At 36.9% G+C, this 142,526-nt stretch overlaps 11 protein-coding genes, 1 long non-coding RNA gene and 5 other non-coding genes across 23 annotated transcripts; 3 read left to right on the top strand and 14 right to left on the bottom strand.

Moving 5' to 3' along the window:
- Positions 1–7,936: 7,936 nt before the first annotated feature.
- LOC132140410 (neuropeptide FF receptor 2) lies at positions 7,937–19,276 on the top strand. The gene is made up of 4 exons (XM_059549194.1): positions 7,937–8,291; positions 16,120–16,219; positions 16,738–17,650; positions 18,696–19,276. The coding sequence occupies exons 1-4, from the start codon at positions 7,937–7,939 to the stop codon at positions 18,711–18,713; spliced, it is 1,386 nt and encodes a 461-aa protein (XP_059405177.1). The 3' UTR covers positions 18,714–19,276.
- A 27,158-nt stretch (positions 19,277–46,434) lies between these two features.
- LOC132141247 (probable global transcription activator SNF2L2) lies at positions 46,435–61,660 on the bottom strand. Of its 3 annotated transcripts, none has more exons than XM_059550594.1 (6): positions 61,357–61,660; positions 53,967–54,196; positions 53,659–53,764; positions 53,211–53,312; positions 47,631–47,763; positions 46,435–47,440 (listed from the first exon to the last, which is right to left on the bottom strand). In XM_059550594.1, the coding sequence occupies exons 1-6, from the start codon at positions 61,438–61,440 to the stop codon at positions 47,289–47,291; spliced, it is 807 nt and encodes a 268-aa protein (XP_059406577.1). In that variant the 5' UTR covers positions 61,441–61,660; the 3' UTR covers positions 46,435–47,288. The 3 variants fall into 3 exon arrangements, with proteins under 3 accessions (XP_059406577.1, XP_059406579.1, XP_059406578.1); XM_059550596.1 differs by lacking the exon at positions 61,357–61,660 and adding an exon at positions 60,880–61,056; XM_059550595.1 differs by lacking the exon at positions 61,357–61,660 and adding an exon at positions 60,248–60,820.
- Positions 61,661–73,846: 12,186 nt separating this feature from the next.
- On the bottom strand, positions 73,847–79,816 carry kank1b (KN motif and ankyrin repeat domains 1b). Its single transcript, XM_059550593.1, is given in 11 exon segments — positions 73,847–74,400; positions 74,534–74,632; positions 74,774–74,974; positions 75,092–75,234; positions 75,803–76,022; positions 76,642–76,729; positions 76,821–76,943; positions 77,134–77,233; positions 78,036–78,128; positions 78,234–78,335; positions 78,338–79,816. Coding segments are annotated over 11 exon segments (2,634 nt in total). The 5' UTR covers positions 79,749–79,816; the 3' UTR covers positions 73,847–74,346.
- Positions 79,817–80,118: 302 nt separating this feature from the next.
- LOC132141246 (uncharacterized) lies at positions 80,119–83,176 on the bottom strand. Its single transcript, XR_009433882.1, has 4 exons — positions 82,839–83,176; positions 81,093–81,174; positions 80,728–80,932; positions 80,119–80,290 (listed from the first exon to the last, which is right to left on the bottom strand). It is a non-coding gene; the product is annotated as an uncharacterized LOC132141246 (long non-coding RNA).
- A 731-nt stretch (positions 83,177–83,907) lies between these two features.
- LOC132141243 (5'-AMP-activated protein kinase catalytic subunit alpha-1-like) lies at positions 83,908–98,936 on the bottom strand. Its single transcript, XM_059550592.1, has 10 exons — positions 98,760–98,936; positions 96,728–96,869; positions 95,962–96,055; positions 93,371–93,515; positions 93,176–93,263; positions 92,819–93,043; positions 92,548–92,697; positions 90,881–91,229; positions 89,486–89,612; positions 83,908–86,524 (listed from the first exon to the last, which is right to left on the bottom strand). Exons 1-10 carry the CDS (start codon positions 98,854–98,856, stop codon positions 86,220–86,222), a joined length of 1,722 nt encoding a protein of 573 aa, XP_059406575.1. The 5' UTR covers positions 98,857–98,936; the 3' UTR covers positions 83,908–86,219.
- A 428-nt stretch (positions 98,937–99,364) lies between these two features.
- Positions 99,365–99,926, bottom strand: ifitm1 (interferon induced transmembrane protein 1). The gene is made up of 2 exons (XM_059549193.1): positions 99,695–99,926; positions 99,365–99,605 (listed from the first exon to the last, which is right to left on the bottom strand). Exons 1-2 carry the CDS (start codon positions 99,881–99,883, stop codon positions 99,435–99,437), a joined length of 360 nt encoding a protein of 119 aa, XP_059405176.1. The 5' UTR covers positions 99,884–99,926; the 3' UTR covers positions 99,365–99,434.
- A 3,399-nt stretch (positions 99,927–103,325) lies between these two features.
- kyat1 (kynurenine aminotransferase 1) lies at positions 103,326–108,359 on the bottom strand. Its single transcript, XM_059550588.1, has 13 exons — positions 108,010–108,359; positions 107,841–107,899; positions 107,165–107,312; positions 106,880–107,029; positions 106,696–106,782; positions 106,482–106,607; positions 105,988–106,108; positions 105,832–105,908; positions 105,602–105,691; positions 105,333–105,519; positions 104,591–104,667; positions 104,405–104,491; positions 103,326–104,070 (listed from the first exon to the last, which is right to left on the bottom strand). Exons 1-13 carry the CDS (start codon positions 108,076–108,078, stop codon positions 104,011–104,013), a joined length of 1,338 nt encoding a protein of 445 aa, XP_059406571.1. The 5' UTR covers positions 108,079–108,359; the 3' UTR covers positions 103,326–104,010.
- Positions 108,360–108,750: 391 nt separating this feature from the next.
- Positions 108,751–111,313, bottom strand: surf6 (surfeit 6). Of its 2 annotated transcripts, none has more exons than XM_059550591.1 (5): positions 111,053–111,313; positions 110,740–110,838; positions 110,377–110,574; positions 110,197–110,276; positions 108,751–109,635 (listed from the first exon to the last, which is right to left on the bottom strand). In XM_059550591.1, exons 2-5 carry the CDS (start codon positions 110,831–110,833, stop codon positions 108,922–108,924), a joined length of 1,086 nt encoding a protein of 361 aa, XP_059406574.1. In that variant the 5' UTR covers positions 110,834–110,838; positions 111,053–111,313; the 3' UTR covers positions 108,751–108,921. The 2 variants fall into 2 exon arrangements, with proteins under 2 accessions (XP_059406574.1, XP_059406573.1); XM_059550590.1 differs by having other exon boundaries at positions 111,058–111,312.
- Positions 111,314–116,534: 5,221 nt separating this feature from the next.
- LOC132141239 (large ribosomal subunit protein eL8-like) lies at positions 116,535–119,622 on the bottom strand. Its single transcript, XM_059550585.1, has 8 exons — positions 119,600–119,622; positions 118,669–118,789; positions 118,324–118,473; positions 117,700–117,840; positions 117,430–117,509; positions 117,070–117,200; positions 116,790–116,859; positions 116,535–116,656 (listed from the first exon to the last, which is right to left on the bottom strand). The coding sequence occupies exons 1-8, from the start codon at positions 119,600–119,602 to the stop codon at positions 116,552–116,554; spliced, it is 801 nt and encodes a 266-aa protein (XP_059406568.1). The 5' UTR covers positions 119,603–119,622; the 3' UTR covers positions 116,535–116,551.
- Positions 116,944–117,015, bottom strand: LOC132141645 (small nucleolar RNA SNORD36). Its single transcript, XR_009433913.1, has one exon. It is a non-coding gene; the product is annotated as a small nucleolar RNA SNORD36 (small nucleolar RNA).
- LOC132141644 (small nucleolar RNA SNORD36) lies at positions 117,311–117,387 on the bottom strand. Its single transcript, XR_009433912.1, has one exon. It is a non-coding gene; the product is annotated as a small nucleolar RNA SNORD36 (small nucleolar RNA).
- LOC132141647 (small nucleolar RNA SNORD24) lies at positions 118,001–118,073 on the bottom strand. Its single transcript, XR_009433915.1, has one exon. It is a non-coding gene; the product is annotated as a small nucleolar RNA SNORD24 (small nucleolar RNA).
- Positions 118,546–118,617, bottom strand: LOC132141648 (small nucleolar RNA SNORD24). The gene has a single exon (XR_009433916.1). It is a non-coding gene; the product is annotated as a small nucleolar RNA SNORD24 (small nucleolar RNA).
- Positions 118,871–118,940, bottom strand: LOC132141646 (small nucleolar RNA SNORD36). Its single transcript, XR_009433914.1, has one exon. It is a non-coding gene; the product is annotated as a small nucleolar RNA SNORD36 (small nucleolar RNA).
- Positions 119,611–123,286, top strand: LOC132141240 (mediator of RNA polymerase II transcription subunit 22). 2 transcript variants are annotated; one of them, XM_059550586.1, is made up of 5 exons: positions 119,611–119,744; positions 120,533–120,687; positions 120,772–120,852; positions 120,931–121,139; positions 122,861–123,286. In XM_059550586.1, exons 2-5 carry the CDS (start codon positions 120,565–120,567, stop codon positions 123,048–123,050), a joined length of 603 nt encoding a protein of 200 aa, XP_059406569.1. In that variant the 5' UTR covers positions 119,611–119,744; positions 120,533–120,564; the 3' UTR covers positions 123,051–123,286. The 2 variants fall into 2 exon arrangements, with proteins under 2 accessions (XP_059406569.1, XP_059406570.1); XM_059550587.1 differs by lacking the exon at positions 122,861–123,286 and having other exon boundaries at positions 120,931–121,449.
- Positions 123,287–123,690: 404 nt separating this feature from the next.
- Positions 123,691–126,076, bottom strand: LOC132141238 (splicing factor C9orf78 homolog). Its single transcript, XM_059550584.1, has 9 exons — positions 125,881–126,076; positions 125,650–125,709; positions 125,448–125,499; positions 125,261–125,331; positions 125,088–125,165; positions 124,770–124,967; positions 124,511–124,647; positions 124,256–124,354; positions 123,691–124,162 (listed from the first exon to the last, which is right to left on the bottom strand). Exons 1-9 carry the CDS (start codon positions 125,958–125,960, stop codon positions 124,068–124,070), a joined length of 870 nt encoding a protein of 289 aa, XP_059406567.1. The 5' UTR covers positions 125,961–126,076; the 3' UTR covers positions 123,691–124,067.
- A 139-nt stretch (positions 126,077–126,215) lies between these two features.
- LOC132141237 (ubiquitin carboxyl-terminal hydrolase 20) lies at positions 126,216–141,774 on the top strand. 3 transcript variants are annotated; one of them, XM_059550583.1, is made up of 24 exons: positions 126,216–126,482; positions 127,365–127,463; positions 127,549–127,602; positions 127,708–127,770; positions 127,904–128,038; positions 128,256–128,358; positions 130,515–130,584; positions 130,698–130,811; positions 130,947–131,025; positions 131,449–131,881; positions 132,780–132,926; positions 133,022–133,134; positions 133,420–133,592; positions 133,972–134,066; positions 134,197–134,230; positions 134,418–134,463; positions 134,545–134,725; positions 134,838–134,964; positions 137,263–137,432; positions 138,834–138,915; positions 139,199–139,307; positions 139,871–139,973; positions 140,980–141,048; positions 141,168–141,772. In XM_059550583.1, the coding sequence occupies exons 2-24, from the start codon at positions 127,383–127,385 to the stop codon at positions 141,320–141,322; spliced, it is 2,736 nt and encodes a 911-aa protein (XP_059406566.1). In that variant the 5' UTR covers positions 126,216–126,482; positions 127,365–127,382; the 3' UTR covers positions 141,323–141,772. The 3 variants fall into 3 exon arrangements, with proteins under 3 accessions (XP_059406566.1, XP_059406565.1, XP_059406564.1); XM_059550582.1 differs by lacking the exon at positions 126,216–126,482 and adding an exon at positions 126,755–127,049 and having other exon boundaries at positions 133,996–134,066; positions 141,168–141,774; XM_059550581.1 differs by lacking the exon at positions 126,216–126,482 and adding an exon at positions 126,755–127,049 and having other exon boundaries at positions 141,168–141,773.
- Positions 141,775–142,526: the final 752 nt, after the last annotated feature.

The raw sequence follows: 142,526 nt of genomic DNA, 5'->3' as shown, positions 1-142,526 counted from the left end.
GTGAACTATCCCTTTAAACAGTGTTCCAAAGATAAACGGAGGTCTCACGGTTTTGGAACGACACGAGGGTAAGTTGTTAATAACATAATTATGATTTATCGATGAACTAACCCTTTAACATTCTTATTTGGGTCATACTTCCAAGACATATAATCAGTGATTCTGAAGTACAGTGAATATCCACACCTGTGAGGTGACTGACACACATACTCCTCAAAACATTATTCATTCGCTCTGAGGAGCCATGCAGATGCACAACCCACGTGAAGATAATAACTGTGCAAATAACTGCAATTGCAGGTTTCAAACAGAGATGGCGACAAAGAGGCTAAATTTATGGACTGCAGCTTTAAGCCCTGAACACACTGCACAATTTTTGTCTGACCAGACAAAAGATTGGCATTGTGAAACAATCCTGGCAATTTCTGTGATCGTGGCTCCTGTGTCGCACAGTGAGAGAAGTTCAAAGGCACTCGTTGTCATGGTCATGTGACCAAAGATAGCTTACAATACAGCAAGATCATCGCACAGTGTGTTTACTGATACGATCCACATTTACTGACCAGCCAATAAAAATGTGACATGAAATCAAAGCGACATGGTGCTAAAACATAAAACTGCTTACCTCAAGCTCTTATGCCTTCCTCTTTCGCCACTTCCTTTTTTCAGGACCCATAGAAAATACAACTGCTAAAGTGTGATTTATCATGCTCCTTTTATTTAACACTAGCGCATGCTGATGAAGTTTTATTCTTCGATAGTAACGTGCATTGTAGCATACAAGTCAATAGGTGTCATCATCGTACACAGTCTACAGGTCATAGCCAAGTTTATTAGGTCCACGTTGCACAGTGAAACATGCAGTGATCTTATAAGATTGCTAAAATCATAAAGTGTGTTTTGGGTTTTAAAGGTGACATCAGATGCCCATTTCCCACAAGTTGATATGATTTTTTTAGGGTCTTCATGAAAGGTATATAACATAGTAAAACAACACACCTTTTACCTGTCAAAACAGCTCTGTTCACAGGGACCATTTTCAATGCATTTCCCTTTAAATGCTAATGATCTCTGCTCTCCCCACACCTCTTTTCTGTGGGGTAGCCGCATTCGTTGTGGAACATGATACATAATTAGGAAAGGCGATTTGCAAAACTCACTTCTTCTGTTGGTGAAACTGGATCACGAATGATTTGCACGAACATAAATGCATTTATGTAGATCGGGGCACATTCCATTAAAAAACATACGTAATCCACTGCGTCTTCATTGGCTCAGATATCAGGAGTAAATGACAACTGCTATGTTCATTATTACATCCAACAACAGAACACCTCAATCACTTAAGAGCATTGTCTACACCTGCTCTGGCGTCAAAACAATAGCAAAAAAAAAAAAAAAAAAATTGTTTAGAGCTCACTCAGGGCGGGTCTATGCTAAAACGGCAGTGTTCATCAACAGCCCTGGGAGAGGCCTAGGCAAAGTCACTTTGCCAAGAATATGTGAACTGCTTGATCTGAGAAAGTGCTTATTATATGTGGGGATTAAAAAAAAAACTGTGGGTTCTGTCTGTGTGGGTTTTTATCATTATACATGTATGGTGTTTGTGTACACACACTGCCGTGATACATTTAAGTTCAAACACCATGTAAAGTGAACTTTGAAATATATGTCCCCTTTAATTAATTCAGTTTGTACCTCCCACTCCTATTTTCAAACTTTTCATGTAAAAGTGTTGAGTGTTATTGGAAATTGTTACTTGCTTGGAGGCAAGATGTTGAGAATCCATTTAAAGCTTTGCTTTGGTTTATAACAATAAATCAATATAATCTGATATACACCAGATTTCAATTTCTGTCTATCGGATAGGAGTAAGACCAAAGACAAATGCAAGCATAGAAAAAGCAATGGGTTATTTAAAATATTTAAACTACTAATGTCCATGATGATATGCTTAACCTACCCTAAACACCTGAGGGCACCTTATGGCAAAAAATAAACAGTGAATAGTGCAGAAAGCCCATGTAGCCCCATCCCACATAGTCAGCTCTTGTATGTCACACAAAAGCACATTTGAATCTATAATTATATTATGAAACTTGAAACTTAATGTTTGAGATGGTGCTCAGAACCCTTACTCCACAGAAACCTCACTCCGTTATAGGTGTATAATCTAGCCTACTGAAGATATGGGTAATAGGTTGAAATTGGTGGGTTTGTCCGTGGAACAAGCTTTTTTAGGTCTATTAAAGTTGCTATGGTGATAAATAATGTAAATCAAAGCAGTTGACATTAAAATTAACTTGCAATGAATAAGCGGCTCAATAAGAATATCACAAGAGTCATATGTGTTATGTCATTCTTTCTTCGTCCGTTTATAGTATTTTATAAGCTTTTTTGGCGTATTTATTCACTTAGGGGAGATTGCAGCTCGTGTGCTGTTTGTTTCTCCTCCTCTTTTTCTCTCGGTAGTAAAAGCAGCAGCAGCAGGCGGGAATTTCTCCATCAGGTCTAAACAGTAGAAGCGCAGCGCGTGCAGAAGCAGCAGCTTACTAACCAGCGCGCAGCTGGAGTTTCTTCTGAATCACGAGTGGAAACGTCTCATAGAAGGTTAGTAGTGTGTTTTTTTTTTTTTTTTTTTTTTTTTTTTGCATTGTTTGTAGCCTATATGGATAGGAAAAAATTTGTTTTCAAAGATCACGTGATATATATTTAAATATATAGCCTGCATTATTATTTATTATTTTAATCGTTCATATATTTCTTGTAGCCTAAGTTTATGCATACAGTTACTTCTTCTGGCGCTTCATCATGCTGTTTGTCCGTAGAAATAAGTCGCGCCAGATTTTGTCGCTTTAAAGTGCGCAGTTGGATGAAATTAGTGAAGTAAACAATTTTTTTTAAAGTTCCTACCTTCATTTGCACTGTACCATCGCGTTGTTTACCTTCAGTGGCATGGGTCATTGTTCTTCATGCCAGCAGAGGACAGCACATGTCAGTGTGATGTGTCAAACGAGGAAGATACATGTAGGAACATAAATACAATATTATTACAAAACAGATCAGATCAGTCAATAACTTGAATTATTATAGGTTAAAGGATATCTGGAATCTGTGGGAAGACTTAGCTTTTTCTAGGTATGATGTAGCACTTTTAACCAGCTCTCTGAGTGTATCATTTGCTGAATTTGCCTTCATCTATCCCCTGCGCCCTTACCTTTTAGGCTGTGGTATAAGTTAGTTTATAATCTATAAATAGTGGCTGGATTTAATTGAGCGAATTAATGATCTACTAAAACAATATAGTCAAATGTTCTTTATAAAATCGTTTCATAGCTGTCGAATTGTGGAGGCAGTAGTTTCAAGTGATGATCATAATGTTAAAATTAAAAATAAAATAACTGAACCTTTGAGCACATGGAGATGGTTTAGAATTCAAATGAAAACCTTAAAATGCAACACAAAGTCTTTATTTAGATGATGTCTGTAAGATAAACTGCAAAGTTGAAATTCTGGTTGTGTTTTTATTGGTAATGCAGAGTTTTATAACAAAGATAAGTGGGGATTCAATCATTTGATCAAACAGTGCATGGGCAGTTCAGATATTTGGGGTGAAATTGCTGCAGTGTTTGGTTTGGGAGCTTTGAGAAAGCTGGTAAGATTTAATGTTCACACTCCAGAGGAGGCACAGTGTGTACCGCTGCATGCGTCATCATTTAAGTAACACAGTACATTTGAATCCACAAAACAGTTTGATCTGCCCTTAGCAAAGACCTTGCAATGGGTATGACTTAAATGCTGATTTTTACTGGCATGAATAATAGACAGCTGCTTTGAAACAATCTGTATTGTATAAAGCGCTATGTAAATAAATGTGACATGAACTGACAAAAAGAATATATTATAATTTATAAATAATATTTTGTTTATCTAGCTAGTTGTTATGGAACCCTTCCCACAAGATATGGCTGATTAAAATATTTTCAGTCTCTGAATATTTTTTTATCCTCATATGAGTTGGATACAGAGGATAGAAATAAATGGAAAGAGGCTGTTTGAAAATAATTGCCCAATGTATGAATGAAAACACAAAAGTATATTTCTCTCTAAAGTTGAAGGGGAATGTGCACACGAACACACACACACACACACACACACACACACACACACACACATAAGTATATTTATGCATTTCGCTTAAAGGTGCTCTAAGTGATGTCACATGTTTTTTAGGCCAAAACATTTTTTGTCACATCCAGCAAACATCTCCTCACTATCCGCTAGCTGCCTTTCCCCTGAACAGACTGTAAAAAAACCCGGTCTCTCTAGACACCACAGGCTCCATAAACAACAAGAAAAATAAACTGGGCTCACCCGGACCACGAAACATAACAAACTGTTACAGCCAATAACCGACAAGAAAGATTTGGGGGGTTAGTGCACGGATGAGGAGGAGGGAGGGTCTAGCTAGCCTTTGTTTTGTTTGACAACAATTCGAACGTCAACAAGAAGTTACGACTCCCGGCATCGCTTAGAGCACCTTTAAGATTTTTTTTTTTCATTGATTTTCCTTTGCTACTAGCCAGTAGGATAATATGTCATCTTAGCATACTCTTACAGAACAATTCATGCTTAAGGCAACATTAATGTTTTCTTATTCTCATGTATTTACAACATGTTTTTTTTCTTTCTATAGTTTAATTTTATTCTATAGTATCTAAGAAATCTTAGTTCAAAATATTTATGTGCAGCCATATGAAATATACTTATGAAGTTCAGCTATACTTTGGGACTTCAGATTGAATCAGAAATCTTATCAATATTAAACACATTGACACATATCTGTGCTTTGAAATCAGTTCTTCTTTTTCAGACTCACTGAAATGATCAGGTTGTTCTGGAAAGGCATTTATATTTTAGGCAGAAGGGACAGATGTGCGTACTATGTTACTAAACAATGAAGCACAGTTTATCTCTGTTTAATACAGTTCATTTTATATCAGCACTGTTCAGCAGAGTTATTGAATGCAAAAGAATTTCATTTACCAGATATTTACCAGATGGCTTTTTTACATTGACTTCTACATCTTTTTATCCACAATTCATCATAGATTATATAGGCTCTCTCCGTTGAAATTTGCCTCAAAGTCTATACAGAGACATTGAAGTACTCATGCTCACAGACAAAAATACCAAGCTTTGTGCAGCTGCTTTGCAAATTGACAAAAGAATGTTGGTCTTGTCAGTTCTTGTCTCTGGTCCATCGGTGTGCAAGACTTCATGTTTAATGGATGAATGTCACTGAACTATTAACTGGCGCTTGAAAGCATGAGGGACTTCAGCACACATGAACTACGTCGGCACACTTTTAGTATTGCTTCATAATCCTGAGAGAGTAGGATTAAATTGGTTTTATAATATATCAGTGCAAATCATTGTCTTTGTTCCTGGTTTTACTTTCAAAAACAAAACTGCATTTTTACTCTAACTGAACTTCTTAGAAGAAAAAAAAATGACGTAAGGGGATTAAATACCATTAAATCAGAAAATAAAGCAGTGGAGCACAAAGCAGACGGGTTAGGTGTGAGTAATGCTACCTAATTCAAATACTGCATTTATATACTTGATGATTATGACTAAGACTGCTGTCATTGAAGTGCATTAGCACTTCAGTGTTTTCTGTTTCAGGTACATTCTGTGCCATTATACTTTCTAGTTTATAAGCCTTTTTCAAAAGAGAAATAAGGAATGTACACTGTAAAAATATCTTGTTAAAGGGCTAGTTCAGCCAAAAATGTAAATTAGGCTGTATTTTACTCATCCCAGAGGCATCTTAGGCGTACATTTCTTTCTTCTTTCGGACAAATCCAATGGTAGTTATTTAAAAAATTGTTCTGGCTATGACAAACTCTGTCATCTGATAGGATGCCACGGGGGTGAGTAAAACACAGACTAATTTTCATTTTTGGTTGAACTAATCCTTTAAATATATGGAAAAATATGTTTGCTGGTATTTCCAGAAATTAACTGTATAAAATATGGTGACAGTGTTTCAGGATGACATATTTTTGGTGCCAAAGAGACTTATAGTAAAATTTGCATTTGCTGTTCAGTCATTCAACCCAAAGACAGTTCTTTGAATCAGAAAACAAGAAAGTTCAAATGAGGGTGGACAATATTTAGTGTCAAACCAGTCATAATTTACATCTCATGTCCAACTCACTATTAGCTGCATGGGATTTGATTCTTGGGGAGATCATGTCCTTCAGAATTCACAGTAACATAGATCACATCAATTGTATAAGGCAGCAGCAATCTGAAAGTGAAAAATGATTTTGAATACAAATTAAGTTCTGTCAAAACAGTCTATAAATAACTGATGCATGGTCATTTATATTTACATGAAGTGTTGATCAAGAGTTAGGAAGGTCAGACTTCAAGGCTATTGCAGCTTAATTGATTTCTGTGCATTTTAAACCTGTCATGTACTGATTATTTTTTTACTCTTTTAAACTTTTTAGTGGTTGCTTGAAATTTGTCCTCAATTTGAGTCAACTTAATTAAAAAATAAGCTATAGAAGAACTTAATTCTTATGAATAAATGAAGCCTGTTTCTACCCGCTCTGTATTTTTATAAAAAAATGACTGCATGCACTTCAATAACAAACTAAGGAAGGTTTATCACTCAAATGTATTTGGCAGCTTTTTTTTTCATTGGCAGCATCTGTTTTTTTTAGCTTTAAGTGTTTGTAGCCCGTCATATTGTCTTTAATTTTCTAATGTATCTGAAGCATTAATTTTCACATTTATACTTGCTGAAATAGCTGCTTTGTGCCACTAATATGGTCGCATGTGTCTTTTATAGAAAAACACTGTTCTCTCATCAAAGAATAGTCAAGGTGAAGGTGAAAAGAACAGTAAATTCATGTGAATTGAACCATGAATTATACACGTCATCTGGCATTTAGAAACACTTCATCAGACTGCTGTGAAATATGATTAGAGATCTCTGTCAACATGATTCAATAAGACATTTCATTTCTGACATTAAAACTAAATAATTCAATAAAAACATGTGCTGTCACATCCTAACTCTGTTGAACATGAGCTTTTACACCTCATTGCTCCCATCTCTTCAAGTCTTTGTTTTACTACATACAGATCCCTCAACAAGAATTCACATTCAAAGTATTTTTATTTCATAAAATACTCTAGTTTGCAAAGCATAAACAAAAAGCAGCAATTGCACTGCTTTTTAAACTATTTATTAGGAGGACTGGGAAAAAGGCTCAATAATCCATATGCCTTATTTCCTTCATGCATTGTGTATGTCATATTCTGTATGTCACACTTGTTTATCTGAATATGTGACCTCGCCTTAAGCTTTCAAGTCAGAGGAACGGAGCTGGCTTTCCACACAGATTAAAGATTGTAACCAAGCACAGATTCTCCTCCAGCACTCTTAAGTGACATCATAAATAATGCAGTTTATTTTCCAAATGTGCCTACAATTTAAATGATTCATAACCTCGCCATTTTAGCTATGTAAAGCACAGACAACTGCAAGCAACTAGTTGGTTAGATAATGGAATAGGATTTAGAACATTTAAAGCATGCTGCATGTTAATGCAGAGGGAGGATGCAATGAGAGAGGATTTGTGCACACCTTTTAAAGTAGTTCATTAAAATAATGACATTTCATTGTACCATGTGGGAATATGACAAAGGGTATTGAGGTGGTGGAAGTATTCTTTTCGATGTAATATGAAAGAGGGTTCCAGGATCATATACTGGATAGTTAGTTACATTAATATTTTTAAAAGCGCAGAGATGAGATTGTCTTTTCAAGAACAATCACTGCTATATATTTTATATAGGCCACCGTATGAAATGTAGATGAAAGACAGGTCAGATATTCTTCTCTCTCCTCAGAAAGATGGCGTTGAAACTAATGGACCCAAACTCCACTCTATCATCTCCATTCTTCTCCCCTGTGGAGAACGGCCACAACGTTTCAGTGAACCATACCTCCTCTCGTCCATATCCTTATCCAGACGTCACCTACGTGGACTTCTATCTGCATGAGCCCTTGGTGTCCGCTATCTTCATAGTATCCTACCTCCTCATCTTTATTGTGTGCATGGTGGGAAATGGAGTGGTGTGCTTCATTGTTTTAAGGAGCAAGAACATGCGTACGGTCACCAATCTCTTCATTCTCAACCTGGCTATCAGTGACCTGTTGGTTGGCATCTTCTGCATGCCTACAACATTGGTGGACAATATCATCACAGGTAAAGGCATTCTTGTTAATGTGATTAAATGTTTCCTGTGTTTTTCAGACAAACCTTAACTAGGTCAAACATATATATATATATATTGCATGTATTTTACTATTTATGTACAATAATTGTCTTCCTTCTGCTGCTACTATGACCTATCACCTAATAGGTGGTTACTTACCTGAAATTCCAATACAATTGATTTGAAATTGTACTATTATAGTTCATATTTAAATTTGTATTATATAGACTACTTCTATTTATAGTTACTGTAAGTATTAACTGAAACATTTATGGATCTTATGTCGAATCAGTGGTTTTGAGCTTGTTTCAAACATTCCACTAAGTTTCTCAACTGCATGCTCAATGTTTTGACCAGCAGTCAAAAGTCAGCATCCACAATCCAGCACAGCATCACACATCAAACTATTGATGTCTGCATAACACATCCTATTTCATTCTCCACCCAATCTAATCTCACACACTCACCTCTAAACAAACAACCATGCCAACATTTGTGTTTGTTTAATTTCCCATTATCATCAACTTCATCCATCGCTGGTCTAATAAAAAATACCAAATGGCAGGCTATGTTTTTTATGGCCACACTGCAATTTCTCAATAAAGATATCCATCAGCAAAACATGTGTTGATGTGTGCAGTATAGTGCAGAGTTCTGCATGTTTCCTGTTTAGTAAACCCACCCCACACATACAGTACTTATCAGAACACCCAACCCATTATCCAACAGCAGCACTCATTTAAAACTGTACCCAAGCCGACCTGTTTGACATAAAAACTGTGACCTGAACCACACCCACATTAAATCTACTACATCCCTTGATCAGGTAGACAAAAATGATTCGTTTCTCTTGTAACACAAGCAATCAAACCGATATTTGGCATTAGGAGCATTTAAAAACAATAGACACATAGCCCACCATGTGTGTTCATTGTGTAAGTAATACAAAACTTTTACATCACAATGGGCCTACATCACATGAAAAATCCACCTATACAGGCTATTTTTGAACTAATGTTCATAAATCATACCACAGGCTATATAGATGCCTTGAAGCCATGAGGCTTTTCAACAGATTTACTCTGCATTTAAATGCTGTTTTCTTGTGTCTGCAGTGCATACAGCCGGTGGCCCCTGGCCCTCTTAGCAGCATGAAAATATAAAACATTTGTACAAATTATGAAGATAATCTATACAGAAAGCAATCAAAGAGTGATTCCTTTTTATAATCAAGCTGTCAATCATTTCCGTTGCAGTGTTATTTGCAACAATTTTCAGTATTGCAAATCATGTTGTAAATAGAAACTTTTGACAGTCTCCAGATTACAAAGCATTAAAACAAATAAACACAGGACTGTTTGAATGCAACTGCCTATCAGTGGTTACCGGACTGAGTCGAAATACAGTAGTCTTGGTTATTGGATCCACAGTCCACCTGTGCCTGTTGATTCCTTATATTATTCCATCATTTACATAAATTATTAGCAGTTCACCCATCGGGTATACCTTCCCACATCCTCTGCAGTCGTGACATAAAAGTATTAACTTTTCATTGAAGGGGGACAAATATGGTAACACCAGGCAGTCTAAAATGGCTACATTTTGAGAAATTGTTTATATGAGTAAGGTAGTCTTTTATGACAGTACCATAAAATATTCTGCAAATTGGTTTGATCTTGTTAATTTTAAAAGAATTAGAAAACATATAAGGGATGTTTTCTGCACAGTAGAAACATTGGTAAATGATAAGATAACTTTCACAATTCTAAAAATGATTAGTGTTGATGCCGCACTATGCACATGTCAATTCAAGACATAATTAAAGGTACAGGTTGTAGGACCTGCCACTAGAGGGCACACTACCAAAACAATAACAATCGCGTGGTTTGATGATGCTAAGAAGGAGCATGGAATGATGGGATTTGTAGTCTTCTACCCAACCGCTGACGGCCATCAATCAGACGGAAAGATAAATCATGGATTTAACGTGAGTTCAACGATTTGCGCGAGTAGATTACATACAAAGTCAATGCAAAGACGCGATCAGATTATGGATCAGACATGTCCTCGCGCGGGTCTAGAGATGCGATGCCCTGAGTTTGGCATGTATTCCCCATAATACTAATCTTGTTGATCTTTATTAATAGCATACGTTTTCTGTAAAGATACGAATCAAAACAACTCACCTGTCGAGTAAAACACAACCGAGATCGGCATCTCTTTCTAGTTGAAGTTTGTCACGAAGCTACTTTCGCATTTGTCCACGACACTGTTGTCATGTGGTTTCTACGTCAGTAAAGGCGGTAACAAAGGGTAACTAACGTCTCTTTTTACAGGCGACTGAACTGCCCCGTGTCACTGTTTAGAATAGAAATTTTCTCATGATTTACAAGTAGTTGAAAACATTAAAGATATTGTTAGTTATCAGCTGGACAAAATATATAACACTAGCCTAGTGGTTTTTGGATATTATACTGCAAATATATTACAAATTGTACCTTTAAATTCAAGATATAAAATATATTTTAGACTACATGTAAAATATGTGACTCAAATGAGTATCAATTTCTGTTGAGTATCAATCAAATGCTGTTTTAAAGTTCATCAACCCTACTAATTTAATAACATTTAATAACAATCAAACTTTAGCTGATTTTTTTATACTCTACATTTGTTGTGATGCCTGAATTCACTTGTAGCTATTAAAACTTTTACTTTTTTATGGTACACAATTTTTAAACTGATCACAAACAGATATCCGTGACAAAAGGATAGTGAGAAGATTATAACAGAAATATCATGCTACACGCTCCTTCCCAGCAGAGAGTGAACTATCATGTCAGACCCAATTTGATGATTCAACAGATATGTGACTGCATTGAATATTAGTGTAGACTCATAGCATTTTCTCCTGCTTATGGCTTAATAAAAAATGTGTGACATTTACATTTATGGCATTTAGCAGATGCTCTTTTCTATGTGATACCTGATGATGGCTGCTCTTTTCTGAGCTACCAAACAGATGAGAAGCCAAATCTCATTGAACGACTGAACTCCCTCTCTGTCCCCACAAACAGGACTGCAGCAGATGAGCTGCCTAAAGAAGCTTTAGGTCAAGATGACATAAATCTTTATGTAAAACCAATGTTTCACATTTACCAGTGCTGCTTTTCCACCTAAGGCCTCGCATGTAACAGCTCCATGTAACTGGCTCCACAATTCCCACTTTCAAAGCCAAGGCAAAGCAAGAATAAGTGTTGACATATGGCAGGAAGATTTTCCTGTTTTGTGTGAACATCACCTGACAACAGCAGATGAGTTGAATTTGTTCTCAGCTGTGTACTATGCTGCATCCCAGCACCACATAAAAACATCAACAAGGGTCAGAGCCTATTTGATATTTGATCTGCTGGAAAATGCAATGCACCAAACACTCCAAGGCATTCCAAGAACCTCAGCGACAATACCATTGTGTGCGGTTCAGCATGAACAGACCATGACAGCAGCCTTACGGCATTATTCAGAGGATTAAAGAAAAAAGCCTGACCCTTATTTGCAGTAAATGTAAGTTTTACGTTGGAGATCTTTGAATTTGTGTCCTCAGCAAATAGCAAAGACTATCTGCTGACCTCAGAAAGATGACTAGAGTGTAACACATCAGTTCTCTAACCATTGCCAGTAAAATGCTAGTCTTACAGGCATGACATAAACTCTGTTTTGACCACTAACTTTTCTTGATATGATTTGATGGTTTTAGTGTTAAATGATATAAATCCATGCAAATTTCAGTCTTACTGTATATGACCATCCAGCCGATTGTGTGCCTGAGTACAGCAGTGGGAGCACATGCGATTAGGGAATAGGCATCTTGTGAGTTTTTCGTAAAATAACTAAAGAAATAAAAACAGAAAAAAACCTCTCATTCACAAAATGTCTTTTCAAATGCTGTATAATCCTTCTTGATCTTGCAGTTTATAATGCAAAATAACAAAATCAGCTGTATAAAAAAATTGCATATGTTTTTTTTCACAGTTTTTTTAAGGTAGTTTAGTAAGGTAGTTGTTAAGTTTAGGTATTTTTTGTAAGGTAGTTTAGTAAGGTAGTTGTTAAGTTTAGGTATGGAGTAATATCTCAAATATGGTCATGCAGAATACGACATTAATATAAGTAACTGTATATTGACATTCAATAAGACTGTGAAACTGTGCAAATTGCAAATTGACATTATAATTCAATTATGTAGATTAATTTAATCTAAAATTACAATATTTATTTAAATGGATTCTCTATCAACAGTGTGTTAATTATATTTATTATGCATTTAATATTCATAACAATATACATATTAATATTCATGATAAGTATTTATTATGCAATTTGTTTATAGCCAACGCCAGCAGAGCTCTTATTGATGGTTGAAAATGACACTCACAGACAGAGCTATTGTGTGGAGATGCGAAAGCACTTTCACTTCTACATCTATGGCAATCCATTTATACTTGTAACAAGTCATTAACCCATCAAATTTATCTGAACAATCAGTTGCAAACAGGTTTCAGGCCATCTGGTGGAACTGAGTGTTTTCTTTGTTAAATACAGAAAAGGGTCATACAATCCACGTGACATTGTCTGTCACGCCAGCCTATTTCTACACCCTCAGTCTTCTGTGAATTGAACAACACACCAACAGCCTTGACTCTTGAATAAATCAGAGTCTAAACAGTCCTGTTTCTTCAAAAGTGTTTTCTCCAAGGCTTTGATGAAACACCATCCAGTGAGATCTCTCAGGTCTTCCAACCAGAGATTACTAGTTGTCCCAAAGCTTTGGAATAGTCTTCATGCTTTTACATTAGAACTTAACATATCACTCCTCCTTAGCTTATAGTTATAGTTATAGCTTATTATGTAGTGTTTTTATATGTTATATGTTTTAACATCCTATCTAGCTGTAGTTTTTATTTATTTATGTCCTCGTATTTGCCATCCTATTTTGTAATAATCGTTCTGAACCTGAGACCTGTTGCTGTTGTGTGCTTCACCATTTCACTCATTCACATGAGCTCATTTAGCTTCATGACTGACATTAAGTGCCATGAACAGATCTTCTGCTGGCTCATGAATCACATCAGACTATTGAAAAGGCAAAAACCCTCCTTAGACAGTAAAAATATCTTGTTCTTAACTTAATTATGAGTTGAGGCTGTCCTGGCCTTCGGGGCCACAGGTCATAGCAGACACAAGGACAGATACACATTTGTAAGTTCCCCAATGCAATCTACAGTAGAAAACCGCAGCATATACTGTATCATGAAATAAATACAAAGATACAAAGTAAATGGATTTATGCTTTCAAAGGAATGGCCTCCACCCACAGTTCAGCTCTACTACATAAATTTAAAGCGAAAAACACAAAGATTTTTTCAGAAATACCCTGTGGGTATTCAAGTTTATAATTTTTATTTACATGCTAGTCTGGTGTTTTTAATGTGACAAACCTTGTGCAAATTCATTCATACAGAGTTTTCTCTTTAAAATGGCGGTGTACCAAAACTTGTCTCAAAAACGCAGTTTGAAACAGCCCTGTTTTCTATGTCACAAACAATTCTGTTTACAACGTGTCATACGATGATCAAAGATTTAAACGATAAAATTATTTACTAAAGGGGTTGGAGTAAAGGCATAATTGCAAAATAAATTGCTGTGGTTGGTCAGCTTGTATGTATGTTCAATAATATGGAAATAAAACAAACTAATAATAAACTCTGACAGAGTAGCCTATACTTAGACGCTTTTTGACAGTAAACGGTTCAGTAAGTTTGCACTAGCTTGGATTTTACCAATGCAAGATGACAGGATTCTGGCTGCAGGCGAATGGATCTTTTGAAGTTCATGCGGACTTCAGACAAAGCACTTCACGGACCTGAAACAGTACAAACAGCAGCTGTGCATCTTTCTAAGAGAACATTGTGCAGTGCTACAAAGATCCCCTTGCTGTGTTTCACAACAAACATTCCAACCTTCCTAACAGTAAAAGCCTGATGTGTCTAATACAGACCTACAACAGACTTACAAAACATGAAACTGTAGGCTTAATGACACCAAAATTCATCTCAGACTCTGAAAGTTAACTACAAAGTATTTTACAGAGAGACAAAGTTTACCCATTACTCTTCATTCCCCCTCATCAAAATCCTTAACCACATGAACTTTGTAACAATCCTTTTAAGAATCTTTTGCAGTACAACCAAGACAACTGATTCAGAAAAATAAACATCCTCCATTGTGTCTGACTACCAACAAAAGTATTTTTTTCACAAAGCATTTTGTTCCCAATAGTACTTGTTGGATGTTTATTTCTAAATGCTAACATTATGATAATCTCATTTAGACCTTCAGTGTGACATTAAACTTGACATTATCCTATGCAGATTACTGAATAATTGACGTTATATAATTTTCATTCATGTTGTGGAGCAGAGCGACACAGTAAAGAAAATGGAACTCAAATGAAATATTGATTTGCATCTTTTATTACAATTGAAAAACCAATGAACAAAAGTGGTAATATTCACACCAACGTCACTCTTTTTGCTCTGCCCACGTAATTTGTTCCAAATGAAGCCACAGCAGAACCAAGTGTTTCTGACTGAATCAAGGCTGCGTTCCAGTCTACCCTAACTGTCCTGTAACGTGAACATGCCAACATGACTAAATAATAGCTGTGGGATATTTCCTTCACTGACTATGATCTTTATAAGAATCAGAAGTGACACATGTTCCTATGTCCGTTATGATTAAGATGGAGAAAATCTTACTTTTAAAGCTTTGCTCTTATTTCTAGAACAGCACATTTTTCATTCTCTATCTCTCTCTCTTTCTGTCTCTCTCTCTCTCTCTCTCTCTCTATATATATATATATATATATATATATATATATATATATTTGCAGTTAGATTCATATAATTAAGCTGGATCTGGATTGTTTTTAGTTCTCTGTATAAGTAAACCTTTAATACTGTATAACCCGTGCCATTCTCTGTCTTTTTCTTTGTTGGTTCCCCTCCTCTCATTATTTCGTTGTCTTACTGTCTCCTACATGTCTCACAATCTCTATCCATTTTTTTCTCTCAATTTTCTTCTGTTCTTCAGACTCATTTTCTCTTACACCATCTGTATTTTCAAAACTCTCTTCATTTATCACATCATTATTCATACCCACACGTCGACCAGCTGCTGCACAATATCTCCAACTTTAATCAGCCTCTTAAAAGGATCTTCTGGGTTTAATCTCACAAGAGGTGAACAAAAACAACTGGTCCCCAAGTGACTGAGCTCTGTTCTTCTCATCAGTCTCTTCTGTAATCCATTTAGCTAACACCACTCATCACACAAAAAGTGCCAGCTCCAGTTTGTAAGCTGAAAGAGTCAAGGGAATGTGTTAAAGTGGTGTCAATAAGTGAAAAAGAGAGTAAATGAGAGCGAAAATCCAAATGGGAGAGATAAAAAAATCCACATTGTAAAGTCTGTATGTCAAGTTGCATTAACTATAAATAAAACTGACAAAGTAACAAAAAGTAGGAAACAAAAAATATACTACAGTAGAAACTGTCTTGCATAGAGAGTAAAATTATAAAATAAAAAGCATTTAAAGGTGGGCTAAATAGCAACATTTTTTTTATTTCAATACAGATGCTTGTAAATGATGTCACAAATTGGGAATGTTGATCTAAAGTATTATATGAAAAGTGAATGGTTCCTGAATATATATACAATATGTAATTTCTACCCTGTTGTTCATACTTCACTTTTCTTCTGCAGGCTGGCCTTTTGGCAGTTTGGTGTGTAAGTTGAGCGGGATGGTGCAGGGAATATCTGTATCTGCCTCTGTCTTCACATTAGTGGCCATCGCTGTTGACAGGTGGGCAAAAAAAAAATACAGTCAATATAGTTGTATTTAATAGTATTATCAAAATATAATTCTTTGTGTATATGTGTTTAATGTACACTACCGCTCATTTTTGGGGGTCTGAATTTTTTTTTTTTTTTTTTTAAGAAGCCTCTTGTGCTAACAGTTTAAATTTAATTTATTCCCTTCGATGGCAAAGCTGAATTAAACTAGTCTTCAGTCAGTGTCACATGATCCTTCAGAAATCATCAAAAATCTGATTTGCTACATTTGAAAACATTTGTGCAGAAAAAAAGTAATCTCTTATCTTTGTTTTTGACCCTAATCTTCTGTAAATAATTTAATAATGTAAAAATTATCTTCACGTTTATATTTATGGTACAGTTTTCCTTAAAATGCTTTCTTGAAACACATATTTTCTGTTTCTGTCTCAATCTCCTCTGCTCCGTTTTCTGTCACCCATCTCTTTTCCTCTCTCATTTTAATGTCTTTCCTCACACTCTCATCCTTGTTTTATATTAATGTGTCAGATTCCGCTGCATTGTCTATCCCTTCAAACAGAAGCTCAATATCTCCACCTCCACCCTCATCATCATCATCATCTGGGTTCTGGCCATCTCCATCATGTGTCCGTCTGGTGTCATGCTACAGGTCACCAAAGAGCACAGAGTCTCTATCTTGCTAAGCGATGGCAACAGCACACAACCCTTCTACTGGTGCCGTGAGAACTGGCCAAACCAGGAGATGCGCAAGATTTACACCACAGTACTCTTCGCTAACATTTATTTGGCACCTCTGACCCTAATTGTCATCATGTATGCCCGGATTGGAATCACGCTCTTCAAAACATCCATGCCTGTCCCTGTGAGCCAAGTTGGGACTTCAGGCTCCGGTTGTAGCATTGGGAAAAACAGCAGATATGAAAGTCGTCAGCTGGTGTCCCGGAAAAAGAAGCGGGTCATTAAAATGTTGCTAGTGGTGGCCCTGCTCTTCATCTTGTCCTGGTTGCCGTTGTGGGCACTCATGATGCTGAGTGACTACGCAAGCCTGAGTGAGCGTCAGCATCGTATTATTAACATCTATTTTTATCCTCTGGCCCACTGGCTGGCGTTCTGTAACAGCAGTGTAAATCCCATAGTCTATGGGTTTTTCAATGAGAACTTTCGCAAAGGTTTCAAGGCAGCCTTTAAGCTTCAGCTCTGCTCAGCCCATTCGGGGCTGAGAAGGAGCTACTCTCACCGTCTGCAAGGGAATGCTGTATTACCTGCCAACTTGCCCCTGACCAAGGAGTCTGCACTGGAGGCTGGAGGTCCGAGACCAGGACAGGTGCTCATCCAAGAGCTGGTGTCGGTGGGCAGTGGGAGGGGTCTGGGTGAGAGAAGCCAGTCATCAGGCAAAGAAAACGCGAAAGAACAGGATCTGATCATGGAAGATCTGGAGAAGGTTTGTGTGTGTGTGTGTTAGAGAATACTGTACATTTTATTGTTTTGGACTTAAAATTCTAGATATCATATACTTTTACATGTAAGATTTTTTAATGTATTTATTTAATTGATTAAAAGTTACAGTAAATACATTTATAATGTTTCAAGTTCTCTATTTTAAATTAACGCTGTTTGTTTGAACTTTCTGTTCATCAAAGTCTCAAAAAACATGGTTACCACAAAAATATTAAGCAGCATAACAGTTTTCATTCAAATCAGCATCATGGGACACTGAGGTCCTCAGCAATGGCTACTGGGAAACATACAACATTTAGAAATTTTGATACAATTTTATATAAAAAATAAAAATGTTGTATCATATAAATGCTGGTTTAGTGAGCATAAGAGACTTCTTTAAAAAACATTAAAAAATCATAAACCCTAAACCTATAAATGAAATGTATACAGAATTTATATAATGGGATATAATGAGAAATACTGATCTCATAAAACGAACTTATTCAACAGAATTTGTGCATTGCAAATTCCAAAATCCTTATTAAACTGGCAAATAAAAATATTCTTGAGCAGTTTACCATTACAAAAGATGCTTTAAATAAACATCTTTTTTTTTTATTGGCAGCCAAGGCAATTTTACAGATGCTCTTTACTAAATTGTCAATTTTTTGGATGAGCAGATTTTTCTAATAATCCCTGTATGGTCTATTTTTATTAAAGAATTTTTCGGTGACTGCATCTAACTCAGGGTATTGTTATAAATGTTATAAATGTAACTAATGTTTGTTTTTCTTTCTTAGTGAATAAACAAAAATCGGCACACTGCCACTACTGCTCTCAAAAATGTATAAAATCACGTTTCAAGATGTTTTGCCTGACGAAGACCTAAGGGTCGAAACATTGTTCTTTTATACATTTTTGAGAGCAGTACTGGCAGTGTGCCGATGTTTGTTTATTGACTGTGAAGGGTTTCATATGATCGAGCACCTGCCCAAAGTTTTTGGATGTGCGCACATTACACTCTCTCCATTGTCTTTTCTTCACAGGTAATGTACGATCTATAGGTGCTTAGTGATTTCTTGGAACCCGGTCAAAGATACTGTGCGCTCAGATGATTTGATGCTCATGAAAGGCTGATTTTTCCCTTCTCGTTGAGGGTTGTTCTGCTGGGAGGACACCTTGAGTTCATCTTTCATCTCTTTTCATCTAGGCAAAGATGAAATTTCAAATTTTATGACAATAATTGTGCCAGACAGGCAGACTGAGCTGGAGGGGTTAAAATTCAGACATTGTGTGTGACAAACACAAAGAAGGCCATTTTGTGGACTTAGCTTTGACCTAATAAGATGAGAAATGAAATGACATCTCACTGGCTGCCAAATAATGCCCAGTGTCATTTCATGGCTGTATTAGCTGATTGCATTCACCCTGTTTGACCTGAGGAAAGAACCCTGAGGTTTGTCGAAAATTTCAAGGCCACGAGGCAACAACATGGATATTTCCATGACTTTAAGCCTCATCTGACTCAAGTGCCTGAACAGGGGAAATCAGAGAGTGCTTTCTATTGCATCTCCTCTCTGTCTGGTAAAATGACTGCATTTTGTTCAAGTGGTCTGTTCAGTTTCTCCTGTTGCTAAAAACTTGCTGGTTTACAGGGTGAATGTAGGTCTTCATCTCTGCCTATTTAAATGAGGAGCATCATGACTATGAATCTATATTAGCATAAAATAGCTCACTGTAACAGGAAGGGCATTTTGCCAGGGATTTTCAGAATCACTCAACAGTCTGTGCTCTGACATGCGGGACAGTGCCTGAGGACCTTTTCAGACTCTTGAATTCATTTTAAATGGGCTGCTGAACAGAAGAGCTGTGCCTTAAAAAGAGGGCATTAGCGGTCAGTAACAATGAGAACTTGAACGTCTCCTATGGAATGAGTCAAGAAACAAATCCACAAGGAAAATGGCAAATGTCCAGACTGTCTCTGGTCTTTGCATCTGACATTTATGCTTCTCACAGTTTCTCTTTTGGCCCTACTATGAACGAGATTTCACGCTTTTATCTGTGTAGAAAAAGAAAAAGCTTACTTTACAATGATGTATTGTTGTCTGTGTAAATCTGGCAGGTGTTCAATTCTAAAGTGATATACTTGATGTACACAATGTTTTGCTGCTACAGTGTCCTCTGTGAATTTCTTTATTCATTTTCAGTTTGGAGCTTTGCACTTCAAAACAAACATCCAAGTTCTGTTCTGAAGTTCCTATGTGTAACAGACAGCACAAAATGATTGTTGTGCTTCTAATTAAGTGATAAAAAGCAGTTGCAAACTTTTCACAGAAAACATTATCTTCTCTGAACTAATAAAATTGGTATAAAATTATTGTCAAAATATTACTTTTCACTACCAAATTATATGTAGTATCTAAGACGTGATATTAATTAGATGTGAATTCCTGAACTTAATGAATTATGTAATTCGCTTAGCCTTAAATACAGCTCTGCTGTGGTACTCTCAGGAAAAAAAGTACAAAACCTTCACTGCGGCAGCACCATATCAAATGGTTTTCATATGTACTATATTAACTTTTTAGTGATAAATAAGGTACAAGCTTCTGTACCTTAGGGTACGGCCCCAGTGACAGTTTTGCATCTCTGTAGTGTATTATTAGCATTATTCACACTGTCTTGCACACTAACTTCCTGTCATGTGCACACTCTCAAGCAGCCAAGAACACAAATGTGGGTATTAGAACAGGCCCAATAACTTTGAATACTTAAGTAACCATGGTAAAAGTCATAGGATAAATCATATGATAAAATCATAGGATTTAAAAAAAAAAATTTTTTTTATCCCTGCTGTCTTTTTACTGTTTATTGTTCAACACTTTACATTACAAAAACTGCTACAGTAAATTATATATACATATATATATATATATATATATATATATATATATATATAAACAGCATATACATTAACATATAAAGCCTAAAATTGTATTATAAAAATAAAACTTAGCCAATAGAAACAAAACTTAGTAAGTAGTTTAATAGTTTCAGAATAATTAAAGAGAATTTACATTTTGGATATTTTTTCTCCAAATTAAGAATGTTTAAAAGAACCAACCGTTTTGATTGTATTTTCTTTGACATTTATCAAAATATTAAAAAAAATTCAAAGAACGACAGTCATGCAGGTTTGGATTGACATAAGACAAATGGGTGCACTATTCCTTTAAAGATGTTATCCATTTATGTTAATAGGTGTTACATCACTGGTATTCAGTCTTAATACTAGAGCTCTGAAACACCAATGTCAATAATATACTTGCTATGTTAAATTCTATCTCTGTGTTCTCTTGGCAAGCCATGACAACATTTAATGTAATCTCAAGTATGTGCTGATAATGTAAAATATACATGTTTGTGTGTGTTTGGGAAAAAGGGCTGCACTCAGTGTCAATCTCCAGTTGCAGCACAGCATCTTTAAGAGCACAAATGTGCACAAGTATCTTGATAATGTTAACAGCCCATGGCCTCTGATCTGAAGCCAGTTCTGTTTCTTCTTTATTGAATCATACATGTTCCTCTTTCAGCTCTTTGAAGCTTATTTTAACTCATCAAGTGGCAATGATAGCCTTGTGGTTAAAGTCAGCATGAAACAGAAGTAACTTTCAATCATCTTTTCTTACCTATTGGGAAATATCAGAGTGTAACAGCTTCTTGAACAAGAAAAAACATATTAATTTACCAACACCCTGTCCATGTAGCCACACAGCGACATGTCTGCTACTGATTAAGTAAGCAATGAGTATTACACAGATATATTTGCATCATTTAACATCCTTATATCCTCAATCGTTTTTGTACTGTTTGTGTTATTTTGATCTATTTGTGTATTATTTAAGGCTATGATCTCCAAACACATCCCTCAGTTTTAACATATTCCAGTCCTCAGCTATTGACATTTGGCTTTGGGTCTCCTATGCTATAGAAATTTTCCTCTTAAAGGGGTCATATGATCCGATTAAAAAATTTTCTTTCTTTTTGGAGTGTTACAAGCTCTTGGTGCATAAAGAAGATCTGTAAAGTTGCAAAGACTAAAGTCTCAAATACAAAGAGATATTCTTTATCAAAGTTAAGACTCTGCCACATCCCCCCTAAAACGGCTCATTCAAACACGCCCCCACATGTCTTTGTCACTATGTGGAAATATTTGCGTAATGCCGCCCAAATGTTCACGCAAAGAAAGAAGACGTGGTTTCAGTAACCGCAGTTAGTGTTGAAGCAGCCATGTCAGGGAGATGCTGTGTGTATCTAGGCGAATGCAAAAGCACTTTATTTGGCCTTCAGAAAGTAGATGCATTTAGGAATCTTTAAGATTACTTACAACAGAACAGCAACACATTTTATGGAAGACTGTTTTGTGAACCTAGGAAAGGAGGTCATTCTGACTTCTGAATCAGCTACTGTATGTTTTGTCATTAGTTTATGTATTTGCTACTGAATTTTCAAATGCAGAGTTTTGCGTGTTGCGTGTGTGTGTGTGAGAGAGAGAGCAAGAGACAGACAAGGTCACACAGTGGAGTCAGCTGTCTTAACCGTCCGTGGCTTGTGTACTGCAAACACATAAGAGCTTCATCACTGTGTCTGTCACACCAGTCTGTTCCCCCTTCAGGCTTGAACTGATGGTAAAACTAAGGACATTATTAACTGTCTTTACATTTATTTTAAAAGATGAAGCTCATGATAATGGAAAGCGGTGTTACTTGTCGTGTTCGGCCAATCACAATGCAATGCGTCAGTTGGCCAATCAGAGCAGACTGCGCTTGTCGGAAGGAGGGACTTCCTAGAAAATGACATGTTTGAGAGAGGCGGGGCATAGACGTACAGTATTTGAAAAATAATGTCTTTTGAACATTAAAGCATGCCAACATATTCTGTTCCTCCAAATACACAAAATAATGATCTTTAAAAAAGCCTCATATGACCCCTTTAAATATTCTGACAAGGCCAGGTTCATAGATACACTTGTTTCAAGAGGATTCAGTGAATATGAACATTTAATGATATTGAAACCAGATGAAATAAAAAAGATGATGAAACCAAAATATGTTGTTAGACAGTGGTACTGAATTGTAAATTTTGTACTGTATGGTAGTAATCACTGTGTCTGAGCACATTGGAATGGTGTTTGTATTTACTTGGAATGTCAAATCCATGAAACCACATGATGTCACATTTGAAGATTTTCTGGACATACTTATTTTTGTCATTGTTTAACAGATGTCCACTCTTGTGTGACAGTTTGCATGTACAAACCTCATATCAGAGTCTACAATTCACTGAACACTCCTCAATTGCATATTTATACAAACACTAAAAACAGCAAAATAAGGGACTTTTTCTTCACCTTTTGAGATTTCTATTGCTTTGTGTATCATTACAAGCTAAATGACTGCTCATCTCTGTTGTTGTTTAAATATAAATAGTAGAATTTGTGACAGTAAATATATTGTTTTGCCTTAGTAGCCTATATATTTAGTAAAATTAAGTAATAAATAAAATTTTGTGTATTAAATGTGTTAATTGTGTCTGAGAAATGCAACTTTTGAGGCGTGATTTTAGAATAGCTGTGGTTGACACCTGTTTTCTTCAGTGTGTTCCAGCTTTTGCAGAAACAAAGGCATGTTCAAACTTTTTTTTATATTACTTTATATATTACTTTATATTGACATAAATCCTAAAATGGACTTAATTGCTATTGTCATTGTCTGAACTTCGTGATTTCAGATTAATGAATAGGCAGACCATAAATTACACCTATATTTGGTGTAAAAAAAAAAGTAAAAAAATGGGTGAGGTCATGAGGAAGTTCAGAACCTCCAACAACAAAATAATGTATAGCACATGTAAATGAGGGTATTTGGGCACTGCATCAAAAAATTAATAAAGTAAAAATAAAATAAAAACTGGCAAAAAAAAAATGTTTCAATAGCCAATCAAAAAAGTGTTAGGGTAACCCTAACCCAAACCCTAATTATGTGTTTTTGCCGTGATTCATGCTCCCTAAATTTATTCCAGTCGGTCTCAAATGTTTGTTTATAGGCCTATGCTCTATAAAACAATTTCTTCATTAAGTGGACACAAAACATTCTTGGCAAAGTTGCAGAGATTCCCTCCAAACAGCACCCCTGAGAAAGCAATATACCTCCAATGATTATCTTTTATTGCAAGACACTGGTGTGTCAACATCATGCTTCATTCTGACTCTTAAAATCTGTGTCTGTATTTTTTTGGTATCGGTGGCATGTGGTTGATGCACTAAAATGCTATGGTTGTTTTGAGGAGCGAGGAGGTCCAGTTATTTCATGGACAAGCCATGTGAGCACATGATATACTGTACAGTAAGCTTTATGGATGACATATTATTAATTTACATGCATGTAGCCTAAGTGTTATGTGTAATGCTAATCCAGAAAATCATCTAAAGGAAGATAAAGTGAGACACTGTCTGCTATTCATTTCAGTGACAAAAAAGTGTCCTACAGTACTTTACCCATATTCACTGTATTTATGTTATATAATAATGACATTTATTTATTCACAAAGACTGAGCTGCTTGACTGAAGTGTTTGACAGAGGAAAAGGTAAATGATGTCTTAAGCCTTCCCATGACAATGCCATGCAGCAAGCAAAAATGAAAAAAAGCACTTCACAGTTTATAAGGACTTCCTGAGGGAGGACAATTCATCCATTATAAGATTATCTCTAAAAGTCTTTCGATAAGGGAGAGAAATGGCAATTGTCCATTAAAGGATTATTGTAAGTGCAATTAATTTTAAAGAGAGAGAGACTTAACTTTCTGCTGATTCTTAAAGAGAGAATCTTTTTGCTACTGTTTGTGCTCACTGAAAACTAATGAAAGACAGCTTGTCTCAGATGGTTGTTAGATGCTGACTGAGGTGCTTTAACTTCATCAGTGACAAAGCGTTTTGACAAATGACATGAATATAACTAATACAATCTCACAGTGAAATGCAAAGCATATTATATGAAATAAAATAACTTGTGATTGAATTTGGGCTGTAGATTAAATACTGATGGAAAGCATGTACTGCTTGTGATTGAATTAACTAATCTTGATTGCTTTCCCTTTGCGTTTTGAATTGTAATTATACGTACAAAAAAATGTAATTTAAAATCCTAGAAATATAAGAAACTGATATAAACAGATATGTGCTTGTTGAATATTCTGAACACAAGTACCATGTTTACATCTAGAGCAAAATCAGGAAATTGGTATAAGACTGTGTATGTAAACACACTTAGATGTAAACGCACTTAGTAAGCCCTGTTGCAGCCGTCATTGCCTCTGCAGTGCTCATTTCTTCTTTCATTCTCACCTCTTCTTCATATATTGTTTTTTTGACTTTATTCCCCTTCGGCACTTTTGTTTCTCTAGTACTAGTGTGATCTCTCTTGTACACCCTCTATACCAGGGATCCTCAAAACTGGACCTCGAGATCCACTTTACTGCAGAGTTTAGTTCTAACCCTAATCAACCACACCTGAGCATGCTAATCAATGCCAGTCGGTGTCTTCAGGATCATTAGAAAATCACAGGCAGGTGACTTTCATCAGGGTTGGAGCTAAACTCGCAGTGCATTGGACCTCCAGGGCAAGATTTGAGGAACCCTGCTCTATACAGTCATACAGTGGCTCCCCATTATATTGGTTTTCATAATATATCATAATATAATTTTTGTTGTAAATTTTCCGTTATTTCTTCTTGCATGTTTTTAACCCTCAAGCTTTAATTTTGCTGGAAATTTGCAGTTTTTATTTATTTATGTATTTATGTTGGTGAATATGGGCTTATAATGTTATAAATGTTATTTTACATTGAAAATAGAGTAACTGCTTTCTGCTTCAAGGAACTATCTCTTGGGTACTGAGGTAAAGTGGGCTTCACCGTAAAGGGATAGAGAGGGTATTAGATTGGGAGGAAAATTCAATATTGCTCAAGTGCTTATTTTCTCACCAAGTGCAGGTGTGGTGTATCTATTTCATATCCCAAACATAAAGAGGTGGTGTGGAAAGGGCCCTAAAAATGGGGAGAAAGATGTTGAAGGGTATTGTCAAGTAGCCATACTTATGTAGACATCTTCATGGATTCACTCCAAGTGGCCACAGCTGTCTCTTATAATACTGTGCCAGCTGTGCCTAGCTCTGAGTCTCTCCTTCCCAGTCATGTGATTTTGATGTATATTGTAAAAGGTTTTGTAATGATTGTAAACACACACACAAACACAAACCCAAATATAAAGTCTCTAAAGCAATTTGACTTTCTAGAATCCCTGTATTTTTTATAACCAAATATTGTGTGTGTGTGTGTGTGTGTGTGTGTGTGTGTGTACATATGCATTCATACTGTATGAGTCACCATTTCTTGCAAGAAAATTAATCTTCAAAATACTTTTGTCTTGTACCTTTGTTGAAATAGAAAATAGCCACAACAGAAGCCATGTCTTGTAATGCACAGTAATTTGCAGACATTTCCCAAAATAATTATTCTAAGGAATGCACATTGTTTTTGTTGAGTCAGTGGTTAGTGCATGAATCTATTAATAATTCATGCAGTAGTCCAGTTTTTTTTTATTTTTGACCAGTAACCCATGTTACTACCTATTATTTATGGGAGCCATAAGGACTGATATGCTTCCAAGAATTTGCTTTATCTCTGGGTATTAACACAGTTTTTTTATGTATGTTAAAAGCAACTTAGAACAATGAATGTCTACAAAAAGTAACACACAGACATTATTAGGAAAAGTGGAAAACAAGAAACATAAAAGGGCTATAGCTACTTCAAACTCAACCGAAAATATATTTTCATGATCTTGAAATGTGCTCACTTGCATTTTTTCTGAGTGTGATTCATCATCTGTGACACTGAGGCTCTCACTGTGATCCATTCCAATCATCCACCACAAATCTGTCGGGCAACAGATTTAACACACTCACGGCTTTATAGAGCAGGAAAATGTTGCTGCAGACACCATAAGAACAATTTTGCTCACAAATTGCAATAATAAACAGACAAGATTTGGGAACAACTACATTTTTGTTATTACTAAATGTCAACTATTACATATTCAGGTATCAACAGCAGCCCTTATTCAGACCAACGTGGCAGTGAGTCAAAAATCACAAGGTGACCTAAAACTATTGATACTCTGAATTCACTAAAGCAGCTGACCTTGCTTTTAGAGAAGTGAGGACCATTTTAATTTAATGAGACATTGTTCCACGAAAGTTCTTGTTTAACCCTTGAGGGAGGCGTTTGAACTAAAGTTATTTCTGGGTCATTAATGTGTCACTGCTCCTGGCACAGTAATCTGTCTCTCTATGTTTGTCAGTGTTGAGTAAGAAGGGTAGATGTCTATTTTTTCAGTTTTATAGATTAAGACTCTAACCCTCTGAAACCTAAACTGGGATTCTTTTTATAATTAGTTTTATTTGATCTGTGACCACTTTTTATTAGAAAAACAAGTTTGTTGAGTTATTCATCCATAACTTAGAATTTCAAAAGCATTGTGTCCAATGAGATCTGCTTTGTAATATTTCTCTAATGAATGATGCTTGACTTCAGAGGTGTTGTTTTCTTTATATTTATACTTTTCTTGTACAAAACGTTGTTTCTTGTGCTGAAGTCTTTAATAAAAACTGAGACCATGAATTATGTATAAATGTAAATGCACGTGTGTGGAAACTTGTGACATTAATATTAAAACTCATGGAGGAGGCTGGAGCTATCTTATTTTTTACTAGTTTTTTACTCTGGCATGGTATGTTTAAACAATATGTTCATGTTCATATATACATTTAAACGTTCAAGTGTTAAGACAAAAAAGAATTACAATAAATAAATAAATAAAAATACAAAGTGTGGATTGCTTTGAATTAATGGTCATAAAGGTGTAAGGGCCAGTGATAATAGTGTTAAAAAAAGGTTGAGGAAGTATAGCTGCAAACAGAAGTGGACAAAAAAACAACAAAGAATGCCACTGAAATATCTACCTAAGGTATTTTCCATGATCCTCACATTTGCTAGAATGCTGTTTAAGTGAGAACATAAAGCACACAACTGCTACAACAGAACATGGCACAAAATAGAGAATGAGTCAAATCACACAGACTAATTAGCTCTTTACTTGAATAGTAAAAGAGAAGACTCTGATCTGCTCAACAATCCACAAAACCCTTCTTGTTTCACATGTACCAACTTATGTGAGGCTATAACTTTTGATGACCATTTAAAGTAACATGCTATAGTGACAATAATTTTATTGTTTAGTATTTTTTATTTTCAAAAACATATGCTGTATAATTTATTTACTTTTATTCATCTACTTCCAGATCTGGAGACAGCAGTCAGTGAAAAGAAAAGTGAATTTTCTCTTTTGAACATATGGCATCCTCGACCATTTTTATTTATTTATTTATTTTTATTATTATTATACTGTTATGATAAGAAAGGAAAATCCACATCCCCAAATCCATATCTAAATTAGAGCTCCAACCATATGTTTGCAGATCAAACTTTTTAATTATATATTATCAGCTTAAATTTTATAATTTATAACTGGTTCTTCTTATATATGTATTTATTTATTTGTAAATGTCATTAGAGAGCACAATTATTATTCAGTCAATTTACAGTGGTCTATCATCATCATCATCATCATCATCAAAAAACAAACAAAAACAAATAATACCTCTGACCAGCACTGACAGCACTCCAGCTCATTATTGCTAACAGCAAGATGCAACAGAACCACAGCAATTCTAAAAATAATTTACAAAAACACAGTTGAGACAGAGAGTGAAGGTGGCATTTTCTTGAATATTGGTAGCCAAGATGGTTTTATACCCTTCCAAATTAATCCTGCTAATGTCATTATACATTAATTCATCATTAAAATTGAGAGGGCCTGTTCCAGAGACAGCCATTCAAACCCATGCCATGACACTATCTCCACCATGTTTTACAGATTAGGCTTTATGCTTGGGATCATCTGCTTTCCCATCATTTAGATAATGGTTCATCTTTGTCTCATCTGTCCATAAAACTCTGTTCCAGTTTTGCAAACTCTAATCTTGCCTTTCTATATTTGGTGCTGATGAGAGGTTTGCATCTTGCTGTGTAGCTTCTGTAATTCTGTGTCAAAGTCTCCTGTGGACAGTAGATTGTCAGAGCATTACCCCAGCTTTCTGGAGCTTGTTGGTGATTATACAGACACGTATTTTAGGATTCATTTTCACCGCTTTTATGATTTGCCTGTCATCAATTTCTGTTGTTTTTCTCAACTGATCAGGTCATTGTTGGTTGCTGATGTCGCTGGTGGTCTCCAAACTCAAACTCTAATTGACTTTCTCTTTTCTTTTGGCATCCAAATTGCTTGCTTTTCTTTCAAAGTCAGCCCCCTCATCCTCATTCTGGTTTGTGGGTATCGTCATTGATTGCAAGACTAAGAATGCAAAAGCAATGGATATAACTGATACCACACATTCCCTGTTTTTAAAATCTGAACAATTAATGCAACAGGATATAACTGATCACTTAGAAAGACCTGAGAGGCAATTGTTTCAATACAGTTAGTGGGATGAACTCTAAAAGTGCTGATCTTCTTAGCTGGTAAAACAGTTGAAACACCCAATAATATAGTTTTGTCCCATATTCATCTTTTAACCATATTTACAGACTACTTGACTCCACAGAAAACACTTAGTGCATGGAATAACTAAATTTACAAGGACACGGAACACATGTGGAGGGAAAAGCACACCTGGGAACTAATCAAACCATACACGGGAGACATAAACTGGGTCACAGGGGCAAAAACACACATAAAGAGTCCAGGGGTGTGACATTCCTCCCCCCTCCCGGAAGGTGCATCCTCGCAAATACACAGCTTTTTTTCCTTGTTCACACATGTGTAGCCCTATACTCTAAGCTGTTTGAAATGCAGCATAATGGATATTGACTGCCAAAATTTTTGTTTGCTTTAGAGAAAATACAGTAAAAATAATAAATAAATAAATAAATAAACATCTGTAATTACATAATGCATGTTCATCATCTATGTCTATCAAACAAGACTTAGACTCTTAAAAATAAAGCTGCTTAAAAGGTTCTCTACAGCGATGCCATAGAAGAACCATTTTTGGTTCCACAAATAACCATTCAGTCAAAGATACTTTAAAGAACCATCTCTTTTTTGCCTTTTTATAATCTGAAGAACCTTCTTTAGCCACAAATAACCTTTTATGAAACAGAAAGGTTCTTCAGATGTTAAAGGTCCACTGTTAAAAATGTATTGTATTTTTACAGGAAACTCCTGCAACTAATTGCCGTGAATTTACAGCAGGTAATATACAAGAAATATACTGTTGATTTAATAAAATTCTGTGTTTATATAGCAGTGTCGCTGTGATTACAGTAGCATTAGTACAGTAGCAGTAGACTTTTCTTGTTCCAACATATCATGATTGCATCATGATGCTAAGAGCTTTATCTTCTCTTCATGTCTTTTGGGAATTATAAAAACACAAAAATCATTGTGTTTTGTCAGCTCAAATATCTTAACAGTACTCAGCACGTGGTGTGAAACCACCTACATGGAGTGTGTATATAGTGAGCACAAAAACAAAACAACAAAATATACAGTGTCATCACAAGTGAATTTACACACATGCTGGTGAATGTAATAACCTTATTTTAGCTATAGCTAAGACAAGGACAATAATCTAATAATTCATGGTTAAGAATTGCCAGATATGTATGACTATAAGTTACAGTACAACAGGTCTGCGCCCCAATGTGCATACTATCCATCCTAAATTCCATGTGATATTAGTAATTTCAATATTATTTAGGGCAGATAGGGTGGATAGTATATGCACACAGAGACACAGGGCAGGATTCACTTTTAAAATTAAATGTGATTGTTCAGAGATGTATTATTTTACATTGTTTCTCATGACCATTGTTGATGGCAACCTCAAGTTTATGTTTTGGGTTAGAATTTGAGTGCAAAATTTAGCTTTTTAGCAGTACCCAGACACTAGCAAAAAAGCATGAACTAATACCTCGATAGAGTAATCTGCAAACTCAATAAACTAATTCACTCAATTCATTACATTATGTTAACATTCCTGTAAATAAATCAGTAAATCTAATTTTTAATTCATCTAGGTGGAGTGTGGAGCCAGAGAATTTCCTTTGTGTGAAAAGAGAGAAGAGCTGCACAGTAGTTTTCCATAGGTTGTAAGTATATCAAGTTATCAAAGTTCTGTGTTGTTGGATTGAAATTAAGAAGATTTGTCATATATTAAGGGTAATGAGATGGCTTTTTTATACAAGCAAAATAATAGCATTATTCTATGTGCTTAAAGGGACACTCCAAACATCATTTACTTACAGAATAAAGAAGGATATTATGTTATATATGTAATTACTGATGGTATAAATTCATGCTGCTTACCAGTATCAGTCATATATAAAACACACCGCGGAAAGGTTTGGTTAACTTTAACAACTTTGATCTTGTCAAGGTATTTCACTCAGTGGTTTGCCTTGCCTTTACAGAAATATTTTTTTTCTTCTTTCTTCAAGGCTACTGAAAGTCGTAAGAAAATCTGTTATGTTGCTGTTTTAGTTATTATTGCAGGTTTAATAAAAAATGTGCAAAATTCTTAAATTTAATCAATAAAGTCAATCACAATAATAAAATAATATTTGGGCTGTTACCCCAAAATTTAATAAATAATATCATTATCCACAAAGTTCATGCAATGTAGAGGAAACACAGAAGCTGTATCTGAAGTGGCATTTAGGGGAAAGCAGGGGCGAAAGTACCATTTTTCAGAAAAACATAATTTTAAAAAGATAATGTTGTAGACAGAGATATATTTCTGCTGTGGCCAGTAACTCAGAAGTGTGGTCTATCAATACCAGGTGGTATTTTGTAGAAACGTAGAAAGAATACAGCATAATTTAATTTGAACATAAGTTGCACATTGTTACTTTCGACCCCATCGGTTGGGACGAAAGTAACACACAGCTGGGTCAAAAGTAAAAAGCAAAAATCGTGATATTTCTCAGCTCTGTCAAGGGTTGCATGCTGAACATTAGGGCTGTGAATCTTTGGCAAGGCAGCGATTCGATTCGATTACCATTCATAGGTTTTCGATTCGATTCAAGAACGATTTTTGCAAATTTAGAACGATTCAATTCGATTCGATTCACAATTAAATTAGATTCGATTCAATTATAACGATTCGATTCTGCATTCTTTAAGTAAATTCATGGGATTATTTAAATGTTTATACTAAATTCTTTAAATGCTTAGTCAGGGGGCAGTAGCAATTACAGTAGCATTTATGGTTAGAGAACCATAGAAAAACCCTTTGTCCATTGTTAAATGCTAGTTTAATGATGCGACATGGCATAGGTAAAAATGTATATAAGCCAAGTTTTTAAAAAAGAGCTTAAAGAGTATTATGTATAAGCTAACATTTTGTCACACCAGGGGCGTAGCCATAATTTCAGAAGTGACAGAAATGTCAAATACAATCATTTTATGTATGTAGCCTATATAATAATAATAATAATAATAATTATTATTATTATTATTATTATTATTATTATTATTTATTTATTTATTTTTTTTACAAGGAATTATCTTCTTTTTTAATTACTTTTAATTAGCTGTAATAAATAAAATACACTGCTGGACAATAATCAATCATTTGTAATCAATCTTTTTTTCCTAATGGCAATTTTATGATTGTTTTATATACTAGGCTACATTTAATTAGCAATTATTTAAATTTTCTGCACAGAATAAGGTAGAAAATATACTTTATAGTTTCTGTACTGTAATAAATGTCAATTAGCACTGCAACATTCATAAATTGTTTGTGGGTTTTTTTTAGTTTCATCAGTTCATTCTGCTTTTATTCAGTTTACCTGCAGATATAGCCTGGCACGTCTATGAGAGTGAGATCACTTCTCTTTCAGTGTGAAACTTTTCCTCTCCATCAGCGAATGATCCTGAGAGAAAACGCGCCAGATGTCTGTTTGCTAATGAAACAAACGCTACTTTCATGCATATTATCAGATAAATCTTGCGCTCTTATTTCAAGGTTGTTGTTAATGCTGTGGTTAACAGTGGAGCGCGTGAAGGACAGATAAGAGGCACGATTCACGAACACTCTTCAAGGTCTCCATTAATTTGTGCGTGTAGTAATTTAATGTGTATACATTTGAAAGCATTGAATCGCTATAGAAATCGCGATTCATTCGATTCTTTGCATTTTGAATCGATTACTGTCCAAGATCGGCGATTCATGATTCAAAAATCATGTTTCAAGATCGATGCATATGAATCGACAGGGTTTGTAATCGATGCATCGAGAAAACGAGTGAATCGTTACACCCCTACTGAACATGCTGTCATACCTTGGAATGCAAATGCAGTAAGAGGCTCTGAGAAAATTGCTTTGTTACTTTTGTCCCACGTTACTCTCGATCTTGCTCTCCCCTACACACTGTTTAATGCAAGACATGCTTTAAAAGTCCCGTTCTTCGTGATCCCATGTTTTAAACTTTAGTTAGTGTGTAACGTTGTTGTTAGAGTATAAATAATATCTGTAAAATTCTAAAGCTCAAAGTTCAATGCCAAGCAAGATATTTTATTTAACAGAATTCGCCTACAACGAACGACCTGTTTGGACTACATCTCTCTAGTTCCTGCAGTAATGACGTCACTAAAACAGTTTTTTGACTAACCTCCGCCCACAGGAATACACAAAAAAGGGGGCGTGGTCTTGTTAAGCTCCGACAGAGAAGAGGAAGAGTTGTGTTTGTGTTTTCGCCATGTCGTCGAAACACGGTTATTTTCATCTCAGAGTCCAATCATCTTTGTTTGGGCTTCCCAGGCAACGCTGTTTAGCTTTGTTAAAAAATAAATATAAAATAAAAAATGATATATTAATTCTAATGGAAAAAATAGCTCATAAAAATTATATAATTAATGCAAAGTATCATAAAAAAATCTAAAAATTCTAAATAATAATCAGAAAACATTATAGAACAAAAATATATTTGATTGGTTATCCTGGGAAAAAGTAAAGTACAATTTTAAGGCTTCGCCCGTTTTCGGGCGGGAGGAAGCTAAGTGTGACCCATTTACGAAGAAGCCCAGAGGGTTAACTAGATGTTAGGGATGTGCAAAAAAATCGAATGCGGTTTTCATGCGCATCTTGTCAGTAAAGGCACTCCTGTGATTAGAAGTACATCTCCTTCACGTGCATTCAGATCAGGATTGCCAGGTTTTCAAAACAAATTCTGCCCACTTGCTTCTCAAAACTACTCCAAAACTAGCCCAATCGTGTTTCCAGGAGAGCAGCGTGCGCTCAGCTGTCGAATCACAACACAGGAACCGCTGGCCCAATCAGAACTCATTACGTATTTCTGAAGGAGGGACTTTAAAGAACAAGGAAGTCATCAGCCCGTTTTTATGACAGTGGAAACAGCGGTATACAGATAGGTGAATTGTGTGAAAAATACTGTGTTTTTTACACGCGAAACATGAACACATGTTATATTGCACACTGTAAACACAATCAAAGCTTCAAAAAAGCGCGAAAACGGGACCTTTAAGCTGCAGTTACAAATTCATAAATAATGTTTTGATATTTTAATCCTAAAACATTGAATACTGATATTTTAAATTATTTTAAAATGTATACATAAAAAGGTACTTTAAATGTGAAATGAAAACCACCTGTAGGTAACAGCAAGACACTGTTAATAAGTGAGTCATTGCTATTAAACCGAATCATTCAAACGCAGAGGTGGGTAGTAACGAGTTACATTTACTTCGTTACATTTACTTGAGTAATTTTTTGGGGTAACTAATACTTTTCGGAGTATATTTAAAGATGGGTACTTTATACTCTTACTTGAGTAAATTTTTGGGGAAAAATCTGTACTTTTACTTCGTTACTGTGGTCGACGCTCCTCTCGTTACTTTATCTTAATGCAACATATATGTTATAAATGCTTCAGTTTATTCCAAAAGCGCCGTCTACTTTTTTCTGGGTAATGAGCGATGCCCATTCGCGAATGATTCATTCTTTTGAGTCAACTCTGTTCAAAGGCTTGATCAAACCAATTGGCAAAAGAGTGAATTGGTTCATGAATCAGTTTGAATGAGTCGTTCAGTTCCCTGTCGCACGCGCTGAGCGTCTGAAGTGGTTCACTCGGAGTTGTAACGTTTAACATCAGCAGCGTTGAAAACGTGGCTGGAACTGCACTGAATTGAAAGCAAATCTGCAAAGGCTATTATTTGCTAGCGATGGAGATCCTTATTAGATGAACACCGCGTGTGCTGTCTACTGTTTAACAGGTAATAACTTGGGCTACATTCGATCAACAGTACACGATACCACTGTGACATTAGTTTGTTGTAGTGTGTGGCTTATAACAGAGGGGAGTCAAGTTGAATGCAGCTTCCAAAAGACAAAAAATAGCCGATTAAGATTTTATTAATTTTAATACAGTCACACCGGTGCGAGTACGTTCAGCAAGTCCAGCTGCTAAATTCAGATCTGTGATTGCTTGCTGGCGCTGAGCCAGAGATAGATGCGTTTTTACAGCACTGCGCATTATAACCAATCACAAATGATTCTTTTGAGCTTATTAAAGCATTGGCCAATCAAAGGTGTTCCGATGAGTCATCGCTAAAATGCCGGTGCTTCCTTCACTCGCTCACTGACTGAATACCTCTTTCTGGCGAATTTTCTCGTCAGAAACAACAAAGTGCAGATGTGTGTACGAATCTTTAATTAAGATATTGATTTCACAGTGTTAACAGTTTCAGTGATTTTAATGGGAGTTTCTGAGAGTGATTGAAATCTAGACTGTCAGTGAAAATGATCTTTAATAATGTAAATGTTATTTGCTCTCTTTCTGAACAATGAAAGATTAGTAGCAATATTTATATCACATTAACTTTTTAATGTTAAATTCACATTTAATATAAAGTCAGTCGTATTAAAAATATGTTATGGCATGACACCTAAATCTGTTACTTAAGTAAACAGACAGGGTTTTATAATAAATTACATAAATTGGAGTAAAGGCTGATGAAATATATACATTTATACACGCACACATACATTACATACATTTTATCTATATATCTAAATAAAAATAGGCTCAGTATATATGACCCAAAGTAACTAGTAACTAACTACTTGAGTAGATTTTTTATCCGATACTCTTTTACTCTTACTCAAGTAACTATTCAAGACTAGTACTTTTACTTTTACTTTTACTTGAGTAAATATTTCTAGAAGTACTTTTACTTTTACTTGAGTACAGTTTTTGGGTACTCTATCCACCTCTGTTCAAACGTTTGATTCATTCAGGAACGAAACACTTGCCTTGTCCAAATAACCACACTTTGAACTTGATTACTTGACAACTTATATGACGTATTTCCTGTATTTGGCCGAAGTGCTCAGTTTCCTGATGAAGATGTCAATGTAACAAACATGTTGGAAGTGTGTGGACGAGCAGTTGGCCTCATGCTGAAAGACACATGACTCAAGTAAAATAAGCTTAAATACAAGAGTAAAACATGCAAATACATTCTTGATCTTGATCTATAAAACTCTGACAAACTAATAATTCAACAATTCAATAGTGTATATGCATGAAAACATATATAGAATAAGCAGTGAATATTATATTTTGAGTGCCTTCTAATTCTATTCATAAACATCCTGTTGATGGCAGCACTCAACAGTAGTGCTCATGTCATTATTGTTTTCAGTGATTCATTGTTCTGAATGACCACTCTGTCAAAGCCTTCACAAGTTTTTCTTTTGATAATGAGCATACATGCACACTAGAATAAGAAAACGAGCACTTGTTTGTTAGAATCATAATACTTTAAATATCTGAAAATTATCTTTATAGGGTACAGAGAATCCTCCACAAACTGTCTGTTTCTTTTAAAAATAAATTCTCCGGCACCTCCCTTACTTTTTCTGCCACTGACAATCTCTCATTGTATCTTCAATTCATTGGGATGCCAATGTTTAGATTTTTGTTAGAAATTTAAGAAAAGAAGATTCGGTCCTGCCTCTCAAACTCACAGTTCAAAATCATTTTGATTTGTTCCAAAAACCCTGTTAACAGGAATATTATGAGCTCTAATTTTGACTTTCCTTTGGCAAAACTCAGTGTGGTCAGGAAACTTTAATGACCATGTAAACAAATTAACACCAGTATGCCTTTCTTTCTTCAGTATCTATCTTTCTTATGTTTAATGCAAAAGAAGATATTGTGATTTTTTTTGTCCATATAACTAAAGTCATTTGGTTGCAGGGTGGACAAAGTCTTTCTTCAAAATATCTTATCTGTGTTCCGCGGAGAGTCAAAGGTTTGGAACAACATAAGGGGGAGTAAATGATGACACCAATTTCTAGTTTTCTCATTAAGATGAATATTTGGGATAAGCTAACTTGAAGATAACAATTGCATTTGACCTCTTTGTAGATTAAATAATGCTTTGCTCAGGGTCTACAGCATACGTCATATTGTATTTTAGATTGTCATACCCAACCTCCCCCCACTCAACACATCAGCTTTCACAGAGGAGGTCATCAAGCTCTCACAGTTTGAGACAAGATACAGTATATATAACAGATAATATATAATCTTAAAAAAAAGGACTAGTTAGCCTGAAGTTTGCCGGTTTGAATCTCGGTGCTGGTAGGAGTTGTAGTTGGAGGGGAGTGAATGAACAGCTCTCTCTTCCACCCTCGATACCCATGGCTGAAGTGCCCTTGAGCAAGGCACTGAACCCCCAATTGCTCCCCGGGCGCTGGATATAGCTGCCCACTGCTCCGGGTGTGTGTTCACGGTGTGTTCACTTCTCACTGCTGTGTGTGTGCACTTGAATGGGTTAAATGCAGAGCACCAATTCTGAGTATGGGTTACCATACTTGGCAAATGTCATGACTTTCACTTAATCTCTTTTGATTATCCATTACCAGCCTTCCATTCTGGTAATGCTGTGTAGTAATAAAACTGTATGAAAATACAATGTACCATCTCTAGCTATCAACCTTATAAACAGCTTGTGACATGCACCCTATGTCAGATGTTTCTTACTGTATGTCAAACACGTTCTCAACTCTCATATTTGACTCATGGTCAGGACCCCTTGGCGTTGCCTTTACGCTCAAGATACCACTAGCATTACTTTCGATGTGTTACATACAAGAGAAAGATTTAAAGAGGAAAAACAGAGACAAATTGAAGGGGAAAACATTATTGTGGGGTGTGCTTGAGAGCAGATGATCATGACGAGAGATATTATTTTCCTATTGCTTTCAAAGTTTATATCTGGGTTAGAAGTGGATAACAGCGAGAACCACTAGCTATTCTGGACAGCAACATAATCTCCCATTTAATAATGTTTACATGTCCACTTTGAAATTTAAGGTTATAGATGCTTCTTTCCCCAATTCAATCATGTGGCCTTTAAGTGCCATCACTTCATAAACCTCTCACACCATTATCTATAAGACAACCCAATCAAATATAGCTGTGCTTTGTGTGTGTGTGTTTGCAAGGCCGGGGGAGCAGTCAATGTGCCCTCTCAGTCTCATATGTTCTCTGTTCACTGTGATGCGCTTGAAACAATCTCAATGACACAATTCTGATTACAGACCTATCTCTCATCCATCACAGCCATCTGTTTTGTCTTTTACTCATTTTCTTCATTCCTTACTGCCTTTCTTCTTCCACATGCCACTGTCATACCTCCATTTACTGCCATTTGTTGTTTTCATCAGACCATTGTTCTTGAGGCAGCTGTAAAGGATCTTGCTCTGTCACATTATTCTCATAATTCACCTGTCAAGGCTCCAGAGGCACATCAAATGTGCTGGTTCTCCAATGGCTATTCCATCACTCTTTCTTTATCTCTAACCCTTCTCTGTACACCAGTCCTGTCTAACTCTCTATGACTGGAGATGTGAACTCTTTGAAACGTACACACAGATGCACCAAGCAAACTTACACTAAAGTATCAAATAAGCCTTAAAGGGATAGTTCACCCAAAAATGACAATTCTGTCATTAATTACTCACACTCATGTCGTTCCAAACCTGTGAGACCTTCATTCATCTTGGGAACACTAACCCTGGGTTCATCTGGGTGAACTAACACTTTAATACTATGTGCTCAACCCCAGTGTCAATCTACCACATTTCTTACATGTTTACCTCAGTGGCCAAAGTTTTTTGTTTGACAATCGCACATAAATGTGAGAGGGACTCCCCTAAATCAGTGGTTCTCTCACCTAGAGGGCTTCGAGATTATTTAAAATGATTAAAAATAGAAGAATGCTTATCAGAAATTCACAAACAACTGTAAAAGTCATGGGTCATATACTGCGGGTAAAATAAGTATTGAAGTCTTTGAACTGCCAACTCAAAAATCTGTGAGAATCACTTACCTATTGTCTTTGTCCAGGTCTCTCTCTCCTGAAATGTTCTCCACAAATTATAAAATCCCAGGACCTGTGTTCTTTAACACCCACATTTCACATAAAACACGACAAATGCTCAAAAATGTATGTGCAATAAAACTGAATAAAAAAAGTGTTTGTGCGTATGCTTTGATGGGTGTGTGTATTCTGTCGAGGGGAGCACATAATTCAACAAAGACAAACAGAGGAAGAGAGAGAAGAGTGATAGAGATCATTATATCGTAAACCAGAGGACACACTGAAAGCATTGTTTACAACGATCAGTAGCCCAAGCACAGCACTGAGTGAAAGGATAGAGCTTCACAGATCACTCTGCCAGATTGATTACCTCCAAGCTAATGTTGACAGAGCACTTCTCCACTTTCTTTGAATGATGCCCTCAGTTGTGGATTGTGTCTGGGCAGTGGGACCAAAACATGTTCAGTGCTATTTCTGTTATATAGGCTAGGAAGAATTTTATTCTAAATGCTCAAACTGGCTATCATCAGAACATTTGTAGTTAAATAAAAATTAATTGTTTTAGAAATAACTTTTAAAAACATTTTTTAATTAAATTTAAAACATATTTTTACATTACTGCAACATGCTCAAAATGGAGAAAAACATTAATCCAAAAATAATAAAATAAAGGAATTCACTTGAGAATAAACAAGTATTATATTCCAAACACATTCCAGATTGAAAACATGAGGTGAGCCAACTACATTTCCAGCTTGTTTAGCATGTCTTATACAGCATCTACCAAGTATGACTAGAAATAACAATGAAATAAGCCTGAATTCAAGCCAATGAATTCAGTATGACGGTGTACTCTACACCCCACCAGCATTATGTTTTGATTTATTATTCATTCGTTTTAATATTCATATGAAGAGTCAAAGTCCTTTTTTGTGTTTTGTCGTATTTTAGTCTAGAGAAAATTCATGCCGCATTTGCATTTCATGATTTTTATGAAATTTTGCAAAAAAAAAAAAAAGGAAATTCATTTTACTACATCAATATGACTAAATATATAATATGACTACATTTACGCAAGTTTTCTGTGTGTGTCTAAAGAGAGACTGAGGGTTTAGCTCAGGCAATCCAAGTTTGCTTAAATTAAGCTAAATAATTTTTTTCAAGTAGTTCCTGATTTTTGTTCCTTCCTACTGTGCTAGAAATGGCACTTGTTATGAAAGGTGACAATGTTTTTTAGCAGGCTGACCTTAGCTTTTTTCTTTTATTGACATCTGATATGACAAGTAAGGTGCATCTCAAAAAATAAGAATATCATGGATAAGCTAAACTAAACTCTAGTTTCTTTGGGCTAGTTTCTATTCTCTATCTTGTATTTATACTCAAAATTAATCAAACTAATCAAGCTCAAAATGGAATATTAAATTTTTTTGAGATACTGAATAATTCAATTTCCTGTAAGTCATAACCATCAAAATTAAAACAAAAAAACTCTTGAAATATTTCAGTTTGTGTGCAATGAATTTAAAATCTAAGAAAGTTTGCTTTTTTTTATTAAATTACAAAAAATAAAGACCTTTGCCATGATATTCAATTCATATTCATTTTGAGATACACCTGTTTACAAAACAAACAAAAAATATTCTAATATAAGTGTGAATAACTATATTTTATACAACCCCGATTCCAAAAAAGTTGGGACACTGTACAAATTGTGATTAAAAAAGGAATGGAATAATTTACAAATCTCATAAACTTATATTTTATTCACAATAGAATATAGATACATTTTGAAATGTCATGCCAAATATTGGCTCATTTTGGATTTCATGAGAGCTACACATTCCAAAAAAGTTGGGAAAGGTAGCAATAAGAGGCCGGAAAAGTTAAATGTACATATAAGGAACAGCTGGAGGACCAATTTGCAACTTATCTGGTCAATTGGCAACATTATTGGGTATAAAAAAAGCCTCTCGGAGTGGCAGTGTCTCTCAGAAGTCAAGATGGGCAGAGGATCACCAATCCCCCCAATGCTGCAGCGAAAAATAGTGGTGCAATATCAGAAAGGAGTTTCTCAGAGAAAAATTGCAAAGAGTTTGATGTTATCATCATCTACAGTGCATAATATCATCCAAACATTCAGAGAATCTGGAACAATCTCTGTGCGTAAGGTTCAAGGCCAGAAAACCATACTGGATGCCCGTGATCTTCTGGCCCTTAGATGGCACTGCATCACATACAGGAATGCTACTGTAATAGAAAACACAACATGGGCTCAGGAATACTTCCAGAAAACATTGTCAGTGAACACAATCCACCGTGCCATTCGCCGTTGCCGGCTGAAAATCAATAGGTCAAAAGAGAAGCCATATCTAAACATGATCCAGAAGTGCAGGCGTTTTCTCTGGACCAAGGCTCATTTAAAATGGACTGTGGCAAAGTGGAAAACTGTTCTGTGGTCAGACGAATCAAAATTTGAAGTTCATTTTGGAAAACTGGGACACCATGTGATCCAGACTAAAGAGGACAAGGACAACCCAAGTTATTATCAGCGCTCCGTTCAGAAGCCTGCATCTCTGATGGTATGGGGTTGCATGAGTGTGTGTGGCATGGGCAGCTTACACATCTGGAAAGGCACCATCAATGCTGAAAGGTATATCCAAGTTTAGAACAACATATGCTCCCATCCAGTCATTGTCTCTTTTAGGGAAGAATTTGCATTTTCCAACATGACAATGCCAGACCACATACTGCATTAATTACAACATCATGGCTGCATAGAAGAAGGATCAGGGTACTGAAATGGCCAGCCTGCAGTCCAGATCTTTCCCCCATAGAAAACATTTGCCGCATCATAAAGAGGAAGATGTGACAAAGAAGACCTAAGACAGTTGAGCAACTAGAAGCCAGTATTAGACAAGAATGGGACAACGTTACTATTCCTAATGAGCAACTTGTCTCCTCAGTCCCCAGACGTTTGCAGACTGTTATAAAAAGAAGAGGGGATGCCACACAGTGGTAAACATGGCCTTGTCCCATATTTTTTGAGATGTGTTGATGCCATGAAATTTAAAATCAACTTCTTATTCCCTTAAAATTATACATTTTCTCAGTTTAAACATTTGATATGTCATCTATGTTGTATTCTGAATAAAATATTGAAATTTGAAACTTCCTCATCATTGGATTCTGTTTTTATTCACAATTTGTACAGTGTCCAAACTTTTTTGGAATCGAGTTTGTATATAAATTATAATTATTCAAACTTATAATCACTGGCTTGTGACTCACCATAAAGGTTGCACCTTACTGAGCTGGCTTAGCAAAACACGGTGACTGTCAAAAAGTTTAATAATATCAACCAATGTGATGATAATATTTATTATGTAAAATGGAAAAGTGTGATGGGCACTTTTTACGAACCACTGAAAGAATGGGTTGCCTTCAAAAATGTTAATACATTTCAAATATTGTGAGAGAATCCAGATCTGTTCTGAAATAATGGCATGCTGAAGTCAGTCATGTGCCATCCTTTGGTTGAAGGTTCCTCTCAAAGCATTCTCACAGTTTCAAAAATGTTAAAATAATTGCACCATAGATGCATCTTGACATAAAATTTGACACGCACACAATGCTGATCATCTGAAGATTTTAGAGAGAATTGTAGCTATAGAATGTTTTTCCATATATCAAATAACTGCCCTTGTTAGTGAACAGAACACCAGGTAGCTCAGGGACTTGTTCAGCATGACATGTTCTTGGCACACTGTCATACCTACTGCATCATTTAAATTGTAAAAAAAAATTAAAAGATTCTTCTCCATCTTCCTCTGACGTTTTAATCATCAAATACTGAACGGCTATTGGCCTCTCTTTCTACAAGATCTATTGTCTGAAAAACACTTTGTCCCTTCTCAGACCTTCTTTTGTTGATGTTTCCAAAAATGTTCTCGAAATGGATTTGTTTTAGCAGTGTGTGTGTGCAGTATTATACGCTTTCAGTCACATCATTTTGGAGCTATTTTTTTCATTTAAGTACTAACAGTACTACATATGCAAGAAGGCCTACAGCAAATAAATAGCCAATAACTTATAACTAATAGTCTTACTAGCAAATTTCAGTAAAATCTAAATAGTAAAACAATTACAATGAATGGAAAACTGTAAAAATGCTAAATAAATAAATAAAAATCAGACCATTGTTTTAGCTTACAGAAACTGTTGCTAGTAAATTGTATGCACATTTTTAACATTTATAGTATATGAGTACCCACTTAACCATGTTTTGATGACAAATTTGCACTCTGAAGTGATGGACATTTGACAAAACCTCCTTCTGGGGAGTAACAACTGAAAGAAAATGTGTAAAAACTGTAAAAGAAAAGTGAATAATAATAATTTTCATTATTAATATTGTTGTCATCATTTAAAAATGCAGAAAGTTTTGTTTTTAAGGGTAGAGACAGAGCTTTTAAATTACAGCACCACATTATTACATGGACATTATGCAAGTTAGAATAGTTTAATTTCTATATCCACATTAAACAACCAGTGTGATTGGAATGCACAGAAGTACAAACTTGTTTAAGGAGAAATCAGAACACAGTGGTAAACATGACTTTTACAAGAAAAGTAATCAAAAAAGTAGTCCAATTATATTACCTAAAATAGATTGTTACTAACTACAATTGTCATCATGTAAGTTGCAAACTGTAATAGCCTACAATTTGTAAGTAATCTGTGAAGCTTAATATATATGCAAATAGACTAGGAAATACATATACATTCTGCATAACATACTGGATCTATGTTTGCTGAAGACAAACAATATAAATTCCACCCAATAAAAGTGGGGTGATCATGAGCAGTCAAGCTTAATGTTTTTCTAATGGATTTTGAGTAAATTGGCATGGCAATAATCTTGTTCTCCTCTTTCCTCATATTGTCTTTGACAGTAGCATGAATTCTATTATGATCTGTATGTGAAATACGAGCAATAGAAAAGAGTTTTCTTTGATATCGGTAAAGCCTGAAGCCTGTCTAACATGAACGTGTTTTTCTTTGTTCTGCTGCACAATGCAAAACAGGTCAAAGAAATTGCACAAGTTCTCTTCATTTGATGTTTTAGTTCCCTTTATTTACCTGCTTCTGATATCTCCACACAAACTGCATGATGAAATACACTTTCTTTCAGTTTCATGTGCTTCACCCACCCTGACCTTTATCTTTCACATATTTATTGTCTAAAATTAATTATTTGTTAAAATACATTTTTGTCATTCTTCTTTAGGAGTGAGACCCTTTACCACAACATAGAGTATAAAATTGTTCCAAACCTGTATCAATTTCCTTTGTTCTTCTGAATTCAAAAGAAGATATTTTGACTAATGTTGGTAGTTGGAAAACATTGACAGTAGCCAATGACTTCCATATATATATATATATATATATATATATATAATTTATTTGTATTTTTTTCATACTGTGTAAATCAATGACCGCCAGCTGTCCTCAAGATATCTTCTTTTGTGCTCAACAGAAAAAAGAAAGTAATACAGGTTTGGAACATCTAACTTGAGGGTTCATTAAACATGACAAAATTTGCATTTGTTGGTTGAACCATCCTTTTAAAGAAGGATATTTGTCCCATCTCTTTCCTATTAATATTACTAGTATGCTTGCAGAAATGCATGTCTCAAAAAGAAAATAAAAACCTTTTGAATTACTGGTGCAGACGTGCTGCTATTTTGCTGTCTCAGTCCCAACTTTGGATATTTCCCCCTTCTTCATTGCCTATTTTGAGCTTTAACTACTGCTTTAGTTTATTGGCTCCATCTTGTGGTTTTGTGAAATACTCACATGCAGTAATTATGCTGTATGTCTTCGTTGAACTTAAAAATTAGGTTGCAAATAGTTTTATAGCTTAAAAGGTTATAGGTATAGTTTTAAAGCTTTTATGATTTCCACCGTTTCTAATAACATTTAATTTACATATGATGTCATAGAAAAGGTGAAAGATTATTGTATTGGACAGTTTGGTCAGGAATTGTTTCTCTAGTAAATATTGCTTGCTTGCTTGTTGCTCGGCTCCTTAATCAGCCAAACAGTTTGTAATTAGCCTATACTACCACCAACAGCCTGCTAACATGTACAATAGTTCTAATTTATTCTTTTGATACTGCCAATTATTGAATAGTTCCTGCAGCATATTAATTAGTTTGGATTTTGTTATAGCTACTAATTCAAGTTTAGCTATGCAGGTTTAGCTAGTAGTTATTAAGATAAGAAATTTCAACAAACATAGCCTATCCAAATATTATTTATGCCTCAGGGAAACTAAATATCACAACTGTTTTTTTAAATAGGACATAACATAACATGCTCCAATATATTATGAATTAATAAGAAAAGTATTTCTTCATTTCTTTCATGGTAATACAAAAAAAAGTTGATATAATAATTACGTTCATATGACTTTAGGAGTAAATCCTTGTCCCTGCATATTCTTCTTCTTGGACCGTTCTTCAGCTTTCCTTATGATGCATGATCTCTTAGTAACGGGTAATTTTGTGGTAAATGTAGCTGTAACCCCCCAACGCTGATTTGTTACAAGTTTCATATTATGGTTTGGGTTTTGACCTAAAAACAACAGTTCTGTGATTTAATTACATATCCTGCATAGAGCACTATACACACACACACACACACACAAACAAAGCCTAACTTCACAGAATTGCCCAGAGGCATCACAGAGAAAAATAACAAGACTGTGAGTGTTTCATATTATGTATCACTGCACACTGTTTCTAGGCATTCTATTAAATATGCAATGGATCAATTATTATTAATAATAATAATACATATATTAATCATTCAAGGATTCTTAAATTAATTTAATTCATTTTTACCTTTTATTTAAAAAAAGTATTATTTTGTAGCATTACATTGTAGCATTATCCTTATTTAACAAAAAAAAGTGTTATTCACGAATCAGTGTAACAAGTCATCAGTAAAATAAAATATTTAAAAAGCCAGATTTCTCAAATTAATAATAGAAACTCAATACTTACTTATTGTTGCAATGCTTACAGCTCATAAAATCTGCTTTAATAAGGGTAAAATATCCTAATGTGAATGTGTACAACAGCTTTTGATTACCTACAAAGTAAAAGAGGAAACTGATCCACATTGGTGCCTGTGATTTCATAAAATCGTTTATTTTTGTAATATGATGACTCAAACCTTGTCCTTTCACATCATAGAAACCGCATACACTTTAATTTGCAGAATCTGTCTACAAACACACCACTTCTCCCATCCATCATAAACTGAACACACAAACGTGACAGCATCAGTGCCTCTCTTTGAGGGCAGTATCTGATCTGTCACCAAAGAATACATTGCCATCATGCCCCAGCTCCTCTATGTATAGATAGTTAAAACCCTGTGATAACTAAAGAAGGATAAAGAGCTGCTGGATAAAAATGTTCCTTTAAAAAAATAAAATAGATATTAACGTTTAATGAAGAAAGGGACACATACAAAGAGGGAATGACAGAGTATTCAGTCACAAAAACCACAGATTAAAAATTCTCTGAAACAGAGACATAATAGCTTGCAAATTTAGCACAGCTTATACCATCTTGAAAGATTGAATGCATCCGTTTAAACGATCATACAATATCATAATGTCATACCACCAATTTTCCATCCAAAAAGAGTGAAAGTTTTCAGGCAGTCCGAACTGACAGACCTTTTTTTTTACAATGATATTTTATACCTATTTTGGGTTTATGACTTATTTACATTTTATAAATACATTAAAACAATGCCAATTTCAGATGTATCACTGCAGAAGCACTGCATTAACAATGTTATTTTTAGAATACAAAGGTTTTACAAAGGAGTTTTAAGCAACCGTAATAATGAGAGATCACATTCTGAGCAATTTCTTGACCGAAACATCAAGGAAACTGGACTGAAATGGCCATACAATGTTCTTAAAATGGCATACAATGCTATTTTTATCAGACTGTCATTTGGGGTCTAATTTAATAGTCCTCTTGTGTTATTCTCACATTCTTTGCCAAGGTCTTCATCACTGTTTGTGACCTCCTTTGAACTGGTATTACTAGGATCGGTTTTATTTTTCTCCTTTTTTTCATCCAACTTGGCATTTGTTGATTTGGAAACAGGAGCTTTTAAGACAAAAACATTAACACATTCTACACAAAGAATACAGACTTTATGATGAATAATTTGACTGATTTTGATTCATAGTATTCATTACTTATGCATCACTTGTGCTTTTATTTTATTTTCGGTTTTACTGATTAGAATCTATTGCATTTGTAACTGGAAGAGACAAGAGTATGCATTTTGACTTACGATCTAGATTTAAAAGTTGGCCACCATCTGCTTCACTGCTTCCAACAGCATCATTGTCTTCCTCGCTGAGTTCCACTATTCGCTGTCTTGCACTCTCAAAAACAGACTTCAAAACAATGGAGTCCTCAAAGATCTAAGATATAGAGATAAATTTTACAATCTCCACACAATTCATCAGTTATATTCACTAAACCAAATATTCAGGCTCATTGTGGGGACAGTTATAATCATGTCAGAACCACTATCATCAAAGATGATTGACAATTAGCATACAGGTTGGACTGGCAGTATGGTTCCATTCTGGCCAAGAGCTCCCTATATATCCATGCAGCCTAACATAGACAAGAGCAGGGAGGTAGCAATAATCCCCCAGAGTAAACAGAACAGAACAACATACATGTATTACAGATATCATTAATGTTCAATATCAATAATTCTTTTTTTCTTCTGTTGAGCACAAAAGAAGATATTTTGAAGAAAGTTGGAAACCCAAGAGCTGACAGTGGCCATTGACGTCCATGATATGAAAGAAGAAGAAAAATGTTTTATCAAGTCAATCGCTATAGACAACTGTTTGGTTACCAACATTCTTCAAACTGTCGTCTTCTGTGTTCAACTGAAGAAAATAATACAGGTTTGGAACAACAAATCTAAAAACATGTTAAATGTATTTACTGTGTTTTACTTACTGTGTTTTACCCTGGTAAATATGTGATCAAGTTGCGTTTGTTCTCATGTTTGCCTATCGCAGGACTCTCCAGTTTTGGTTTACTAAATAGTAAAGCGTGGCCAATGCCAGAAAAAAAACTATTCTTATTTACCTGTTTGAAAGCCCTTGTTAGAAGAAGCAGTCAAGCAACAGAAAAGGCCAGCAGTTTGTAAGTGTTTTGCCTTGTTTTTCCATTAGATTTCAGCATGGTTATCATTGCTAGGAAACTTTGTTTTCACTTACTGTGATTTACCATGGTAAATACGTGATCAAGTCGTGTTTGTTCTCATGTTTGCCTATTGCGGACTCTCCAGTTTCGGTTTGCTAAATAGTTATTGACTTCAATAACAAGTACTCAGGCAAATATAAAAGTGGTTAGTTTCACCGTGGCAGAGGTCACGGCAGCCCTTGTGTGAAGCATCCTTGTGTGAAGATAGAAGAGTGTAAAGACCATCAACTCTACATGCATGACTCCACTGAGCAAGGACACCGACAAGGCACTTGAGTATTGCTTTTTTTTACTTTTTGTATAGCTTGTTCTCAAATACTTATTTAGGTCAATTGTACTCACTATGTGCTTTCAAATCTCTGCACTGTACGTTGGAGGCAGGCCTATCCCAATAATCTACGGCCTGTCCCTCTGACCTCTACTACTTTACTCTCTATTCCAGTTGGTCTCTGGAACTGCCACTCTGCTGAAAGCAGAATTTATTTCTTCTATTGCTATTCATTCCGGTCTCAACCTCATGGCCCTAACTGAGACTTGGATCAAACCTGAAGACACTGCCAGTCCTGCAGCCCTCTCCACTAATTTCACGTTTTCCCACAGCCCTCGCAAGACTTCTTGTCTCAAATGAATGGAAATTAAATCTTCAACCATCTCTTACAGGCAACAGTTCATTTGAATCACATGCAATTACTATTATCCACCCTGTTAAAATCCACTTTGTAGTCATTTGTTGTCCCCCAGATCAACTGGGAAACTTCTTTTAGGAGTTGGATATGTTACTATCAAAAACTTTCCTGAGGATGGTACTCCTCTGGTACTACTCGGTGACTTCAACATCCACCTAGAAAAACCCCAGGCTGCTGACTTCAACACTCTGCTCGCCTCATCTGATCTCAAGTGAACATTGACTACAGCTGCTCACAAATCAGTCAACCAACTGGACCTCATCTACACAAGCTGTTGCTCCACGGACAACACTTTAGTTGCTCCACTGCACACCTCAGACCACTTCTTCATAACTTCTAACCTCACACTTACTCCTGACACAGCACACACTCCTCCACAGGTCACCTTTCGACGCAACCTATGCTCCCTTTCTCCCTCTCTTCTATCCTCTATGGTGTCATCTTCACTTCCTTCACCCTTTCAGTTTTCAGCACTGGACCCGAACAGTGTTACTGACACTCTTTGCTTCACTCTAACCTCTTGCTTGAACAACTTTTGCCCACTGTCATCCAGGCCAGCACACACCACCCCATCTTCTCTGTGAACATTGCTCTAATCTCAGGGCTACAGAGAGGAGCTGGCACAAATTAAGAAACTCTACCGACCTCAGTGTGTATCAATCACTCCTCTCTTCCATCTCTGCAAATGTCTTCACTGTTAAAACATACTATCACAACAAAATCAACAACTGTTCGGACTCTCGCACATTTTTCAAAACTTTCTCTTCTCTTCTTTGTGCTCCTCCCCCTCATCCTTCATTGACTCTTACAGCCAATGACTTTGCAGTTTTCGTCACAAATAAGACAAGAACCATCAGTGACTAATTCTCCACACCGCAGACTGATGATAACTTCATAACTACTAATACACAGTCTCTCTCCTCCTTCTTTCCACTCTCAGAGACGTACGTTTCCAAACTTATCCTTTCCAATCATCCTACTAATTATCCACTTGGTCCTATCCCCACTCACCTCCTTCAGGCCATTTCTTCTTCAGTCATACGTTCACTTGCTAACATTATCATCACCTCTCTTCTGTTATCAACACTTAGGGTGTCTTGGAGGTGTGAGGTTTCTAAGTCAGAACTTCTTGCTACTGGAGTTCCTCAAGGCTCAGTGCTTGGACCACTTCTCTACATGACGTAATTAGGATCTGTCATTCAGAAGCATGGCTTTTCCTATCACTGCTATGCTAATGACAATCAACTCTACTTCTCATTCCAACCAGATGATCTGACGGTAGCTGCTCGCATTGCAGCCTGTCTGAGTGACATTTCTAGCTGGATGAATGACCATCACCTTCAGCACAACCTTACTAAGACAGAACTGCTTGTGGTTCCAGCTAACCCATTGTTTCATCACACCTACTCTATACAGCTGGGTTCATCAACCATAGCTCCTTCCAGGACAGCCAGAAACCTAGGAGTTGTGATTGATCAACAGTTAAGCTTCACACACCATATTGCTACAACCCGAATTCCGGAAAAGTTGGGACGTTTTTTAAATTTTAATAAAATAAAAAGTAAAGGAATTTCAATTCACATGAGCCAATATTTTATTCACAATAGAACATAGATAACTTAGCAAATGTTTAAACTGAGAAATTTTACACTTTTATCCACTTAATTAGCTCATTTAAAATTTTATGCCTGCAACAGGTCTCAAAAAAGTTGGCACGGGGGCAACAAATGGCTAAAAAAGCAAGCAGTTTTGAAAAGATTCAGCTGGGAGAATATCTAGTGATTAATTAAGTTAATTGATATCAGGTCTGTAACATGATTAGCTATAAAAGCTTTGTCTTAGAGAAGCAGAGTCTCTCAGAAGTAAAGATGGGCAGAGGCTCTCCAATCTGTGAAAGACTGCGTAAAAAAATTGTGGAAAACTTTAAAAACAATTCCTCAACGTCAAATTGCAAAGGCTTTGCAAATCTCATCATCTACAGTGCATAACATCATCAAAAGATTCAGAGAAACTGGAGAAATCTCTGTGCGTAAGGGACAAGGCCGTGGTCTTCGGGCTCTCAGACGACACTGCATCACTCATCGGCATGATTGTGTCAATGACATTACTAAATGGGCCCAGGAATACTTTCAGAAACCACTGTCGGTAAACACAATCCGCCGTGCCATCAGCAGATGCCAACTAAAGCTCTATCATGCAAAAAGGAAGCCATATGTGAACATGGTCCAGAAGCGCCGTCGTGTCCTGTGGGCCAAGGCTCATTTAAAATGGACTATTTCAAAGTGGAATAGTGTTTTATGGTCAGACGAGTCCAAATTTGACATTCTTGTTGGAAATCACGGACGCCGTGTCCTCCGGGCTAAAGAGGAGGGAGACCTTCCAGCATGTTATCAGCGTTCAGTTCAAAAGCCAGCATCTCTGATGGTATGGGGGTGCATAAGTGCATACGGTATGGGCAGCTTGCATGTTTTGGAAGGCTCTGTGAATGCTGAAAGGTATATAAAGGTTTTAGAGCAACATATGCTTCCCTCCAAACAACGTCTATTTCAGGGAAGGCCTTGTTTATTTCAGCAGGACAATGCAAAACCACATACTGCAGCTATAACAACAGCATGGCTTCGTCGTAGAAGAGTCCGGGTGCTAACCTGGCCTGCCTGCAGTCCAGATCTTTCACCTATAGAGAACATTTGGCGCATCATTAAACGAAAAATACGTCAAAGACGACCACGAACTCTTCAGCAGCTGGAGATCTATATAAGGCAAGAATGGGACCAAATTCCAACAGCAAAACTCCAGCAACTCATAGCCTCAATGCCCAGACGTCTTCAAACTGTTTTGAAAAGAAAAGGAGATGCTACACCATGGTAAACATGCCCCGTCCCAACTATTTTGAGACCTGTAGCAGAAATCAAAATTGAAATGAGCTCATTTTGTGCATAAAATTGGAAACTTTCTCAGTTTAAACATTTGCTATGTTATCTATGTTCTATTGTGAATAAAATATTGGCTCATGTGATTTGAAAGTCTTTTAGTTTTCATTTTATTAAAATTTAAAAAATGTCCCAACTTTTCCGGAATTCGGGTTGTACAACAACGCGGTCCTGCAGATTTGCCTTTTCAACATTAGGAAGATTAGACCCTTCCTGTCAGAGCTAGCCACACAACTTCTTTTCTAAGCTCTTGTTCTCTCCAGAGTGGACTATTGTAATGCTCCCCTGGTGGGCCTTCCTGCATGTACCATCAAGCCTCTGCAACTGATCCAGAATGCAGCAGCGAGAGTCGTCTTCAATGAGCCCAAAAAAACCCTCACGTTACTTCTCTCCTCATCAGGTTACTCTGGCTACCAGTAGCTGCTCACATCAAATTCAAGGTACTGATGCTTGCCTAAAAGACGGCCACTGGCGCGGCACCAATATACCTAAACTCACTAGTTCAAACTTATGCGCCCTACAGAAGCTTGCATTCTGCAAGTAAAAGGCGCCTTGTGGTGCTATCCCAAAGAGGTTCAAAATCACTCTCAATTACCTTTTCCTGGACTGTGCCCAGCTGGTGGAATGACCTCCCAATCGCAATTCGAACAGCTGATTCTTTATTCATTTTCAAAAAACATCTTAAGACACATCTTTTTTGCCAGCACTTGACCAACTAATACTAGCACTAACCTTTTCTTTTCTATTCTTGAGAAAAAAAAACACATAGCTACGTATTCTGTGCTAGACTAACTGAGACTTGTCATGGCACTTTTATACTGTTGTTGTTCTCTCGTTTTTCTGATTGCTTCTATTGTTCTCATTTGTAAGTCGCTTTAGATAAAAGCGTCTGCTAAATTATTAAATGCAAATGTAAATGTATCTATTTGCATAAATTTTGCAGTACCATTGCAATGCACAGTTAATGGAAAGAAGAAAAAAAATTTAAAAGTATTTTTATAAGAAGAAAATATACATAAATCAAACCTGAGATCCTTCCAGATTAAACGTCTGAGCATTGTGGCACATCTGCATGATATCCTTTTCCAGGTCAGCAATGCACCTATATTTGTGATTACGTACTCTCTCCTGCATAAACAAAACCAGAAAAGATCCAAAAGAGTACATGAACAATCAAAAAGGTATATTAACAGCCATACACATTGTCCTATGAAACTTTTAAAGTAATGACAGATTTTTGTTAAATCTGTTAAATAATTCTACTTCCTTCATATCGCTTTAAAACACAGCCAGCAAAAAAACACAACCTGTGTGATGAGCAAAAAAATGAAAAATTTTCCTAAGGATGTCAGTGTGGATATACAGTAAGGTCTGTTGGAAAAGGGGATGATAGAAGCGGAGGATGAGAATTGGATATTTTAGAAAAATTAGACAGGACTGTAGGATGTAACGAATAAACATTCTGATAGTTTACCCTGATCCTCCTGAAGTCAACTGGCTTGCGGATGAGCTCGTAGTACTCTGGCACCTCTTTTCTTGAGGGCAGCTGAACGAAACCTTTACTGATCTGTCGGCCCAACCTGTAGAACAGTGATATATTAAAGAATGGCTATAAAAAAAGAGCTGTTATGCATGTTATTGTATTATCTGCCATGAAGCACACATGTGAAAATAAAGGGAAAGAGAATGAACTTGCAAAGTTTCAGTGTCACGATTTACATCATGTCATGAAATAAAAACACCCAACAACAACCTATTAAGTCTGTGTGTTTAACTACTGACATGTCCTTGTAGTTGATGACCATGTCTACAATGGTGTTCATCTGTTTTGTGAGCTTGGGAGGGTTGGGCGGCAGTTTCTCGGCAGGAGGGCGACCCCGTCGCTTTTTGACTTTCTCCACCACCTCCTGACCAGTCTCAGAGCCCTGGTTGCCTTGTTGATCGCTTTTTCGTTTCTTCAAGTTGCTTTCCTCCTCCATAACCTCAGACACTCCGTTTTGGATGGCCTGAGACTAAGTAAAAGACATGGAAACAGTGGTGAGCAGTACTGTTTAAAAATATAAAACTATGATCATGAATTGGAACTTAAAAATATCCTCACTGTGCACGTTTCAGGTAAAAAAAAAAAAAAACATAAAAAAACCCTACAACTATGAATAGTTTTTCACTTTTCATTTAACAAGAAAGAAGTGATATTTTGTTCATACTTTTTTATAGATAGATAGATAGAACAAATATTTATTTCTTGACTCAAGGTTAATTTAATGTTAATTTATAAATATACTATTGTTCATTGTAAATTCATGTTCTAAGATTAATAAATGTTATAAAACACATATTGTCAGGTAATCACAAGAGGCAGACAGGTGGTGAGTTGAAATGAGATTTATTTTTACAAGTGCAGCAGAACCGGGATGCAAAGGTGAGTAATGAAGTAGATGATAACGTTCACTGTGACTTAACTGAGAGGTAACCCAAGTCTCTGGTTTAGGAGCTGGAGGAAGAGTGCGGGAAGGTTCTCAGAAGGAGGACGATAGGCTGCGGGCTGACGAACGGGAATGAAGGCTTCTGAAGGTAAGTGGTTTTCTCTTGAGGTGAGTAGTGCAGGTGAGCCTGTTGTCAGTGGTATTGACGAGGCCAGACGATGACTGGTGAGTGAGAGTGGTTTATAAAGGGTATGAGATGATGAGATGGCCAGGTGAGGGTGATTAGAATTCAGGGGAGAGTGAACGAGAGGGTGGAGCGAGTGAAGATGATGGCGTGGCTGTGACAGTACCCCCCCCCCTCCCGAGGCGGCTCTTGACGACTGAGAAGAGAGATGAGTACGGCGACGAGGTCTCCCACGACCTCTAGGTGCAGGACGGTCCGGATGGTCAGAATGGAACTGGGTGAGTAAAGTAGGATCAAGGATGTCATCTTGATGAACCCAGGAGCGCTCCTCAGGTCCATAGTCCTCCCAGTCGACCAGGTATTCCAACCGGGGACCTCGTCGCCGAGAGTCTAGGATGTTACGGACTCTGTAGATGGCCTCCTCTTCAACAGGAACGGGAGGAGGAGGTTCATCCGCCGGGGCAGGATCTGAGGAGGGAGGAGTGACAGGTTCAGTGTGAGGTTTGAGTAAGGATACATGGAATGATGGTGCAATTTTATACTCAGGAGGAAGGTTGAGACGATAGGTGACGTCATTGAGCTGCCTCTGCACAGTGAATGGTCCGATGTATCGAGCACTCAGCTTTCTGCAGGGCAGGCGGAGACGCATGTCCCGCGTCGAGAGCCATACCTTCTGCCCGGGATGGTATTGAGGGGGTTTGGTTCTACGACGGTCGGCTTGTCTCTTGTGTCTCCGCACTGCCTGCTGAAGGTGTACATGAGCTGAGTCCCATACCCTCTCGCTTTGATGAAACCAGTAGTCGACAGCAGGAACTTCAGACGGTTCACCAGACCAAGGGAAGAGAGGAGGTTGGTAACCTAGAACACATTGGAAAGGTGTGAGTCCAGTGGTGCTCTGGCGGAGGGAATTCTGGGCATACTCGGCCCAGGGGAGGAACTGGTTCCAGCTGTCTTGGTACTGGTGGCAATAGGATCGGAGGTACCATCCAATCTCCTGGATCTTCCGCTCAGTCTGGCCATTAGTCTGAGGGTGATATCCAGAGGAAAGGTTTACCGTGACTCCGAGGAGTTTGAAGAAGGCTTTCCATACCCGAGAGACGAACTGTGGTCCACGATCTGAGACAATCTCTTCAGGGATGCCGAAGTTTCGGAAGATGAAAGTGAAGAGAGCTTCGGCTGCTTCGAATGCTTTAGGTAATCCGGGCAATGGTATCAGCTTGCATGACTTGAAAAACCGGTCCACCACGACGAACACACAAGTGTTTCCGTTGGAACGAGGGAGATCTGTCATGAAGTCTATCCCAAGATGGGACCACGGACGCTGAGGAATGGGTAGAGGAACGAGTTTACCCTCCGGTAGTCTTCTGGGAGATCGAATCGGGTGAAGAAGAGTGCCCAACGGGCCTGACGAGGGTTCAACCTTCTAGCTTCTCTCAGATATTCCAGATTTCTATGGTCGGTTATGACTTCGAATTGATGATTAGCTCCCTCCAGCCAGTGTCTCCATTCTTCCAGTGCTAATTTGATAGCCAGAAGTTCCCGGTTACCGACATCATAGTTCCGCTCCGCCGGGGACAGTTTTTTGGAAAAGAAGGCACATGGATGGAGTTTAGGAGGCTCACCCTGCCGCTGAGATAATACAGCACCAACTCCAGTGGATGAAGCATCGACTTCAACGATAAATGGAAGATCGGGGTTGGGATGTCCCAGTACAGGGGCTGTGGCGAACGCATCTTTGAGGTCGTGGAATGCTTGGATGGCCTCAGATGACAAGGACAGAGACTTTGGCCGGCCTTTCAGAGAGGAAGTTAATGGATTAGTGATGAGACTGAAACCCTTGATGAATCTCCGGTAGAAATTGGCAAATCATAAAAACCGCTGAAGTTCCTTTACCGAAGTGGGCTGAGGCCAGTTGTGAATGGTTTCCACCTTCCTCTGGTCCATTTGTACTCCGTGTTGGTCAATGATGTAGCCCAAGAACTGTACGGATGGAATATGGAACTCACACTTCTCCAGCTTCAGATACAGTTGGTGTTCTCTCAGTTTTTCTAGGACTTGGATGACATGTTTTGCGGTGTTCAGAGAGTGAAGAGGAGTAGATTAGAATGTCGTCAATATATACTATGACGAACCTGTTGAGGTAGTTCCTGAAGACCTCGTTCATGTATCCCTGGAAGACTGCTGTTTCGTTGGATAGTCCGAAGGGCATGACGAGGTACTCATAATGGCCGGAGGGGGTGACGAACGCGGTCTTCCATTTGTCACCCCGCCTAATGCGAATGAGGTTGTAGGCTGAACGAAGGACTAACTTGGTGAAGGTTTGAGCTCCACGCAGCTGTTCCAAGGCTGCTGGAACCAGAGGAAGGGGGTAGCTGTACTTGATGGTTTGAGAATTGAGATGTCTGTAGTCGATGCACGGCCGCAAGCCTCCGTCCTTTTTACCCACGAAGAAAAAGCTTGAAGCGGCAGGGGAGGTTGAGGTCCGAATGAACTGTTGACTGAGGGCTTCCTCCACATACTCCTCCATGGCCTTCTGCTCCGGGATGGACAGAGGGTAAACGCGTCCTTTAGGTAAGGTGGCTCCAGGTAGTAGGTCGATAGCACAGTCCCATGGCCGATGAGGTGGTAGTTTGGTTGCAAGTTGCTTGCTGAATACATCCTGGAATGCCCCATACTCAGAGGGAATCACTACAGACTGTTGAGTTTCGGGACTCTCGACGGTGGTTGAACTAACTCGGAACGAGCGCTCAATCTTAGATGAAGAGGGAGGTGAAGGTTTCTTAATTGAAGACAAGCAGTTGGAAAAGCAATATTCACCCCAGCATAAGATCTCTCCGGACCTCCAGTTGATGGTGGGTTGATGTTGACCCATCCAGGGGCGTCCCAGGATGAGCTTGGCAGTTGACTCCTCCAGCACCATAAACAAGATCCTTTCAGTATGAAGACATCCAATCTGAAGAGTGATAGTTGGGGAAAAGTGACGAATCCTTCCTCGACCCAGGGGTTTGCTTTGGATGGTTTGTACTCGGAGATCTTGGTGAGTTTTGAGTTTTCGAAGGTTCAATTTTTCGAGTAGTTGAGAGGAGATGAAGTTCCCTTCGGCACCGGAGTCGAGTAGGGCTTGCGCTGAGACACAAAGACTAGGGGTTAGGAGTAAGACCATAGTACGATTGAGAGTTTCAATTTTAGGAGGGACTTGAATGGTGCTTACCGCAGTGCGCAGAGGACGCACAGGACAGCCACTGAGGAGATGTTGATCAGAAGCGCAATATAAGCACAGGTGATTCTGAATCCTTCTTTGCCGTTCAACGGTGGAGAGATGATAGGAGTCGACTTGCATAGGCTCTGGTGCTGGAGGAGCGAGAGAGGGTGCTGGGAGCGGAGAACTGGCAGCGGCTGATGGTGTATGACCACAGGCTGTGAGACGTTGAGAGACTTGGATAGTTTTTTGGATGAGATTCTCGAGACCCATAGCGTCATCATAAACAACTACTAATTGCCGGATTTTCGAATTTAAGCCGTGTCGAAACACTGTCATTAAAGCGGTCTCATTCCAGCCACTAGAGGCCGCCAGGGTGCGGAATCAGAGAGCATAGTCACATACCGAAGATGATCCTTGTTGAAGATTGAAGAGCTGGTCATGAATGGAGAGTTCTTCAGCGGACACACCGAAAACCACTTTGAAATGTTGAAGGAAGCTGGAAAGAGACTGGGTTATGGGTCAGTTAGCGTTCCATATAGATTCGGCCCATTGAAGAGCACGGACAGATAACAGAGATATAATGAAAGCAATACGGGCAGAGTCATTATGAAACTGATGCGATTGCATCTCGAAATATAGAGAAACCTGGAGTAGGAAGCCGCTGCAGTTCTCCAACTCGCCTGAGTATGTCGCTGGTCGGGCCATGGGACTAGCAGAGGCAGCTACCGAAGCAGCGGGTGTTTGCGGAAGTGAAGGTGAGTGAGGATCTTGGCGGTCAGTAGCGATGACAGGAGGTTTTTTTAGTATGGCTTGACTGACGGCTTGAACCAGTTCAGTGAATGTGTCCTGCTGCGGCGGATCCTCGGGTTCTGATGCAGCTTGCATTGTGATTGGTCTGGCCTTCTGTCAGGTAATCACAAGAGGCAGACAGGTGGTGAGTTGAAATTAGATTTATTTTTACAAGTGCAGCAGAACCGGGATGCAAAGGTGAGTAATGAAGTAGATGATAACGTTCACTGTGACTTAACTGAGAGGTAACCCAAGTCTCTGGTTTAGGAGCTGGAGGAAGAGTGCGGGAAGGTTCTCAGAAGGAGGACGGTAGGCTGACGGCTGACGAACGGGAATGAAGGCTTCTGAAGGTAAGTGGTTTTCTCTTGAGGTGAGTAGCGCGGGTGAGTCTGTTGTCAGTGGTATTGACGAGGCCAGACGATGACTGGTGAGTGAGAGTGGTTTATAAAGGGTATGAGATGATGAGATGGCCAGGTGAGGGTGATTAGAATTCAGGGGAGAGTGAACGAGAGGGTGGCGCGAGTGAAGATGATGGCGTGGCTGTGACACATATAACTTATATGTTAGTCTAAGGCAATGGTTTAAACTTCTTGATGTATTTGTTTATTGAGTTTTCCACTTCATTAAGACATTAGTCTTAGTCAAGACATTAATTGATGGAGTTCTGTTGATTACTTGTGGACTTATGTAATATTTTTTATCAAGTTTGAACTCTCATTCTGACAGCACCCATTCACTACAGAGGATTCATTGGTGAGCAATGTAATGCTAAGTTTCTCCAATCAGTTTCAATTAAGAAACAAACTCATCTACATTATAGATTGCCTGAGGGAAAGTACAGTAAGTTTCAGAAAATTTTCATTTTGGGGTTATCTATTCCTTTAATGAATTAAACTTTATTGCAAAGTTCTACTGAGTTATGGTTGAGGCAACAATTTATAACTCTTTTTTTTCGATTCTTATAAACACTATTCTATAAAGTATAAGCTATTCGGGACATTATTATAAATATATATATATATATATATATATATATATATATATATATATATATATATACACACACACACACACACAGTATATCTTAGAACCTTTTCTATGACATCATATGTAAATTAAATGTTATTAGTTAGTTGTTGTTATATGTATATTAATTGCATGATGCATGTGAATTTTCAAATCATTACTGTAGTATTAATAACCATCACAGAGCCTAATTTAAACAAAGTTTCTGTGCCATCATCAACCTTCTCTATGCAAATAACAGTTGAAACTTTATGGTAATTAATGCGCTACGAACTATGATAAATTTGCAGAATGTTGAATAGCCACATTGAATTTTAAGTAATAATAATAAAGCAAGACAGTCAGCGTTAAATTACTAAGCAGTTTAAAGAACTTTTTCTGGCCTTTCATCCGAGCACTTCCAGGTCCAACTCATCATCTTGGCTATAAATCTCACCAGGCAATCTGCCTTCAATCTTCAGTCCCCTCTAACACGAGCAGCTGCTTTCACTTCCATTTTAATATTTGATAAAGACCCCACTAGCTCTGTATGATCCAACACATGGGCTGCTGTGGAGGCAGGAGACGCTGGTACACTGACGTGACGTTTACGGCGATGCTGATCTTCAGCCAACACACCTGACATAACGGAACAGTGGCATACGGTTCACCATACGGTGCGCCGAACGCGTTTCATTACTAGAATGCAGCGGCTAGAAACGTGCACACGCCTTAAATGCGGAATTCACTGTGTGTGTGTGTGTGTGTGTGTGTGTGTGTGTGTGTGTGCTACCGAGTCTATGTTTTACACAAATGCAATTACAGTGCAGTGATATGCCTGCCGCAGAGAGCTTATGAGAGGGATGAAAATATGAATTCTGAGTATGACGCTATGCAGGCATCGCCAGCCATTGATGTCTAAATCAAACACGAGCGCGGCGCACAAAACGCTTTCATATACTTTTATACAATGAAATCAGACAAAAACAAGACGCAATGTACTGACATTTCATGCAAATATCCTCTACACGGACGCAAGACAAATATGAAAGACAGAGAAACACACGGAATGCATTTATTCACACGTACCCCAGGGGACCATGTGGAAGGAAGGAGGCCTAATAATCAACAGCATAATAATGGAATGCACACTGACACACACACATACGCTCGCATGCACAGACGCACAACTGAACCGCTGCACACAAAACATGAAGGGTGCTTGCGAAAAGCACACTCAGAAGAGTATGTACTCTGTACTTGGTGAAGCAAGCCAAAACTCTTGTTACGCTATACAAATCTGTTCCTGTAACCTCTAGAAAGAAAGAAGAAAAAAAGGTGTCAGGATCCACACAACCGATTTGTCTGGGCAATGCTTTCCTTCACCAGACACAATTCACACTTACACACACATTCCCTCTCTCACTTTCTGTCTGTGTGCCCATGTGCTGAAGCCTGGTGTGATTGCGTGCTCTATGCGCAGGAGAGAGAGCAAGAGGGAGAGAGAGAGAGAGAGAGAGAGAGAGAGAGAGAGAGAGAGAGAGAGAGAGAGAGAGGGCGATTTACCTGACTGTGGTCTCCAGGCTGGCTCCAGTCTGGAGGGGAGAGAATTAGCAAACCAGCATTGCAGCGCGCAGCCAGTCTCTTCATCAGCTGATCACTCAAAACGCACAGCCCAAAAGGGGGGCGAAAAGCGCCCAGCTTTTCATACACAAATCAATTGCCGTTAGGATGTTGAGAGAGAGAGAGAGATTGTGAGACAGAGAGAGAAAGAGAGAGAGAAAAGAACTGCGAGATGCCTTTCTGCTAGTTTGTCCCCGTGGAAAGGCCTGCAGCTCGCTTTTCTCTCTCTCCACCCTCTCTCTCTCCCTCTCTCTCCTTTTCTCTCTCACTCACTGCATGTTTTAATATCGACTGTCGCAATCTGGTTTCTTTTCCTTTTTTCCCTTTCCCGTCTCCCTCTCTTTTATGCTCTCCTTCAGTCTTTTTTAACCGCCCCCTGTTAAAAGAAGCAGGCTCCATTTTTGTGCCTATGCAGATGGTTCTTTTTTTGCAAGCTTTACTGACATCTTGAGAGGATTCCATGGTTGTTAATGTTGTGTTGCACACACTCTCAAACACACACACACATAAATTGGCTAATGGCATGTTTATATCTGCGTCTGGGAGCTTTTACAACATAAAAAAGAATAGAGATTCTGGTGAAATCATGTGGGGCTATAAATATTACCAGATAGTCCAAAACATAATAGTTTCTGTCTGCTTCCTTTTGAGAACTGACTAATAACTTGTAAAGTAGCTCCACATGTAGCTCACAGACGTGGCATACTTAATTATTTTTATGCTGTATTATTGCAAGGGCTCAGCAGTGTCCTGATATTACTTGTATTCTTGGACAAATATAACTGACTGATAGCAGAACTGAGACACATTCATTTTGAAATAATATTGGAAATTGAATTGGTATGGGTGTGAAATGTGCTTTATTAAGTAAATAATTGAAATAAACAAAACAGACACTGAGAAAAAGATGAGAAATTTGTGTCAGGGGCACATACACCAATAAAAATAAAATTGGCCATGTGTATTATATTTGTAATTAAAACAAATTTCGGCAATAAACCCTAACTTGACAAAATAACTCTTCATGTGAACAGAAAAGAAACTTAGAAGAGTTTGTGATAGTACATAAAATCAGCAGTTTATAATGTCATGTGTTATCAATTTTAGCATTATGCAATCTGATTTTAAATTCATTATGAAAGTTCAGTTTAATAAATTGCCAAAATTTCCTAGGAGGCTAAATTGCCATCTGTCACCAGAAGACCCTTTGATGAGTCATATTTCTGCTTTCAATATTTTCCTTATTAATTTTCATGAATGAAATGTGCCTCTTAAGTGTCTGTTTAAAATCAGATGCAGTTTTAAGATGCAATATTGTTCATCTACATCTGCCATGGCAACAGCTTCATTACAAAAGCCATTGTTTAATTTATCAGACAATCTTATTCAGTCATATTTTTGACAAGCCTCTGATAAGTATCAGTATTGTTTTATCACGGATGAGTATTTTTTTAGTGTATGCATGTGTTGTGGTATGATTACACGCTGTCATAATTTTACATTTCATATGCATGTTTTGCTATCAGGTCGACAAGGGCATTTTGGTAAAACATCTCAGGCGGTTACTATGGCAACACCACGTTTTACTGGCTGCAGACCGCACCGAGCTGTAATGCTATAGCATTCCATCACAAAACACGGACACACAGTTTGTCGTACAGACACACTGAGCTGAACATTCTCAAACACAATGAGTCTCTGAGTTAAAAATCCAAAAGACATGCTGAACTATAATCAATGAAGTTAATGTAAGTCCATGCATGCATCCACATAGGTGATGTGTCAGGTAAAAACATATATATAGTAAATCATGTTATACAAAAGCTACAAAACAAAAGCAAATCTTCTCAGCTAACCTCAATAGACAGCCTTTAAATTCATTTCTCACCACAAGATATTGTTTGTGTAATACTATGGGCTGCATTTTATCTGAAAGACATCTATTTTCTTTTTCACTACAGCTGCTCTGATTCTACATATTTTAACATCAACTATTGTCCTTTTTATATTTCTTTGTGTATTATTAAATAAAAACATCCCTCTTTTTGTGAACAACTACTTTTGTCATATTACCAATTGCACACATGATTGTGTACCCTCGAAAATGGGCTCCAACTGATCGTCATTATGCAGTAGAATGTAATGTCACACAGGATTTCATTTAAAAGATTAGTTCACACAAAAATGAATTAAAAAAACTGTCATCAGTTACTCAACCTCAAACTGATTCCAACCCTGAAAGACATTTCTGTTTCCTGTGGAACACAAAATAATTAATTTTGAAAAATGTACTAGCTGCTCAGTTGAATGGGGAATGGAGTGTTAGATTTGGCTATATTTGGCTGAGCAGTAGTTTGGGTGGCTCGCCAATGTACTAGATTTCTCGACATAAAATAAGAAAGCTTGACCAAAAATTTATTGAAGGTGGAAATGTAGCAGTTCTTCAGCAGTGATGTTAGCATGTCATCCCTCAAACAATCTTAACCCAAAGTAAGACCAGACCAATGAGAGTGTAACCGCCATTTGGGCCACAGTTTGGTAAACATTTCGAATTGATAGCATCTGAGATACAGTCACAATGTAAATGCATCTGACTAAAGATACACATAATCTTTCAATCCCCCCCTTTGATAAATTTTTCATCACAAAACATACTTTTCAGTATTCATGAATACAGAATGCTGCATACAGGCTCCACTTAAGATGACAGAATAGGAGTTCATGCTGCGGTTTGCATTATCTTGAATGCCTAAGTCCTTTTTTATTTTAATGTTGCAATCTTGTGGAAGTGACAGATGTAGTTGTGTTCTGTGGATGTTCAGGCATGTTCATCTAGGTGCAGTTTGGACCAAGCGTTGGATGTCTTGCTCATTCTCTGTAAAGCTGGAACACCTGCAATCACACACAAGAGAAAAGGGAAACTTTTCAAAACAAAATATTCTTAGTTACCAAAAAACCCTTCATATTTAATGTTGGCAGGACACTAGTGTTTATCAGTGGTGAAATGTTCATGTCTTCATCCTCAGGCGACAAGCTAGAGCCTAAAAGCCCTGCTGCATAAGTTACTAAAAGATCCTCAATTGGTCTATCCCACCTCTATTCTTCTTGTGACACATGAGTTTGTTTAATCTTTACCCATTTGTTGGGCACTATACTGTACCATGGCCCCCCTTTGGAGAAGCCAAAACTTGATTCTTCACATTGTGTACTGCCAGGCTGAGTCTTTCATCAGTCGGGCAAGGCTGTCAGATGTTAGATTTTTATTGGACATGGGCCAGCCTGTGACATGTTCAAAAGGACATAGTCCATTTTCTTTATAGTTATCCTTACTGCAGTGGTTGTCATCATGCAGTTTAGTTCCTTCTTCCATTAACAATGACAATTGCCTTCTAGATGCTTCACCTTGAATCGGTGTACCGTATTTTTCGGACTATAAGTCGCACCTGAGTATAAGTCGCATCAGTCCAAAAATACATCATGATGAGAAAAAAACATATATAAGTCACACTGGACTATAAGTCGCATTTATTTAGAACCAAGAGAAAACATTACCGTCTACAGCCGCGAGAGGGCGCTCTATGTCTTCAGTGTAGACTACAGGAGAACTGAGCAGCATAGAGCGCCCTCTCGTGGCTGGAGACGGTAATGTTTTCTATTGGTTCATTTCTCTTGGTTCATTTCTCTCGGTTCATGTCAAATTAATTGATAAATAAGTTGCACCTGACTATAAGTCGCAGGACCAGCCAAACTATGAAAAAAGTGCGACTTATAGTCCGTAAAATACGGTACTATGCAATACTGTTTGTGCATCTTGCCGAAGTAGTCTAAATGCCACTGTATGTTCACCTCTCTCCTTTTCGGCTTGTTTAGCAGCACTGCCTACTAGTACATCATCTTTGGCCTCAGGTTTCTGTGCATGCTTTCGCATTCCGTATGGTGTCTTCACTTGTCTTGTTTGCATACATGGAGTCCATCAGCTTTTAGTTTAGTTTATTAGGAAATAATAACGTGGACAGTCTCCTTTCATAAAAAGAGCAGCTTTAGCCTCCATGGCTAATTTCCAGCTTTAGTCCCCGGCCAGTTGTTAATAGGCACACAGCAAATAAATACATAAAAAATTTGGATGAGATGTCGCTAGCTGGTGCTGCAGAGAGAGGTTCTTCAGTTTTCCTATGGCTCCACAGCATTTATCAATAGATTGTCCCCATCATCACTTTGATGTTTTAAGCTCAGCTTGCAATCACAAACCCAGTGTCCTACCTCATTGCATTGCCTGCACCTTCCTTGAGTTTTAGATATTGAGTATCTCAGATATTCACGGTCTTCATGCTCATTCCCAATTCTCCTATTTTTGCAAGGCAACGTTTTGGAATGCAAAGCTCGGAATTTGACTTCTATTCAACAATCTGCATGAATGCTGTTCCAATGCTGTCCCAGTCATCATACCTGATTTTGAGGGCTTCAAAATAGTCCAGTATCTTTGTCGAGATCTTCATTTTCATTGATACCAGAATGTTCTAGCCAAGTTTGTCTGAAGCGCTCTTCAAACTCTGCAACACTTTCTCCCGTCTTCTGCATGCAAGAGGTAATTTTAGCCCAATTACCCTCTGCAGGTTTCAGTTCAAACAAGAAGGTTTGTACAGCTTCCCATCCAGCCTCAATGTTTTCTTGAGACTCACCAATCCTTCTTTCAACACTTTCTGTTAGTCCTTTTTGGTCATTGTCTCTTAAGTTCACATTAATCATCATGTTGAAGAAATTGCCAAACTTTCCGTGGCTGCTTGTAAACATCTGGCAATTATTTTGGCTATTTGTCAACTTGCTCTGGAGTAGCTTGCTGGTATGCTCTGTATGGAACATATTTCTTAACCACTTTTTTTACTGTTCGTCATTCACCATCTTCCTCATTATCCTCTTCATTGTCAGTTTCAACTACAGACCGTCTGTTCTTACCCATTACAGGAGCAAGTCTAACCTTCAGGTTGTCCTTTGTAATTTCAGCATGTGTGTTGATATTGGCATCACTATTATCAGAGCTGCTTGAAGATTTGAGCAAAGTTAGCAACTTGTCATTATCATGTAACAGTCTTTCTTTGTCCTCCTTTAGATTTTGTAATTATTCAGCCGTTGCTCTCAATCTTTGCTTTCTCTGCTTTGTTCTCACATTGTAATTTGTCAGTTTCATATTTCTGTAGATGTTGTCGAATTAGTTTGAGCAAGATTACAGACAAGCCATCTCTGTTGGTGTTTGTCCTTAAGCGCTGCATCTTTCCATAAGCCCTTTTAATGTCTGAAAAGGCTCATAGTCCACTCTCTGAGTACTTGATGCTGCACTTCTGGCACATCATCCTGGCACTTCCTCAGTTCCAGCCTTTTGTCCAAATATGCATTCAGATTCTCCAACATCTGATCAATGGTAGCATTTGGAGGTTCTGTCCCATTTCTTTCTGTTGTTGGCCTCAATGCAGGACCATTTTTTTGTGCAGACTCAGCCATGGCAAATACAGGAAAAGGGTCCTCAGGGGTGTGAAAACAGAACAAAAGTTGTTAGAGTTGTTAAATTCACAACAGTCTGTTAGACTGATCATTTCAGTTACACAGACAAATCCTTAGTTAGATAACCCAGCTTAGTTTTCAATAGTACATTTTCTAATTTTCTGACATATCCTGAGTGATAAGTCTTCTCCAGTTCTTTCTAAGTCCTAGCTCAGAACGTTGAATTACATGGCTTCAAATTTGAGACACAGTCACAATTTAAATGCATCTGACTAAAGATACAAATTATCTTTCAAGAGCTTTTAAGCTTAAAATAAAAAAATAAAATTGGCCAGTAGCTAAACAACTACATTCTCGCCTGAAATACTTTTAAAATCACATTTCATGACACAATAACAGTAATATTTTGAAAATGATCCGAATAAATGGTGGTTGAACTCAACCAATGCTGCGTGAACTCAACCAATCAGGATGTTTAGCACCCAAGTCCCGCCCTCGAAAGTTCCGGAACCTTGAAAAAGGACTACCGCGTTTCCACCACAGGAACTTTACCCAGGAACTAGGGACATTGGGCTGGTACTCAGTGTGTTTCCACCGCAGGAACCAGGAACTAAATAAAGTTCCGGGTAAAAAATGCCCCTCAGAAAGTCCCTGCTGGCGAGGTGGTACTTTTTGTGATTTTTGACCACCATTTATTCGGATCATTTTCAAAATATTACTGTTATTATGTCATAAAATGTAATTTTAAAAGTATTTCAGGCGAGAAATGTAGTTGTTTAAAACTCAAATCTGTGGTTTATTTATAAAGACAGCACCTATTTAAAAATGTGTTTTGCCGATCTCAGAGATCAGCGAGAGCTCAGTAATCATGTACCCACCGAGAGCAGTCTCACCTCGGCTAGACCTTCTGATATGTTCCGCTGGCTCTGATGTCTCTTTAGTGGTTAAACATAAAATATAATTCATTTTGGGTAAATCTTACAGGCAACCTTTGGTCTGTATTCAATTTATCTATATGTTAAAATGAAAATAAAAAAGACAAATTGATATAATATTTAGTTTCATTGTAATGGCTGTATATATACACATTTCCCTGAACTAAGTACATTTCTTCAGCTGTTATTATGTTTAAATGAAAACGAAAGGAGGCAGTGGTATTTGATATCATAATTCGTTTTATTGTAAATATACAGAGAGGAAAATTGCAGTAGCTAAGGTGAGCTGACGGATGTTATCAAGTACGCTGCTGTTTGCAGAATTAACGTCGTCGCGGACATCACACTCCCGAGTCGAATGAGTAAAGTCTGAACTAACGAGGATGCAAGTCCAAAATCAGCGTACTTTGTATTGAGAAATACGCGCAGACCTACTTCACCAGCAGAGGTGGAAAGTAACGAATTACATTTACTCGCGTTACTGTAATTGAGTAGCTTTTTTGTGTACTAATACTTTTTAAAGTAAATTTTTAAATCTGTAATTTTACTTTTACTTAAGTATATTTTGTTTAAAGTATTGTACTTCGCTACATTTTAAAACACATTAATTACTGAGTAAAAAAAAAAATCGCTCCCTGGAAACTACGTCAGTAAATAATGGGCAGGAGGGCAAACTGGCGCTAAAATCAGAAGAAAGATGCAGACGGTAGTGGTGGAAATTATGATTCTTTCTAGAGATTCGTTCATTTTCAGTTCGTTCACCAAAATGATTCGTTCAGAATCGTTCACTGATTCGTTCAGTGATCATTTCTTGGTATTACACAAAATATGCCAGCAGGTGGCGAAAAAAGAGTGTATTATGTGTTATGTCTTTAGTCAACGAACGTATTCACTTGTTACAAAAACTGATCTGGCTTTATTAAAATGTGTGTATAATCGCATTCAATATATAAAGTCTAATTAAGTTGTTTAGATGAACAAAGCACAAGGTTTTCTTGCCTAATTAGCATTTTAATTGTTTGGTCAGACAATTTGTATATTATATATTCACATTTTAAATCGGGGATTAAACGTGGAGTTGCTAAATATCAAAACAAGCGTATGTGCACAGTAACTGTAACTGCGCTTTGCATTTTGCGAGATTGACATGCTAAATGGCAGACTAACCCAGTTTACTCTCATTCATTTTGTTCACAAACGAGATAAGCGATGTACCAGTTAATTTCATTCACGAACGACATGTATCCGTTCATTCAGGTTCACGAATGACATGTGTGCCAGTTCAGTCATTTCATTCACGAACGAGATGTACTAAATCATTCAACTCGTTCACGAACGATAAGATCTCTAGATCTTGTTCAGACTCATATGAAACTCGTTAATTGAAGGGCGTATTCGCTCACTACATTCAACAAATCACATGCTCTGTCAAATCTCATACTCAAAGGCTATTGGCTCGAGGTTGTAACTCTTTGACAGGATGAAATGGTTGTTACTCGGTTCACTGAGCTGCGCATGCGCTGCTTATAGCGCCGCACTGCTGTGGAGGGAGTAACTTCAGTGAACGATTCGTTCAACTAAAAGATTCGTTCAAAAAGAACGATTCGTTCACGAACGACACATCACTAGCAGACGGTCAAAACAGGCGTTAGTGGTGCAGACACCGCTGAAAACGAAACCCCGTCATATTCTGAAGTTGAACTCGAAGGAAATGAAGTGAACCCCTGGCCATATGTATGCTCTATTATGCAGTGTAAACTGTACTTGCCTAGGAAGACCAAACTAGCAGCTTATAAAATCTCGACAAGACATCAACCCTTCGCAAGAATGTAGAGCTAAGCTAAATGATTGCATCGTTGCACTGGTGGTTAAAATGAAGCTTTGACATTTTAGCAAGAGGTTTTGCACAAATTAGCCAAAAAGACAGTGGTGAGGAGTGTGCTATATATATATAGTCTGCGATAATATCATATTTTTTGTTTTAATGATGTGCGCGCGCATTTATAGTGCGTTCTTTCACTGTGATTCAGTCTCCTAAAATGCATTTAGAATGATCACAAAATTGAAGATATAGGGGCAGAAAATTCACATATTTATATAATTTCATATATTAAATCAAAATCACACAAAGAATGCCGTCTTTTCCTCCAAAAATCATCATGAATATATACATACATACATATATATAACAGTTCAGTAAACACGTTAATTAAGAGACTTGCGTTTTAGACACCATATTGCCTTTTTTAGCTCTATTTCTACAACAGAAAATAATTCCAAACACAGTCACCAAAGCACAGTTTTGGGTCTCTGAGCAACGTGACAGTGTTTCGTTCCTGAATGAATCAACCGTTTAAATGATTCGGTTCAATCGCAATGACTCACTTATTAACAGTGACTTGCTGACACATACTGGCCATTTTAATTTCACATTTAAAGTATCATTTTTTAAATAATGAATTTCTTATCATTTCAAATGAGTATTCAACATTTTATGTCTTGTATATCAAAACATTATTCATGCATTTGTAACTGCAGGTTAAATGCATTCTTGTCCTGCACTAAACAGTGTAATACATCTAAATGCCACTTCCAATGAATCTTCTGCATTTCCTCTGCATTAAAAGATGAGTTTGTTGATACTTATTTGCCTGGTAACAGCCCAAATGTTTTATTATTCTAAATAACTGATTCCTTTAATTAAAAACAACTAGTTTGAGATTAATAGACCTATCCCAGGGGTGTCAAACTCAGTTCCTGGAGGGCCGTAGCCCTGCAGAGTTTAGTTCTAACCCTGCTCCAGCACACATATCATGTAGTTTTCAAATAAACCTAAATAATTAGATTAGCTGGATCAGGTGTGTTTAATTAGGGTTAAATCTAAACTGTGCAGGACTGTGGCCCTCCAGGAACTGAGTTTGACACCCTTGGTCTGTCCCATTTTTGACTCCCTCCCACTGTTAAAATGTAACTAAGTAATTTTTACTCTGAGTAAATTTTAAATGAGCTACTTTTTACTTTTACTTGAGTTGATTTTTAGACTGGTACTTTTACTTGTACTTAAGTAAAATTTCATTAATGTAATGGTACTTTTACTTGAGTAGAATATTTTTGTACTCTTTCCACCTCTGTTCACCAGTCTATTTGCCTAATCGCGGTGGAAATGCAGAAAGCAACAGGTCTGGGGGGGAAAAGGTTCCTGGTACAAATGTTCCGGGTAATTTCCGTGGAAACGCGGCATTTCTGAGGGGCATCTTTTTACCCGGAACTTTATTTAGTTCCTGGTTCCTGCGGTGGAAGCACATCAAGTACCAGGCCAAATTCCTAGTTCCTGGGTAAAGTTCCTGCGGTGGAAACGCGGCACTAGTTTTTCCCAGGAGGTCTCCCATCCAGGTACTGACCAGGCTCAGCCCTGATTAGCTTCAGTGGGCAACCAGTCTTGGGCTCCAGGGTGATATGGCTGCCGGCAATAATAATATGTTCAAATATCCAGAGCAGTTTCTAGAAATGCACCACTGAAAGCATTCTGAGCAGCTGTATCTGTGTCTGGTGTGGGAGCTGCTCCCTCCTGAGCAGACAGCGGCTGAGGCTGGTAAAATTAGCTCATCACCGACTGTGCTACTGAACACTGATATCTTATATGCCGCAAGAAGGCCAGGTGTGTTTGTAAAAGCCACATTTTCTGTTCTTCAATCTAAAAAAAAATGAATTATACAGTTCAGGCAAAGATCAACATTTTAAGATATTTTTGTCTTCTGGGTGGACCAGCTAAAGTTCCCCATGGCAAAAACGAACTAAATGTCACTGTGAAATTCCACAGAATTTCCACATTTCTTTTGATGCGTAGACAGAAATACATTACATGACTTTTAAAATCTTAACAGATTTTAAAACAATGCTAGGCATCATAGTCACAGAGGAAAAGCTGTCCATACAATTAAGGACTGATGATAACACTACTACCAGACATTAAAGTTGTTCCAATAATAACAAACTCTAAAATACATGTGTGCCTTGTTGCTTGAAAATGCACAACAACAAATGAAAACATGAATTCTAAAATCAGCTCAAAAGATTAAAAATGTTTGATATCCTCCAACTGATGGAGTCAAAGTCTTCAAGTTAAAAAAAATGCTTACAATCGGGGCAAGAAACGTGTTCAACATGGTAAAACAGGGCCAAACGGGTGCCCTAAGTATAATTGTATAGTTGTGCCCCTCCCACCAAATATTATGGGTGTTAAAAAAAAAAAAAAAAAAAAAAAACACTATTATAGAGGTCAAAGCAGAATTTTAATAAAATATAAAATTAAATAAAAACAAATTATTATATTGTTATTATAATTATATTGTATTATTTACAAATTACAATTGTAGCACTAGACAGTTACCTATGGCTATTTTTTTTTTATTAATACAGTAATAAAGGATTCAGAAAACTAAGCAGTTTAACTACCATGGTTAACTTTTTGTAAGGGTTGTGATGTCCACGTTTTTTTTGCAGAAATTATTGAGGCTGTCGCATTTCTTTTGGAAAAAGGTGGCCAAAAATGAAAGATTAAGAGGATATTTGAATTAAATGTTTGGTCGGTATTAAAGGACTTGATTGTCCTGTAAATGTAATAGCAGCAGTAGCCAGGACTTTGGCTACTTTTGTGAGCACTTGTAATACTATGTAATGTGCATAAATTGTTGGGCCTACTTTGTATTACATTATGTATTTTTACAGTTTTATTCAATGAAGTAAGTAATTTCAAAGGCTGTTGTTGGCTTAGGTCTGATTTTATAACCACAAAAAATATATATTTTTGTACTAAACCATGAAAACAAAACTTAATTTGGTTATTTTGTAGTTACCATGGCTACAAGAACTATGATTTTTGGTTTCATTTGTAAAACCATGGCTAGTTTTTCAAAGGGAACATGAAAACTCAGAGAATATTAGATGCGCTGTTGGTGGTTAAATTATCACTTACATTAAAACACATTATTAACGTCAACATCCAAAAAAGGAATAAATTATATTTTAAAGTATATTAATATAGAAAACTGCTATTTTAAATTGCAATAATATTTCACAAAATAATTTTTTTTTTCCTGCATTTTTGATCAAAATCAGCCTTGATGAAAGAAACGTCTTAAAAAAAAAAAAAAAAAAAAACATTAAAAAGACATAGTTTAAGACATGGTTACAGCCTTGCCTGAAATTGATGCACGGGCTTCTTCTTTTTTTCTTTTCTCAGCGCCAGATTGCTGATGTCTGTTCACGGCATAGTTGTTCATCTTTATCTTTTATTTATATATGGGAGTTGGTGCCCTATGCAAACTGCGTAGGCTACTCTGTGTATAGGGAGCAGAGATACTGTATAATAACCACGGCACTTAAACAACTTGGTCCTTAATTGCTAAAATATTCATGTTACATTGTACTTTTGATGTTTTCATGTAATGTCTATTGGTCAGAAAATATCTTTACCCACTCAGGTGTTAAACTTGACAAAGACCTTCTTCATCGTTGACAAATGACAGATTGATGGTTTTTAATTAATAGTAGGCAAATATCCACTTCCTGCGATTTTATTGTTCTCTGTTTTACAGCATCCTGTAAACCATTCCAGGGAGTGAAAAATTATCAATTCAGTCCACGAGTGATCAGTCAGAATGATTCAGACTGATTAAAAAACGATATGGCCGATTCAAAAGAACCAATTAATTTTCACTTATGTATCAGGGAAACTGGTTTAGATTCTAAACGACCTTCTGAAACATTGGGTATGTTAGTCTGATTTTTGTCATTTCGATTGTTATAATAATGATAATAATAATAATATTTCTTTGCAGATTTGTTCCTTAGAGTTAGCATGACCTTCCTCATGTCTGCTGATCATCTGCAGTCCAACTTTTCACCATTGGATAGCATTACAACTGTATGAATTCTACAGTCAGATCTAAAACACAAAAAGAGAGCAAAGTAATGCAATATTTGCAGTAAACACAAGGTGGTGATGTAATCACATATTTATTTACTTATATATGAACATGACCTTTACAATTCATTCTTTTTATTAAGAGTTCTTAAAATCTAGATTTCAAATTTTGGAAGTGAATAGTGTATAGCCTACTTGGTAAAATATATATTACAAGAAACTAATTCAAGCTTTTAAAATGTGAAAATAATGTATATAATCTTAAAATGCATACAAATTTATACATCACCTAAAATTAATATATAAATTTTGGTTATATATATTATAACAGTTTCCTATTATAGTAGGTCTTTATTAATGTCATTTTTATATCTGGAAAACCTAACTGTCAGTAAAGAAGAAAATAAGTGATGTAGCTTGTTATACCAACCGTGACTGCACTTTTGAAAATACTGCTGTCTTTAATATTACACCTGTTAAAAACATATCCTGTCATATTCATCTCAGTCATATGATTGAACAGGTCGTTCAGAGGGGATGTCTGAATGGATGAAGAGAGCATGGGAAAATGTCATATCAATCAGAAGAGCTTATGCGTGCAACAGGTGGAGTCTTGCTTCGAGGGGAACCCTGTGGATGAGCATTCACACACACACAAACAGAAACTGTTGTGCAGCTAATGTGAGTAACTGGTAAGAATATGCTATTGGTAAGTAAGTAAATTGCTAAAAGAGAGTAAAAATGTAGACAATTATAGTCATACCCTCATTTGGCCTTTTGAGTAGTTGACATGGGCATAGAGAAGCATAGCAATATCTTTGTGTCCAGCTTCCAGAGAAATAGACAGAGCAGTGCTCTCGTCCTACCAGCACACAGACACAAAACATACCAAGAAAAAGCACACAGACAAATTTAAACAAGAATGTCAAAACACAAAACACAAATGAGAATATTAAATCATCACTGTAAATCTTTCCTCTCAGATAGCCATGTGGTTACTCACATTGTCAGTCAGTGTGGCATCACAGCCTGGCTGGGCCAGTAAGAGTTTGACAATGTCAGCATGGCCGTGTTCACCAGCACACATTAGAGCAGTTGACCCCTCATCATCCTGGATGTTGACCTCTGCTCCAGCAGCCAGCAGAGCCCTGACCATATCTATACGCCCATGACTGACTGCTAGCATGAGAGCCGTCTGACCAGCCTATTCAGCAAACAGTACACAAAAGGATACACAGATACTCTTGGGTATAAACCATTTTCTCATTTAGTCATATAAACATAGCTCAATATTCAGTCAAAAACATCAACAGACAGATACCTGGCTGGCCTTTGCATTAACATCTCCTCTGCTGAAGAGTTCTTGCACCACCATCATGTCGTCTTTCGTTTCCACGGCAGCCAGGGAGGCAAGCATTATGGGAGTATAACCGGCCTTATTCTGATAATCAACATTACATATTCCTGCATGAGAAGGAATCAAGACCAAATGAATTATCCACAATTGGAACCCTTTTGATAGTGTAAACAGAAAAAATGAATACCTCTGTATGAATATTTATATATAAATATATATTTTTAAGAAGTCTCATACTCCCCAAATCTTTTTGTTCAAAAATGCAGTTAAACAGTTATATTGTAAAATACTATTAGATTTTAAAATAACTTTTTTATTTTAATCGATTTTAATATAACATATTCTTTTGATGGAAAGCTGAATTTTCAGCAGTCATTAGCAGGCTTTAGTGTCACATGATTCTTCAGAAATCATTCTCAAAAGTATTCATTCTTTTATGAATAGAAAGGTCATTAGAAAACCATTTTTAATGGATTCTTGCTGACTAAAAGTATTTAAAAAGTATATACTTGGTTTTTAAATATTCAAAGCAAAACCAACAAGCACAACTAATACAGCTAGATAAAAAGTAATACAGCTAAAGAAAGATATATAGAATGAACAGAAAAGTTTGATCTGATGCAGTACTTCACAACAGATTAATCTAGGATTATAGGTTAATAAATGTCAAGGTACCTGCAGCAAGCAGAATCTTTACTATGCTGAAATTAGAGTGTGACACACTGTAGTGGAGGGCTGTGTTGCCATTTTGATCAGCCATGTTGGCCACATAGCACAGGACATCAGGCGAGACATGGCGACAAGCGAAGAGAAAGTCCTCCACGATCTGTGGGTATGCCCTCTTCTGACTGGACACACAGAACCACTCCTGCTGCACTGTGCTCAGACAGGAACGCTTTTACAAAGACAAACAGATCAAATGAAAAATAAAGAAAGAAATTTAACTAAAATGAAACTTCCCCAAATCCCACAGTGTACTGAACAATCTGATCTATATGCCAGTGGGTAATTATGGGATATGAGTGAGTAAACATAGAACACATCAACAACTGAGCTTTTCAGACTGAAATACAGTTCTACAATACATCATACATTAAGTTGGGTTTGTCCTTCTTTTGTTTTCTGTTGTTGAGTTATATATTTCTGCGCCTTGAGAATTAAATCCCACAGGTTTCATAAACATGTTTGCACACTAAAGCTAGATATGTCTGAGATGGTTCAACACTGTGGATGTTGCTGCAAAGCAACAGAACACAATAACAATTCAGGCGTTAACAATTTGGGTGAAATTATTACTCAGCAAAAGCCAAAAATAGTGATTTAAAGTCTATCTCTTATAATAAAGGATATACAAAACACATTTATTCCAAGGGCTTTAAATGTTACAGACTAAGACTCCTCAAAAAGCATCTACTATACAGTAACTACTAACTGAAGAGAAGAAAAAAAAAAATAGAAAGCAATAAAAGCACTGACTTTAAAACACAGATCTCTGTTACTGTTCTGAAACTCACCAGTTCTCTGTTGGCTATAACCTTGCTGCCATTGAGGTGAACCTCCAGAGTTTGGCAGGCAGAAACCATCTTCTCACTAAATGTATACCTATACAGTAGAAAACAAAGGTCACATGATAACATTTTGCTAAACAGCATCATCTTGCACTGATAAAACAAAACTTGCTAGAAGCATGAACCTTTCTTTTTTCTTGGGAATCTTCCCTTTATCTTTGGCACTCCCCTCTTTCTCCCTCTTTTCTCTTCTTTTCTGCTCTTCATTCTCAGAATCACCACCCTCAGACAGGAAGTCCACAGTACCTCTGTATAGATGGAAAGAGAGAAAGAGATCTACAATTACATGTACAATGCATAGGTGTGAATAGCAATACATATTATTCAAAATTAATTACACAACCAATCTGCTAATAGAATTCTAGTTTAGCATTAAGAAAAAATGGGACACTGAGTTAAATTTTTAGTTATGATTAAATAATGAAAGCCTTTATTTACCTATGTGAGGCAGACTTAGGGTTCATACTATCCATGAACTTCAGATTGGTGCATCTCCTTTTCATGATGGACCTGAGACAATGATCATCACTGGGTGAGCCTGAAAGAAATGCAATCATATTCCTGATTAAATTAATAAGATGGGACACAACATATGACCAAAAAATGACTTTTAAGTAAAATTTGATATTGCTTGTTGTTGATTTTTTTTGTTTGTTTGTTTTTTTTAGAACTCTTAAAACAGGTTTTTAAACTGAAGTTTGGGGATAAAATAAAATCTGCATACAGTTGATGTTTATCTCCCTTTCCTTGCAACATAATATTTAAATAATAAATAATACGAAATTAAGTCTTTTGTGAGGGAATCCTTATATCTGCGGATCCTTGCCTTAAAAAAAAAAAAAAGTAAAAAAAAAGGCTTTAAAATTCCTGAAAACATTCCATTCTTGTTCATAGTCTGCCATGACAGCACCTGAACATGCATACACTCCTTTATACACCACACACACCTGCTAAAGGTTATTTTTATTCTGTAATAGGGACTCCTGAAACACAAACATTCCTGTCTTTCAGAAACCATGCGCAGAGCAGGCTTCCAGTGTGGATGGTATTCATGCCTGTGTCTGCCACATACCAAAAGACATGAAGCAATTCCACAAGCCAACAGCAACCCAAATATTCTAAGTTTAGGGCTTATTCAGCCAAAAGACCAACCAGAGAGTGCTATTTTCACCTCCTGTTCAAATTCCAGTGCAAAAAATTAGCTCTGAAAAAGTCTCCTCCTTTCTGCTTCTTTTTTTTTCCTGCATGCATTTCTTTGTCGGCTAGAGTCATTTAGACCAGGATGCTATACTTTTGCTTTCTAGCTGACTTGAGTTGCATTTGAAACAAATAATACATACCATGAAGAGCAGCAGACATCTGCAACTCCATTAGATTCTTTTCTTTAACTTTTGAAGTTTCATTTGATGTCTGTTTTTGTGCAATGCCTGGGACTAAGAAAGAAAATGAAAGCAAGCAATAAGCTAAAACCACATAAAGTATCTAAAATTCCAAAAAAATGCTTTCAAAGGCAAAGACACAAATATATACATCATTACCTCCAACTTGTTTATCTAAAACACTATAGGACTGCAGAATGACTTCATGTTTTGCCCCAGGGTGACTGTCAGTTAATAGGTCCTGTTGTTCTTTAAGTAATTTTGCATGCGATCTATATAATGGTCAAGTCCAGGCTCAGACTGCACAAACATTTGGCCCTCTGAGTCGCGTATTCTCCCGTCTCCCACTTCTACGCCAATGCTACGCGTCTTGACCGGATCTGGCAGGCAAGATGGACCACATGCAATATTGCGTGTATGAAGTCCGATGAGGATATTCTCATTGATATTTGCCATTCCAATGCCCACGTCACGTGTCATAACACTAGGAACAGCAGGGGTGCTTTTGCCTCTATCTAAACATGCAGTGGTTCCAACAGAGCGCATCTGAACAGCAGCCACTCGGTCGCAAATCTTCCCATCTCCAACCGCCAGAGTTCGGGTCACTGCATGTGCTGTGTTGGTATGTCTTTCCCTGGTCAGTGTGTGCTTTGTGTTGGTGCTGGCTTCAGAGATACAGGCTTGCAAAGTGCTGGTGCTGCGTGAGACGGTGCAAAAGGCTGTGCTGGTACGCTGAGACATGGTCTGGGGGATTGCCATTACACCCAAGTCAACACTTCGAACTGGGTCAGTGACAGTTCCTTGGGAAATTAATGATTTGACAGATCTGACATCCATGTCGACTGTGCAGTCACCACAGCCCACTGTTTGGCAGGAAATGCTCCTTTTGTTCTCCAATGTCTCCGAGGTAATTGTGGCAGCATCACACACACACACTGTCGTCCCAACACCTTGACTGTGTGTTGACACACTCTTGCTTCCGACACACTGATCTTTTTGCTCTACTCTTTTGCACACCTCCCACTCTTCCATAGGTGTATCTGTGCCAGATGATGCAACCTTCATCTCAGGTTTGCAGGAAATTCCAACATCAATGGAAATCTGTTCTAGTCCTCCTCCAACAGCTGAATGCACAAGGTTGGTGTGGTTTCCAACCCCAAGAGTGCGAGTTTGCGACTCAGTCTGGGTGGCAGCGCAGTTTACCTGCGGGTGTGCAGAGGAACTTTTGTCGGCACGGTTTCTCGCTTCTGCTTCCCGCAGTTCACTCCTCAGCCTACCCATTTCTCCCTTGAGCATTGCTTCTTTAAGCTCTGCCTCCAGTATCTGAACCTGGTCACTTAAATGTTGGATGGTTTGCTGCTGCAACTCGGTTTCTGCTTCCCTGTCGGATACCATGCCGAGCATAGTCTCAGTGACACCGACAGCCACTGACTGAGTCTCAAGTTTGGTATCTACAGCGACATCCTTACTGAAGTTTGATTTGTGGTGATGAATGACATAGACTTCATCGATGCACCTGTCATCTCCTACTGCGACAGACGTTCGATCCCTCATCTTGAAAGCTGAGGATTCAAGACGTGCATCTTGAATCTTCCTTTCAAGCAATTGCATTTCAACACTGAGCTGTTGAAAATCCGTCAGACCAGAGATGGCACTGCGCTCCCAACCCTCCATCTCTGGCTTGCTGGTCAATTCTTGTAAATCTTTGTCAATGCTAGAGCTAGATTTTTGAGCTTCCTCTTGGCTCTACATGTTTCCATCAGAGTCTTTTCCACTAGAGGATTTGATTTGGCTGGGGTAGGATGTTGTGTGGCTGGGGCAGGCATCCCATGTTCATTCCTCTGACAGGTTACTAGGTCTTGAGGGACCTCTGATCTTTGACTGGAAGATTTAAGTTTGGAATGGGGAAGTGGCGGTCTTCTTTTGTTGACAGAAGAAGAGGAAGAGGATGAAGAGGGAGAGGTTTTCTTGGTTTCATCACTGCTCACAGAGGACAAAGTCTCTGAGGAAGTCCAGTGTGTGGGTTTTATGATGCGTTGTGGCTCAGAGGCAGCATTTGCCACCCCTGGCCGCTTGTTAAAATGCAGTCGGTGAATGGTGTCACTTCGCTCGATATCATCCACGTATTTAACAAAGTCTAAGTCAAGCTGGTACCCATATGGTGTATGGGTTGAACGGGCTACTCTGGAAAGTGTCAGCAGAGAGCTCACTCCAGTCTGTTTAAACAAAGAAGACAAAAATGACCTTACCACAGAAATTTGGAAGAGAACAGTGTTTAATATGAATGCATCTTAATCATAATTTTTTTGTAAAAGCTAAAAATACACTTCCAAGCCAAGGGCATGAAAATGTATGACTATAGAAGTAACTGACTTGCCTGAAAACACTATATAAAATCACAGAACAAAATTGAGACTTGCAGAAACCAAAAAGAAAACCATTTCAGAGTTCAAAATAAAATAGTACATACATATTCTTTATAATCTAGAAACATTTCAAATGGCGACATTCTCAACTTTCAAAATCTGATTTCAGTGAAAAAGTAGTATGCATTCCTTATTAAAACCCTAAAATGTCAATCAATATTATATATATATATATATATATATATATATATATATCTTAAACATTACATTTTTATGATTTTTCTTACCTACTGATTAGAATTTCCACAAAAAAATGTTAAGTTGTAAAGTTCCAGGAAAGTTGAACTGCTCTCTTTCTCTTCTCTGTCCTTGTCTTATTCTGTCTGCTCTCTTCCTCCAGGAGGCCTTCAGTCTCTTATTATGCATTTCTCTCCACCCATCGCTTTTTTATTACCTTCCTCTTTCATCCATTTAAGCACTCTTAAACATTTCCTTTGAAAAGGAACACACACACACACACACACACACACACCTCCAATCAAATACAAACAAATCTATCCCCTTGCATTATTCAGAAAGAAGAGAGAATGCAAGTCAAAACCATTCCGGTGATAACTGGTGAAACTCCAACTGCAGAGTTGCTGATTCTTACGTTGTCGATGGAAATGAGTTTCTTGAGTCATGGCAGCTGCTGATTAATTTTACTGCTGTTAAATTTCTCAGCAGTGGAAACGCTGGTAAAATAAGAACAGACAAGAATATATAATCGGAGCACATTCAACATATCACCTAAGATGTGCCTGTTGTTGTTTAGCTGATAAAAATGTATTATATTACTCAAAGACAAAGTACTGCAGCCAGAACACTGCTATTAATCTTTCCTTGTTCCACAAGAAACTGTTACAGGTATTTCATGTAACTATTTAAAACTCAAACACTTCAATAAAACAATATATAAACAAAAATATAAAACTGGACAGGAGAAAGATGAAGGTTTTAATTTTGCTTATTTATGGTTAACAGATTCATTATCTTTTCATATTGTGCCCCCTGCTGGAGATATGAAATGTAAGCGGTCTGTAGTTCTGCATTACACCACCTGAAGAAAGAGAGAGGCTGAAAGAATGAGAAAGACAATGATAGTGAAACATGAAGGGATTGTTTTTTTTTTTTTTTTACTTTTATCAGTCTTTTAGATAAACTGGTTTGAAAAAGAAAGTTTTTACAGTTGCTGCAGCTGCAAGCTGGAGTTATAGCTACGTGACAAAATAAAAGGGACCCTGCAAAACAGGAGAAGCTTGGACTTTCACTGCAGACAGATATCTGAAACATGAGACCTGCTTTGACCAAGCGTAGTGTCAGCTGAATTGCTTGGCAGTGGTAGGGCACGGACACATTGACAACATGCACCAATGGATGCACACTGATCCATGAACACACACGCATATATGATATAAGCATAAAGGCTTTAGAGCAATAAAGTAACACCTAAAAATAACAACTAAGAAAATAAATGAAAAGCACAACTGATGAAAGTTCTGTATAATTGTATGTATATATATATATATATATATATATATATATATATATATATATATATATATATATATATATATGTATATATATATATATATATATATATATATATATATATTTTTTTTTTTTTTTTTTTTTGGTCCATATTAATTAATACAGTTGTTTTCGCACTCCAGAAAAACAAATATGAACTGAAATGACTACTCCTGGATAAATAATTTAAGTATCTAATATGCATATAATTTGCAAAACATTGATAACAGACTAAAACTACAACTGAACTGGATTTCTATATGTAACAAATGGCCATGCTGTTGACTTTCTCAGCACTCTAGCAAAAAACTAAAATGTAATCCTTAAACAAAAACAATGTTTTGTTGGAATGCAATGAAAGAGGGAAAAGCAATCTGGTTAGCTTTACTGGATACTGCATTCTTTAAGGGGAAAAATATGTATGTGTGCAATAATGGACATAATCTGCTCCTGGTACAGACCAGTATATTTTGGGATTACTGGATTTACACACTAATTTGAGACTAGCTCAAATGTACTACAGAGCCCAGATCCTTAACTAATACCAAAGTCATAATTCATTAATGTAAACATAACTTAAATAGAGAGTGTAATAACTAATACTTTGTATTTCGGCAGCAATAATTACTTTACCTTGCCTTGAGATATTTTAAAACTTTTCTCTGAAACATTAATGATATTTACATGCATTTAAAGACTCCAACACGCCATCTCTGCAGCCATATATTTCTGGACTGCCCCAAGGAACGACTTAATAATACAGTGAATAACTTCCAAAAAGACAGGCTATCCCATCTGCACTATGCAGGTGAGTCTGTGGTTTACATACCAGAGCGAAGCCCAGCCTCAGAGATGAACACGAACACTGCTCAGCGTTTCTTCTGCGTTTACAACTGAACACTGTTGTTTATCTTGAAACAGTGCTCCAGTTTTGAAAGCTTAGTTTGAACAGCCAGTCCTGGAGTAACTTTACCATGCTGCTCTCTGTAGATATGCGTAGGGAGTTGCTGCTTACGCCATGACGCACTGCGGCAGGTGTTTAGCGTGCTAGTTCGTACTTATTTAAATTTAAAATAACCACATGTATGCTACTGTGGTATATTTTTGTATATGGTTTGTATAAAAAATATATATATTTAAAAATAGCATTTAATTTGTAATTGTAAAAATGCAGCCTAATACTGTAGGCTAATCTGCATAGAAGTTAGAAATCAGAAACGAATGTTCTGTCAAAACTCAAGTTAATTCTAATAATGATAGATGTCTTCTTCAGGATTAAAGGGACATCTGCTGGTCATTTTCTGAAGTACAGATCTCTCTTTAGAGATGTGCACTGAAAGAAACGCAATAAACAACAGGCATACACATAGTGGAGTTATTTTACTTAGAAAGTCTATTTCTGTACAGTAAAGCTATTGATCATTTTCAAGATTACTTTTAGCAAAATCTAAACTAAAAAAAATAACGAAACTCTTAACCCATGAAGACACAATAATGTAAAATGTAAGACTTATGTAATTACTCATTGATGAAAAATTATAAAAATCATGAATTATTAATGAACGTAAACACGTGGCAACTTGGCCTGGAAATTAAAAAGAAAAAATATCCTTAGCAAAAGAACAATTTTAACCCTTTGTAAAAACTTCATTATGGTTTGGTTGTTCCTGTTTGATTATCATCAATTATTAGAATACATTAAAAATATATATTTTAATTTTAAGTATTTATTTGACTAGTTAACTAAAAACAAAAAAGAAGAAAAAGGAGAAGTCTGACTTAAGTTCCGTGTGTATGCTTAAAACTATAATTAAAGGAAGTTAACAAACAGTGATCAAACATTTCTTTAAAAATATAGTCACATAACATGCACCAGGTTTTCAAAAGATACAATACAATCATCTTTCATGTATCAGTTTATTAGGCAGTTGTATTTACAAATCATCTTTTCAACTGTAAATGATCAGTACTTATCTGTAAATTTACATTGGCAAGTCTCCATGAGATGCATCTCTGCACAGATAATCAACATTAATGCAGTGAAGAGAAGAACATCAACAGATTTTCTAAACTTCTTTTCGATGGCTGAATAGACAGCCTGTGGAGACACTGAAATGGTTCCCTAGTGATAAAGAAGAGTGAACATTTGAATTAAGACAACTACACAGGGAAATCACCTTTTGGGGGGAGGGGGGAAAAGGGGACAAAGCAAAACTACATTTTTCTGGATTTGTCTTAAGCTGACTTGCAAAGCAGAGATTGTCAAATTTTAGCTCAAAAATCTCATTAATACAGATTATGAAATGAGTTTAGAACAAAAACAACATTATCCTTTTAGGAAATTAGATCTTAACGTGAAATCAAGGTCAAATCAGAATTACTGGACTTTTAAATCTCTTATCTTTTCTGAGAATATGATACTGCTGCATTTTTAAGAACTAAGAGTTATTTCTTTAATGCAGTAAGAATGTGTGTTAAGACATTCAGACTTTAAAATGTAAATACGCTGTGCCATACATGGCATAGAATAAATTTATTATTTAAAATGATGTCTTAGCTTTTTTTAGCATTGAATTTGGGATATTTTATTTGAACATAGCTGGAGCTCTGGGCAGGCAAGTGAACAAGAGCAACTTACTTAAAACTTCTATTGTTTTAATTTTCATCTATGAAATATACCTTGAAAGAACTAATCTTGAGAAGATGATTACATCTGTCGGTAAGCTCCCACATAATTTCATTCATTGTTAACAGGTTGCAGTCTTTTCCTTTGTGGACTTCTGTAGAATTGTGTTTATTACAGACTCATATGAGGGCACATAAAGTCACATGCAAGTAGGAAGTGTTTTTCTATTTTATGATCTTACAATTATGACTTTGGCTCTATGATTCGCTCAGGAGATCAATCAGTATGTGCCAATATTTAAACTTTTCTTTTAATCTTTTTCCATTTTCATTGTCGTGATAAACTTTATTAGACACTTCAGTTATGTGTGTGTTTTTTTATTTTATTTTTTACATCTCAGCCAACATAAAAAAAAGTTTTAATACTAATCTTACTACAGTGACTTAATTTGTAAAAGTGTGTGGGGAGGGAGGATACAAAAGCAACCAAGCAACCACTGTTTTGTAAAACAAATAAAATAATAGTAAAAAGAAAAAATGTTTTTGATAAAGCAGTGTATGGAATAAAACATCTTACAGCGATACAATCAAATATTCTTCTTTAAAAAAAAAATCCAGTCCAATATCACAATTTTAATACAATCTACAACCCCATTTAAAGCACTGATAAATATAAATCCAAATGCATGTTTAAATTCTGTATATACTTCAATTTATGTAAAACGTGAGCGAATAGAAAAAAAAAGACTAAGGTGTGACTAACAAACAAAAATCTATGAAACAGAGGCAAGGACATTGCACTCCTTCAGGATAAATGGGTTTAATATTGGTCTCTTCCTTAAGAAAGACTGACTTATCAAGTTGTCCCTTTGTGTTAAAGTGCCCACCACGTTAAATTGGCCCCGCTTTTTAAGACGGCTCCTCCTAATCGAGTGCCCTTCCCAGTAGGCCACATCAATGGGATAACCAGCTCTGACAATGGCCCACAAAAACTTACAGGTAAAACTGTGCAAAAGCGCTTTCTGTCTTACTCATCGTCCCACAGGCCTCACAAGGGCTCTCTCTTTATACATCTCTTGGTCCGCCAAGAATCACAACAGCATTGTGTACAGTACAGCTAGCTCAGTGTATAACTCATTTAAATGCACCTCTACGCCTCACTCTGCAAGGAAATCCTTGCTATAAAACCAAAAAAAAGAACTAGAAAACCATCTCTAACAGAGTTTAGACACTATAAAGTGGCTTAGCATAGCAATCTTTCTGACATCTAACTGCGGCACAAAAAAACAACCTCCTTGTACCTTTTCTCAATCCTCTTAAACAGGCTGATCCTGGCGACTGTAGTGCCACAGACCATTCAGCTTTTTCATGCGAGTGGGATGCATGGAGTCTTGAGACCGTCCGCATGCTTATTGCTCTAAAGACACAGAGAGAAAAAGAGAGACGAAAAGAATAGAGATAGAAGGACTACTGTGGTTGATGACACGGATACCAGAGGACGAAGAGGTAGACAGTATTCCAGAAGAAAGAGAGTGAGAGGGAAGACAGAGGAGAGTGAGGGAGAAGGCATCAGAGGAACCACAAGTTATCGTGCTAGCAGCTTGATGAGGTTGGCGCACATCTCAAAGAACTCTATGGTGTGACTTCCTGGGCGGGGGAGGATCTCGCACCCTGCGGAATCCACTGAGGAGGTAAGAGAAGAAGCCAGAGAGCCTTCTGCCGCTTTCCCTCCAGTTAGCGGAGGCGTGGAGGGAGCAGACAGGTCGCCCTTTGCTGCATCCTCACATTCGTTTTTTTCATTCCTGTCGTTCTTTAGGGTATTCCGGTAGTTACCGACTGAGCCAGAGCGGTGAGGTGTGGCAGTCCCTGATTTTACTTCTATCATGTCATCTAAATGAAACGGAACAGAAGGTTTAGAGAGTGAAACATACAGAAAACACTCTCCAACTGAATTTCGGTAAACAATTTAGGCTATGATTCCTTTTCTGGAATGACCATTGAGATTTTAGCAGAACCGATATAACAATTAAGAAATAAATATTTTGTTTTAATTTACATTCTTACGTAGTGTTTTCAAATTTCATGCTAGCTTGTTCATAATAATATCTACACTAATACAATTCAATAACTAGTTTTAAATGGCAAAAAATATTTTATAAATATTTTATATAATTATTATTTAGATGGATAGACAGACAGACAGTCGAAGAAATGTGGTTAAATTAAATTGATTTTTTATAAAATACTATTGATTATGAAACTTTACATTTTTACATGTTGTTAGATTAACAACCATTAAGAAACTACACTGTCACAGCCTGACAAGACTTAAAGGAACACTCCACTTTTTTTGGACATAGGCTCATTTTCCGCTCTTAGTAGTGACGTGATTCTACGTAGCGAGTGGAGGGAAAACCTGAAACAACAATGGAGTACAAAGTCACAGTCGCTGTATGTGGATACCCGGGGCTGTATGATACTTCTTCATACTTTTAAAGAAACAGGAATAAAAATGATCTTGCTTGTATATATAAAATATTAATAGATTAACTGAATAAAGACCAAAGATTAGATTTACCCCAAGCGAATTATATTTTATCTTGAACCACTAAAGAGACATCAGAGCCAGCGGCAAATGTCAGAAGGACAAGCCGAGTTGAGAGGGCTCTAGGCGGATACATGATCACTGAGCTCGCACTGATCGCATGGAGCTCGTCTCCGAAAATCGACGAAACACATTTTTAAACAGACGCTGTCTTTATAAATAAACCGCGTATTTGAGTTTACAACAACTACATTCTCGCTTGAAATACTTTTAAAACTACATTTCATGACACGATAACAGTAATATTTTGACAATTATCAGAATAAAAATGGTTGTTGAAATCACAATGCTGAGTGAACTCAACTTGCAGAAGCCCCCCCCCCCCCCCCCCCATGAAGTCCCCCATGAAGTCAATTTCACACGCGAATGAAGCGAATGAACTCAAAATGTTCAAGCATCCAACTACGCGCGAATAGTGTGATTTATTCGCGCAAGTCGCGCCTGGTGTGAATGCAGTCAGAGTTAAACAGTTGAGTTTTACCGTTTTTGAATCCATACTACATATAGGTCTGGCAGAAGCACTTTTAGCTTAGCTAAGCATAAATCATTGAATCTGATTAGACTGTTAGCATCGAGTTTTATATTTTTCCTGTTTATACCTCGAATCTTCTGTAGTTACATCATGTAATTAGACCAACGGAAAATTAAAAGTTGTAATTTTCTTTGCTGATATGGCTAGAAACTATGGTATAATAATCAAGGAATTTGGCTGCCGTACCATGGGTGCAGCAGGCACAGTGATATTACGCAGCACCTGAAAATAGTCCCCAGCTAGTTTGTGTAGTTGCAGCAATAACAGAGTTGCTGGGGACTATTTTGAGGACTATTTCCATCAGTCTTAGTGCACAATGCAAGTACAAAAGAGTTTTAAATAGGAAAAATATAGAAACTCTTTGGTCATTTTTGAGTGAGATGCTAACGGTCTAATCAGATTCAATGATCTATGCTAAGCTAAGCTAAAAGTGCTTCCGCCAGACCTAGAGATCGGCTGAATGGATTCGAAAATGGTAAAACAACTGTTTAACTCTAATGCTGTGTTCACACCAAACGCGAATAGAGCACCAAATTCGCGTCTACCGCGTCTAGTTTGCCGCTTGAACATTTTGAGATCATTTGTTCATTCGCGCGTGAAACACGAATTCGCGTCATGGGGGGGTTTCTGCCAGCTGAGTTCACTCAGCATTTTCAACCGCCATTTTATTCGGATATTTTTCAAAATATTACTGTTATCGTGTCATGAAATGTAGTTTTAAAAGTATTTCAGGCGAGAATGTAGTTGTTTTAAACTCAAATATGGTTTATTTATAAAGACAGTGTCTATTTAAAAAAATGTGTTTCGCCGATTTCGGAGATGAGCTCCATGCGATCAGCGGGAGCTCAGAACTCATGTATCCGCAGAGAGCAGCCTCACCTCGGCTAGACCTTCTGACATTTGCCGCTGGCTCTGATGTCTCTTTAGTGGTTCAAGATAAAATATAATTTGTTTGGGGTAAAACTAATCGTTTCTTATCTTTGGCCTTTATTCAATTAATCTATTAATATGTTTTATATATATATAGGTCCTTTTTATTCCTGTCTCTATAGAAAAATGAACTTTTGTCATATAGCTCCGGTTGACTGCTCACTGACAGTCATTCCTCCTTGTTGAATGAGTGACTCCTGGCAGGCTGCTGATTGGTTACCGCGGCACGAATTGACGCCAAAGTTCAAATTTTTCAACTCTGGCGGCAGACGCGAATTCGCGTCAAACGCTTAAATGCACAAAAGCACCATTCGCGCCTAGACGAACTAGACGCGCGAATGAGGCGAATTCGCGTCTTCTGCACCGCGCTAAACGCCTCATTCATGCTGCGAGACCTCCAGGCGCGCGTAATCGCGCCTTTGCATTGACTTAACATTGAAATCATTCGTGCCAGACGCTCTATTCGCGTTTGGTGTGAACACAGCATAAGGGAGTTGGAAAATGAGTCTATCTCCAAAAAAAACTGGAGTGTTCCTTTAAGCAATGAATAACATGGTAACACTTTGGTCATCCTGAAATAATATTTGCAGTCAGTACAAGAGTCAGATATATTCAGTTACGAATTCATAGCATTCATAAGATTCATATCCTTATATGTGTGATTATGTATACATCTTTATATCTTTAAATTAATTACTGTAAATTAAAGTGCCAAGTAAATAAATAAATACGTTTTAAAGCACTGAATAAAACCACACACACACACACTAAGTGACAGTTTTACCATCTATGCTCCTGAAGTCTAGTAAGTAGGTCCTGCTGTCCACCTGGTAGAGCTGGAGGCTCATCTTTGTATGTATGCCAGTGACTGGGTTCTTCCTCCGCACTCGCAAGTAATAAGGATTAACTACCTATCAAACCACAGAGAAAAAAAAACTTCAGCAGAGTAAAATGTGACTGCAATTGATTTAAAGTTCAGATTAATATTCAGCGAGGCTTTTAATTTTAAAAGGTATTGGTACATTGCACTGTAACACTGTTTGCACTGTTTTGAGAAAGTCTGAATGGTGTACTCCTGAATAGCAATAAACACTGTTCCACATGATCAGAGGCCACTATGAGATAAGACAAAGAACGAAAACTATTATAAACAAAGACATGTAGGCCACTTCCCTCTAAAACTGATGACTAAGTCATACTTGAACTTTTGCCACAGTTTGACAATCATCATTTCAGTGTAAATTAAGGCATACATCAAAATAATTAAACAAAATAATTATTTGTTGTATTTTTTTTTTCATACTATGACTGACAAAAAAAAACTAACTGATCATCTGTAATTTTATGTTTCATCCACAGATGTCGACAGAGAGCCCAGAATTCCACAGTAAATGTTTAAGCACCAAATCAGCATATTTAAAATGATTTCTGAAAGATTATGAAGACAAAACGTCTGCTTCACAGGAATAAATAAAACATTAAAAACTATTTAAAAGAAATAGTGTCTTACTGACCCCAAACTTTTGAACAAAGTGTACTATTAAAAAACAAATTCTGTCCTTAATACTTTAAGGGTTCTATTTAGTTCCAAGATGTTATAAGAAACACAGTAATATATGCAGATATCATATTGTAAAGATTTATTTTAACATTCTATTTGGCCTGCCTACATATCTCTGTGTGTGTGTGAGAGAGAGTGAGTGAATGAGTGAGAGACAGAGAGAGAGAGAGAGAGAGGGGTCAATCTTTTCTATTTATAGAATCTAAAAGATGCCCTAAAACATCTTTCCTACAATGCAGAGATGGAATTTACCCTAAGCTCATGAACCTCTGGAGGACAAGCAGTAGAAGTGCACACCAGGAAATGCAGTTCACTCTATTTCACTCCTCCACCCTTTATTACTACAATTTCTATTTTCCAGTCCCTAAATTGACTAACTGGTTCTTTGTCTGGATGCAATTTATTCCCATAGTCTGTTCCAAAACATGGCAACAACATATGACTCACCTTAAAGGGACAGTTACATTTTCATTGTGTGGACAAACACATTTAAAAAAATATATTTTTCTGTGTTCCACAGAAGAAAGCATTTCATACAGGATAACTTTTTAAATGGTAAACAATGCAGTGTTCCTATATATGTAAAGTACAACCCAAAACACAAGCACAGACGCTTACCTTCCACTCATAGTCCAACTGCTTCATAGCACGACAGACCTCACTCATGATATCATTCGGTCTGCTCTGGCTACGGATTCCCAGGTGCCACTTGGCCCGCCGGACACCGAGATGCTTGGACTTTTGGGGGTTAAGCTCATCCAGCGTGTGTCGAGGACGTGGCTGGGACTCAGTCACCAGGAATGGCACTCTCTCGGGGTGAATCTTCGCAGAGTGGTGCGCAGGCAGGTCATCTAGAAAGCTGTCCGGAGGGCTGGAGGCCAAATAGAAATCTTTGGCCTCGTTCATAATGCGCCGGTTGTCTATGATCAAGTGATAGGCCACAGCAAGAGGATCCTGGAGATTGCGACTGCAAAGAAAGCAATGGCAGAAACATGACAGATGAGAGTTTATAGTTTGACTGCAGTGACAGTGAAAGAGCTTATATGCTAGTACAAACCAGTTCCTGAAACACTGAACTCTTTTAGGTGTTCCTCTGAACAACAGGTAGTTTAAAAAAGATGAGCTACAATTTTAAATCGGTCAAATTAACAGAGAGAATTTTTTTTATTGCTAAGTCGACCCTAACCCTAACATACCCAAATATAAAAAAACCTGCGATATTGACAAAAATTATGTATTTTTGGAATTTTGCCAATAATGATGATGAGATATTATACGTGTTGTTGTTTTTTTAAAGGACCATACCTACCATGAACTAACAATAAACAGTTGTTAACTATCATTAACAAAGATTAATAAATAATAACAAATTTATTGCTCAGTTTAGTTAGGTGTATCATTTAATGGAAAAGTGTTACCAAATTTTGAATACTGAAATAATGGTTAAATAGGAAACTAAAATAGCTAGTAGGTTGCAGCAAGAATCTTCATAATGAGTAAAGCCCCGTTCACACCAAGCAAGATAACTATAAAGATAACGATAAAGATATAGTTCTAAAAATCGTTCTCAATATTAAAGAATAGGAGAGTCCACACTACAACTATAACGATAAAGGCATAGAGAAATGGTATCGTTGGAATCATTTTCAGAATGATTTTTTTCCAGCTGATGAACGATACAAACATTCACATCCAATCAGAATCCACCCTGCTATAACGAGCTCGAGGATTTAAAGCGGTAGACGCACGTGCGCTCAGAATAAACAGACGTTATCGTTCGCTGGTGTGGACGCTAATATCGTTATCTTTATAGTTATCTTAATAGTTAATGTTCTTGGTGTGAACGGGGCTTAAGTCACTGAATCCTTCATTCAAATAATTAATTCAGAAACTAATTTCAGTGTTTCAGTGACTGCCTGAATGGGTTATTAACTCAATCATTGATCATTCACTAAAACAATTAGTTCAAAAAAGCAGACTTGTTCAGTAATGATTTGTCTTCAGAAATTAAATCGAAACAAATCAGGAAATCTTTATCTAAAGCCGGGATTAGATGCTAACAAAAGTGTCCTTAGCAAAAGTTTAAATATCCTAAATTAGTGATCATATAAAAAAACCTTGCGTTTTCCATCAACACCACTGCAGTTCCCTTTTCCAAATGAAAGACAATTTCATATGATATGAAACTTCCCTCCTGTGTGTAGACACCCTAAATAAGCCTCAATAGCAAGTAACAAAGTGCAAGTAACAAAATGTGTGATGCAAAAGGAAAAACGCACACAAACCTGTACAAGCAGTTGAGCACCTCCTCCTCACTGCACTCAAACTTCTCACACACCTCCTTCAGTGCCTCCTCATCAATCATATTACTGCTATACGCAGCGTCCTCTGGGAACAGATACTTGGGGAGATCTTGTTTAAACCACTCATCCTCCCTGAGAATGGAGAGCAATGAAACAGAAAAAGATATTTGCACTTTAGAAATCTTGCTCTCCGCATCCTAGTAGTTTTGGCATTGCTAAAATTGAAATGGACAGCGTTTATGTAGTTTCTGACCGAATCTCTTTAATGGTGGCTCTCTTCATGGGGTCCACCTGGAGCATGTGTTTCAGAAGGCTAATAACTGAGGGGTGCAGATACTGAGGCGTGAAGAAGATCCCATCGCAGATCTTCTTGAACAGCGTTGGCACGTGGTCATCGTCAAACGGCAGCGTTCCACACAGCAGAGCGTACAAAATCACACCACTGCTCCAGATGTCCACCTCAGGCCCTGCGTATAACCTGAGCGAGAACAGCAAGAAAATATAAATGAACGGACAACACAAAGCCATTCAAAACAACACAGAGCATTATCCTAGGAGGGTGAGAGCAGGTCGAGATCATTTCAAAATAAAAACCCAATGCAAACAGTACCTTCCAGAGATTACTTCAGGAGCAGCATAATTAGGAGAACCGCAACTCGTCCTTAAGAATTCTCCATCTGACATCATGTTTGACAAGCCTATGTGAAGAAAGGTCAAAGTTAGTATAGCTTGTGATATAAACATTAAAGAAAGAGCAAATCCACCAACAACCTAACTTGTTTCTTAATGTGACGAGTTCACATACCAAAGTCTGCAATCTTGGCATTCATGTGTGCATCCAGCAGGACGTTCTCAGGCTTGAGGTCTCTGTGCACCACCATATGTCTGTGGCAGTAATCCACCCCTGAGATGATCTGCTGGAACAGACGCCTGCTCTCCTTCTCGTCCAACTGACCAGAGACGCAGGAACATGTTTTTACACATTTCCCATGTGGACTGACCTGAACATTCAGTTTACAGTTCCCCTTCTGCAACCTACTGTGCCATTTTGGTGGCTCCTGATATATACTACTTTTTAAACGTTTGGGGTCGATTTTGGATAGAGGTCTTACATTCACCATATAATGTTTTTTTTTTTAAATGTAATTTTTTCTTGTGATGGTAAACTAAATTTTCTGCAGACATAACGTCACATGACCTCTCAGAAATCATTCTAATCAACTGATATTGTGCTTAATAAACATTTCTTATTACTATTAATGTTGAAAACAGTTGTGCCGCTTAATAAATCTGTAGAAATTGTGATGCAAAATTCTTTAATGCAGTGAAAGTTTTTAAACAATTTTCTGTCTTTTTTGACCAATTTAATGCATGCTGAATAAATGTAATGCTTGAATACATTTTTATTTATATTTAAATATAATATATAAATATATTAGGGATGGGCATTTTCCACAAATATCACATTCGAATATTTGAGCTCACAAAAAACGAATATTCGAATATTCGTTTATTTAAATTAAGTTTAATGAGTCAGACGTTATTTTTCAGCAACATTTGTTTTCGTCATTTTGAACAAGCTTACAATAAGCTTGAACATTACACATCGTGTTTTGTAGCTGAAAACCTTTAACAATGCGTGCAAACAAACAAAAGTACAGATTAAAAGCAAAAAAAAAAAAAAGTGAAAGAAAAAACGTAAAGCAGCCTGCAGCAATTAGGCTATTGTACAGAATGTAGCTTACACTTAACTTTTAAACTGTCAGCAAATCTTTTTTGCTTTTTTTCTATTGTTTCAAATGTTCTTGTTAAGAAATACGGGCATGTAAACATGATTGGGGGAAAGTCGGCTCCTTAGTCTATTAACAATAAGGCCGACCGCGGAGAAAACGCGCTCTGACGGCAAAGACGTTGGCGGGACTCACAAATAACCGTGTGCTAAGCGAATCAGTTTTGTGAAGCGCTTCGTGTTTTCGTTTACCACTGAATGGGATCCTCATCTGGTGGAATACATGGAATACATGGCTCCAGCAAGAACTGTTCCCACTCGTCTCGGCTGGACTCTCTGTAATCATCGCTGGAGAACTGGCTCAGCCTTTTCCGACGAGTGGGCATTGCATATTCTTCATCGTGGCGACTGCATCCGCACCACTCGCATCAAGGAAAATGTTCTGATAATGTTCAAAAAAGTTTTTTTTTCTTACTTCTCTCATGTTTTCATCGAGAAACCTGAGATGTTTGTGCCGAGGGTCTAGGGCAGATGCGAGAAGAGGAGTTTTCACTGCATTCTCCAAGTTAGCGGTGTTTATTCGTTGCTTGAGAGATGCCGCAACAATGTTCTTGAATCACTTTGTGTGATTCTCCACGGCATATGTGGAGTACTGTAGAAGACCGCAGTTCTTCACATATCGCGTCTTTTGCATGCTCAAGTTCGTTATTTCCAATGTAGGCGCGCGGTATGCGCGCTCATAATGGAAGCGACGCGGTCGCGATGCGCACGCGGTGCGACGCGGTCCCGTTTTTTCCAGGCGCGTCCGCACAGCATCGAGTTAAAAACATCTCAACTTTCAGAATGCTACAAGCGCACCGCAGGTCATGTGACAAGAACTAAACATTCAGCTTCATCCTTTCCCGTAACAACGTTGAAAGCTCAGCCAAGATGAAGGAACAGCTGATCATAGCTGTATATGGATTGCCATTTTGAAATAAATTTAGTAGCAGAGCTACTGAAAGCGATTTTTTTGTGCTGCAAATCCATTTATCCTTTGTTGAAATTTCCGCGTCTTCATGGAGAGAACGCATCGCCTCAGGAGCGCTTCTGCCCGAGCGCTTTGGAAAGAAGGAGAAAGCGGCGCGCATAGCCTTTTCCACGCCTTATTAGGCGCGATATGTGAATGGCCCCTTAATCATTCATTAATTATTTTTTGCTTGCATACACCTTCAAATATGCCGTGGAGAATCACAGAAAGTGACCAAATTAGGTTTTATTGTGAATTTTTTTTTTTTGCGAAATTCGAATATCATTTTTATTTATCGAATAATTAGAGCAGAACGAATATTCGACTATCCGTGCACATCCCTAAAATATATATATGCCAAACTTTTAAATAGTAGTGTACATTAACGTGTGTGTGGCTTACATTTTCTCACTTTCTTCTGGTCAATCCGCAAAACTAAAATGTTCTCATTGTAAGAACACCTCATAAAATGTAATTATTTTCCCACTGTAAAGTATTTAACATTAAAAAGCCATCACTGATGAAGCATTTCTAGGCACAGCACAAAGACCAAACTACACAACAACTAAATTAAGTCATTAGTTAGTTTCATTATCCATTATAATCAATTCATTTCTAGGCTTTAATCATAACCCACAAATGAAACCTGAAGATGTACCTTTCCATTTTTACAGATGTAGTCAAAGAGTTCTCCTCCTGACACATATTCCATTACCATGAAGATGTCTGTAGGTGTGCTGATGACTTGGTAACTACGAAACAAACAAAATGCACAAATTTGCAACGAATACATGTCACTGGTTCTGTCAGTGTAGTCAACGAAATGCATCTGAATGATGCAAAGATCTCAAATGTGTACAAAATGTTTGCATCATTCTAAAAAAAAAATTAATAATAATAATAATAAAATTAATAATTCTGAACTTTCTCTTTTTAATACTGATTTAGAGATTAAGACATATTTCAAGGCTTCGATTTTTCACATCTACTATTGTTCACCCTATTTACATGAGAAAAATCTAATATTCCCTAATGGTTTTGGAGCATGACTGGATAGCTCTGACATTCCCATGTCTTTTCTGGCCACAGTACAGACAACAATCAATGTGAAAGAAACAGAAAAACTTTTAATCGTTCTTTATAATGGGAGGAAATGGAAATTCCCTGCCTCTTTCCCATCCTCTGTTATTATTTGAATGTCTTGCCTCATCCCAAACCACAAAAATGCAAGCAAGGTCACTAGGAAAGCCGGTCCAAATTTCCATACAAACATATGTGTGCTTATTTGCACACACATCAATCTGTAACTCTCTTACATACTACAATTATGAGTAGGTCAAAGTTGCATATTCTAGCCCCTAAACAGAACACTGCAAATTCATTATCTGTGTATTAGAATACAGATGGAATGAATCAGTACTCACAGTTTGATTATATGTGGGTGACGGAAGAGTTTGAGGTTCTGGATCTCGCGTCGAATCTTCCCCACCACATCCAGACTGCGGATCTTCTGCCGGTTCAGAATCTTTACTGCCACCTGGTGCTTTGTCAACTCATGCTGGCCCACTGCATAGACAGGTAGAAGAAACAAATGTTTGTGAAGGATTACATTTATGCAAGTCATTGGAGAATGGAAAATTTACAATAAAATAAATGTCCAATGTGTTTCTGACAAACATACAAAATTCGTGCAATTGGGTGACAGGTCTGTTCTGATAGGGCCACGGACAGCAGTGGAAAAATTGCTGCTTGCTAATGAAATGCAAGCAACCATATAATCATGCATTCTTACCATAGCATAATAAACAGGCTTTTGAAAAGGAGCAGAAAGCATTCTCTCAATCTTTTGCTGTTGATGGCAACAGCGGTTTGTACAAATGGTAAAAATCCATTTGTCACTTGTTAATTTGGCTAAAACTAATGCTTTATATCACCCAATGTTTATTCCAACCTGGTAAACAACACAGTTGCTGCTGTATACACTTACAAAATTGTGCATTTTACTAAGACAATATTTCAGCCTAATCAATTTGCAAATTGTCCGACCAAAGCGGTTTATGTTAAGTAATAATAAAAAATAATGACATATTATTATTTGATATTACCAATATTGACTTAATATCAACACTGTTACTGTAATAACTGCATCCTGAAGTGACAAACACTGAGTTAAATAACACTCAAACCTTTGAGGCTTGCATTAACATCACGGAGCTAAATAATGTGCGAGGTTCACCACATATATACCCAGTTTTTCCATAAACTATTTTCATATGGGCAAAGGTCTTGCCAACCAGCTTCTTATAAGTTTGGATATTGCTGCATCAGTAAGTGCAAAAGGCCGGTTATTGAACCATTCCTAGAAGCTGGGTATGGTCTCGGTTAAGTTGCAAAATTTAAAAACAGGCTACCTGCATTAACTAGACTGCAATAGTTATGCATTAACACAAACTCTGTCAGTTATGCAGAGGAAATTCTGTGTGTATGTGTGTGAGTACCCGCCCACAGACCTCACAAATTTCTTAGTACTAAAACATCACTGTCAACGTTGTTTATAAAGGCTACTTGTTAGATTGTTTAGGTTCCACGTTCTGTCAGCGGTACATAAACTTCTCTTTTCCAAGAAATCTTTACACAACACACACCCTGTCTTGAAACCTTTGGTTTGCATCATGTATTGCCCCATAACACAGGCAAATGCATTGGTTTCAGTGGCACAGCAAGCTGGAAAGCCATGGCTTAGTACAATAGGCATTTCATTATTATTTCAGATGTGGTGTCACTGGTGTGGGAAAAAAGGAAACATGATTGAGAAAGAGTGGACTTTTTGAAATGTAACCAACCGTTAGGTGCTCCTTGGCAAACATACAGTTTAAAGTAGGTTAATCAATTAATCTGTTTCGATACATCCGATTTAAAAGCAAATATATCAGTATTTTATTTTTAATATTATGTCCAATGTCCTTTAAACTGTGCAAACTGACGAATGAAATCAATTAAATTTAGTTGGCTAAATTATTTTTTTTTTAATAAACTATTTTTTTTTGTAATTCTGACAGCTGGATCTGTCGTTGTCAGTAGGCCTGTGCAAGAGCGAATCCATCAATCCTCCGCAAACTGCAACTTCAGAATACTAACGTTAATCACTTCATAAACCATGAAGCTAACCAGGTTAGCTGCGACCAATCCCTCTTCAAACCAGACTAACACAAAACATGCACGCACATATTCAGAAAACTTCGTCAGCATCGATCGGCTAACATTATCAACGCTGATCATCGCAGAAAGCTTTGTTGTTAATGTTTGTTTCATGACTAACGTTACACTGTCATTAGCCAACAAGTGCTGCGGCTTGTGCTGCTGCTGCTTTTGCTGCACTTAAAGGCTCGATCTTCTCCAGTTTTGCTTTACGGTCTTCAATACAACAATAACACAAAACACCACTGACAGCTTTACCTTTGACTTTTCCAAACGTTCCGACTCCTAGGGTGTCTCCGAGAATATAATGTCCGATTTTCACCCTGCCTTCATGTTTCTGTTTGTCCGTCGCCATCTTTGCTCTGAGGCCCTACCTGAGAGAGAGAGAGACGCAGTAGCGTCTCTACTGACAACTACCGGAACAGAAGAGCGCGCCAAAACAACAGGTTTCAAACGCTTGGATTAACGTTGAATACATAAGTGAAAAATATGACCTAATTATTAACTAAAATAATGATCTAATTAACTAAAAATTATATAATTAAATTAAAATAACAATAATTATTATTAATAATAATGTTATATTAGGCTATAGCGTTCTTCTTCTCCTTCTTATAGCACTAAAAAGTTATTAACTGGCTAAATTTAAGTTTTGTTTGAGATCACACTCACAACCTCCCCGCATGTGTCCTGGAATTGTTGTTTATATATATATATATATATATATGATAAAGATATATATTGTTATATATCACACATTCTAAAAAATAAATACACAGCGGAACTGCATATACAACTAATGTGTATTGTATATAATGTATGCTATATTTATATGACAATGACCAAACAAGAACAAACCAAAGTTTCAACAATATATAACTGTTTTAATGACAGGCAAATAAAAACATTCAGACATTTAATTCTTTGAAGAAGTTAATAACGATGAACACTTGATGTGACTGAACTAAATGACTTGGCAATGACAATAATGAAGATAAGTAAAGAGATGGATCCAATAATGGCGGCAGCAATGTTTAGTTTGCGAGCTCTAGTGGCATAAGACCGTGCCATTGGGATGTCTCCAAGCAATCTGATGTCCCTGGCCTGATACACAAAAAAAAATATATGATAAGCTTCAGGTATCTTTAAAGCAGCAGGACAGTTATATAATTTCATATATGTATATTGCTTACCTTTATTGAGTTGTAAAATGCCCCAAAACCAAGACAGCAAGGGTTACAGAAGTGAAGATTGAATGTGGAGAAAATGATGTCATCATTGACTTTTTGGTCAGGCATGGAGAGCACTACTGGCTGGGCAGTGGAGAGACTGCCGTCCTGCTTCATGCTCTCCCCAGGTGCTGGGTAGTTCTGCATCGCCATGTCAATTCAGTACCAAGAATCTGCTCTCAGTGATGTTTGCAAGTGTTCAGCTCTTTTTTATAGAAAGGTCTGCATGTGTGTTTTGCAATGTTAAGGAATACTGGGTGGAGTTTGTGTAGGTGTGTGTGTTTAATGTGCAAATTTCATTTTTGGGTGAAGTACCCCTTTGCAAAACTACTAAATGTTTTCACTGTTTATGCATAACACAAATATACACTTTTTTCAGTAAAACACTAGCAATGATTTTTAGTTGAACCCATGTTCTCGGTGATTCATAATATGCAAGTTAAAGGGTGCTTTCAAATTAAGAGTCAAAAATGTATAACCGTGGCTCCTAAAATGAATATATATAAATGAGCCCAGAGGCTGGGTGAATATGGGCCAGAACACATGCTGGGCTAACCCAGTGAAGTGGTTTAAAAAATAGCAATGGCAACAGTGTTTAGGTGCATGAATGATGGCTAGCTCTCTGTGACAATTCAAGCACTTTAATGCTTGCTCCTAACAAGCTGATGATTTGAATCTAGTGTGTCAAATAAGGGAGACATGAAAAAAAAAACATTTAAAAGTAATCTAAGTGAAATCAACCAGCCCTTGTTATGCTGTTTTCTCTGTAACTTTGCTGGATCTTGTGCCAGGTGTGTGCCGAATTTCGACTCTTGATCTTTGTGTAAAATTGGAAGTTTTACACCTAACTTGTGTAAACTTGTTATATGCTCACTTACATTTTTTTATTTATTTATTTTGATCAGTATAGTGTATTTGCGGAAGTAAAAGGTTTTTTTTTTTCTTATGTAACAATATTCAAGAAATCACTCTTTCCTCTGAGGTAAAAGGAAGTTGGTCAACTTAGGTTTTGTAACCATGCACTTTTTGTTTTAATATTGCAACATTACTGAGAATTAAACTTACTCAAAGTCAGTAAAAGTGTTTTCTTTGGTGCAATATTCATCCATCATCCATTCTCCAAACCAAACCGCTTGTCCTGTAGTGTCATTTTGGCTATCCCAGTGCCAAAAAAACACATATACACTCTTAATATTAAAGGAGCTTCACGATGCCATAGAAGAGACTTATTCTAAATAGTTCCATAAAGAACCTTTAACATCTGTAGGACATTCACAAAAGGTTCTTTGTGGTGAAAGAAGGTTCTTCAGATTATATAAATGTAAGAAAGAGATGGTTTTTTAAAGTATCTTTGACTGAATAGTTCTTTGTGGAACCAAAAATGGTTCTTGGCATCGCTGTGAAGAACCTTTTAAGCAGCTTTATTTTTAAGTGTACACACATCAACAGGCAATGTTTTGAAGTAGCTTCATGTTAAAAAGCAACAATGTCAGTGTTAAAAAAAAAATCATTATTTATTAAATGAATTTAATTTCAGCTTTATTACAGCTCTACAGAAGATAGCATCATTATTCAGGTTCAGTTTAGTTCAGAATAATGTTGCAAAGTTCAGCAATTCATCTATAAGCAGCTCTATAAAAAGGCAGGAGTGTCATTATGTTTAGCCGCTGTTGGTCTAAGTGGTGAGTGTTAGCATATTTGACTATGTTCTGATTCTGCTAATGTTCACAAGGTGAGATTAAACATTGTAAATTCCACCACTTATACACTTATAAATAAGGTATAAGAATGAAATCAAACAGGAGCACCATCCCCTATAAGCCACAAGAGAATTTGCAAGTCTTTGTGTATAAATATAAAGGATTCACAGGATGACAAAAAAAAAGAAAAAAAGGAAAAGACTTCACAGATGAACTAGTTTTTCTTTTTTCGGTTTGATATGTTTTTGTCTTATAAATGGTAACTGAGAAGAATATGTCGCAATGATGCTTGCTCATCCTAAGGCACACCTCATCACTCTGTTTGTGTACTTCAGAGGTTACTTATAGTTTATTCATGGTTTTGTGACAGAGCACTCATGTCTTGTCTTCGTGGGAGTACGCAGCGTGGCTTCAGTTCGTGCTGGGTTTGGATACTCACGTCTTTTCATTTCATGTCTTTAACAAGTTGTGTATTCATTCACTCACTGTGCACTCTTGTCTTGTGATTGCTTGGTTATGTTCAACAAAGTATTGATAGTTGTGTAAATATTGTCATACTAACAACTGTCTGAAGTTTTGGTTGATTGTTATCCATTACAAACCTTTCTATCAAAGTTATCTGACATTTTCAAGATTAATTTGTTCTGACACAATTTAACTCTGAGATCTTGTCATATTTTATTACCATTTTATAAACTAGAGCAAATAAACTGTGATAAATGTAAGAAATGTTGAAGGTGTCTGAATACATTTTGGTGTGACTGTTAATTAAATCTTTACATTGAAGACTATGCAGTGCTATATTATAATTGTTTTCTGTACCTGGACACCAACAAACATGAGACAACTTAAACATTGTGCAATTAGCACAAATAAATGAATAGAATGAACATATAAATTAAACAATTTCAAACAGGGCCCACTGGTACAACCTTCACCGGGGCCTCGCAAACCCCAGCTATGGCCCTGGCAACATGGTTTGTGTTAGCACAGCTGTGTGCTTTTTTGCCCTGTTTTGTGTGAACACGCAGCTCATGAGTTTTTATCATAGCTGCCTGTTCATGTCTTGTTTTGCATGAGCACATGGCTTTGTTTTGTTTGTTTCTGTGTGCCATGTGCTCTCATGTCTAATCCTGCTCACCTTGTTACCGAATTATTGGTTCAGTTGTGCCACTTGCATTTCCATTGTTACCTGCCTTTTGTTTGCTCCCTATTTATTCTCCTTGTGTTTGCAGTTCATAATATATCCTTGTTGTTTCCTGATCCTGTCTATCTGTTTTCCTCAATGGGGTTGTTTTGGTTGCTTTTTATTTTATTTTTATAATTAATAATAAGCCCATTCTTCTTGCAAATTTAATCCTCAACTCATCCCTTCCTACAAAACACATCTGAGAATTTTTATAATTTTCCTTTTTTTTTAATCAGAATTTGTCAGGTTGCACAAGTAATGAAAATATCAGAGTGAAAAAAAAGAAACAAAGTCACACTGTGATATGTATCCATAGTAAAATGTCTATACAGAGAGTCTAACAGAACAAACATTTTCTTCTGAAGTTTTTGCTGTTAGTGTTGATTGTTTATGACCTCTGTGTAAAGTTCAGCAATATACCTCTCAATAATTCACATTCTAAGTGTAGTAAGTACTTTTTAATGTATACTATTAATGGAAAGGGTCAAATAAATTTCTTGGCGAAAAAGAAATTGAACCACGTCCCCACTATGACCTTGTTTCCTTTTAGGTTGCAGTGGATTTGGCAATATTGATGGGAATATTGCATTTTCATTTACCCAATGATCTACTGTAATAACAAAGGCTATATGCTTTAATTTTATATTATAGAAATAAAATGTAAACATTTTTTAATTGTGTCTATTATTTTAAACATATATCAGTGTGTGAAAATTAAACTTTATTGCTTCCTCCTGCAGAAATGTGCCAAAAAAAAAACATGTTATTGGTGACAGTGTTCAGAACATCCACAAATACAGTGATTAGATTTACATGCAGATGTATGAGGTAGTTAGCAATATTTTTATGGAAGTGGCTCAACATAACACTTCCATTGTACAAATTAATAAAACAGTTTAACATGAAATGAAATCTATTGATTTGTAATTCGTAACTTGGGAGTGGATCCAGTAATTACAGGCAGTGATGCGATTCAAGGTATAATCCAGAGAGGAAGGAAATATGTGTCAACACAATGCCCAAAAAAAGTGAGAGAACATTACAATCAAAGAACAATAATGCTTAAGCAGTTGAAAAGATTGCACCCACTCATGTGTTTTGAGCATAAAATTATACTGATACTAATATTACATTATATTTATTGTTATCATGGGAACAGTGATTCTAATTTCCTTTTTTAACCACACATGCCACGCAAGATTTTCATACCTCTGTTTTGTGATGCAATTAGCACCATCTGTTCATCTGGCATATAGTCAATCTTAAGCCTAATAACACTTTAAAAAAAATATTCATATCCCAAACTACCACAAACCAGTCTCATTTAAGATTTGTTATTGTGTATGATCTCTTGCTTTTTAATTTTTTTAGGCTTGTACTGTCAAAATGTTTCATTTGCTGTCACTCCACTGCCTCAGTATGTCCTCTGCTGCTTGCAGGGTTGAGTCCTCCTATTAATGTTGACAAAAAGATTAATTAAATAATATACAACATTATAACAAGGTGAACAGATCACAATGGAAATCACTTTTCCTGATTTAGTATCATGATGTACTATTCACTTACAGAAAGCAATTTAAAGTAAAATGACTTTTAATGAAGTTAACTAAACTTAATGAGTCTCTAAAGCATAAAATTAACAATGCAGCGGTTTCTAACAAGATAATAAATTAAATATACTTAATATTATTGTTATTGTTACAACATTAACATCCTAAATAATTATAAAGAACTTTATTTTTGGAAAGTTTGAAATTTTGTGTTCTGCATTTGTGGTAAAAATACCTTAACGAAACAGAATCGGATGTATTTCTGGAATTCATTTCTGTGTTCCGGGCTGTAGAATGCAGACACAGGGATAGTGGCCAGTCCCTATTCAGAAAAAGAGAATTTAAATAACTTAATTTGCTCACGGATGTCACTATATGAGAATTTTTTATAACCCATTGTAAATGCCATGTTTTTGCTTACCTTCTCTTTTATGAGCCATTTCACAAATCTGTAGTCATAGGGTTCATCTTCAGTGCTAGGTTCAGTAAGGTCAACATCTTGTAGAAAAACATTTATAAACGAAAGGCAATATTAAAAACAAACTTTATTTTGAAATAATCATGTCAAAACAATTAAAATTGCTATCACACAGTGTAGCTTTTTTATACTTTGATTTCTCATATTATGAAGATTCCCCTACTCATGGAAAACCTGGATATATCAGAGAACTTTAAACTTTTTCTGGAAATTAATAAAACCCTAAATTATAGAAATATTCTATACACTGTAAAAAAAAATCTAAAGTTGAGAAAACTCAAAAATCCCCTGAAGCTGGTTGCCTTAAACTTTCAAGTTTTTTTTTTTTTTTTTTTTACAGTATAATAGATATTTTGTATAATTCTATAATAGATTATATATATATATATATATATATATATATATATATATATACACACACACAGTATATCTTCGTAAGTGCAAACCCTATAAAATGATTTTTTTTTATATCTTTGTTAAATAAACCTGGAAAAAAAAAGTGTAGGAACAATAAATTATGTGTTTATTACCATAAATAAGAGCTCAAAAGATGTCAAAAACATAAATGCACGTCATCTCTGGATTCTAGAATTCTCAGATATGAAAATTATAGATGTATAATCCATGCATTAATCAAAGTTGTTGCTTTAATACTTTGCTCTACCTTTTTGTCTCTGTTACTTACTAAGATTTGAAATATCTGCGATCATGAAGTATCCTCCTTGGGGTAGTATAGGTTTTAGGCCAACGCTCTTCAAACAATCTGCCAGCCTCAGACGCTTTTCATGAAGATGTAAGGGTAACTGGTGGAAATAGCTTTCCTCTGTGCCAAATACATCATATTCCCTCTGAAAACCTACTGCTACGGCCTCCTTAAGAACAACATTAGACAATGTCAGCCCACTGAAAACAAATTACACAAATTTTACGCCTTAAAAATGAGCACTGTTTTACCTGGGCAGCTGTGGCACAGTGGTACACTGAATTCTGATGGACGGTTTTTAAGTGCTTTAAGATATGTCTTGATCCCATTGCCCAACCCACCTACATTAACATAATAGAGTCATTTAATGACCTGCATGCTGTGTATGCATATTGAACCTTTTCACCATGACACTTCCAGCCAGTCAACAGAGGGATATAACACTCCAAGAAACAAATCCTGTTGAATTCGACCATCTCACCTTCCATCCTGTGGCACTGAAAGTCTTGCCTGCACTCCCAATGGTGACAGTGCGTTCCCACATACCTGGCAGGCTGGCTGTCAAAAAAAAGGTATGTTACTTTAAAAGTCCACAAAACTGTGATTAATCGCATTACCTGCACACTTCTGCTCTTACCGATTTTCACATGTTTTGTTCCATTATACGTGAGCCACTCGTACACCTCATCGCTGATGCAAATGACGTCATGTTTAATGCATAAGTCAGCAATCATCTGAAGTTCCTTCTGCTGGTAGACCTTCAAGAAACCACTTAAGATTATGCTGAATTTGTCTTTGTGGTAAAAATTGTACACACTGACCTGAAAAGTCAACTATGTTTACATTTTTATATTAATTACATTTCCATTCAAACATCTAGGGTCAGTAAGATTTTTTTTTTTAAAGAAATTAATACTTTTCTTCAGCAATGATGCATTAAAATGGCCAAAAGTGACAGTAAATACATTTATGATGTTACAACAGATTTATTTTTAAAACAATTACATTTTAAGTTAATTCTTTTGATTTGATTTTCTTGACAGTTTCATGAAATTCACTCGTATAAGAACAGATTGGACAACAATATAAGAATGGGTAAAACTGTCCTCCCTTTGTTGGTGACTGACTCACCTTGCCAAGAGGGTTATTAGGAGTGTTAATGACAATGGCTTTGGTACGAGGACTAAATTTACTCGCCAACTCTTCAGGAGACAACACCCAGTCAGCACTGGATAGAACAGGACCACATCCTTCCCTCTGTTAATACACAGCGAATATTATTCAAAACAAACCTTTAAATCTCAGATCAAGCAAACAGATCTTGTCACGTGATATATGAACATACTGGTTTAAGGGGCACGTATATAGCTGTTCCTCCCGCCATCATTACCATTGGCTGATAACAGTCAAAGAATGGCTCCACAATAATCACCTACACAATAAAGGGAAACAAATGCTATCTGATATCACATATTGAACATAAACAGTGTTTTGTTTATTGTCTACTAACTGAATATGAATATTGTCACCTCATCACCCTCATCAATGAGAGCCTGGAAGGTACAGAAAAGTGCTTGATATGCTCCTACAGAAACCAAGATATCCTCCATTGGGTCTATTTCCCGACCAATAATCCTACTGAAGAACTTGGCCAGGATCTTCACAAGATTTGGGTGGCCCTGTATGACCGCATATTTAAGATTGTTTAGCAAAGGTTCACTTATGTACTTATTATTATGCAGTGATAGTTGATCATTTACTAAACAAACTGCACATTGAAAGCGAGCAAAGGACTTGTATTTTTAATTTCTTACAAAAGCACGAGTGTACTGGTGCATAGAGAAACCTCCATTCAGGGCTTTGCAGAAAGCCTCCTGAACAAAACTAGGAGGGGAGAAATCAGGGAACCCCTGACCCAGGTTCACAGCCTTGTAGTCAGCAGCCAGCTGAGTGAATTCCACCCTACAGATGACATACACAAAAGGAATAACATGCCGTTTAAAACATTAAAAAAAATTTTTTTTAGTTCATTTACTTGTGGGAATACTAAACTATTATTACACAGCTCACTGAAATACTAGAGTTTCTAATTGGCGCCATCTTGCGATCAAAACTGTTATTGCGATTATCAATTTTAAAAATGGAGGACATTGTTATTGATCAAGATGTTTTATTGGTCACATACACGATTATAAAGCATATATAACCAGCAGTGAACTTTGGTATTGTATTATTCATGTTGATGTAAATAATAATAATAAAACGGGAAAAAATAAAGAAAAAGACGTTCATAGCTAAAAACGTCCGTTAAGTAGATTACATTTGTTGCATAATAATAATAATAATAAATATATTTAGTTATAACTCAATGCGCTATTTTATATTAATGTATTTCCTTATTTGGTAAGTGCCGTGTAAGCACTATATGATTAACTTACAGTCTACCAATTTATACTTTCACTTGATTTATAGGCCATGAAACTCAAATACCATATGTTCTTGTCAATTCCTTCAATTCTTCTCGCGTGCAACTTACGAGACATTTTGCCCTGCGTAATCGAGAAGAAAATCATGCAATAAGAAAAAATAATTGCACATTACTAAACCGCAGCTTGATCATGCATACAGGTGAAACGATCGAGTGTGAAATATCTCATACCTTATGAAAACCCGCGTTTACTAATCTGATTGACAGCCAAGGTCCATTTATCGCCACTCTTCTCCACATTCGAGTGTTTCAAAACAGCTTTACTGCTAAAGCCGTAAATCAGTAACACACATAGTAAGAGATTAGAAACACGGCAAATCTCTAGCAGTTGAACGGTCAATCTTTAAATGTCTCAGTCGATAATTCAGTAACATGATCGCATTCTTGTCCTTAAAATTTGGAGATTTAAGAGACAAACAGGGCATAAAATACTGTGGTAAATGACGAATTCATATTGTAATCTAAAAAACGAATACACAAAACTTTCTATTTTGCACCCAACCTTGTTTCTCCCAGCTGTTAATGACGTCACATGTCTTCTCAAGCGCCTTCCGCAGTCTGAGCCAATGAGAATTCGAGCAGAGCTCCTCCTTTAGGCAGCACTCTTTATTTTTGTAAGAGTACTTCCGCTGTGGGCAGGGCCAGTGACTGCTAACGCCAATTGACATATACGTTGTTGTATATATTTGTAGCGACCATTCTTATTGTACAATTTTAAATATGCATAACAGAAAAAGAGAAAAAAAAACTGGTTTCCTCACCTAGCATTCTAATATACCTTTAATAGTACACCATTAATATTGTTGGCTCTGTGACAAATTGGTTATGTACATCTATCGTAGGTCACTTTGGATAAAATGCACTTATGTAGATAAATGCCCAACCTTGGGTTGACAAAATATGGACACAAAATATGGACACAAAATACGTTCTTTATAAAGTTGACATCTTAAAAGTGACAACAGAAGAAAACATTTCATTATTGAATTTTTTTTTTTTAAATGCTCTTAAACAAGGCGAAGTCCCCAAGAGCATGATCCTTTCTGCCTTTTACCAATTCTCACTTCTTTTCATCCTTTCTGCCTAGAAGCTGGCCTTCTTGAGATCCTCAGGCAGGACACAACCCTTTTTCCTTGCCCTCTGTTTGCGTTTCTCCATCTTGGCATCCTTGCGTTTCTTAATATTCCTTCTCCGCTTGTCTTGTCTCTTTTGCATCTTCTCCACGACTTGCTGGCTCTTCTGTACCCACTTCTTTTTTTTCTGAGCCTTCCTTTTCTCCTTCTTCTTCAATGATGCACACAAGAGTTCCTCGTTGTCTTTGATTTTCATGCCTTCAGCTTTGTAGAGAACATTGGTCCACCTCATCTTCTCTTCCTCTTTTTTTGCTTTCCCTTCATCCTTCTCTCTAAGCTGCTCCAGGTGAGCTTTCCTCGCCTCAATGCGTGTTAAAAGTTGTTTGTAGTTCTTGCCAGTGAGCGGAGTCAGCGTTCCCTTCACTTTTCTTTTCTTTTTTTTCTCCATCAGCTTTGTCCCTTTGTCCACATAGTCTTCTCCCACCTCCATCTTGTTGAAGACTATGAGGCTCTGCTCTTGTTTGGCAGGAGGGCTTGATGTAGAAGTGCTTTGTGATTTCTGATTTGCTGTCTCTTTCTCCTCTTCTCCTGCCTGTAAACCTGCAGCATCTGCTAACTTTTTCATTCGAAACTCTTTTCTTTTCCTCTTCCGACGCTCCCTTTCTTGTTTTCGTCTCTCACGTTTCTTCTTTATCTCCTCAGAGGAGGGGTCTTTAGGAGGGCCCTGGGGAAAAAAACAGACTTAAAGGCTTGGCTTTAAATATTCTTAAAGGAATGATATAATAAATCTAACTTTTTCTATTTAATACTTTTACTTGATCTTGTTTTTACAGCAAAAAAGTCATAATTTAGCATTTATGGGCAATTTCTCTGACCCATAAAATTAAACATGGCATTTTTTAAAGGGATAGTTCATCCGAAAAATGTAATTCTGTTATCATTTACTCCCCCTCAACCTGTATGAGTTTTGTTATTCTTTTGAACACAACTAAGATATTCTAAACAATGAGGCCAAACAAACAGTTTGTCTGACTTCCATAGTATGAAAAATAATAATAATTTGGAAGTCAATGGGGACCAGAAACTCCTTTGGTTACCCACTTTCTTCAAAATATCTTCTTTTGTGTTCCGCAGAAGATCATAAGTGATGACAGAAGTTTTGTTTTTGGGTGAACTATCGTTGAATAAAGTGATTCAGCATCTTAACATTCAAACATTTAACATTCTTTTGACCGAGATAACATTTTAGACAATTTCAATATTTTAGTCCAACTTGAGCATGTACCTGTCCTCGAGATTCCTCAATCTTCTGGTGAAGTCTCTGACGAAGAATGTCTACAGCATTAAACTCTTTTGATGTCCCGCCTAATAGAAATGAATCAGTAAGAATGCAATCGCATTTTATTCAACAATAATAAGGCATGCTAGATACACTACTAATCTCTCGTTACAAACTACTTTTTACCCTCAGTCTTCTTTTGTGTCTCTGAAATCCCATTCTGGACAGTTTTTTTCTGAGTTGGAGGTGCTGCAGGCGGAGTGCTCTTTAGGATTGGTTTCTTTTGATTTGCACTCATGTTATCTCCTTTTGTTGGCTTCTGATTGTTCTTTTGTTTCTTGTTTGAAGGAGCACCATCATTCACCCCACTGCCTTGGTATGGAACTAAAGGGGAATAAATAAAACTTTATTCATCATTATATTTAATTTTTTTTACTATTGACTTTGAAAATAAAAACTTTGAATGAATAAATAAACCAGCCATACAAATGGCATAACTGCTGCAGATGTCTGTTCGGTATTTACTGAGTAATTAATATGCAACTTTACCATAGGGTCTAATCTTTGGCTCCTGGTTGTGAGACACGCATACTTTACGGGTCAGCTTCTCTAGGTAATCATACTTCGCAGCAAGGCTGGCCATGTTTCCTATTATAAATAAACGAACAACAAATTAATAAATACAGACATTTGATGCAGATATGTAAAGTCATCACCAAACAGCTCAAAACAAAATAACGATTTTAGCGAAGTCAGAGTTCTGCTAAACCTAAGCAGTATTTTAGGACAACAATACCAAATATGTCAATCAATACATTTAATAAACGTGTCACTATTCGTTTGACTTGTACGGTATATTTACCTTACCTCGCTCAATCAAAAACTTCAGTCGAAACTGTTGTGGTGCGTTTCATCAGCTGAGAATGCTATAAAAGGGATTTGTGTACCTTCTTAAAAACTACAAACTCCTTCGGATAAAATCCTTGAAATGTATACCATATACAATATCCCTTATAACCTCGCCAAACACAAATTCAGAAACATGCCCCGCGTGTGAACGATCTCACGCATGCGCAGGAATGGATCGGAATCCCCGGAAAGGGTTACATTGAAAACATTCCCCGAGTGCTCAGGGCATGTTACGACCTGGCAGTTGCTGTTTAGATTATAACAATTTCAGCCAACATGAGTAGTTTCAGATTAATGCTGATGCGCTCTAATAGCGCATCTAAAATAATCAGAGGCTACGTAAATTAATTTTAATTTCCCCCTCATAAAGCGATTTTAAAAATAAGTTTTTCATTTTTTATCAAAATGTTTGTTGTCAAACTCTCACTCTTCGACAGCTCAACTGTGTTTTATTTTTTTCTTTTCTCAGAATCTCGTCTCACTAAAGAGGACCCTATTTGTGACACGACAGGGTGTTTTCAGTCGTCAGGATGCTCCAAAGCTCCGGTGTAATTCTGTTCAGCTTGCTCATTACTATATTCTTGATTATTGACTAAACTCACTACAATACCATTAAAAACTCTGAGGTCAGTAATAAGTCTGTTATTCTCACCAGGGCTGCATTTGTTTAATCAAAACACAATTAATTGTAATAATGAGGAATGTTATTAAAATAAATTTTTAACCAGTTAACTGTCACTCACATTTTTTAAAACATAGACTTTAAAGTGCATGATCCAAACCAAATTTAAAAAAATATATATATAATTCATGACTGAAAACATTTTGTAACATGATTTTGATGTATCATTTTCATGATAATGTAATGTTTGAATTTAAAATGGATTTCAAAGGATGAATTTTGAGATTTTAAGTTTTCAAGTGATACACAATTTCTGATGATTTCTAAAGTGTGATAGAGAAAAAGGCAACAAAGAAGACTTTTTTTTTTTTGACAAAGGTCAGAACTCCTGTTATGATGTAGGTTTTAGAGGTGCACTCTTGCCATAAATTAATAGTACTTTTCCTGCATAATTTTTTAGCAAAAAAGATTGGTAAAATATCTATTTAGGAGTCTTAAATCTTTCTAATGATATATACAGGTGCTGGTCATATAATTAGAATATCATCAAATAGTTGAATTATTTCACTTATTCCATTCAAAAAGTGAAACTTGTATATTATATATTTCAAATGTTTATTTCTTTTAATTTTGATGATTATAACTGACAACTAAGGAAAATCCCAAATTCAGTATCTCAGAAAATTAGAGTATAACTTAAAGGGTTAGTTCATCGAAAAATCTAAATTATGTCATTAATAACTTTCACACAAACATGACATAATTTTGATTTTTCGATGAACTAACCCTTTAAGACCAATACAAAGAAAGGATTTTTAGAAATCTTTGCCAACTAAAAAGTATGAAAATGAAAAGTATGAGCATGTACAGCACTCAGTACTTAGTTGGGGCTCCTTTTGCCTGAATTACTGCAGCAATGCGGCGTGGCATGGAGTCGATCAGTCTGTGGCACTGCTCAGGTGTTATGAGAGCCCAGCAGGGCAGCTGCTGGCCAAATGGGTGCCCTAAGCAGGATTGTATTGTTGTGCCCCCCTTCCTCAAATATGATGGGAAAAAAAACACAAAGTAGCATAATTTACATATGATTTAAAGTTTATTTTAATAAATATCAAACATTCAATTCAACTGTGCATTATAGCTGACACCTAGATGAACAATTACAGTTGTTTTTATGTAAGTCATTCTCTGTAAGTCATTCTCCTCAAATGCTACAGAGGTTAGAAAAGTGTATACCAATATCGCTTGTAACTTTAGAGACGGCCCCTAAATTTGAGACTCTCGAACGTCCAACGTCAAGCCAACTTTATGACTGTTTTTTTTTTTTGAGCAACTGGGATGGTGTCCCCTCTGGGAGTTGGTGCCCTACGCAGACTGCGTACTCTGCGTATAGGGAGCGGCGGTACTGGAGCCCAGATTGCTCTGATAGTGGCCTTCAGCTCTTCTGCATTGTTGGGTGTGACATATCACATCTTCCTCTTCCCAATACCCCATAGATTTTCTATGGGGTTAAGGTCAGGTGAGTTTGCTGGCCAAGTAAGAACAGGGATACCATGGACCTTAAACCAGGTATTGGTAGCTTTGGCACTGTGTGCAGGTTCCAAGTCCTGTTGGAAAATGAAATCTGCATCTCCATAAAGTTGGTCAGCAGCAGGAAGCATGAAGTGCTCTAAAACTTCCTGGTATATGGCTGCGTTGACCTTGGACCTCAGAAAACACAGTGGACCAACACCAGCAGATGACATGGCACTGCAAACCATCACTGACTGTGGAAACGCTACACTGGACCTCAAGCAACATGGATTGTGTGCCTCTCCTCTCTTCCTCCAGACTCTTGGACCATGATATCCAAAGGAAATTTACTTTCATCAGAGCACATAACTTTGAACCACTCAGCAGAAGTCCAGTCCTTTTTGAAGCGAGACGCTTCTGAAGCTGTCTGTTGTTCAAGAGTGGCTTGATACAAGGAATGCGACAGCTGAAACCCATGTCTTGCAAACGTCTGTGCGTAGTGGTTCTTGAAGCACTGACTCCAGCTGCAGTCCACTCTTTGTGAATCTCCCCCACACTTTTGAATGAGTTTTGTTTTACAATCCTCTCCAGGGTGCGATTATCCCTATTGCTTGTACACTTTTTTTCTACCACATCTTTTCCTTCCCTTTGCCTCTCTATTAATGTACTTGGATACAGAGCTCTGTGAACAGCCAGCCTCTTTTGCAATGACCTTTTGTGTCTTGCCCTCCTTGTGCAAGTTGTCAATGGTCATCTTTTGGACAACTGTCAAATCAGCAGTCTTCCAGATGATTGTGTAGCCTACAGAACTAGACTGAGAGACCATTTAAAGGCTTTGCAGTTGTTTTGAGTTAATTAGCTGATTAGAGTGTGGCACCAGGTGTCTTCAATATTGAACCTTTTCACAAGAATCTTTTCTGAGATCCTGCATTTGGTATTTTCCTTAGTTGTCATTTATAATCATCAAAATTAAAAGAAATAAACATTTGAAATATATCAGTCTGTGTGTAATGAATGAATATAATATACAAGTTTCACTTTTTGAATGGAATTAGTACAATAAATCAACTTTTTTGATGATATTCTAATTATATGACCAGCAATTGTAGATTGTCATGATTAGATTAGGATTTAATTGCAATATAGTGAAGTAAACATAGGTGGCCCACCAAGAGGCCGGGTGACAGTTAACAGGTCGATATATATTTCATTTTAATGTAGTTTAATCATGTAAAGGCAAAGCTGAATTTTCAGCAGCCATTTCTCCAATTTTCAGTGTCATGATCATTCCAAAATCGTTCAAACAATTCTTGTTATCATCAACAAAATGTCAGTGTTAGACTGTACCACTGCATCCATGCTGAATAAAATTATATATTTTTTTAATAATAATAAAATGCTGACCCCAAATTTTTTAATAGTAGTATAAAATAAAATCGGTTAACAGTTAAAGAGTGAGTTTCTAATAGACTAGTGACTGAAATATAGCTGTCTTTCTTTCAGGTATTATGCCTGAGCAGTTTGGACAGCCTGATGTGACTTTTTAAAATGTTTTAAAATGTTTTTCCTATAGGTAATCTAGCCAGGTATGGTCAACGGTCAAGTTTCACTGTCGCGGGAACAGAGAAAGGAGAAGACTCCTTCCTGAAGTGGTTTCTCTTGTTGCTACCTGTCACAACTTTTTGCCTTGGAACATGGCAGGTACAGGCATGAGCTTGGTGTTTATCTGATAAAAACCACAACTTAAACAGCTATTAGCTGTTTGTGAAAAGCCTTTCATTTGATCTTGTAGTTGAAACGCAGAAAAGGGAAGTTGGAGTTGATCCGTGAACTTCAGAGCCTGACGACTTCAGAGCCTATCCCACTGCCTGTAGAGTGAGTCTCTTTCCAAATCTGTGCCATAATCTATAATCTCTAGTGTTTGTAAGATTACATGTTTTGATGAAATGGTGATGTAATCTGTGTGTGACAGTCCTAAGGAAATTAAGCAGCTGGAGTACAGGCGAGTAAAGGTACGAGGACACTTTGACCACTCTAAAGAACTGTGTGTCCTGCCCCGATCCCCTGTGGACCCTGAGAGAGAGGCCCGGGAGGCAGGCAGGATTTCCTCTAGCGGGGAGAGTGGCACTAATGTCTTTACACCATTCTACTGTACTGATCTGGGGTACAAACACACAATTTGAATTCCATACACTTGCTTTGCACTCTGATATGGCTTTCTGGATCAAATTTTTAGGATCGCTATCTTGGTGAACAGAGTTTATGTACCAAAAGATAAAATCAGACCAGAAACCAGAATGAAGCGGCAGGTAAACTTTCTTCCTTTTGAATCAAATCCTGGTGTAAACAGTATCAACAGACACGTTTGCTTTATTATTTTTACATTTAATTAAATGTTAAAGAGGTGTCGATATTTTCTAAAAGGTGACTTAAGTTGTGGATCTTGTTGGTGAGATGCGTTTAATTGAACAGAAGAAACCATTTGTCCATAAAAATAATGTGGAAGCAAATAGGTGGCACTACCGTGACCTGGAGGCCATGGCGAAGGTCACTGGTGCTGAGGAAATCTTCATTGATGCTGTGTTTGGTTAGAACTACTCTTAATACTAATGTTTGGTGACTATAATGGTGTGCAAAGCTACATCAAGTTTTGATTTATAAAAGTGCACAAATCTGTTAGAATCTTTTTTTCATTCAGACAGCACAATACCTGGTGGGCCAATAGGAGGGCAGACAAGATTCATTAAGCACATTGCTTTATGAGATGTATTCAGCACTTTGCCCTTATGAAATATATTTACAATAAGATCTTGTTTAAATCCGTACTGGCAATAAAACCATGGATTTGTTTAAAACAATCAAGTGTTTGTACATGTATATTACTTGGATACTAAAGTTGTACAGTGAAATCTAGCCTCTAGAACAAGGGTTCTCAATCAGGAGGCCACAGAATGAAAGGAGTTAAGAAATACTACAAAAGGAAATAATTCTCCAAAATATCAAATATTTTTGAAAAATACACAGGAGGCCAGATCAGAAGCTCACATCTTAAACCACAAAATAATTGGCTTTAAATCGTTGTTAAAGTTTTAAAATGTGGGAGTCAAAGTTTTAGAACCCCACTGATGGTTTCATTTAAATTTCATTAATAGTAAAGTTCGGAAAACTGACAGTCTCTTAATTGTTTTAACTCTCATAGATTTCTCTAAAGGTTTAGAAGTCTGTTTTCTAATTGCATGTATTGGCTTATATTTACATTTTTTAAAGAACCAGTCAAACTCCAGTCACTTTGTGGGATCATTTATTAAACAAGACAGGAGCTCAACCCAGTTTAGTGGCCAGCTCCTTAGCCTTTGCCCTCTCGATTTTAGCAATGCGAGCAGTTGACTTGTGACCCAGGACATTGCCTCCCCAGTGACGACGGATCTGAAGACAAATGGAAAGAAACAAACATTAGAAATACATTAAGACATCAATTAGGAGAATGTATAAAAGTTAGGCTAACTGAAGCAATGTCATCAAAATGTGAACTGATCAGCACTACAGCCAATAAACTGACCTCCTCATATCGGTCATTGTAGTTGGTCTTGATGGCCTCCACCAGCTTAGCAAGAGCTGCTTTGTCTTCGCTGAAGATGGTTGAAGAAAAACAAGGTTAGCCACAAAAGGTCTCATCTCTGTAATGGCCAAATTACGAATCAACTGCAAATCATTTTGCTCAGGGTTAAAAAGCTCATTTGTAACCACATGGTTGTTCAGTTGAAGAAATTCATACATCATAGCCTCAGGATGTGCAGCACAGAGAGGAAAAAAAAATAAACAAGGTTCTTTTCACTTACGGGTTGGTCTGTGTAAAGGCAACAGAGGTGCAGGTCTTTCTGTGCACCAGTTTGCCCAGTCTGGCCTTGCCCTTTACAATGCAGTATGGGACACCCATCTTACGGCACAGAGCAGGCAAGAACACCACGAGCTACAAATAGAACAATCAATCATCAATCACTTAATTCAGCAGTCTGATAACGACAAAACCAAAGCAGAACAACTCTGAAAATAGTTACAGAAATGCTCCAGTAAGTGGTTGTTGCTCAGGGTTAAAAAGCTCGTATTTTTGATCTTCAGTTTGAATTCAGGTGAAGAAATTCAAGACATCATTGCAGACAACCACAACGAGATTTCTGTATCCTGTAGAAAACCCTCACCTCAATGGGATCCACATCGTGAGCAATAATGACCAGCTGTGCCTTCTTGCTCTCCACTAGTGTGGTTACAGTGTTCACACCTGAGAAGGAACAAGTGTTAACATGTTTAGACTCATTTCCAAATCAAACGAAAATTAGGAGGGTAGTCAAATATTGTCCTGGACAAAGGATGGACCTCAGAGTCAAAAAGGTTGAGACCAATGGAAAATGCAACTTGCAACTCCAGAAAGGGGTCTTCAAGGAAAAAGACAGACTATAAAAAACACGCACCTGCACGGAGGACTGGTGGTCTCTTGGTGGGCACGTCGCCCTTTCCAGCAGCCTTCTGTTCAGCACGAGCCAGCAGTCTCTGTTTCTTCTCCTGCTTGGTCTCGGGCCTGTACTTGTGGGCCAGCTTGAACAGCTGGGTAGCTTCAAGAAGATTTCAGTGTTAAGTGTAACACACCCCAAATTAGCTTTTCAATTCCAGCACCAATGTCAAGACCAAAATTAACATTGAAAACTTCACTAAAGTCATCACTAATTTTACACTACAATCAAAGCCGAATTAAACAGCAATAATATAAAACAGTGCATCAGTGATCTTGGTGGAAATTGTCCGCATCGACTATTCAGATAGCAAATATTCTTTCACATCATCTGCACATTCACAAATGCCTAAATTAGAGGTTGACCGATATTTTCAACTATTAAATCATAACTGATTATGGTAATGTACAAGTCATTGTTAATTTTCCAATTAAGTGCAACACTAACAATCAAGCAAGTTATTGTTCAGGTTATTGATTTAAAACTCACCATTGATAAAATTCATTATCGGTTGACCTCTACAAGCATTGTTGTATGAACAGCACCAGAAAGTCAAGAGAGACTCCAGTTGAGTGAACAACTTACCGGTCTGGCGGTCCAGAGCCTGGGTGAACTGGTTGATCGCAGGGGGAACCTTCAAACGCTTGTAGAGAATGGCCCGCTGGCGCTGCAGGCGGACGTACCGTGGCCATTTCACGAACCTTGTCAGATCCCGCTTTGGCTGGATGTCCTGACCTGGAGATTAAAGTGCATGACTTTAAAGTGCATTACGGTCAACAAACAGCAAGTTGATTTCCAGACAAAATGTGCATCAGCGATCTTGGTGGAAGATTGTCTGCAATGCTGTTAAGATAGCAAATATTAATTACATCATCTGCACCTTTTTTTTTTGACAATCTCATTCTCATCTGTGGTCTGGTTGTTACTCACCGATGCCAAAGTTCTTAGGCCTCTTCTCAAACAGGGGATTCACAACTTTCTTAGCCTCATGCTTCTTGGCCACTGAAGGGGCTGGTGCCACCTTCTTCCCCTTACCCTTTTTTCCCTTAGGCTGTGGAGAGATGCACAATACTTCATGAGTTCATCATCCTAAATGACCAGAAAGATGAAAAGAAAACCGTTTTTTGGGGCTAATGCTCAGTTTTGAAAAGATGTATTCTTCAAAAAGAGTTCAGGTGAAGAAATTCAAGACATCATTGCACAAACCAACAAAAACCCTACTACTACTAATAATAAAAAATTACTTATATATATATATATTAAAAATAATAATATACAAAAAACTTGGTGTGACATGCGTTGCAGCAACTTAAACGGTTTAGCATGTCAGATAAACAAGGGTACTTAACGGATTTTCAGTAATTACAAATAGAATTTATAAACTGACCAACAGGTGTGCAATAGTGTAGAACACAGCGACACTTATGTGTTTAATAAACACCGGCGGGCCAATGGCAATTCATTTTGGCCTACAAACAAGCCCGCTAATAAGTTAGCATTCGCGTTGAAACCCATGGTCAGGTTTTTCATAATAATAAATATCCTATTTAAAAAAAATATATATATTCAAGAGAGTTCGTATTAAACCCACAGGTAATAATAACCTTTCACGGCTCACGGTCTAACGGTGCACATCTCGAGGCGTCAGCGCTGACAGTAAGTGGACACTACACAGCTCACAAAAATTCTCTCAATTCTTCATCTAAATACTTAATTGTTGCAATTTTCGTTCAGAGAGCAAGCATTGGTGCTTTACTTTATATACCCGATATTTTAGGAGTCCTAGAACACAGTACAAAGCAAGATGCCTAAGGATTTTAAAAATGCGAATGCATCACAGTCAAAATCATCGGACACTCACCATGTTGGTTCAGACGGAAAGGAAGAAGAAGGGGATTGTGGGAAATATAACTACCGCGACATTTGGTTGTGACATCATCTGTACGCGACAGAACAAATGCGGGAGGCTCATGTTTATTTGAAGAGATATTCAAAGAGTGATTGCTGTGAGTAACAATTTTAATTAACTTTATACTAATTTATAATAACAACAACAGTTATTTAAAGTTTAACTGCATTAATTATTCATGCGGGGTGTTGTAACATAAACCCGCACGCGGTGTTTAGGAAAGTTTTAGCGTGTGAGAGAAAAGCAAAATGTCGAATGTTAACGCAAACGCATTACTTAGTGTTTTATTCTTGTTTTCACTTTTATACGTTTCGTTAAATTGACATTTTCACAAGCGGTTACTTAAAAGCTGCTTCGCCATCTCGAGCTACGTTTATACTGACTTTATAAATATACAAATAAAAACGGCGTTTACAAATCTTTAACGTTAGAGTGAAATAAAAGCTGACTAATTGTTACCTTATTAATAATTGCTAAATCACTTACACTATGAAGCAGTGGTTTCCAATCCTGGTCCTGGCGAACCCCCCAACACTGGCACTGCACGTTTTTGATGTCTCTCTTATCTGACTCTGACACACACACACACACACACACACACACACAAACATTTGAGGTCTTGAAGTCTTCACTGATGAGTTGAATCAGGTGTGTTTGAATAGGGAGACATCTAAAATGTGCAGTGTTGGGGGTTCTCCAGGACCAGGATTGGGAAACACTGCTATAAAGTATCAACCAGTATTAATAAAAACCTTTTACAAATAAGTCTGTGGCTGCAGTTAGGGGTCAGAAGTGAATCAGTGGCTGTCAACTAAATGTATTTAGTAGCTGTTCATGTGAAAACAGTGCAGTTCTAACATTAAAGTCTTGTTTGTGATCCTTTAGCACTGAGTCAAGTGTGACTGAAGAGCGCTGTGATGGCCACACAGAGAGTTCTCCCACAAAGCAAAGAAACTCTTCTGCAGAACTACAATAAGAGACTTAAAGATGACATCAGGTCAATTCTAGACAATTTCACCGAAATAATCAAAACGGCAAAGGTGTGTTGGTGTGCATTTTGCTATGACCGTGTGACATTCATTATCAGTATAATTTGACAATAACCTGGTCATCTCATCTGTCAGGTGGAAGATGAGACTCAGGTTTCCAGGGCAACACAAGCTGAGCAGGATCACTATGAAATGCACGTTCGAGCTGCCAACATTGTAAGATCTACAGTGATAGTACGATAATGAATAGACATATTAGACTTTGATGGCATTTTCATGTTTAATGTGTCTTAGGTACGTGCAGGAGAGTCTCTCATGAAACTTGTCTCAGACCTGAAGCAGTTCCTCATCCTGAATGACTTCCCCTCTGTCAACGAGGCCATCAGTCTCCGCAACCAGCAGCTGCGCACGCTGCAGGAAGAGTGCGATAAGAAGCTCATCTCCCTGCGTGATGAGATTGCCATCGACCTGTATGAGCTCGAGGAAGAGTATTACTCCTCCAGGTACAAATAGACCAGTGATCCCAAACGTGTGCAGTCACATCTGCCTTCCCTTGCTAATCAAATGTGATGCATATGTGCATCATAAGTACATAACACAGGGTGATCTATGGAGCCAAAGGTATTTTTTACTTGCACAACCAATTATAGGCTCTGACCGGTTTTCATTTTACTAAAATATCATGGCCTAAGCATGTTGGTTTGCTATTTGTTTGAATTAAACCATGCCATTTTGGTCCTCCATACACAGTCATATCATACCATTGTGCCTTAAGACTAATGAAAGAGTACATTCTCCTTTTGACCCTGTTCAGTTACAGTTTGGCCCTTGTGCTTTATTCATCTTGTCATAATTATAACAAGCCAGACATATTTTTCTGCTATGCTGATAATATAGCAAACATTTAGCAAAATCAGTATATCCATTCATGTTGTAGTCACACCAAAGACGTTATCAAGCACTTTCAGTATAACTGATTTTGCACAAGAAAACCCATCTGTTATGCAAAAGTGCATGTAAATATTTCCCATCCAGGTGCCTTAAATGATTATGTTTTAGAAGATTTACTTGCAATTAGGATGTGTACATATGGTAGTCTTGTTAGAGGTGCTGTTTGGGTTTAATTTTAATAGAGGTTATGATATTCAGAGATTTTAAATCTATTCATGCTGTCTTCGAAGCACACCAGTATAAAGATTAGTAGTTATATGAGAAGAGACATTTTGGAAATAATTCTGGAAATAATCTACATTTTTAAAGAAAAATGTACATGTGAATCTAAATTTGATATTAGACTGAGCACATTAATTTTGATGCCTTTACTCAATGATGAGCAGCAAAATTCAAAGCACTTTAGAATTTTTGGAAAAAGAGTGTAGGGTTCTGTGCGTATTGTAAAAATTACTTTAAAGAATCATATCAATTAGCTTAGGGGAAGAAAATCATTCAAGAAACAGGTTTTTGGGGGGGGGAGTTTTCACTATATACAGTAACCATAAATGCAGGGATTTTTTTTCTTCTCTCTGTTAAATCAATCAAAGTTTTGTGTAAACTGGGAAAATATTTGGCTTTCAGTGGCATATGTGTCCTGTTCAAAATGTAATATTTATCATTTATGAAGTGTTTGAAATTGCACTAGTCTGTGTTTTTTCTTTGTGGTGACATTTTAAGTAGAAACAGTGTTGGTCACATTAGTACCTGTTATGTCAGAATATATAAATATGTCAGAATATTTGTCAGTTTTTTTCACAAACCAACTGGTCATTTCAAATTTCATAAATAAACCAGAGATAAAATAGAGCACATTTAGTGTCTGATCTATTATTTGCTCCCTTCTGATTTGGAATTTATCTTCTGCCTCTGCTGAGTGCATAATCTAAATTCTCTACTGCTTACAGCCTTTTGCTTTTCATCTGTTGAGCAGTTTTATTATTAGACTCTACACTTATCTGTTCAATGTATAGACAGCAAACAGAAGAGTAATGTCATGTGACCACACGGTTCCAGACATGTCGGTAGCAATGCTTTTCACAACTTCCTTTCCCTGCTTGTGCTTTCTTTCCCAGTTTCTTCATATGTTGTGTGAGTTTGTTTTGTAATGAGTGAATGAATGTTCAGCATTATTCATACATACTCCTAATGGATTATTGGGTGTTTTTAGGCAGAAGTGGACAGAAGAAATGTAAGTTTTTGTGTAACGTGTGTGTGTGTATAACATTTCTAGCTGTGGACAGTGGGATGGTGTTGAGTTGCCACTTTGTGAGGCCTTTCATCGGCAGGACATTTGGGGGTCCCCTGAGATGACCTCTGACCCCTCGTGTGCCAACCCAGAGGAAACAGACCACTTGGGGACCCAGGAGTCCATACAGTGTAACTTAAACAGCCACGGCAGCAGCACTAGTGAGCAGTCATGAAATACCGGTGGCCCCCTTCATTGACAAGTTGACAAGATTACACATTTAAGCGATTTGCCATTATAATAAGCTCCATCTTAAACCTCCAGCTGCAGACTGCAAATCTAGTCTACTACTTGAATTAATTGTGATTTTGTCCTGCAAAAGTGACACTGAATTAATGCTGAGAACATTTCTATTATAGTATTTTAGTTGGGTAACTTGCTACATTGGAATAAAGAAGTGTTTGTCTTTGAGTCTGTTTATTGGCTAAATGTAATGTCTCTTGGAGTAGAATTACAACTATGCTATACTTTCATTGTAGTTGTGCAAAAGATACAAGTTAGGTTAACAACTTCAAGCAAGTGGTGTTTTGGATATTAAAATTACAGACTTTTCTGCATACATTTGGAGTAAATCTAGCTCCTCTATTTAAGTAACAAAACAAGTTGTAAAATTTCATTGTATGTTTCATAATATATGTGCACTGTAATGTTCTTCCAAATGTGACTGCCAAGGAACGCAAAAGGTTTTTTTTATTTTTATTTACATTTATATATTTTTATTGCTGTGCTACCTTAGGAAAACCTTTCCATTTTAGGTAATTAAAAGACATCCAAGCAAAAACTAAGAGGAAAGGAAATATGTTGTAACTCTAATAGAGGTTGTAATATTACTTTATTTCATTAGCAAAGTCTGTAGAATAAAAATAACCTTTAATAAAACAATGACGTTTCATTCATATAAAGTGATAAATCAATTCTAGACTGTTGCACAAGCTGAAACACACATTATAATGTATTAACATGGTGAACGGTACATTATTATGAAAACAAAATGTTAGCAAACAAAGTTAGCAAAGATGACCAATGTTTTGGGGGGAGTTTTTTTTTTTGTAAAATGTTTATGACTTCATGTAACTATGAACACATTTTTTAATTCAGTAAAAAATATTTACATCTCTAATTCTACAGGAAAAAAACTACAGGAAAAAAAAACAAGTGTCTGACTAGGTGACTGTGTAGCGAAGGTGGAGGATTAGTATCGTCGGTTCATCTTCTTGAATCTCTCATAGTGGTAGTCATCTGTGGCCTTCTCATTATTCGGCCTCTTGCGGTAATTGGGTGGTGAAGCTGGAGAATGAGAAGAGGTTTAAACATTAATATAAATCCAACAAATGCAGTTCTATGTGTTCTTTTTAGCAAAATAAGATATTATGATCTTACGCTCAGGTACTGGCTTCTCAATGTCTCCTACTCGTAGTGGCTTGACTTTGGGTTCTTCTCTGTGTCGTCTCTGAGGAGCGTTTACATCCTCACGATAGACTTGAAGGAAAAAAATATACAGAAAATTACTTAAATCTTTGTCCTTGAGGGAAGAAAGTAAATAATTATGAAGACAAAACTCCATGATTCATAAGCACTAAGCACATGACCTTAAAATACAAACTGCTGGTAGTTCAGATATACTTGTGCACTTACATCGATTATGCTGGACATAATTCACAGCGATGTTAGTGGGAACAAAGGAGGTCCCGCTGTCCTTCTTTTTATTCCTCTGCTCAGCAAGCAGCTTTGCTTTGGCTTCTTCTGTACTGATGATGTTCTTTATTTTTGCACTGATAAGAAAGGGGAAAGGGGTTTTAAAGCTGACATCCATTGCTAGGTGGAGTATAAAGAAATATCTCGGATGTGAGCAAAGGGAAATGTCTGAAATGAATTAGTTTTGGTTTTTACTTACTCTATCCCCAGATCCACCTCGGGAATTCCACTCAGCATCTGATTGGACAACATCTCTTCTGTCTTTTTGGCAGAACTGACGCGGATGTTCTCTGGAAGCTCATAAAGGAGGTCCTCTGGATTCTTCACCTTCACTTTCTGCTCTTCCGCCTCCACCATGCCTTTCTTTTTCTTTAATTCGGTCTCAATGTACTTCATCCTGAATGAAAAAAAAAACATTAAAGGAGAGAGAAGATATAAACATTTAAATGCAGGCAAAATTTACCAAAAACAAGTATCATGTAGAATACAGATGGTTTGCGTGGATACATGCACTTACATGTCTGCATCTTCATCTCGTCTGTTAGTCTCAGCAGAAAAGGAGGTCCCAAGATTCAGGTCGTTTTCATCTGCTGTCCTATAGTGGAGAAGAAATGTTAATCATTTCACTTTTAAAATACAGAAACATAAACTTTAAATAAACAGCAAACATGGCTCCATAATATCACTTACATGTCTCGATTTCTGTCTTTCACTTTCTTCATGTCAACAACACCTCCAGTCTTCAGTTTAAATGGGTCGTCCTAATACACAAAACACGGAGTGACAATATTTAACCACTTAAATCATACATTTACTGTAACACTGCAAGACCTTCACTGTAATACAAAATGAAGTTTGCTTTAAAAAATAATAATACCTCAAGCTCAGCCTCCAAAGGAAGCTTCTCTCCTACAAGTAACGTAGCAATGCTGGAGGAGCAGAATGTATACATTAATTACAATTATTAATTATATACATTAGTTAAAACTTGGAAATGACACACTGTAAAACTAACACATGTACAAAACGTTTAAGACGGTTATATTATAAAAATTTGAATAAATAGACTTGTGACCAACCTTACTCCATGCTGCCTTTTTCGTAAACTTTGAAGCTCCTTAGCTTCATCCACTTTGGACCTTAGAAAATATGTTTGAATTTAACATTGTTAAATATATTCTCACATATAAACAGGCGTCTAAATGTGGCCTCTGAATAAATTTAGCATTTAACGTTACATACTTTTCTATATATAAGGTTACGGACATGTTACTCTTTTTGGCCTAAATGTGAAAACATATCTACGTTACCTGACCACGGCTTTTGTCTCATCATCTTCCTCGTCGGATGAATCATCCTTCCTTCTCCTAAAATTCTTACCTGGGGGCATGATTTCAAAAAGCGTTGAATTATTTAATGTTTATTGTACACCTTAACACGTCTGTACGCAACGTCGGCGGTCTGTGTTTATCGACGGACCGCTTTCCTCAAATTTGACGAAACTTCCGCTGACATCACAATGACGGTTTTACCAGCTGATCTGAGGTCAGCTCTTCTGTTTTCCATACAAGCGTTTAACGGTGTAAAGCGACTAATGGGGATGAAGATGCTGGTTCAAGATCAGCTACTTATATGACAAATAGAAAAAAAAAACTAAGTAAAAAAAATAACAAAACAATTAGAAACATCAACTCCTAAATCAAGCAGCATGCAAACTGTATAAGTTTAAGTAAATTAAAAATAGTTTTTGATCAGATGAAAGAACTGAAAGCGTTCATTGGCTCTGTCAAAGCTGTGACGCATACTCATGTTGTATTCAGTATGGATGCTGCTTAGTGCAACACTGATACAAAATCCACCGATTGGCCTAAAATGATCGTTTATAAGCGTTGTTTTTGTTTCTGTCTGACAGGTAAATGTTTCTGCTTATCTTTCTTTCGGTTGAAGCGCAGTGTCACTGTTTATTTGTTTAGATACTATCATGTCGAGTCAGCGCATGAGAAGTGTTTTGCAGCCCGAGTGGAAATATGGCCTGTTTAACGTTACGTTAGTCTGTAAGATCTTGATGTTAAACAGCTTTTAGGTGGCTGACGAGTACACGTAGAGCAACTGTAGGCCGTTTGTTTTGAGTTATTATTCCTTAAATTCAGGTCAATAGTGGGGCCGATTCATATTATTTTTTTTGCCTTTCTTTACGGATTACTGTTTAAGGGAAATGAATTTAGTGGAAAATTGATTCACGGATTAATTAACTTTACATCTTTATGATGCATTACTGTGCATATCTTCACTATAACAATAGCCGTCCTTCTCAGTCGTGCTAGGCGCATGAAACAGCAGTTTTTGGGGCTCCTGAGAGTTTCAGACACAGACTCACAGCTAGCTTCTCGCTGCTTAATAACACACGTCTTCTTTCATTATTTTTAAAATAATGCATTCATTGATGGCAAATGTTCTCCGTTACCCTGATACCGAGACTGTAAGTACATTAGAAGGTTGTACTTGAAGGGACATATTCAATATGTAATCATTGATGTTTTTCCTAAACCGTGTGACTTTCTTTTCTTCTTCTGTGGAACACAGATGTAGATGTTGCATAGAATATTTTTTTTTTGCATAGAGTTAAAGTCAATGGTAATATTTATTTTTGTTCACCACAGGTAAAAATAAAAATGTATTAGATTTTTAAACCAACATGAGGCAGAGTAGACGATTTCATTTCAGTTTTTCAGTGTCTGTTGTACTGATATTGTACCAGTAGTTCTCAAAGTGTGTTGTTTGTGCATTGTAATAGAGTGAGGTGAAAATCAAGATGACTGACAGTGGGGACCTTTGTCATCACTTGGACTCTATTGGTGAAGTAACTAAGGAGGAACTGATTCAGAAATCAAAGGTTAGAATCATGTTTGCTAATATTTAAGTCTTGAATGTGTTATGAGTGGTGCACAGTGAATTTTATCTCATTGTTTTTACTCAAGGGCACATGCCAGTCATGTGGAGTAGGTGGACCCAACCTCTGGGCATGTCTACAGGTCAGGAGCCTTTTCCCTAGCAAACATGTTAGATAAGTAGAATGCATTTTAGGCCCAGACATTTTTTTCATAATTATTACTCTCTTTGTGCTGCTTTCCCCACAGTGTGACTGTTCTTATGTTGGCTGCGGAGAATCATATTCTGATCACAGTACTATACATGCACAGGTGACATTTGTATTCATTCAATTATTCACTCCATTCTCTGGCATTCGTTCTGTTCAGTTATTTTCCATATCAGTTTCCCTTGTTCTTTGGTGTGTGTGCACCTTTTTTTTTTTTATCTTTTTTTTTTTTCCAGGCCAAAAAACACAATCTGACAGTAAACTTGACCACATTCAGGGTGTGGTGTTATGTCTGTGAGAGGGAGGTGTTTCTGGAACCAAAGCCTGTTACTCCTGTATCATTAGCTCACTGCTGCAAACCACGTGAACAGGTAAAGTCATCAGACTATTTGAAACATCTCACAGAAATGGGCACTTTTAGCTTTTTAGGATTGTGTAAACAAGATTAAGATGGTTCTTCCTGATTGAGGTTGGTCGTGTTTCCTTCATTATTAAAATCAGTCTTAACATGTAATTTAGACACAATAATTTATAAAACACAAGTGTAGTACATGAAACATAAATCTTTTGTTTTTTTCATCCCCAAAGGATCCTCTTCCCCAAACAACATGTCACCCATTAAAAGCAGTTCCAATCGCAGTGGCGGATGATGATGGCTCAGAATCTGAGGAGGATGAGCTCAAACCTAGAGGTATAGTTATATTAACAAGTTAGCTAGTACACATTGCATGGTATTTCAAATCCTCTAATAAAGGCTTAAAGGAATACTCCACTTTTTTTGGAAATAGGCTCATTTTACAACTTCCCTAGAGTTAAACAGTTGAATTTTACCTTTTTTGAATCAATTCAGCCGATCTCTGGGGTCTGGCGGTAGCACTTTTAGCTCAGCTTAGCATAGATAAGTGAATCTGATTAGACCGTTAGCACCTAAAAATAGTCCCCAGCAACTTTGCTATTTACTACACAAACTAGCTGGGGACTATTTTCAGGCTCTGTGTAATATCACTGCGCCTGCTGCACCCATGGTACAGCAACAAAGTTCTTTGATTATTACGCCGGAATGAGTCAAATCACAACTTTATTTTTTTTACTTTTCATTTTCAGTCAGTCTTAGTACATGATGTAACTACAGAAAAGTCAAATTATAAATAGGAAAAATATATAAACTCTTTGGTCATTTTTGAACGAGATGCTAACGGTCTAATCCGATTCAATGATCTATTCTAAGCCAAGTTAAAAGTGTTACCGCCAGACCCGGAGATCAGCTGAATAGAATCGAAAACCGTAAAACTCAATTGTTTAACTCTAGGGGAGTTGGTAAATTAGACTATTTTCCAAAAAGTGGAGTGTTCCTTTAATAACAAGGACACCCGACTAGAAAATATAAAAGGGGTCATATGATGCAATTTAAAATTTTCCTTTGTCTTTGGAGTGTTAGAAGCTCTTGGTAGATGAAGAAGATCTATAAAGTTGCAAAGACTCAAATCCAATGATATATTCTTTATCAAAGTTAAGACTCTGCCACATCCCCCCTAAAATGGCTCATTCAAACAAGCCCCCACATCTCTACGCCACTATGTGGAAATATTTGCGTAATGCCGCCCAAATGTTCACGTAAAGAAAGAAGGCGTGGTTTCAGTAACCGCAGTTAGTGTTGAAGCAGCCATGTCAGGGAGATGCTGTGTGTTTCTAGGCGAAAGCAAAAACACTTTATTTGACCTTCCGAAAGTAGATGCATTTAGGAATATTTAAGATAACTTACAACAGAACAGCAACACATTTTATGGACGACTGTTTCGAGCTTCATCATCACTCTGTTCCCCTTTCAGACTTGAACTGATGGTAAAACTAAGGATATTATTAACTGTCTGTACGTTTATTTTGAAAGATGAAGCTCGCAATCATGGAAAGGGGCATTACAATTCTAATGAGTGCTTGCGTTGTTTGGCCAATCACAATGCACTGGGTCAGTTGGCCAATCAGAGTAGACTACGCTTGTCAGAAGGAGGGACTTTGTAGAAAACGATGTGTTTGAGAGAGGGCGGGGCATAGAGGACCTACAATAATGTACAGTATTTAAAAAAAAAAATGTTTTTTGAACATTAAAGCATGTCAACATATTCTGTTACACCAAATACACAAAATAAACATCTTTAAAAAAAAGCTTCATATGACCCCTTTAAGATTGTAAGATTTTTTTAATGATTTTGAAATAAGTCTCTTATGCTCACCAAACCTGCATTAATATGACTAAAATATAGATTTACGCAAAACAGCAATATTTTTAAAATATGACTACAAATAATGACTTTAAAAAATAATTTACATATTGTAAAATGCAATTTGTTTCTGAAATGGCAAAGCTGAATTTTCTGATTAGGTGTTCAAAAACACCAAATCAGAAACTCAAGAAACTGATTTGGCTCTAAAGAAACATTTCTTTTATCAATGTTGAACATTTTTGTGGAAACTGTTAATTGTTTCAGATTTTTTTGATGAGTCTAAAGTTGTAAATAACAACATTTATGCATCCTTGCTGAGTAGAAGTATTGATTTCTTTTAAAAAATGTAAGTGACCCCAAATATTCACTGTAGTTGTCAGTCAGTATGGATTTTTCAAATGACCTTTTCTGTAACTTATATATTTACGAACAGATGACTATTATGTCCTGCTTATGCAACATTTTAAACGATGGGTTTAATAATGTCTATGATAGCAAATAATCAATCACTTACCTTTTCTGTTCTCTTAATATGAGAAGGCTTAATGGAAGTAAGCCGAATTAAATTGGATCTGATTGTCAGTGGTTATGTGTAACAGTTAAGATTCTGTTCCACATGCCAAAGGTCTCACAGGGATGAAGAACATTGGGAACTCCTGTTACATGAATGCTGCACTGCAGGCCCTCTCCAACTGGTGAGCTCACAACTTGTGAAGCACGAATAAGCATAATTCAGACAACACAAAGTGGAAGCTTGACTGATTTCAATTGACATTGTTTTCCTGTTTCTTTCCATTTTCCTCTCCAGTCCTCCTTTGACTCAGTTTTTCCTGGATTGCAGTGGGTTGGTCCGCACAGATAAGAAGCCGGCGTTGTGTAAAAGCTATCAAAAGCTTATCTCTGAGCTCTGGCACAAGAAACGGTAACAAGTACTGACTTGCCAAACTGTTAACCTAGACCTGGCCAGTTTTAGCTAACTTAATCTTAATCTATTGAGCTTGGTCCTAATGATCTGAATCTTATCGTTCTTTATTGGTTTCTTTTTAACTCTGTCAAGGCCAAGTTATGTTGTGCCCACTAGTCTGTTTCATGGAATCAAACTGGTGAACCCCATGTTTCGTGGCTACGCTCAACAGGTATATAAAGCAAGTAATTTAAGTATTCTTTATATTCTATTATAGTAGTTATTCATATTTTAAAATGTCTTTTATTTTGACATTTATGTTTTATTCATTTGTTTAGGTGCTTAGTTTTTAAAATATTTGATTTAATTTCAGTTGTATTTTCAATAAATCTAGTACTTCAGCATAAACATAAGATTTTATTCAGATCATTTGCCAAAGTAACATTTTTAATTGTCCTTTTCTTAAGTGTACATATATTGTCTAACATTTATATTATATTTCAGCTTTTTCAATTGACCAAAACAATTTTGATATTTTAGTTTGTTAACAGTAACGACACCGATATGGAGATTATTGTGCAGATTTTAATACTATCATATAAGCCCCATAATATTTTTTATAAAGTTAACACTCCTTGCTTCTGTCTTTTTTAAGGACACTCAGGAGTTTTTGCGATGTCTGATGGACCAACTTCATGAGGAGCTGAAGGAGCCTTTGACTGACTGCAGCGGTGCAATCTCAGATGTCGAGCCTGACCACAAGGTTGACAGCCGTAATCATGTCGATGGAGACCGAAGCCCTTCTGAGGATGAGTTCCTGTCGTGTGACTCTGGATCAGGAAGCGAGAGAGGAGATGGAGAGAGAGCTGGAGGAGAAGCAGAGCTGCTCATCCAAGATGAATGTGTGGGAGTGAGAGGAAATGGAGTAATTTCGGAGAAAGAAAGACTAAAGGAGAGAAGAGGAGAAGAGAGGACACGGGAAATGGATGAGGATGCAGATGTGGACACCACTGCACAAGAAGGACAGGCAGAGAGAGAAACCGAGGCAACAACTGCAACCACACATGTGCCGGCACCAAGAAATACAGGTATAACGTTCTTATAGTCGTACACTACCAACATTTTGGGGTCTTTTTTTTTGTGTGTGTTTGTGTGCGTGACTGTGTGTTCGAAAGATTTCCACCAAGACTGCAAAAATACAGCAAAAACAGTAATATTGTGAAATGTTATTACATTTATTTTAATATTTAAAAGGTGACAGAAATATAGTATTTTCTGTCACCTAATTCAATGCCTCTTTCCTGCTTAAAGGGGTCATTGGATACTAAATTCACTTTTACATGTTTTTTTAAACATTAATGTGTGTTGGCAGTGTGTGTAAATATCTACCATATAATGATAAATTATATGGATGGAATAATGAACATAGCTTTGAAGCTGCATTTAAACTGCAAGTTCAAACTCAGGGGCACCGTAGAAGTCCATTATAAGGAGAGAAATCCTGAAATGTTTTCCTCAAAAAAAAAAAAAACATAATTTCTTTATGACTGAAGAAAGAAAGACATTACCTGTAATTTTTTGTTCTGGAAGTGAACTACTCCTTTAAGTAAACAGCCTCTCAGAGCAAGGCTAGTCACCCCACAGAAGAGAGGGGCGGGGTGAGCAGAGCTCATTAGCATTTAAAGCAACTTGCAACAAAATGAGTTGATTTCTGCAGAGCTGATTTTGACATGATAAAAAGGGTGTTTTACAATTCCATTGAGAAATTTTAGCCAAAGTATGTTCTAGACTTATTATTAAGAACCTTAAGATCATATCAACTTGGGGAAAATGGGCATCCGATGACCCCTTTAAAATAATTAATCTTACTCCTACCCAGTCCCAAGTTTTGAAAGGGTAGTGTATGTTTAGTAGTTTATGAATGGGACTATAATTCTTTAAAAAGACATAAATCTTCTCACTTCCTAATCCCTCTTTTTATTGCAGAACCTGATAATGAAGCCTCCATGCATTGTTCATCCTCTCGTCCCTGTAGCCCCACTCACAGTGTGCAGGAACTCCACTCCAGACTCTCCAGCAGCCCACCAAGATCCACCCCCCTCAGAGCTGGACCCACTTATACGCTCAAGAAAGGTTTGCTTCTCTCATATGACTAAATACAGCATAGTAAAAAAAAAAGTTGTACTTTGCTTTGCATTGTATAACCATCATGATTGTTTGTCCTATAGCTCAGATGCTCCTAAGCACCAAGAAGAAGAAGCAGTCCCGTTTCCGCAGTGTTATTTCGGATATTTTTGACGGATCCATTCTGAGTCTTGTTCAGTGTTTGACATGTGACAGGGTGAGGAAGGATGCAAGGAGTTTTTCTGTCTTTAGAGGGCACTATGCATCCAATCACTTTCATTACACTTAAAAAATGCATTAAAAACTGCAAGATCATTTCTTAGAAACTCCACTTTCAATTCATATTGCTTCTCGAAGAATACTGCAATGTATAGCTGCACAAATAGTGTTCATATCACATTAACCAAATGTTATGTAACTGTATAATGATATATTTTAAGGGAACGGTATGTGTGAGACTGCAAAAATAGCAATGTTTCAAAGAAAATATCTGCCTTTGTAGGTTTCAACAACCGTGGAGACCTTTCAGGACCTCTCTTTGCCTATCCCGGGTAAAGAGGATTTGGCCAAACTCCATTCCTCCATCCATCAGAGTGCTACTGTTAAAGCTGGTGTCTGCACAGAAGGCTATGCCACCCAGGGCTGGATCTCCTACATCATGGAATCTATACGAAGGTATAGTGAGAGAGTGATTTGGCAGAGAATGACAATAAATTCCACTATAGTTAGAAAGAATTTGGCTTTGGTATGATTGCCAAATCACTAAGGTTACATTTATCTAATCAAATATACAAAAAACAATTTTCAAGCACCTATTACTCTGGATAGTGTCACATGGTCCTTCAAAAATCATTCTAATATTCTTAAATGGTCTATTTTTGTGGCAATCTTTTTTTTTCAGGATTATTTGGTAAATAGAATGTGTGTAAAATAACTTTATTTTTAAACAAAAGTCTGTAATGTTAGTGTGTTTAATAAAAGCTGAATGTAAACAATTAATTTTAATTGCCCTAAAAACAGACATTGATCTTTTAATATAAATGTGTTCATGCAGGTTTGTAGTGTCGTGTATTCCCAGTTGGTTTTGGGGCCCAATGGTAACGCTGGAGGACTGCCTGGCAGCCTTCTTTGCTGCTGATGAGCTGAAAGGTAAGCACATAGTGTTTGACATTTCTGAATGTGCAATATGAGTGAGATGGGCCAGATGGAAAAAATTAATATTCCCTTTTCCACTGCTTGTCAACCCTTGGTTGATGTTTATTTTCTTCCTGCCAAATAGGAGACAACATGTACAGCTGTGAGCGATGTAAAAAGTAAGATCCCTAAAATGCGTGTGGTAAACATGTAAAAATGTAGTGTTTGCTATGCTGTGTAAATATTAATAGTCTAATAGTTAATTTAAATAGTACTTTTGTTTTTACAGCCACAATCATGCTGTAACTGTGGTTTGCATGTTTAAATGATGAAACATGATCTTATTTACTCAACCTGTTTTCCCAGATTGAGAAATGGTGTGAAATATTGTAAAGTTCTGCGTCTGCCAGAAGTAAGTATCTTTGTAAGTTTGCTCATTTGCTGCTAACTACTTGTATTCCTAATGAGTTTGAATGTGTCATCTCCTTTTCAGATATTGTGCATTCATCTGAAGCGTTTCAGGCATGAAGTCATGTACTCATTCAAGATAAATAGCCACGTGTCATTCCCATTGGAGAGTTTGGATCTTAATCCCTTCTTGGCTAAGGATAGCCCATCTCAGATTACTACCTATGACCTCCTGTCTGTCATCTGTCATCATGGCACTGCTGGGAGTAAGTTGCTTCTGTGTAATATTGTGAAATAAATTGGAGCAGAAGGCAAGATGAGAATTAAGACATTATTTTGTAATTTGATTTGAGTGAATTTTTTTGTTTTGTTTGACAGGTGGTCACTACATAGCGTACTGTCAGAATGTGATCAATGGACAGTGGTATGAGTTTGATGATCAGTATGTAACAGAAGTTCATGAGACAGTAGTGCAGAACGCTGAAGCATATGTTCTCTTTTACAGGTACACTTCTTTTTTTGACCTTGTAATGGTTGTGAATGACACACTCAGTAATGTTTTTTTTTCTCATTAAAGTTATGGTGAAATGGAAATTCGTGCTTTTTCTAAATGTGTCTTTGTAATTTTTCCCATCACTTTTCTCGATCATTTAGTCTGCTTAAATTCCGCCCCTTTTTTCTCAATTTCATACTTGCATTCTGATCTGCCACAGTCCAATCAACAGATAGAACAAAGTTTCAATATTCCTTTTCGCTCAGGTACTACAGAAGCTCTGTCATGCCTTTTATACTGTTTTGCACATAGTAAAATAAAGAGTAATTTTGAAAAATTAGTAATACAACATATATTTATAAGGGATTTAACAATTCACTCAATGATTTCACAATTCAATTACATATATTTTTTTAACAAAATGAGATTTAAGACAGATTTTACATAAAAAGGTGTCTTTTTATTATTTCTTAATCAAAATGCCGTACATTTCTTTGTGGAATTGAAATATGTCAAAACAAAACCGAACTGAATTTTAAAACAAATCCTAAATCAAATAAATAACAAAGGCATTGCCTGTGCTCTTTCCATTTAAAATTAGAGGCAACCACTGGATTTGAATCATGATCCAAACAAAGTTTTTAATCCAAATTAGATTGCATAATTTCAAAATTTAAAGCAAAAACATTATGTTCTGACTTTAGCTTTGTGAGTGATGCTACATAAAACATCTGCATGAAATAAAAAGCAGCAACCAGGCTGAATGAGATGCAAAGTCACTCTTTAACAACAGGTGGTGCTAATAGAACCGCTCTTATTTATAGATTTAGGGTTTGCTTGGCATAAAACAAAGCAGCTGTGCTCTTATAAACACTACATAAATATGCATTATACAGAGGCTTAATGAAAATAAAATGCCTAAAATCTAAACTTTTTCTGAAGTCAATTCCCCTCAGAGAGCCCTATGCCCAACTGTATCATACTTCATTTAACATCTCAAATTATTTGAATCGTCATATTTTTATCGATTTTCAACTAGGGATAAGCCGGTATCAAATGTTCCTGTTGCCATTAATTGCTAATGCTTTTATCACAGTATTTAAATTTAGTAAAAAAAAAAAAAAGTCATAACACAGTATAACAGGTTAAATAACTTTTTTCTTATAACAAAAATAACTGAACATTTAAATACAATAAACAATACAGAAAAATATATAAAGTTAAAAGTTTTAAACTGATTAAAGTGGAAAAGAACTATAAAGACCCATAGGCATCACTTTACAATAAGACCTCATTAGTTAACCATTAACATTCTCAATGAGCAAGAGCTACATTTGCTACAGAAGTTATTAATCTACAATACAACTCTTAGTTCATGTTGGATCATTAAATAATACAGTTGCAACTTTAGGTTTTAACAATGTGTTATTAAATATTGGCATACCTAAGATTAATGAATGTTCAGAAGAATTTTTCATTGGCAGTTTGTTAACTAATGAATTTACTAATGAAGCCCTAATGTAAAGTGTGAATTAAGAATGAAAACACTTTCAAACAATATCTAGGGCATGTTGTAGTCCAGATCAAAATGAAAAAAAAAGTTTGAAAATAAATAAAAAGTCTAAATACTTATGTATTTGGCGCTGTGATGAACAACATAGCTAATACACAAATCTGAATGGCTATTTAAAATTATTTAAATATGTTGTAGAAAGTAGTGCATCTGCTTTATTTATGGGGTTTGCAGGGTAATGGCTGCATTTTCTGCAGTTTAGCGCCATCTGCTGTCAAGAGAGTGAATGTACTTTCATTCAGCACACGTGTTCCCTCATGTGCTTCTCATGTGTGCTTGTTTACATCAGAGCGCAAACGCTCTTTCAAGCAGCATACAGCGGTGTTGTGCTTTTTTACCAGTTGATGGGAATAGTATTCTTAAAATGCATTCCAAATTCTAAATAATTTGCAATATATAATTATTCAAGGTGTTTAGAAGTGCCCACGATAACAATATCGTGCATATTCATTACCGTGATATATTGCTTTACCGAATATTTCAACCAGCTTATGGTGCATTGTTACATCCCTAACATTAATATAAGTGGAAGATCGCAGTTATATCAGTAGCCTAATGATAGCTTTTTTATTTTTATTCTACATGTAGTGGGTTGCCTCTTCATGGAACCTGCAATGTTGGCATCATGTGACTTGCCGTGCATGATAATGAATCACCAGCAAAATACAAATTTTTTTGTTTAATGACATGGAGTAAAAGCAAAAATTATTATAATTTTATGTTCATTTCTCTTTCAGGAAGAGCAGTGAAGAATCTGTGAGAGAGAGACAGAAGGTTGTTGCTCTGGCTAATTTAAAGGAGCCCAGTCTGCTGCAGTTCTACATCTCCAGAGAGTGGCTCAACAAGTTTAACACATTTACTGAGCCCGGACCCATCACCAACCACACTTTCCTCTGTCAGCATGGAGGTATAATCTCACACTTATACTCTGATGTATATCTAATTTAATTGTATTAATTTAGGAAGTATTCATTTATTTACATCAAGGTTTGTGTTACACAATAAGTTGAGAAGAGTTTAGGGGGGCACTGCTGAGTCTTGCTCTGTCATAAACCTCGCTGCTATAAGGACAGTGACTTGTTTTTATACACATAGCTGTGATGACTGTGCAAGAATAAAGAGTTGAATGTGAAATATAAATTGACTTTAGCAAGTATGTTAATAGATTTAATGGCTACAGTTTGTGGTAGATATTAACTGATGTAAGATGACACAATATGGATAATTTAAAGGGATAGGCACCCAAAAATGAAAATTCTGTCATTAATTACTGCACACTCATGTTGTTCCAAACCTGTAAGACCTTTGTTCATCAGAACAAATTATGATATTTCTGATGAAATACGAGAGTTTTCTGACCCTGCATAGACAGCAACGCAAAAACCATGGTCAAGGCCTAGAAAGGTAGTAAGGACATTGTTAAAATAGTCCATGTGACATCAGTGGTTCAACCTTAATGTTATAAAGCTATGAGAAACAGACATGTTTATTACGACATGAGGGTGAGTAATTAATGACAGAATTTTATTCTTGGGTGAACTATCACATTAATTTGCAAGAAATGGGCCCTTATTTTCTTTTTCTTTGCCTAACATAAGTGACATGAAAGAATAAATCAAGGACACAATCTTATAGTGTAAATGTTTGTGCTTCTTCTCAAATCAACAGATTTAAGCCGTCACAACTCACACATCTTTTTACAGCATTTTTTTCCCTCAGTGGAAAATTTACCTTCAGAAGTTTATCTTGGATGGCTAAAGTTTGTTTTTTCCCTCCTCCTAGAGCTCTATGTGATGACTCATATGTAAACTATTGATTACATTAAACCTCCGAATGAGTGTATAAATGTTTTTATGTGAGACAGTTATGGATCTCAACCCCTCTGACTCGAAGACCCACCCCCCCTTTTTCTGAGAGAATATTCAAATGACACCTTATCTGAACCTAAAATATATGCCTCTGGTACTTCTACTGTAAACTCAAAAATATGATGCGGTCTAATTTTGTAACCTTCATTTTCAGTGTTTTAAATTAAGGTTATAACTAAATATGTCTTAAAAAATATTGGGCCCTTCTTGGAAGCGTGCTGAGTCCCCCTAGTGGAGTTTCTTGGTTGATAACTGCTGACATTCTATTTCAAGTGACAGTGAGCTCCACGGTTTAGTGCAAGAAAATCATCCACTTTTGTCAGTTACGATTAATAGGTCATTTTTAGCCCCCCACTCAATAATGTGCACATTGGTGGATTTTTTATCTTTTTCACTTACTGTAAGCAGTAAAAACTAAACTCTGGTGTGATTTTATACAGGAATCCCTCCTACCAAGTACCATTATGTGGATGATCTGGTTGTGATACTTCCCCAAAATGTGTGGGAATATCTCTACAACAGGTGAGTCATACATAGCGATGCACATTTTTGACTTTTAGGAAGTCCTCGTGACATTTACCGAATTAGTGGAATATGGTATGACTTTTTAGCTTTTGTTTTGATGAAATCAACAAAATCTCAGTCCAACCCTGAACTAACAAAATGCGTATGGAGTTCTGTCGATTCAAGCCACCTGATGTCATGTGTATAGACCTCCACCGGCAGTTCAATGTAAACATTGCTGAGTTATGTGTTTGCTCTTTTCATAGGCCATGCTTTGAATGTTTCCTCTTGTTTTTCACAGGTTTGGGGGAGGCCCGGCCGTGAATCACTTATACGTGTGTGCCATCTGCCAAGTAGAGATCGAGACTTTAGCCAAACGGCGGAAACTGGAGATAGACACTTTCATAAAGGTTAGCAAATTACCTCTAGTGACATTCGAGTACAGAAAAATTAGTGCCTGCTTGAGTATTGCCAACTATTGTAATGCACTTAAAAGTATACAATGCAATTCTACTTAACACCACAACCCTCACTGTCAATCATAGATGGGGAGTAAGCGTATTTGAGTACTGCTTTACTAGGTTATGTCCTCAGAGCTACAGCATTTTTATGCAACATGATGTGGAAACTCCTCTTAGAAGGAGCATAATGTTCTTGGAAGTGTTTGGTGTTTGTAAAAGCCAGAGAATTGATGAAACACAGACTGCATGCTGGACAGATTGAGGGTGTGATCTGCACTGCAGTCTTATCAGAAGTGCAGTATCTGTGAGATGCATCACTAGCTTTGGATCAGACATGTTTTAAAGCTTTGGAAATATCTAGATTTCTTGTATGAAACTTCTCAGGTTTGCAAGGGGAAAGTAAAATATAACAGTTGAATTGCTATATAATACAATTCAGTCAAATGCTGAAATGCTCAGACTGGTTCAAGGGGGTTTGATCTCTGTTTCTCTTTTTCTCTCAATGTCTATAGTTAAATAAGGAGTTTCAAGCTGAAGAAGCGCCTACAGTCATCCTGTGTATCAGCATGCAGTGGTTTAGAGAATGGGAGAACTTTGTCAAGGGCAAAGACAATGGTACAGTCTCATAAAAACAGAGTAATGCACATCTCAAGAAAGATTCAACTTTGTTTTTGTTTTTTGTTTTTATCTGAGAAAATATGCAGGAAAATAATGTAATCTGTGGCATTTAGTTCACTGACTTAATGGAGGTATATAAGTGTCTGGTTATACTTTGTGACCATTGTGACATTTTCTATTTGTATTTTAACATTTTTAAATTTGTGTGTGTGTTGAAAATTTGCAGTATTTTCAAATAATTACAAATAATTTATCCTTCCACATTTTTTAATTTGCGTGTCCTTGTATTCTCTAAACTGCTGGTGGGAGCGTGAGGGCTGGGTAATTAGATGGTCCAATGGCCTGATGAGATGCCATCCCTTTCCTCCAGTAATTTGTCACTCACATGAAACGATTGTATTAAGTATCAAATGATAACAATTCAATCATTTCCTGATGGACAGATTTTCTTTATTTGACTTGTTTGAGATGCTCTTCACTCGCATTTTATGTCATAATAGAGAAGAACAGTCAATCATAATTTCCTGTACATGCTGACTTGATAGATATAAATAAAAAAATATGTTCCATTTGACTTTTACTATTAGGACAAAAATCACTGCAACATTTATAAAATTTCTTACTGATATATTTTTCCTGTGTTTCACAGAGAAAATAAGAAATATGATTTGATGACTTTGATGACAGTGTTTTCATTTTTTTTTTGGTGAACTGTCCTTTTAAGGCTTTGTGTAAAATGTATCGCAAAAGTCCATGTTACATTTAGGTACATTTTTATGATGTGTATATAGTACTGCCCAAAAATTATAAACACTGCATCTCTAAAACACATTTAATCACGTTTGTTTGAGTGTTTTGACCAGCCTGACACGGCCACATCGACTCTTGTTAGCTCTTCCAAGACCACCCTCTGTATTTTCAAGGGAATGTTTGCTTATGCACTGTAAAGGTCATTATTATTTTTTTAATCTTTTTCTCTCTGGCTCTCTCTCTGCTGGTTTAGAGCCGCCAGGCCCCATTGACAACAGCAAGATTGCAGTAATGAAAGGTGGACATATCCAGCTTAAACAAGGTATGGAGTTTTTGTGTGCGTCAAATTGACATGTCTGTTACTCATCTTGTATCAAAACTTTCTGACACGCATGTATGTGTGTTTTATATATAATTCCTTATCTGTGGCTTGGTTTGTAGGAGCAGACTATGGGCAGATATCTGAAGAAACATGGCAGTACTTGTTAAGTATTTATGGCGGTGGGCCAGAGATTGCAGTGCGGCAAACAATCAGCCCCCCAGACACTGACACGCATGGTGAGAGGAAGATCGAGGCGGAGACCAGAGCCCTGTGAAATGGTGAGACACATAGAATAACCACAAAAGTATTTAAAACACTAAGCCACACTTATATGTGTTATGTATACTTCAATACTTTCCAAAAGTTTAGGGACAGTAAGATTTTAACATTTATTTTTGTATTATCTTTTTTTTTATATGTGGCTTGTTAAAACCTTGTACTCTTCTGGTTCAACTGTTTGAACCTGAGGGGAGCACTTTATACATCCTCTAGTCTGAGAAAGTGAAGTTAGTTCTGAGAAAAGCTCTAGCATCATTAATGCCAGACATGTTTCATCAGCGTATGGTACAGACAGGCTGATTTGTCACTAAATAAGACATCGCCCTTGTGTGTGTGTGTATGTGTGTGTCATAACAGAGTTACAAGGATTCTTCAGTTATGGGGAACTTTTACTTCTTGAAATTCTAATAAAATTAAAGTTCTTCAAACTTGGTTTTTAAAATATTTAATACTAGATCTGATAAAGGTTTTCATTCCTCTTCAGGTGGATTTTGGTATAATTTATAGTTTTTTGATGGTATGTGTGCGAGAAGGTAACGCATGTATATAGAGAGATTTCACATTTTCACATGTGTTGATTAAGCTATAGACTTTAACTACTAACCTGAGTCTGTCTATCTCTCTCTCTCTCTCTCTCTCTCTCTCTCTATCTCTCTATCTCTCTATCTCTCTATCTCTCTATCTATCTATCTATCTATCTATCTATCTATCTATCTATCTATCTCTATCTCTCTCTCTCTCTCTATCTCTCTATCTATCTCTATCCCTCTATCTATCTCTATCCCTCTATCTATCTCTCTCTCTCGCTCTCTCTCGCTCGCTCTCTCTCTCTCGCTCTCTCTCTCGCTCTCTCTCTCGCTCTCTCTCTCTCTCTCTCTCTCTCTCTCTCTCTCTATATATATATATATATATATATATATATATATATATATATATATATATATATATACAATCATGCCCAAAAATACAACCTTGGTAAATATGATCAAAGAAGGCTGTGAAAATTAATCTGCATTGTTAATCCTTTTGATCTTTTATTTTAAAAATGCACAACAATCTAACCTTTCATTGGATAATAAAAATGGGGGGGGAAATTTCATTATGAAATAAAAGGACAGAAAAGCTCCAAAAATAAACATTTAATAATGCATAAAACATTAATTTGTTATTGATAGGTCTTCTTTGTTTCTTTGCTCTGC

The sequence above is a fragment of the Carassius carassius genome, chromosome 5 (assembly GCF_963082965.1).
Source record: "Carassius carassius chromosome 5, fCarCar2.1, whole genome shotgun sequence".
NCBI lineage: Eukaryota > Metazoa > Chordata > Actinopteri > Cypriniformes > Cyprinidae > Carassius > Carassius carassius.
This window is presented reverse-complemented; position numbering and strand designations above follow the sequence as displayed.

Bases quoted from the DNA above. Each gene is read 5' to 3' on its own strand.
- LOC132140410 (XM_059549194.1), top strand. From the start codon at position 7,937: ATGGCGTTGAAACTAATGGACCCAAACTCCACTCTATCATCTCCATTC. The intron at 8,292-16,119 runs GTAAAGGCATTC...TTTCTTCTGCAG, and splicing joins GGTGGACAATATCATCACAG to GCTGGCCTTTTGGCAGTTTG. The intron at 16,220-16,737 runs GTGGGCAAAAAA...TTAATGTGTCAG, and splicing joins GTGGCCATCGCTGTTGACAG to ATTCCGCTGCATTGTCTATC.
- LOC132141247 (XM_059550594.1), bottom strand. From the start codon at position 61,440: ATGAAGAGACTGGCTGCGCGCTGCAATGCTGGTTTGCTAATTCTCTCC. The intron at 53,765-53,966 runs GTCAGTAGTTAA...ACTGTTCTACAG, and splicing joins GTCATCAACTACAAGGACAT to GTTGGGCCGACAGATCAGTA. The intron at 47,441-47,630 runs GTAAGTCAAAAT...TTGTCTTAAAAG, and splicing joins CCAACTTTTAAATCTAGATC to CTCCTGTTTCCAAATCAACA.
- LOC132141243 (XM_059550592.1), bottom strand. From the start codon at position 98,856: ATGGCGACGGACAAACAGAAACATGAAGGCAGGGTGAAAATCGGACAT. The intron at 92,698-92,818 runs GTCAGAAACTAC...CTCCATTCTCAG, and splicing joins GCCACCATTAAAGAGATTCG to GGAGGATGAGTGGTTTAAAC. The intron at 89,613-90,880 runs GTAAGCGTCTGT...GTGGTTTGATAG, and splicing joins AGTTGGACTATGAGTGGAAG to GTAGTTAATCCTTATTACTT.
- ifitm1 (XM_059549193.1), bottom strand. From the start codon at position 99,883: ATGGCGATGCAGAACTACCCAGCACCTGGGGAGAGCATGAAGCAGGAC. The intron at 99,606-99,694 runs GTAAGCAATATA...TTTGTGTATCAG, and splicing joins CATTTTACAACTCAATAAAG to GCCAGGGACATCAGATTGCT.
- kyat1 (XM_059550588.1), bottom strand. From the start codon at position 108,078: ATGTGGAGAAGAGTGGCGATAAATGGACCTTGGCTGTCAATCAGATTA. The intron at 107,313-107,840 runs GTATTTGAGTTT...TGTCATCTGTAG, and splicing joins GGAATTGACAAGAACATATG to GGTGGAATTCACTCAGCTGG. The intron at 104,071-104,404 runs GTATTTTTACCA...CAACATTAATAG, and splicing joins TCCGATTCTGTTTCGTTAAG to GAGGACTCAACCCTGCAAGC.
- surf6 (XM_059550591.1), bottom strand. From the start codon at position 110,833: ATGGCCAGCCTTGCTGCGAAGTATGATTACCTAGAGAAGCTGACCCGT. The intron at 110,575-110,739 runs GTAAAGTTGCAT...ATTCCCCTTTAG, and splicing joins GCCAAAGATTAGACCCTATG to TTCCATACCAAGGCAGTGGG. The intron at 110,277-110,376 runs GTAAAAAGTAGT...CATTTCTATTAG, and splicing joins GACACAAAAGAAGACTGAGG to GCGGGACATCAAAAGAGTTT.
- LOC132141239 (XM_059550585.1), bottom strand. The intron at 117,841-118,323 runs GTAAGTTGTTCA...ATCTTCTTGAAG, and splicing joins GGCTCTGGACCGCCAGACCG to CTACCCAGCTGTTCAAGCTG. The intron at 116,860-117,069 runs GTAAGTGAAAAG...AACCATCTTCAG, and splicing joins GCCTTTACACAGACCAACCC to CGAAGACAAAGCAGCTCTTG.
- LOC132141240 (XM_059550586.1), top strand. From the start codon at position 120,565: ATGGCCACACAGAGAGTTCTCCCACAAAGCAAAGAAACTCTTCTGCAG. The intron at 120,688-120,771 runs GTGTGTTGGTGT...CTCATCTGTCAG, and splicing joins AAATAATCAAAACGGCAAAG to GTGGAAGATGAGACTCAGGT. The intron at 121,140-122,860 runs GTACAAATAGAC...TAACATTTCTAG, and splicing joins GAAGAGTATTACTCCTCCAG to CTGTGGACAGTGGGATGGTG.
- LOC132141238 (XM_059550584.1), bottom strand. From the start codon at position 125,960: ATGCCCCCAGGTAAGAATTTTAGGAGAAGGAAGGATGATTCATCCGAC. The intron at 125,166-125,260 runs GTAAGTGATATT...TCTCCACTATAG, and splicing joins AAAGACAGAAATCGAGACAT to GACAGCAGATGAAAACGACC. The intron at 124,648-124,769 runs GTAAGTAAAAAC...CTTTCTTATCAG, and splicing joins GAGGTGGATCTGGGGATAGA to TGCAAAAATAAAGAACATCA.
- LOC132141237 (XM_059550581.1), top strand. From the start codon at position 127,002: ATGCATTCATTGATGGCAAATGTTCTCCGTTACCCTGATACCGAGACT. The intron at 131,026-131,448 runs GTATATAAAGCA...GTCTTTTTTAAG, and splicing joins TTCGTGGCTACGCTCAACAG to GACACTCAGGAGTTTTTGCG. The intron at 133,135-133,419 runs GTGAGGAAGGAT...CTGCCTTTGTAG, and splicing joins AGTGTTTGACATGTGACAGG to GTTTCAACAACCGTGGAGAC.